The sequence below is a fragment of the Mobula hypostoma genome, chromosome 18 (genome assembly GCF_963921235.1).
Source record: "Mobula hypostoma chromosome 18, sMobHyp1.1, whole genome shotgun sequence".
NCBI classification, from domain to species: domain Eukaryota; kingdom Metazoa; phylum Chordata; class Chondrichthyes; order Myliobatiformes; family Myliobatidae; genus Mobula; species Mobula hypostoma.
This window is the reverse complement of record NC_086114.1, coordinates 51,703,953-51,848,131: the sequence shown is the minus strand read 5'-3', so window position 1 is coordinate 51,848,131 and position 144,179 is coordinate 51,703,953. Positions and strand designations below refer to the sequence as shown.

Genomic DNA, 144,179 nt, shown 5'->3' with positions numbered 1-144,179 from the left:
CTCGGTTTTTTTTGCACTACCTTACTTCCCATTTTTCTATTTTCTATTTATGATTTATAATTTAAATTTTTAATATTTACTAATTTTAACTATTTTTAATATCTTTAATATTTAATATTTGTAATCCAGGGAGTGTGAAGCGCAGAATCAAATATCACTGTGATGATTGTACGTTCTAGTACCAACTGTTTGGCGACAATGAAGTATAAAGTATAAAGTTTTACTGATAGAGGTCTGTCGTTTAGGAAGTCAGGTATCCAGTTACAAAAGGTGGTGTTGAATCCCAGTCCTAGAAGGTTTCAAATGAATTTGCTTGGAATTGTAACATTGAAAGCAGTGCAGCAGTCAATAAACATTGGTGTCTTTACTGCCCAGATGCTGCAAGGGTGAGTGAACGGACAGGGAGACAGTGTCTGCCATAGGCCTTTGTCAGTGGTGTACCAATTGGGTCGAGTTTGGCTGAGAGGCTGGAGTTAATGTGTACCACGACATCCTCATCCCTCTACTCTACTCCCAATGTATTTCATGATAGTGGATGCCAGAACCCCCAGGAGGGCAGTCACTGAGACACATTACAAAGTGGTTCTGACTTCTTAGGTACTGGAATAATACTGGCCTTCTTAAAGCAGCTGGGAAGCAGGGAGAGGTTAAAACTTATCTTCAAAGCCCCTGCCTGCTGATCTGCACAGGTCTAAGGACACAGCCAAAGACACTTTCTGGGCCAGGTACTTTCCACTGGTTCATTCTCTGGAAGACTGACTGAGCATTCAGGTGCGCTGGAGACAGTCGAGATGGGTAGTGATACTCCAGTCCTCTTCGCTTCAAAATGTGCAAAGAATGCATGTACATATTGGGAGGGGATTCACTGTTAACAGTGATGCTGCCTGACTTCGCCTCGTAGTCCATGATACTGCGTAAGCCCTGCCACAAACGATGGCTCGGCTGGTTTGAAATACAAGTTTGAACTGGTATTGTCCTTACACTGGGCATCTCTGAAAGCTTTACCAAGGTCATACCTCAATTTCTTGCAAAGGTTAGGGTCACCTGATTTGAACGTTGCAATCCTAGATTTCATTGTGGAGTGGATGTCCCAGTTCCTGCTTTGGCAATACCTAGATTGTCCTCTCTGGTACACGGAGCTCAACACCCTTGCTGATGAAGCCTGTGATGGTACTGACATACTCATCCAGGCTAGCTGCTGTGGCTTTGAAAATGGACCAGTCTACCAACTAAAGCATACACGTAGAAGCTCAACTATTTCCTCAAACTAGCACTGTACAATTCTCCGCACAGAATCCTCCTGCTTTAGCTTCTGTTTGTATGTAGGGAGAAGGAGCATAGCTTGATGGCTGGACTTACTATATGGGTGGGGGCTGACTCAGTAGGTATCTTTGCTAGATGTGCAATAATGGAGGAGGAGTTTGGTTCCCTGGTAGGACAGGAGACATGCTGGTAGTACTTTAGTAACAGGCTCCTGACGATGGCCTGGTTTAAATCACTAGCAATGATGGAGAAGGTGCCACTAACTTAAAAAATAAAGAGATTATGCAGATTCAATTCAATTGAAGTTTAATTGTCATTCAACCATGCATGAATACCCATGAACACAGACAGCGTTACTCTGGAGCCAAGATGCAAAACAGAACACCAACAGTCACACACAGCACAAAGTGCATATACAATGTACAAGATAACAGCCTCATATCAGATATCAGTAAAATACAGCCGTGCAAAAAAAATGTATATAGTCCAGACACTAGGTCAATGAATACCGCAGAAATCTGCAGTCAACCACAATACAGCTTGTCTTCTGCCAGGTGAACACTGGGGGACAGCGCTGATTCCAGCCTGGATGCTGTGCCACACTGCCCCGGTGCCTCTCTCCCGGCGGCCGTAAACAGGCGATAGTGCGGCTTGAGGCCTGCTCCTCGCTCCCACCGAGGCCATGTAGCTGCCCGAACATCCGCCGATAAATCAGTGGATCTGACCTGCGGCGTTCCGCAGGAACAATGTCCAAAAGGGGCTTGCGATCCCCCTATCCACCCCCCCCCAAAAAAAATCCTGTTCTTCCTTGTGATGCTGGAAATCCATAGTAACACACACAAAATGCTGCAGGAACTCAGCAGATCAGGCAGCGTCTATAGAGAGGAATAAAGAGTTGATGTTTCAGGCCAAGACCTTTCAGGCTGAGTCTTTACTCCTCTGCATAAATGCTGCCTCCATAGAGGTACAGTCCTATTGTCCTATGTTCAATATTCTAATACTTGCATCAATCTGATGCAGTTTCGGCGCTTTCTCCTTAGTCAGTAAAGTAAATTCCTCCCATTCTCCATTGTTTGCTTTTCCTTCATGGTTAGGCACATTTAGTTGACATCCCATCTGCACTTTCAATGCATTGTGTTTACAATACATTATCCCCAGTGGTGGGGACAGGTTGTTTCTGGTCAACAACTGGACTGTTTTTCTCGAATTTCTGGGTCCTTTGTGAGAATTCAGCAAAACATCCTCTCAGGAAGTTTGTTTTTTTGTGATTATATGACTGCAATCATTATCAGTTAGGATATCCTCATCCTTAGAAACAAAGGCTCAATAAAATCCACTTAGAAAATTGGGTTTCTGTAATGGGTATATTGAGTTTCCTTAAAAAGATACCACTCTTAAATGGATCTTATTGATTGATTCCATTTGGCGACTGCATTGTGCAATGTATGTTTTTCCAGGAATAAACTACACATTAAGTTACAGGTTAATCACTGAAACCTGAGTGCACATCAGGACTGTTGCTGATGCATTTGGTGATGGAGTTAATGATGGGGCCAGGACAGGGGCCGCACAAGGAAGAAACATGACTGTCTACCTCTGCTGCCCATGGGGGAAAGGACACCAACGGGACATTGGAGCACAGATTCACTGTCCTTCTACCTTGACAGATGCTGCCTGACCCTGCTGAGGTATTAGTGTAATGGAGTGCCAGGAGACTGCAGATACCAGAATCTGGGTTACCCCAGATGCTCCACTATCCCCTCCAGTGCAATTCCATCATTTTCAGCCCTCCGTCATTTCTACCTATCATCTCCCAGCTTCCATCACTGTTCCCACTCCCACCCCCACCCATCTGCTCATCATCCATGTGAATCCAGCTGTCACTTCACAACTTTCTCCTCATGTTTTTTTTGGTCCAAGTGAGCCAAAACATCAACTGCCCATTTCTCTCCCCAGATGCTCCTTGACGTACTGAGTTCATTCAGCATTTTGTGTGTTGCTGGAGCAATTACAGCTGTTTACTTATTTTTAACTCCTGTCCTGGTATTTTTCCTGTTAAGAATGTTGAAAGGCCTGAACAGATTAGATATGGCAAAGTTATTTCCCACGGTAGGGGATTCTAGGACAAGAGGGCACGACTTCAGGATTGAAGGATGTCCTTTTAGAACTGAGATGCGGAGAAATTACTTTAGTCAAAGGGCGATAAATCTGTGGAATTTGTTGCCACAAGCGGCTGTGGAGGCCAAGTCATTGGGTGTATTTAAGGCAGAGATAGATAGGTTCTTGATTAGCCAGGGCATCAAAGGAGTGGGGATGACTGGAAGAATTGGATCAGCCCATGATTGAATGGTGGAGCAGACACGATGGGCTGAATGGCCTACTTCTGCTCCTATATCTTATGGTCTTGTGGTCTAAGAACTTGCTGCAGGATTTCTACTCTATTAATTAGCGTCTTCACTGCCTGAGTGCAGAGTGAAGTCTTCACCAAGGCCGATTCAAGCAGTCTAAATTGGGTTGGTTCCAAGATGAACAGGACCAAGACCATGTCTGCACACTTTGTGATTATTCACAGACCATAATTAGCAGGATATTCCTGGAACACTCTGATCACCTCCCCAGAAAGACAGAAGCTCAGTGCTTTTAAGTATCAAAGGCAGGCTTTTCTTTTCTGGGGGTTGTGTGAGCATTGACTGGAGAACTGAAGGAGGCACCTTTCAAACATACACTATGCCATGGACCCTTATCATTAACTGCGAGGTCCTAGGCCCCAGGATGGGAACCCCTACACTGGGTTCTGTGGTTCAATTGCTCAGTGGCTGCCCTGTCAATATTGCCACTGAGAAGTTCCTGTACAGGTTTGGATCAGAATCACCCAGCTCCACCAAGGAATGCGGGTAACACCCACATACGGGATGTCAACAGGCCCTTTAATCACGGTCGACTAAGATGCCTTCAATTGTCGCCCTTCCCTGATTGTGCGCAGAGATGAATATCAAACATAGAACAGACCAACACAGAAATGTGCTCTCTGGCTTATGATGTTGAGCCGAACTAACTAAACCAGTCATCAAATGGCTAACTAAACTAATCCCTTCTGTCTACACAATGTGCATGACCTTCCATTCCCTACGCACTCATGTGCCTGTCAAAGAGCTCTTCAACACCTCTGTCATATTTGCCTCTCCAACCAACCCAGGCAGTGCATTCCAGGCACCCACCAATCTCTGTGTAAGAATTATGCCCCACACCTCTCTTTTGAACTTACCCTTCTCACCATAATGTCTTCTGGTATTAGACATCTCCGTCCTGGGAAAATGACTTACATAATTTTACAAACCTCTATCAGATCTCCCCTCACCCTCTCCTACTCGAGAGGAAACAACCCAATTGCGTCCAACATCTCCTCCTAACACATATCCTCTCATCCAGGCAGCATCTTCATGTTTCCTTCCAAAGTCTCCATGCCAGGGGCGGCCAGAACAATGCCCTGCTGTGGCCTGAACCACTCCAGTTCTTCTGGGGATGGTGGGAGGAGGTAGCAGGACTTACACGCCAGAACGAACGAATGTGCGAGCAGAAGCAACCGCTAGGCCCTCAAGCGAGTGTCACCATTCGTCATGGTGACAGCTGATCTGATCTGGTCTTATCTTGTCTTCGTCCTGACCCTTAACCCTTTGACATTTCAAATATTTATCTACCTCCCGTATCCTCGGGGAGCAGACAGTTCAGGATTCACCACCCTCCAAGCAGAAAACTTTCTTCACACTTTGAGCAGCCCCTTATTTTGAAACTACGTCCGCTTGTTCATGACTCTCCCACCAATGAGAACTTCTTAACGTCGACCCTGCACAAGATCAGAAAATGCTGCAGAAACTCATAAGCTCAGCCAGCTCCATCATGGTCAGAAGCCTCCCCACCAAGGAGGTATGCAGCATCCATCATGAAGGACTCTCACCACTGTACCCCCTTTCTCATAACTCCATCGGGGAGGAGGTACAGGAGCCTGAAGACCCACACTTAACATTTCAGAAACAGCTTCTTCCTCTCTGCCCTCAGATTTCTGAATGGTTCACAAACAGTCCCACTGCTTTTCTCTCTTCTTGCGCAATTTATTTATTGATTATACACTCAGTGGCCATTTTATTGCACAACTTCTGTAACTAGTAACGTGTCCACTGAGTGTAAGTTTGTGATCTTCTGCAGTAGCCCATCCACTTCACGGTTCGACATGTTCTGGCTATTTGAGTTACTGTCACCTTTCTGTCAGCTTGAAGCAGTCTGGCCATTGTCCTCTGACCTCTCTAACAAGGTATATTTGCCCACAAGACTGCTGCTCATTGGATGTTCTTGTTTGTTTGCTGCACCATTCTCTGTAGAGAATCCTAGGGAGTGTTTTGTGTAAAAATCCCAGAAGATCAGCAGTTTCTGACGTGGTTCCGTCACATTTCTTAACCACTCTGATGTTTGGTCTGATCAACAACCTCTTGACCATTTCTGCGTACTTTTATGCATTGAGTGGCTGCCACGTGATTGGCTGATTAGATGTTTGCGTTAACGAGCAGGTGTACAGGTGTACCTAATAAAGTAGCGTGTAGATTTCTTGTTATAACTTACAGTACTTTTTTAATGTCTTGCACTGTACTGATGCTGCAAATCAGCAAATTTTACAAGATACGACAGTGATTCCGATTCTAATTGGAGGGGCTAATTGGCCACTTCACTTCCTAGAGCATTTGGTTCATATAGGCCACAGAGCTGATAGATACATGACACCATCATTCTAAAACCAATCTACCACCCCTATCTAAACATCTCCCATCTTGCAAGTAGAGCAGTCTTGCACACAACATTAACCATTTATTCCCCTCTGCGGATGCTGCCTGACCTGCTGAGTTCCTCCAGCATTGTGAGTGTGTTTCAAATACTCAATTAGGCTTTCTTCTGGAATCATCAGCAACCAACACGGGACATCCTTGAGACCACACAGGAGAAAGGAGATCGTGCATCCTGTCTGCTGGTCCCCAAGCAGATTGTCAGTCATTTGGCAGAACTCCCAAACAAGCACCAGGTCAAAGTCAAAGTCAAACTGCCAAGTGCACAAGTACATGTACTCGAATGCGTAGGAATTCAAAAAGTTGGACTCAGTCCAGTACATCATGGACCATTGCTCCACCACTAGTAGTATCCACATGAGGTTTAAACTGAAGAAGACAATATCAAAGATCCCCACCAGTGGCCAGGAGGTACAGAAGCCTGAAGCCCGACACCACCAGGTTCAGGAACAGCTCCTCCCCTTCAGCCATTTGGTTTCTGAACCAAGTGGCACAACTCTAATCACTAATCCCTACAGCCCTGATCTCTACGTTATTATAGCAACACTGACCACATCGCATGACAATGGACTTTGTTTTTGTTTGTTCTAATTCAGAGTCACTTTATTGTCAGTATGTGAAACAAAGCAGAATTGATTGGTATGATTTGGTGCGATGAAACACAACAGCATCAGAAACACATAAATTATTCAAGAAAGAATAAATTGTACTTTCTGTCGATCAGCTGGTGCCTGTCTTCACTGAGATATTTAATGCCTCCATCCAATTAGGCAGGGTTCTGGACTGCTTTAAAGTTGCTATAAATATTCCAGTTCCCAAGAAAGGGAAGATCACAGGACTTACTAATTATAGGCCAGCGGCTTTGATTTGAGTAGTTATGAAAACCTTTGAACGTCTGATTTTTTTATCTGATTACTTTAAGTCCATTACTGATCCTCTTCCTGACCCGCTACTGCTTGCTTATAGAGAAAACAATGTCTCTATTCTGTTGTCCGTTATGGTATTGTCTTGTGTTTTATGCTTAGCACCAAATCATACCAATCAATTCTGCTTTGTTTCACATACTGACAATAAAGTGACTCTGAATTAGAACAAACAAAAACAAAGTCCATTGTCATGCGATGTGGTCAGTGTTGCTATAATAACGTAGAGATCAGGGCTGTAGGGATTAGTGATTAGAGTTGTGCCACTTGGTTCAGAAACCAAATGGCTGAAGGGGAGGAGCTGTTCCTGAACCTGGTGGTGTCGGGCTTCAGGCTTCTGTACCTCCTGGCCACTGGTGGGGATCTTTGATATTGTCTTCTTCAGTTTAAACCTCATGTGGATACTACTAGTGGTGGAGCAATGGCCCATGATGTACTGGACTGAGTCCAACTTTTTGAATTCCTACGCATTCGAGTTGCCATACCAGGCTATGATGCAACCAGTCAGGATATTTTCAACTGCACATTGCTTGGCTGCTGAGGAGAAGGACCTTTCCCATCAGATCCTCTGAGCACAGAGTCCCTCTCCTTTGTATCCTGCCCTTGAGGTGGCTGTGGTGCAGATGAGACAGTTGTCCACCTTCTTGTCGACTCAGTACCTGAAAGGAAAATTGATCTCGCACTAATACTAGATGAGGAAGGTTTTGGTGCAAACTTTATGAATGATCTTCAAGGAGTGGAATAAAGTTATGATGGTGCCATAGAGAGACTCCTCTGTTTGCATCTTCGGAAACAGCTCTATTTCTATCTTTGATATCTCTTTTATCCCTTTTCAGGGTTTTGTGAAGACCGTGACCTGGAGTTACACTCTGACTTCGGTTCTTTGCGGGAATGGGACCTGCCCTCACGGCCTCACGAGCGGACACTTTTTGATATCCCAAGGACCCGGCCTGGAAGACTAGCGTGCCTTCAGGGTGCCAGATTTTTGTGGCTCTGGAGACATGAAGATTCAAGGTCGGTGCTGCTGACTGAGGCGTTGCAGGAGAACACAGAACTTTGGGAGCAGTGGGCTAGCTGCCGACTGTGTGTCCAGAGACGTGAAAATCTCCGGGGCCGATTCTCTGGGCGCAGAGCTCGGAAAAAGTGACGCAACAGACTTTTAACATCATAAACCAGCAGGTTGTTTATTATGTCTCTCCTCTCACTGTGAAACAGAGACATCTCTTTTTCCCCTTATTAGGGAGAGAGAGAACCTGTGGTACATCGAATACCGGGTGAACGAGTAGTCCTCGGGGTACTGCAAGTCTGTGTCTTTATTGGTGCTTTGCTGCACGCTTGAGTGCTCGGTGGAGGGTGCTGATGCTTTTCTGCTGGTGGGGGGGTGGGGAGGGGTTGTCGTTGCCTTGCTGCTGCTTGATTGTGGGGGGGGGAGAGCTGGGGGGGGGCGTTGGAGTCTAATGTTTTAACTGCAGGCCAAAACATTTGGTATACTTAAGGTGGAGGTTGATGGGCATCAAAGGTTAGGGAGAAAAGGCAGGAGAATGGGGCTGACAGGGAAAATAAACCACATGAAGGAATGGCAGATCAGACTCAACGGGCCAATTGGCTTAATCCTGCTCGGAGGTCTTACGTTCTAACAGATGCTGCTTGACCCACTGCCAATGGCAGACGCAATCTCAATGACTCTCCACATGGCTTTAGACCACCTGGGCAACACAAACACCGATGTCAGGATGCTGTTCATCGACTATGGCTCAGCATTTAATACCATCATTCCCACAATCCTGATTGAGAAGTTGCAGAACCTGGGACTCTGTACCTCCCTCTGCAATTGGATCTTCGACTTCCTAACTGGAAGACCACAATCTGTGCAGATTGGTGATAACATATCCTCCTCACTGACAATCAACACTGGCGCACCTCAGGGGTGTGTGCTTAGCCCTCTGCTCTACTCTCTATATACACATGACTGTGTGGCTAGGCACAGCTCAAATACCATCTATAAATATGCTGACAATAAAACCATTGTTGGTAAGTCTCAGATGGTGTCGAGAGGGTGTACAGGAGTGAGATATGCCAACTAGTGGAGTGGTGCTGCAGCAACAACCTGGCACTCGACATCAGTAAGACGAAAGAGCTGATTGTGGACTTCAGGAAGGGTAAGATGAAGGAACACATACCAATCCTCATAGAGGGATCAGAAGTGGAGAGAGTGAGCAGTTTCAATTTCCTGGGTGTCAAGATCTCTGAGGACCTAACCTGGTCCCAACATATCGATGTAGTTATAAAGAAAGCAAGACAGCGGCTATACTCTATTAGGAGTTTGAAGAGGTTTGGCATGTCAACAAATACACTCAAAAACTTCTATAGTTGTACCGTAGAGAGCATTCTGACAGGCTGCATCACTGTCTGGTATGGAGGGACTACTGCACAGGTCTGAAAGAAGCTGTAGGAAGTTGTAAATCTACTCAGCTCCATCTTGGGTACTAGCCTACAAAGTACCCAGGACATCTTCAGGGAGCAGTGTTTCATAAAGGCAGTGACCATTATTAAGGACCTCCAGCATAAAGGGCATATCATTTTCTCACTGCCACCATCAGGGAGGAGGTACAGAAGCCTGAAGGCACACACTCAGCGATTCAGGAACAGCTTCTTCCCCTCTGCCATCCAATTCCTAAATGGACATTGAATCTTCGGACACTACCCCTCCTTTTTTTATTAAATATACAGTATTTGTGTTTTTGCACTTTAAAAAAAAATCTATTCAATATACATATACTGTAACTGATTTACTTGTTTATTTATTATTAATATTTTTATTTTATCTATTTTTTCTCTTTCTGCTAGATTATGTATTGCATTGAACTGCTGCTGCTAAGTTAACAAATTTCACGTCACACGCTGGTGATAATAAACCTGATTTTGAAGTTCCTACAGCAGATTGTTCGCTGTTCCAGATTCCAGCACCCGTCATCTCTTGTGTCCCCAGAACATATACCAGCTTTATGAAACTTGAAATGGCCAAGGAAATCTTTTATGGCTGTGCCAATATGACATAAAGGTGGCAAGCAGCTGCCTTGAATCATTGTAATCCCTCTGATGAAAGTCTCTCAGGGCCCCGTGGGAGAGGAAACTCCAGGATTTAGGCCCAGCTACGATGGAACCTGCTTCCTTTTGACCAATTATTTCCAGGCTAGGAGGGCTTGCAACTTGTAACCTGGGGCTCCTGTGCACCTGCTGCCCTTGAGGTTGAGAACCAAAGTCTTGAGAAGACAGCGTCAGTGAACGACTGCTGTGCATTGTGTAGGTAGCAGAGCGTCATAGATAGGGTGAATGTGCACAGTACTTTTTCCCTCACAGGTGAGAAACCAAGAACCGGTGCACACAAGTTTAAGGTGAGAGGGGAAACATTTAACAGGAAGTTGAGGTGTAACTTTCTGTTTAACACAAAGAGTGGCCAGTATATGGAATGAGTTGTCAGAGGATGTGGCTGAGGCAGATATAGTAAACGCAGTTAAAAGACATTTAGACAGAGACATGAATGGAACAGAATAGATTAGAACTTTATTGTCATTGGTCAAGACAATGAGTTTGCGGTTCTACTCCAGTCCGTGCAAAACCAATATTTACAATGCACATGATATGGTTTAATTTTTTTTTAAAAATCCTATATTTATGATCAACAGGTGACTTTGATGGCGTCTCACACTCAAAGGTCATTAACAAGCCGGGGCGTAGAATTATTCAGCTGCACAACAGCCTTTGGGAAGACCCTGTTTTTCAGTCAAACCGTCTTGGCTAAGATGTTTCTGTATCTCCTACCAGTTGGCAGGAGATTGAACACCCAGTGTTCAGGATGGGATGGGTCTTCAATGATGTTACAAGCATTGAGAGTTGTAGATTGTCTCTGGTCCGGTAGTTGGGTCCTATTGTTGTGCTGAGCCATCCTAATCTCCCGTTGGAGTGCTTTGTGATCTCTCTCGCTGTGACGAGAGTACCACACTGTCATTCTGTATATCGGTATGCTCTCTATCACACATCGGTAAAAGTTGGCCAGCAATTCCTGAGGCAGATTAACTCTCCTTAAGCACTTCAGGTAGTAAAGTCGCTGCTGTGCCTTCCCTACTATCAAAATTGTGTTGACGGACCAAGAGAACTCCTCTTGGTCCGTCAAGTGGATAGGAACTGTTGAGAAGTTTACGGAGTGAAACTTAGGCAAACGGGCCTTGCTAGGATGGGCATGGACTAGACGAGCCGTGGAGCCAGTCTCTGTGCTGTATGACCCTACGTGAACGGGCTTGCATCGGTTACAACTAGTGCGACTCCGAGGAGTCAAGTACGAAGCACTTCTACTCTCTCAGCTCAAGACTCTGTGGACCTGCCACTGGGCTGAGAGGTTACTCTGTCAGAGCCACCAAGACCACCACTGGTGGTTGTAGGTAGCCACCTGAGGCCTCCCACTGGTCAGGCGCGTGAGTCTGAGATGGAGAACACTAGCCTTTCAATGACAGAAAATTCTATTAGTCTACCATGTATACTGGTCCTAATACTTGATCGGTTCATCTGTTGCCCCCTTATCCTGATCTCATCAGTCTATCTTGGTTTGGAGTTTCAAATGTCCCTGAAGGACCAGCATACAAGTGGCAGTTGGTGACCGTTAGGTTGGTGACCAAAACTGTTCACAGTACTCTAAATTATGTCTCATCAATGTCTTATACTTCAACATAACATCCCAGCTCCCATACTCAATACTTTGATTTATGAAGGCCAATGTACCAGCAGCTCTGCTTATGACCCTGTCTACCTCTGATGTTACTTTCAAGCAATTATGGATCTGTTTTCCCAGATGCCTCTGTCTTACCATACTCAGTGCCCCACCATTCACCGAGTAAGTCCTACGCTGGCCCGTTCTCTGAAAGTGCACCATTTTACACTTGCATTAAATTCCATCTGCCATTTTTCAGCCCAGTTTTCCAGCTGGTCCAGATCTCACTGCAAATTTTGATAGTCTTCCTCACTGTCCACTATCCCCCCAATCTTGAAGTGAGTGATACACAAATTTGCTGACACAATTTACCACATTATCATCCAGATTGTTGATATAGACGACAAACAGCAATGGACTCAGCACCGATCCCCCCAGCACATCACTAGTCACAGGTCTCCAGTCAGACACGGGAAGTTGCTCAGCAAAAGGCATGAAGGGCCACATTGAATGGGAACATCGCCATCTACAGGTTCCCCACTGAACTGCGCACCACCCTATCCGGAAATAAATCACTAGTTCTTCTCCAGCACTGGGTCCAAATTCTGAAACTTCTTCACCAGCATCTTCACCAGAAAGGAGCAGAAGTCCAAGCTCATCAGCTCCTTCTCCGTAGCATCATGGATGAGTAAGAAATGCTGGCGTGGCTGAATGCACAAAGGACAAATGATGTTAGAGTGAAGCAGCTGAGGCGATGACTGCTCCCTTCCTTGTCCACCCAGCCCTTGTTTTGTCCCCATCTCATTCCAAGCCTTCGACTGAATCATTGGAAATAGGATGGGAAGAGTCCTGCAATTCATGTAGTCCTGCTAACCCTCCCAGACCAACACATCTGGCCACAAATGAGCTCACTCTCAGCATGACTACATCTGCAATCCACCCACTTTGGAGAGAGCTCAGATCCCATGGGCAATCTGCCTGTAAAATCCTGGGATTGAGCAGGATTAAGTGTGGGGTTAGACCAAGAATATCTCACTGTCTGGAGAACATCCTGTGCAATTGAACTTAATCGTGAATCATGGTTTCAAATGAAAATATCAATTATTCCTTTCTTCCCACAGATGCTGCTCAACCTACTGAGTTCCTCCAGCAGATGCTGTCGGTCCAGACTCCAGCATCCTATTTCATGTTAACTTTATCCCTACTCACTTTTAAAATCAGCTGAAAAATGTCACTATCAGAGTGGTGATTTCTCCTTGGTACAGGGAGTCCGTTGTAAATTTGAGAACTGCTTCACTGAACACCTCCCTCCATCTGCCAAAAGCTGATCTTCCCAGTGGTCAAACATTTAAATTCCCATTCACATTCCCATTCCGACATGTCGGTCCATGGCCTCCTCTTGTGCCATGATGAGGTCACTCTGAGGGTGGAGGAGTAGCACCTTATATTCCGTCTGGGCAACCTCCAACCTGACGGCGTGAATATCGATTTCTCCTTCCGGTAAAAAAAAATTCCACCCCTCCCCTTTTCTTCTATTCCCTCTCCGACCTTTTGCCTCTTCTCACCTGCCTATAACTTCCCCCGGGTCGCCTCCTCCTTCCCTTTTTCCGATGGCCCACTCTCTTCTCCTATCAGCGTCTTTCCTCGCCAGTCCTTGACTTTCCCCACCCACCTGACCTCACTTATCACCTTCCAGCTAGTCCTCCTTCCCCTCTCTCCAGCTTTATATTCTGGCATCTTCCCCCTTAATTTTCAGTCCTGAAGGGTCTCAACCTGAAACATCGACTGGTTATTCATTTCCATAGATGCTGCCTGACCTGCCGAGTTCCTCCAGCATTTTGTGCGGTGCTTTGGATTTCCAGCAGCGGTAGTTTCTCATGTTTATAGTCAGCTTACTCTGTTCTCCTTATGATCTTAATAGACTATCAAAATTGACATTGAAATATCATATTAAAATTACTATTGGTCAACACACAAACTGACTTACCCCCCCAGCAACTTGGGGCAGGCCTATTGGTGATTCTTGAAACAGCCATTTCCCTGATTCCCACACATGGGGATCAGAAATGGTCAGCATAGATCCAGACAAATCTTTTCCTGCACTGACAGCATGTGGGAATTATAACAGCCAGTGTTTATTGATCGTTCATCACTAACCTCCCTGAAGAGGGTGCCAAAGCTGTATCTTCTCCAAAGTCAACACCCTTGCCGAGCGGTTCCTGTGCATCATATGCTGTCCCCACAGACTCCAGCCACAGCAGAGAGAAAGGTGCCAATAAGACTTCACTCCATTAATAATGAGAGCCAGGTGGAGTCATGCTGACACCTTGTGGTAAAGAAAAGAACTGCAGCTGCTGAATGAAACTGCAGCAAATCCATTTGTTAGTCCTGACGAAGGGTCTCGGCCCAAAACGTCGACTGTACCTCTTCCTAGAGATGCTGCCTGGCCTGCTGCGTTCACCAGCAACTTTGATATGTGTTGCTTGAATTTCCAGCATCCAGCATCGTGTCTGAGCAAATCTATTTAATAGCTCCCGCCTCCTACTCTCCTTTCCCACTCACCTGGGTTCTGGTTCCTGGTTCCTGCACTCTCTTTCAAGTTATTTGATTCACTGGAAAATGTTTTATATTGTAGTTCTACGTAACATCTAAAAAGAGTGTCAATCAAGTATAACGAAAGTAACATACCCGGAAAGTGAAATACTGTAAAGAGTAAACGAAATCAATACGAAAGACCAAAAAAAAACATTAAATAGCCCGGAAAATGTAAATGCACGAATTATTAAATGTTTACTGCATTTGTCAACCTCTCTATAAAACTTTCCACGTAAAACTGAATTGGAGGGAATCAGAAATACTAGTTCGGCCACTCATATAAAACATGTTTCACTTTAACTGGACATGGATACAGTACCGGTAATAAGTGGCTGAAACTTTGTATGTGATACCACTTGACATTAAAGTCACTCTTCTCCTGCCTGGACTCATCAGCACACACAATATTCTGCAGCGCTTGCCTCACCAGAAATAAACATAGAGCATGCTATTAGTGGCCAGGAAACAGCCGTGATTTGCATTTCACTGGGTTCAGTACTGGCAAAGCAGTGCGGTCTCATTTAGCAGTGGAACGGATATTTCTGCCAGACACTGCCACTGTCCGCTGGAGGAAATCAGGGGAGTTGAGCAGCACCTTCTGAGTTCCTGCAGTGTTTTATTTGAACACAGACCGTAGAACGGTACTGCACAGTACAGGCCACTTGGCCCACGATGTTTAGAAACATAGAAACATAGAAAATAGGTGCAGGAGTAGGCCATTCGGCCCTTCGAGCCTGCACCGCCATTTATTATGATCATGGCTGATCATCCAACTCAGAACCCTGCACCAGCCTTGCCTCCATACCCCCTGATCCCCGTAGCGAAAAGGGCCATATCTAACTCCCTCTTAAATATAGCCAATGAACTGGCCTCAACTGTTTCCTGTGGCAGAGAATTCCACAGATTCACCACTCTCTGTGTGAAGAAGTTTTTCCTAATCTCGGTCCTAAAAGGCTTCACCTTTATCCTCAAACTGTGACCCCTTGTTCTAGACTTCCCCAACATCGGGAACAATCTTCCTGCATCTAGCCTGTCCAATCCCTTTAGGATTTTATACGTTTCAATCAGATCCCCCCTCAATCTTCTAAATTCCAACGAGTACAAGCCCAGTTCATCCAGTCTTTCTTCATATGAAAGTCCTGCCATCCCAGGAATCAATCTGGTGAACCTTCTTTGTACTCCCTCTATGGCAAGGATGTCTTTCCTCAGATTAGGGGACCAAAACTGCACACAATACTCCAGGTGTGGTCTCACCAAGGCCTTGTGCAACTGCAGTAGTACCTCCCTGCTCCTGTACTCGAATCCTCTTGCTATAAATGCCAGCATACCATTCGCCTTTTTCACCGCCTGCTGTACCTGCATGCCCACTTTCAACGACTGGTGTATAATGACACCCAGGTCTCGTTGCACCTCCCCTTTTCCTAATCGGCCACCATTCAGATAATAATCTGTTTTCCTATTTTTGCCACCAAAGTGGATAACTTCACATTTGTCCACCTTAAATCGCATCTGCCATGAATTTGCCCACTCACCCAACCTATCCAAGTCTCTCTGCATCCTCTTAGCATCCTCCTCACAGCTAACACTGCCACCCAGCTTCGTGTCATCAGCAAACTTGGAGATGCTGCATTTAATTCCCTCATCCAAGTCATTAATATATATTGTAAACAACTGGGGTCCCAGCACTGAGCCTTGCGGTACCCCACTAGTCACCGCTTGCCATTCTGAAAAAGTCCCGTTTATTCCCACTCTTTGCTTCCTGTCTGCTAACCAATTCTCCATCTACATCAATACCTTACCCCCAATACCGTGTGCTTTAAGTTTGCACACTAATCTCCTGTGTGGGACCTTGTCAAAAGCCTTTTGAAAATCCAAATATACCACATCCACTGGTTCTCCCCTATCCACTCTACTAGTTACATCCTCAAAAAATTCTATGAGATTCGTCAGACATGATTTTCCTTTCACAAATCCATGCTGACTTTGTCTGATGATTTCACCGCTTTCCAAATGTGCTGTTATCACATCTTTGATAACTGACTCCAGCAGTTTCCCCACCACCGACATTAGGCTAACCGGTCTATAATTCCCCGGTTTCTCTCTCCCTCCTTTTTTAAAAAGTGGGGTTACATTAGCCATTCTCCAATCCTCAGGAACTAGTCCAGAATCTAACGAGTTTTGAAAAATTATCACTAATGCATCCACTATTTCTTGGGCTACTTCCTTAAGCACTCTAGGATGCAGACCATCTGGCCCTGGGGATTTATCTGCCTTTAATCCCTTCAATTTACCTAACACCACTTCCCTACTAACATGTATTTCCCTCAGTTCCTCCATCTCACTGGACCCCCTTCCCTCCTACGCAGCCCATATCCTGTTGTCCTCACTTAGCACGCCAAGACCCGGCACATCATATTCTGCATCTTCCGCCGTCTTCAACGGGGCCCATCATCTAACACATCCTTACCTCCTCCGGCCTGACTCTTCGCTTTCCACAGGGATTGCTCCTTTCGTGATTCCTTGTCCATTCGTTCCCCCACCCCCACCCCCTCCGCCACTAATCTTCCTCCAGGCACTTATGCCTGCAAGTGGAAAAAGTGCCGCACCTACCCAGTTCACTCCTCCCTTGCCTCTATTCAGGGCCTCAAGCACTCCTTCCGAATGAGGCAACACTTCGCCTACGGATCTGTTGGGGTATTCGATTGTATCCGGTGCGACCTCCTCCATGTCGGAATCAGAATCAGGTTTAATATCACCAGCGTGTGTCGCGAGATTTGTCACATTAGCGAAGCAGTGAAATGCAATGCATGATAAAAAAAAGATAAACAAATCAACTACAGTAAGTATGTACATGTATATTAAATAATTAAATTTAAAATAGTACAAAAAGAGAAATAATATTTAAAAACCGAGGTCGTGTTAATTGGTTCTATATCGGAGAGATCCAACATTGATTGGGGGACCGCTTGGCCGAGCACATTCACTCCAGCTGCAAAAGGCAGGATTTCCAGGTGCTAACAATGTCAATTCCAATTCCCCATTCCCAATCCATCATGTTGGTTCATGGTTTCCTCTTTGGCCATGATGAGGTCTCTCTCAGATTGGAGGAGAAACACCTTATATTCTATCTAAGTGGCCTCCAACCTGTAATTTTATCCCCCTCCACCATCCCTCTTCTTCAATTCTCCACTCTTGCTCTTACTTCCTCTCCTCACTGCCTATCATCTCCCCCGGTGACCATCCACCATCCCTTTTCCCCAGAGTCCACTCTCCTCTCCTATCAGATTCCTTCCTCTCCAGCTCTTTGCCTTTTCCACCCACCTGGCCTCACCTGTCTCCTTCCACCTTGAGCCCCTTCCTCTTCCCCCACTTTCTTGTGTCTTCACCCTTCCTTTCCTGTCCTGATGAAGGGTCTCGGCCAAAAACATCAACTGCTTATTCATTTTCCTAGATGCTGACTGACACGTTGAGCTCCCAAAGCATTTTTATTTATTGAGATATAGCAAGGAACAGGTCCTTCGGCCCTTCAAGCCATGCTGCCCAGCAATCACGTGATTTCATCTGAGCCGAATCTCAGGACAATGACCAATTAACCGACCAATCGGTACATCTGTGGGGTGTTGCTCTGGATTTCCAGCATCTGTGATGTGCAGTGTATATCCCTCAAGATCGGAGCCCATGGTATTACAGGAAAGGTACAGCATGGATAGAAGGTTGGCTGACTGTCAGGAGGCAAAGAGTGGGAATAAAGATGCCTTTTCTAGTTGGCTGCTGGTGACTAGTGGAGTTCGCAGGGGTCAGTATTGGGACCCCTTCTTTTCACATTATATGTCAACAATTTGGATGACAGAATTGATGGTGGTGTGGCCAAATTTGCAGATGATACAAAGGTAGGTGGAAGGAGAGCCACAGAGTAAAGCGTACCTATTTAGAACAGAGATGAGGAGGAATTTCTTTAGCTAGAGGGTGGTGACTCTGTAGAACTCATTGCCATGGTGAATCTGTGGAGGCCTAGTCATTCAGTACACTTAAAGCTCCGGTTGATAGGTTCTTGATTTGTTAGGGCATCAAAGGTTACGGTGAGAAAGCAGGCGAATCTAGAACCCCATGCAAGTGGTCGCTAAAGAACTTCCACCTTTCTGTTGTGCATTCCCCAGAATACCCAATTTATACTCCCAAATTCTTGAATTGAATTGAATTGAGTTCACTTTATTTCTTACATCCTTCACAAACGTGAAGAGTAAAAATCTTTATGTTGCATCTGTCTGAATGTGCAATGTGCAAATTATCGTAATTTGTCATAAATAGTATATACAGTAAGATATACAACAGAACCGTCATTACGGCTTAGAAATACAATTGTGTCAGCGTGAATTAATCAGTCTGATGGCCTGGTGGAAGAAGCTGTCCCGGAGCCTGTTGGTCCTGGCTTTTATGCTGCGGTACCGTTTCCCAGATGGTAACAACTGGAACAGTTTGTGCTTGGGGTGACTCGGGTCCCAATGACTCTTTGGGCCCTTTTTACACACCTATCACTGTAAATGTCCTGTATAGTGGGAAGTTCACATCTACAGATGCGCTGGGCTGTCCGCACCACTCTCTGCAGAGTCCTGCAATTGAGGGAAGTACAATTCTCATACCAGGTAGTGATGCAGCCAGCCCCTGTAGAAAGCCCTTAGGATTTGGAGACTCATGTTTTCTTGCCTAATACTGTGATAATCAGCCCTCCTCCATTTGAACACTTTCCATACTGTGCTATATTTATGGTACTGGGAAGCCGGGTAGCCGTGAATAGCACACACGAGGGACAGAGAGGTGAGGAACAAACATACAGCTGTTTAGTTTACTTATAAGTCATCGACCCAGAACGCTCTCTCACATTATGCTCAGTACGTAACACACACACACTAGCTCGAGAGCAACCCGGAAGGGTCAAAATACGCATGAATACTTAACATATCCCTCTCCCCTTATTTTGAAGGTTTCTCCCCCTTCCCACACACAGACCAGCTGCTGAACTATTAACATTCAATGGAATAATCATCAGATTCAAACAAAAACAAAAAAAAACATTTTTTTAACTAAACTTGGGAAAGAGAGTAGACTGCCTCTATTCCCAGACATAACCGTGGGGATTATTCTTTCCCATGTGCTGAGAGTTAGTCACTAAAAATTCAGTCTGTCCAGGGGCTGCCTCTTCTTGTGAGGGTACCAATGACCTGGGGATAATATCAAAGCCATTCTATCTCATAGTGGGGTGTGTGTGTGTGTGTGTGTGTGTGCGCGCGCGCGCGCGCGTTTTAGCCTGGGTACTGCATTGTCAGTAGGGGGCACCTCAGAAAGCACAAGGGAGGGGGAGTCTAAGCAAGTCAAACCGGGTGTGAGGCTATTTTTCCATCAGTGCAGTGGCTGGAGCCATTTTGGTGGTGGTGTGAGGTGTTTTGCGGTATGTCACCAAGAAGGCGCTAACACACTGGTTGAGGGATGCCTTTCTCGCTAAAGTCTTGAGGGCTTGTTTCATTGTTTGTACAAATTGTTCAGCAAGGCCTTTAATGGCTGGATGATATGATGCTCACTTGATGTGCTGAATACTGTTTACTTCCATAAATATTTTTTATTTCAAAATATACTTTATTCAAAAATAAAATTATGTACAATAAACCATTCAATAACTTTCCATCCTTTACATACGTTACTATTATAGTCAGTACATATCCATACTTATGGCCACCCACGTGGCACTCCACATGTTCACCTTACCACATCATTGTTGAGGGGTATACTCCCCGCCACCCGACCCCTCCCACTCCCACGGGTGGAGAAACCTATACCGTGGTCCTTCCCCACCGGGCCCTTGCGGTGGCTGCACCGAGTTTCAGTGCGTCCCTCAGCACGTACTCCTGCAGCCGAGAATGTGCCAGTCGGCAGCATTCTTCCACGGACATCTCCATGTGCTGGTAGATCATCAAGTTTCGGGCCGACCAAAGAGCGTCTTTCACCGAGTTGATCATCTGCCAGCAGCACCGGATGTTGGTCTCCGTGTGTGTCCCCGGGAACAGCCCGTAGATCAGAGAGTCCTCTGTTACGCAGCTGCTGGGGATGAAATGTGACACTAGCCCGTCCATCCTCCTCCACACCCTCTCTGCGAACTGACAGTGTGCAAAGAGGTGGGTCACAGACTCCTCCTCACTGCAGTCCTACTTCCATAAATGCCTTCAGACAGGAGATGTAGGCTATTGCCACTGCTGAGGAAGCCCAAAATGGCTGAAGATGGAACATAGCTCCTCAGTGCATTTTTCAGCTGCCGTGTTCTTTATGATGGCAACCTCTGCTCACTTGCTGTGTGTGTCCACTATGACCAAGACCATGTAACCTTCTACAGATCCTGCATCATCTACAGTATATGAATCCTCTGCCATAGTGATTCATTCCCATGGATGCAAAGGAGCTCGTGAGCAATATTTCTCACTGGCTGACAATGTGGGCATGGGCATGCTTTAATTGTTAAATCCCGTCCTGGCCATCAGGACGTTCATGCCCGTTACACCCAAGCGTAGTGTGCATGGAAGCACTCGCTTTCTAAATGGTGGAGGAATGAAAACGCGGTAGCCCCGTAGAAACATCCTGATTGCACTGTGAGCTCCTCCCATCGAGCCTGGTAAGTTCTATGGTTGGCTTTCCTTCCTATTCATGAGTTACCACGTCCACCACTTTAGATAGAACAGGGTCAATATGTGCGCTTTCCTATTTGCTTTGGAGCTATAACAGCTAAAGGAAGTCTGGATAGTCCACCAGCATTTGAAAGGAGCTCAGACCTCCGGTATTTTATGTCATACTGATCTGCCATTCCAAGGAAACTGCAAACCTCTGATATACTTGTAGGGTTTTCCATGTTCCAGACTCCTGCCAGTTTGTCTGAATCTGGTTACACTCTCTCTGAAAACATTTGGTGGCCTAAGAACTTCACTTACAACTTTCCAAATTTGCATTTCTTTTTGTTTAGGGAGATTCCAGCCTGTTTCAGTTTCTCCAAGGCAGCTTCCACTCTTTTGTCATGTTCCTCGCTTGAGTCTCCGAAGGTGGGTATATTGTCCATGTGGCAGACTACTCCTTCCAGTCGCTCCAAGGTTTGGTTCATCCTCATCTGAAAGAGTTCAGGGGCTGATGAGTTGCCAAAAGGGAGTCTCTTGAAGGCGTGGTGTCCATATGGTGTGATAAAGGTTGTGAGCTTCTGTGACTCTGGAGCTAAACAGATCAGCCAGAAGCCTGAACTTGTCATAGGGACGTGGCTGGGAACGGACCCAAGTGCAAGACACAGACACTGAAGTACTAGGGACAGGACTAGGATACAGGGTAAGGGCTAGGACATGGACACGAAAACCAGGAACCCAGAACAGGACTGGACAAGAGAGCTAGGAGCCCGGGCTTGGACTTCGAGCCAGAGACTGGACAAGGACCCAGAACCTGGGTCTTTCCTCTGGCTCGAACCCCAGAACTAGGCAAGGGTGTGACTTGGCTGGGAGGCAGGACGAGGCTGGAGGCCAGAGACTTGAGGCGAGGCTTGGCTAGAGACTTGAGGCTTGGGGTCTTGAAGCTCCTCCTGGGCAGGGCACGATACTCCTGGGCAGCGCGCGGATCACCTCCCGGAGGCAAGGGACAGGAAGGGACAGAACCAACTGCAGAGTAACGGCAAGATGGCCTGACTTGCCTGGCGGAGGCAAGGGACAGGAAGGGAGCTAGGTACAGAGTAGCTCCAAGACAAGACTTCAGGCAAGATGAGGCGAGAGTTACCAGCAAGACAAGGCAAGGCTTCAGGCAATGCAAGTCGAGACAAGAACTTCAGGCGAGGCGAGAGTTACTGCCAAGACAAGGCAAGGCTTCAGGCAATGCAAGGCGAGACAAGAACTTCAGACGAGGCGAGAGTTACCGGTAAGATAAGGCAAGGCTTCAGGAGAGGAAACAGAAGGCAGGGGAAGGGATACAAGGAGTAAGGACAAGAACAATCCAGCACCCGCGCCCTGGTCTCTGAAGGTATTTATGAAGCCAGCCCCAACAAGCATCAGCTGCCTCAATTAGTGCTCAACAGGAACAGAAACAGGGTAGACAGGAAAATCTGGAGCAAGGGTCGATGGACCGGACTGTGAACTGGAATGTGGACTTCACGGACCAGACCATAACAGAATTTGCATCTAGTCTGGAGAATAACTTTGCTCCACTCAGCATATCCAATGTGAGCTCAACAGAGGGCAGAATAAACTTCTCCCGCCTCACAGCATTATTCAGTTTTGTTAGATCAACACAGATCCTCAGTGTGCCCTCTGGCTTGGGAACAGGAACAATGCCCACACACCAGTCAGTAGACCCATTCACTCTAGTTATGATGTCAAGCGCCTCCATTCTCTGAAGTTCAGCTTTGACTTTGTTGTGCAATGGGACTGGTATATGCCTCACTGTGGTCAGACAGAATAGGGTGTCACTCCTGGCCTCAGATGGATAGGGTACTCTTCCTTCCGTGTCCCCAGGCCTGTGAACAACTCCGGGTACTTCTGCTGCCACTGAACATTGTTTTGCAAATCCAACTTTGCAATGAGATTCATCTTTTCAATAACATGTCTCCCCAGTAGTGGTGAAAAGAAATTCTGAACAACATTGACATCCTCTTTTAATTGTATCTCATTTTTACAGGTGGAAGTAGTAAACATCCCAGTCACACTGAGCTTATGTTTCCTGGGCCCAGGAGCACTTTCTTGGTTCGGTTTAGCATTATGCCAGCTTTCTTGGCCAGTTTTGTGAACAGACATTCGGGGACGTCTGCCCCAGTGTCCTTTTGAACATCACTGCCTCATTTTGCAATTAAACCATCATACACCAGCCTCACCTATTTGAATCTAGAGCCCCAAGAAAAGCTCTCTCTTCACCTGAATCATGGTGTTCTTTGATCTCCCGAAGAACTGTTTTTGGGTGTTTTTATAATGGCCAGCTCTATTGCATTGGTGACATTTCCCTTCGTTTGCTGGACAGAGCTCTTTGATGGGAATGGAGACTTGCCGCATCTCCTGCAGTTGGACATTTTACCTGTTCTTTGTTTCACTTGTCTGTTTTGTTTGAGCTAAGCTCTACTGTCACCTCTGTCTGCAGTCTTTCTGACTGCACCTTGTTTGTACCCTTCCTTTTGTACAGCTTCTAGCTTTCCCTCAGCATCGTTTTCATGCCTGCGTTCTGCCTGTTACTGGTAAACATTCTCACTCTGCCTGACCATAGTAATAGCTTTCTGTGAGATTTGTCTGCAGCTGAAGTCTCTCTGACAATTTGGTGTCAAGTAGCCTAACAACAATCCTGTCTCCAATGAGCTCATCTCTCAGATTTCCATATGCTCAGTTGTCAGACAGGGCATACGATGTTGTGATGACGTCATTTATATTTTCATCTGTCTCCTGTTTTCTGGAGTTGATCTTCGCCCTCTTATATATCACACTTCAGCTTGCTGTGAGATATTCTTTGAATTTGTCCTGCATTGTTTTGTACTCCTTTTTCTGAGCATCTGTCAGTCTCAATCCACCCGATGATGTCATCTGCTTTATCACCCATGCAGTATATCAGTGTGCTTACTTGATGCTCTTCTGAAGCCTTGCAATCAAGTCTTTCACCTGAGGATGAACTAAATTTTGGTGCCACTGCAAGGAGTAGTCTGCCACATGGACAATATACTCATCTTCGGAGACTCAAGCGAGGAACATGACAAAAGAGTGGAAGCTGCCTTGGAGAAACTGAAACAGGCTGGAATCTCCCTAAACAAAAAGAAATGCGAATTTGGAAAATTGGAACTGAAGTTCTTAGGCCACCAAATATCCTCAGAGAGAGTGTAACCAAACTGACGGGAGTTTAGAACATGCAAAACCCTATAAATATATCAGAGATCTGCAGTTCCCTTGGAATGGTAAACACTAGGAAAGTTCATTCCAGATTTGGCAGAGAAAGCAAAGCCATTCCGAAACCTCCTCTCTCAAAGAAATGTTTGGACCTGGGACGCATCACAGGAAAAATCATTCTTACCTCTTAAAGCAGAGCTTATCTCTCTGTGTTCTTTGATCTGATAAATTGCACAAAAATGAGGTTAAGCGCTTCTGTCCGACTGAATTCTCAGACTTCCCACAGCAAATTGCAGGCACAGACATTTCTGAGCTGAAAAAAGAGAGAAACACCTTCTCACTGTGGGTTACCACTCACAGAATGGTAATAAGCTGTCCAAGCTGTCCTCGACATCCTCAGCAGCAGTCATTTAGCACCTGAAAGCTGTATTCACTCACCATGGAATACCAGAGATACTTCGCAGACAACGGTCCACAATTCAGCCGCTCAGAATTCATAGCCTTTGCTAAGGGCTATGAGTTCAAACACCAGACAGGCAGTCCACGGTACCCACAGGCAAATGGTGTAGTGGGAACCGTTACGAGTCTCCTACTGAAGGAAATAGACCCCAACAAAGCACTGCTAGCTTATCACTCGACCCCTCTTGTGAATGGTTACAGTCCATCAGAGCTGTAATCACTGAGAACAAGGAACTTTGATAAGTTACTGAATGAGATTGACTTTGGTTAAAAGTTGTGACTTTGGAGGATTGTCATGAAAGGAGTTAAGCTGTATAGATATATAATTTTTGAATTTAAATTTGAATTTTTAGATATACTGACAAACTGAAACTGAAGTTAACCATAATACTTAAAAATAGGAATTCAATAAGTTTTCTAACTAACTAGGGATAAAACAAAAAAAGGAAAGGTTAGTCTGGAAAACTTTAGGGAGAAATCTTGTTTTTTTACAACATATTCATTGACTTGTCAGAATAAAATCAGGTCTTTGAGGTGTAATGTAGTTAAACCATTTTTCCGAGTGTGAATAAAATTGTTCCAACTTACGATTAACAGATGCTGTTAACTTCTCCATTTTGTAAATGTCTATTGTAATTTCCATCCATACAATTAAAGTTGGGTTCTCCTGTGATAACCATTTCCTGGTAAGGGTCTTTTTACAAGCCACCAGCAGTATATTCATTAAATATTTATCTCTTTTCAACCATTCTTGAGGTATGTACCCAAAATATATGGTCTTACTCTCTAACGGTATTTCACATTTAAAGATGCCTTGTAGGGCATTATGTATCCCACTCCAATAGCCTTTGATAACGAGGCATTCCCAGAAAACATGATAATGGTTTGCATTTTCATTTCCACAATTTCTCCAGCAAACAGGGAGGTTACTATCATAACGGGATTTCTGAGAGGGTGTAATAAAATATCTTATCAAGTCTTTCCCCTGAACTCCCTCCAGTTCTGTGAACTGGTACACTTCCATTGATACCTCCATATTATTGTCCAGTCTTCCTCAGATATTATTATCCCTCTTTCCTTCTCCCATTTTGTTTTAATGCATGAAGTCGAATGCGTTTTAAGATATGACAAACCCTTATACACACTTGAAATGATTCTACTACCATTGACTGAATTATTGCTTTTCTAAATAGCTCTATTAGACATGTACTTGCCTTGGTTACATTTTTAACTGTCCAATTAACATACTGTCGCATCTGTAAATACCGGTAAAAGTCTTGTTTTTCTAGAAGTGTTTCTCTTTGAGTATTTCAAAACTGAACAGTTTTCCTTCTTTCATTATATTGCAAATAGCTGTTATTCCTTAAATCTCACATCCAGTTTAATTGGCGTAAAATCTGAGTCACATGCACACCATTTAAGAATTGCAATGTCTCTCTCTAGTTTATATCCTTTTATAATAGTTTTCCATAGTATTTATGTAAGTTTGTAGGTTGTTATCAGCCAAAATTGCCTGTATGGGGATGGAAAGTATCCTCTCCTTAATGTTTTTCCATTGAGCGACACATGATGGGTTGCACCAGCATATCACAGCTCTCAACTGTGCTGCAAAATAATAATCTCTAAGAGAAGGTAGGCCCCATCCCCCTTTTTCCTTGGCTAATTGCAAAGTTTTGAGATGAACTCTAGGCCTTTTACCTTGCCATATATATCTTGATAGCATCTCGTTCTATTCATTGAATTGATTTTGGTTCATCTCTATTGGTAGGGTCTGAAAGAGATATAGTAGTCTGGGCAGTATATCCATTTTAATAAATTCAATCCTTGAACTGAGACCAAGAAAGGGAATTAGGTTCCATCTTGTTATATCTTCCTTAATTTTTTTTATATATAGGTTGATAATTGCATTCTGATAATTTTGCCAAATCTTTTGGCATAATGATGCCCAAATATTTGACAGACTCTGTTTGCCATGCCCAAGGATATCTACTTTCAATTTCTCTTGGTGGGCTATAGTTCTATGAAAGTAGTTGGGTTTTATCTATGTTGATCTTGTATCCTGATAATTGGCCATATTGTTCAAAGGATTGCATCGATTTTTGTAAAGAGTATTTTGGTTGCCCTAGATAGATCAAAATGTCATCTGCGTAACAGGCCAGTTTATGCTCTGTCCCCTTAATAGTAATTCCCCTGATATCTTCATTTTGTCTGATGTATTGAGCTAGTGGTTCCAGATATAATACGAAGAGTAGCGGTGACGAAACAGTCTACTCTGCTGAAGATGTACCTTACAAGATCACAACTCTTCAATTCAGTCAGACTCCTCTGATACTAACCAGCAAGAAGCAGCTCTAGCTGCTATGCTGAGTAACATCATCCCTGTAAAACAAGCTAATGGAGTTGCAGTGAAGCCACCCCTCTCTCCCAGTGATCCAAACCCTCCGGGTTTTCAAAGAGCCATAGTAGAACACATTGTGCGTAGCAATGACTTGATGGTTCATGACAATCCTCCAGTAAAGCTCTGAACTTTTATGAGACTTGGCGTGCAAGTGTTGAACTGTTCTTGCAAGACCCAAGTGTGACTGATCTTCATAGAACACAGAAAATATGTGCAAGTATTCTTCCATCAGCTTCTGACATATCAAGTCAATCATCCCTGAAGGTTCACCCACTATTTACGTACAGCTCCTGGATTCAGCTTTTGCCACCATGGAAGATGGTGATGAATTATTCGCCAAATTCATGAACACAGTACGGACCACTGGTGAAAAGCCATGTGCCTACCTACAGCGGCTACAGGTAGCGTTGACACTGACTGTAAAGCGAGGTGGAGTTGCTGAAACTGAGGCTAACAAGCATCTCTTAAAGCAGTTTTGTAGGGGATGTTGGGACCACTCCCCAATGTTACAGCTGCAACTGGAACAGAAAAAAACAAAACCCGCCATTATTTACAGAGCCATTGACATTTCTACACTCCAAGGAAAACAAGCTTGCTTCCAGAACTGCACGCATGAGACAGCATTTAGTCACAGTCAAACAACGTGCTGCTATACAGGCTCAGACCACAGGCGCCTGTAAAGAAAATTCTGAGGCACAGCTAATTTCAATCAGCTACTCAAATGACTAAACAAAGTCAACTAGCTACTCTACAAACTATGAAACAGCGAAGGGAAAAGTGAGGTCGAAGACAGCAGGTGATACGCTACCAAAAGAAAAGGCTGACATAAAAAATACACAAGAATCCACAACCACAAATAGCCAAATGTAAAACCAAAACCTTGCAACTGTTTTAAATGCGGTGAAGTTGGGCACATAGCCAACTCTGTAGGAAGAGGTACAGTTGACGTTTCAGGCCGGGACCCTTCGTCAAGACTAACTGAAGGAAGAGCTAGTAAGAGATTTGAAAGTGGGAGGGGGAGGGGGAGATCCAAAATGATAGGAGAAGACAGGAGGGGGAGGGATAGAGCCAAGAGCTGGACAGGTGATAGGCAAAAGGGATATGAGAGGATCATGGGACAGGACGCCCAGGGAGAAGGAAAAGGGGGAGGGGGTTAAACCCAGAGGATGGGCAAGGGGTATAGTCAGAGGGACAGAGGGAGAAAAAGGAGAGAGAAAGAATGTGTGTATATAAATAAATAACAGATTGGGTACGAGGGGGAGGTGGGGAACTAGCGGAAGTTAGAGAAGTCAATGTTCATGCAATCAGGTTGGAGGCTACCCAGACGGAATATAAGGTGACTTAGACTGCTGTCTGAAAACCCCTTTTGCCTATCACCTGTCCAGCTCTCGGCTCCATCCCTCCCCCTCCTGTCTTCTCCTATCATTTTGGATCTCCCCCTCCCCGTCCCTCTTTCAAATCTCTTACTAGTTCTTCTTTCAGTTAGTCCTGACAAAGGGTCTCGGCCCGAAACGTCGACTGTACCTCTTCCTGGAGATGCTGCGTTCACCAGCAACTTTGATGTGTGTTGCTTGAATTTCCAGCATCTGCAGAATTCCTCTATTCACTGTACCCTACCTGATGAAAGAAGTCTGATAATTTTGTCAATCCCAAATTTGACAAGAAAAAGAGACGTGATGAATAACAATTTGCACGGAGAAGAGCCTGAACTCAAATCTTCTAGACACAGAGAAAAACCTAGAGCTCTAACATATTGTGAGCTAAGAAACCCTTTAGTAACAATACTTCAGTCCCTTTTCCAGGCTCTAATTTCAGCCATTGTAGAGTCTCTTCCAGATTTCACATATGTTGAACACCCCCAAACCCATTACAGTGCAACCTGTAGCCGTATGCAAAGGGACGTTTAAATTCAAAGCAGGGAGGTGTAACCCAGGTTAAGTAAACCCAAAGATGTAACATTAGAAAGCTCCACCTGTGGAAGGATTAAAACAAGGTTTGCCAATTTTTTTAAAAAAATGGACTTGGGGGAAATAAAAGCTATGTGAGAACGAGGCGTCGCTGATCCAATGCGGGAAAGTGAGAAAAATTTTCAATAAATAAATAAATAAATAAATAAATAAATAAATAAATAAATAAATAAATAAATAAATAAATAAATAAATAAGGGATGGGGTGCGAAGGGGAGGTGGGGCATTAACGGAAGTTAGATACTATTTTTTTTCTTTCTCCCTCTTTTCTCTCTTTTTTCTCCCTCTGTCCCTCTCACTATAATTCCTTGCCCATCCTCTGGGATATCCCCCACCTTTCTTTCTCCCTAGGCCTCCCGTCCCATGATCCTCCTCTCCCTTCTCCAGCTCTGTATCCCTTTTGCCAATCAACTCCCCAGCTCTTGGCTCCATCCCTCGCCCTCCTGTCTTCTCCTATCATTTCGGATCTCCCCATCTCCCTCCCACTTTCAAATCTCTTACTATCTCTTCTTTCAGTTAGTCCTGACGAAGGGTCTCGGCCCAAAAGGTCGACTGTACCTCTTCCCATAGATGCTGCCTGGCCTGCTGCGTTCACCAGCATTTTTTGTGTGTGTTGCTTGAATTTCCAGCATCTGCAGATTTCCTCGTGTTTGTGTGCCTGAAACATTAACTCTGTTTCTATCCCACAGATGCTGCATGACCTGCTGAGTGTTTCTTGCATTTTCTGTTCTGCAGTTTTTTTTATGCAGAATGAAATTATTAAAGAAGAATGAAACAAGATGCAATTAAGTAGCCTCAAATTCCACTTGACACCTTGCATGAACATTGTTTAATATTAATAGAAAATTTTTGGATCAAAACTTAATTAATCAGCTGCAGAACTAAAAATACTTGAATTTTCATCAAAAACATCCTTTGAATCCATATGCTCAGTTGGGCTCTACAGGATACAGAAGGTTAATACATTTCTGTTAGTACAACAGTAGTAGCAGCCTTTGGTATATTTGTGGCCTTGAACCCATTTCCAAACAAAATGGGTGTCAAACATGACATGAGAGTGGGGATCTGATTTACGAGCTGACACCGACAGTGTATCACAGCAGCCAGAACCCATGGAGTTTGTGACTTGCCAGGAGTCTGACCTATGTGCAGGGAGACTAGAAGTGAGGTGAAAATGTTGCATCTTTTTAAAATTAGCATATTGATTACAAAAACAAGAAAACAATTTTGGAAAAACTAGTGGATCAGGCAGCACCTGTGGAGGCAAGTCGACTTTTCAGGTCGAGACCATGCATCAGCCTCAGGACTTGCCCCAACACATCGATTCCATCCTGGCACCTCCACGGATGCTTCCTGACCCACTGAGTTTTTCCAGCATTTTGCCTTTTGTTGTAGATTCCAACATCTGTGGTTTCTTTTGCGTCTTCAAAGTTTTAGTTCTCCTGGTAAAGCAGTAAATGTTTTAAAGCAATGTGATGTTGCTACGACATGGACCTTGAATCTCCAGGAATTAAAAGAACATGGCAAAAATGTAATTCAATGTAATTATGTTTTTAAATGTCTTACAAGAGGACCACTGTTGCTTCAGTCACAAGACACATTGCATTCCCTTCAACAGTATGGATCTGTTCACTGATGTTCCCTTCTAGTTGTGTGAGCACTGAGTCACATTGCTGAACACCATTGAGTACAAACCATCCTGGGTAACAAACAGGTTCTGTCTTACAGACATCTGTAAATTGACCTTGCCCATAGATTGGAGCATGCACAAAAACAATCACTTGATATGGTAACTGTACTTCCACAGTGTTGTAATAGAAGCATCGAGAGTGATAAGAAAAAAAACAGTTCTTAAATGTCTAGAGAGAGAGAGGAAACTAGTTCTGCTGCTTCACACCACAGTGGAATGCAATCATAACATGGGCACTTGGCCCTGTGTAGTAGGTGTCTACAAGTTGGGGGCTTACAGATGTTACGTACCCCGTAACTGGGTTGCCAAACCAGCAGAAATGGATCACTCAGTTGGAGTCTGGAGTACTAGAACTAAGAAAGTTTTATTACAGAAACAAGCAACACAGTAATCGAAAGGATAATAAATGCAACAATTCAACAATGATAACCACACATGTGCACAGAATTAAGATAACAGCATCAATCAAGCTCTATCGTTGTCTAGGGGTAAATGACCAATTTCAAAATGACTCAAAGTTCAGTTCGCAGTAATCGTTGCCATGGCGATGGACAAGGTGGGGGAAGAGAGACAGAGAGAACAACTCATCATTCAGCACAGCTTCACTCACAGACCAGCGAGATTGCTCACGAGCAACTTTTGGGCGGGTCCTTGGTGATGTCACCTGAGGTCACCGACTGTGACCCCTCCTCCAGATGCGGTCGATCCTCTGCAGTGAACCCGGCACCCAGGCAAGAGCGGACACACACCGGGTTCCCGCTGATCGTACCTTTCCACCCTGTGCGTTGTCCGGTACTTCTCACCACTTGTGAGAGGCGCACCGCTTCCAGGGTCTCGTTACCTCGGGTGGCGTGTGTGTCTGTCTTAGCGAACCTGTCCCTTTTTATCCCCCTGCTGGGGTATCGCCTGTCCGTCACTTCAAACAGTTCAGGGTTCAAAGAGGGGAGCCGCTCCAGACAGCTCTCTCTCCCCCATTCCTTCATTACACATCTCCAGACGCTGCTCCATTGTTCCTTATCTCTCCTTCCCCTGAGGGCAGGTGGCAGACCAACTGCTGATGCCACTGATGCTAGCCCAGGCCAGCAAACATCTTAATTTTATGTGTATTCTCGTAACACAGACCACCAGGATCATCAGCCAGAACTCCAGTTCCATTCTCAGAACCATTTCATGTTGAAGGACCCTCATCAACAAAGTCTCCAGAACTCATGCAGTTAGGGAGAACTCTCTTAAACCTGCATGCCCCCCCCCCACGAGCGTCACTATTGATGGAGAAATAACTTGTAAGATTACTATGTAACTGCTGATCACCAACCCATCAAACACCCATGGCACCAGCAAGTAGAGATGATAAGCCTTCCACCTGGTAAGCTCCAACGGCAACTCGTTCCAGCACCATAGCCTGACTTCGCTCTCTCTGTTCTCCTCCAGAATCCAATGGCTTTATGCACACAGGAATCTCTGGTATATTCTGGCACAGCAGGCAACTTTCTAGACTAGACATTGTGTGCAGCTTGTACTTCCTACCGAGCCTATCTCTCATCCCTTCTACATCATGGCCATTGATGGACGTTCCTTAAGATCTGGGATGGTCCAAGCATGCACATGGCTTGTGCACATGAGTGTTGGAGAGCACCATGAGTCCATCCAATTCCTCTTGATTGACTCACCCAACACTCCTCTCACCTTGGGTTATCCCTGGCTCTTCACTCACTACCCTCAGTTTACCTGCTCATCTGATTCTCTGCTCAGTTGGGACCCACCTGCTTGCAGCCTCAGTTGACCTCACCCCATAAGTTCATGGAGATGGTGGAAGCTCGCGACCTTACCAAAATCCCATATGTGTATCACAACTCAGCCGTAGTTTTCAGTAAAAGGGAGACCAGCACCCTGCTCCCTCACAGACCACACGACTGTGTGATTGACCTCCTCCCAGGCACCACACTCTTCAGAGATCATCAGTTCTCCCTCTCCCCTCCTGAGACCCAAGCCATAAATGACTACATCACTGAAATGCTACAGCACAGCTTAACTTGACCATCCCAGTCCCAAGCTGGAGCAGGACTCGTCTTTTTCACGGAATAAGATGGGGTTTTCATCCCTGCATCAACTAACATGAACTCAACAATATAATCATTAAGAACCGCTACGCTCTCCCCTTGATGGATAGTAAATTCAAAACACTCCTAGGTGCCCAGATCTTCACCAAACTGTATCTACAGAGCGCGCACAATCTGAACCGCAGCAGCCAGAAGGATGAGTGAAAGAAGGTGTTCAAAACATCCACTGACAACTGCAAATACCTAGTGATGCCTTCTGGACTTTCCAGCAGTCCAGCCATTTTCCAAGCCTTCATCAACAAGATCCTCTGATATATCCTTCACAGGTAAGAGTTCATCTACATCAGAGATATCATCATCCTCTCCAAGGACGCCCAAGTTTACGTCTGTCATGTCCATTCAGTCCTACACCATTGCCTCATACACCAAGTTAGGAAAATGTCAGTTCCACACCTCAGTCTTTTCCGTCCTGGGTTACGTCCTTTTACCACAAGGCACAACCATGGACTCAAAGAAGGTGTGTATTATCACTGAGAGGCCCCTGCTCCACTCCCTAAAACAGCCACAGTGCTTTGGGATTCTCCAACTTCAACCATGAATTCATCAGAAACTATAGTCAAATTGCTGCTCCTCTCATCAAGTCACTCACCTCACTAGATAACTTACTCTGCTACCACAGACTACGTTTTCGAGGAGCTCAATAGATGCTTCACCATTGCTCCCATTCACCTCCACCCGACCCCCTCCGAACCCTTTGTGATAGAAATGAACATGGGCACCAGGGTCATCTCTCCCAGCAAGAACGAGATAGGAAGACACTTCTGTAACATCTTGTCACACAAGTTCAACTCTGCACAGCGCTGTAATGGAGTAGGAGACAGGAAGATGCTTGCCATTAAATGGGCTTTGGAAGAATGGAGAAATGGGCTGATTGGAAACGCTGAGCCTTTTCTGATCAGGACTGACCACCAGCACCTCATATCCATTCAATAGACCCACCAACTCAACCCACATCAGCCTTGCTGGACTCCCTTCTACAAGCAATTCAACTGCACCATTTCTTACAGAGCCAGCTCCAAGAACACTAAGTTGGATATCCAGTTTGATCCAGCTGAAACAGAGATCAACCCTCAGCCTATCATTCCATCCTCCCAGATATCACCGCAATCATCTTGGACTTTGAGAACCAGAGTTGCTGTCTGCCCTCAATGTGTCCAGTCCAGTTCCTCTAACCAGCAGCACTCTGGGCTTCTGTTGCCCCTGCCGGTCCCCCAATGCCCTTGGTCCCACATTGCCATGGAATTCATCATGGCTATTTTCCACCTTCTGATAGGACCATGGTGATCATGACATTGGTAGACTGGTTCTCCAATGTGGCCCTTTTTATTGCTTTCCTCGAACTTCCAGCAGCCACTGAGAAGGTGGACCAGGTTCTCCAACATGTAGTTCCCTCCATGGCTTCATCCCGGACATTACGTCAGAGCAGGGCCCAGAATTTATCTTCTGCTTCTGTCACACCTCAGTAAGTTTGTCCTCTGGTCATCATCTGCAGACCAATGGACAATCAAAAAGAACCAATCAGCAATTTCTGTAATGCTTCATTGCCTCCATCGCTTCCATAGGGAAGAAGTATCTGTACTGGGCTGATCTATCCCATAATCTACACAAATCCTCTGCCACAGGTATGTCACTCTTTGAAGTGTTTCATGGCTACCAAACCCTGATGTTCCCTCCAGAGGAGCAAATGGTGGAAGTCCCATCTGCCATGGCCCTAGTTTGCTGCTGCTGAAATGCTTGGAAGAGGGAATGGAGGGCTATTCTAGCTGCCAACTGCACCGCTAACCTCTGTTGGCATCCAGCTAGACCACACTAGCCTGGAGACTGTGTCTGGCTGTCCATTCGAGATCTGCCCCTGCACACCAGCTCCCACAAGCTGTCGCCCCCGTTCCTTGTTTCCTTCAAGATTACCCATTGTATCAATACAGTTACTTACTGTCTCTAGTTGCCACCAGTCCCTCAGGATCACACCTACCTTCCATGTGTCCTGCTTCCAGACCACTGTCCATGGACCTCTCTACCCACCTGAGCCTACATCTCCGGAATGTAGGATGGTGCAAGGTGCTTCAGTGTACATGGTTGACTGGTTGATGGATTCACGTTGTTGTGGTCAGGGTGTGCAGTACCTGGTCAAATTGGAAGGGTATGGCCCGAAGGAGAGATTATGAATGCTGTCCAGTTACATCTCGGATCTTTCACTCATTGGGGAGTTCCACTGGATCCACCCCGGATTATCCTGGGCCATCTGAGGCCAGCCATGGTGGGTCCTGTCAGGCTTGCACATGCAGGCTCCTGCCAGTCTCCGCCCAGCTAACACGAGTTACCTGCCACTCATTTCCAACTCATGACCTGCAGCCTATTTAAACCCAGCTCTCATCCACAAGCCTTGTTCACCCATTCAAACCAGCCAGCCTCAGCCACTTGCTCTTAACCCTTTAATCCAACTCCAAAACAAGAAAACTGATTAAAAGAAAGACATGGAGCTAGGAAATAACGTGCACGTTCTTTTGTGCTTTAAGCAAGGCGTGCACGTATGACATGGCAGCGTAATGACGTATGCCTTTTACGTACATATAACCTACAATGCATGACATAAACAACAAAAAATGAATAATCAAACAACATATTTACAAAATGCATACACAGTGGGGGATTTCTTACTCTTGTGGGATAATGTCTTTCCTGACAAGAGGGGTCACTCTGCCTGGCAGGTGAGATTTGTGGCAGTAAAACAATCTCAGGTTCTGGGGGCTTCCTCTGTGCTGGTTCTACCAGTTGACTGCAGGAAGTGGCTCTGACAGCTCTGGACACCTTTCTTCTCCTTTCTCCAAGATGCTCCACCAGCATTTCCATGATTAGTTGTCCTCTTGAATTCAATCTTGTAATGGTGTTCTCCAAGTAATAAAGTCCACCTCTACAATTGTGATGCTGCTGTTAGTGGAACACCCTTCTTTGGATTGAAAATGGCCACTGATGGTTGATGATCAGTAATGAGGGTACAGTAAACCCTCTCCCATACAAGTACTGGTTAAAACTTAACACCCTAAACCAAACTCATGGCATCTCTGTCAATGTGTCCATAATATTTCCCTGCAGTGGTAAGAGAACATGATGCAAAGGCTATGGGGCATTCATTTTCATCACTCATAACATGTGACAAGACTGCACCCATACCATAGGCAAGGTATAACAGGCAAGCTTCACTGGGCTATGTGGACCATTACATATGAGCACAATGCCTAATATCACCACTTCCTTTACCTTTTTGAAAACCACCTCACACTGCTTTCTCCATTGCTATTTCTTCACTGCTCTATGATGAGTTCAAGGGGTGGATCACAGTAGCCAAGTTCGGCAGGAACCTGTTATGTTAATTGACAAATCCTAAGGGCTGCAACTGTGACATGTATTTGGGCCTTGAGGCATCCTCTGCTGCTTGAATTTTCTCAGTACGTTGTGTAACCCTTGTGAGTTGATGGAGTGACCACAGTAAGTGATGATTAGTTGTTGTTCAGTCATTGAAGCTGACTCTTCGTGACCTTGTAGACTCCTGCACACCAAACCTTCTTGTTGGAAACTGCCTCTCTAAGATCTCCAAGGTCATATGCATTGTCTGAATAATACTATCTACCATCGTAGACTCCGACATCCTCTCCTTCTTTTACCTAACGTGAGTCTTCTCCAAGGAATCCTGTCTGAATTGATGGTGACCACAGATCCTGATAGACCTATTCTTCTTGGTTGTTGCCCATTGGCTTCACTGAACCTTGGAAAGAACTCCTTCAGCCTCCATGAGATTTAGCTCTCCAGCTACTTTATCATGGATGGTAAAAGGAACCAAATGGCTTTGTAAAACTTGGGTATGGCATTTTCATTTAACACTATTTTACTCTTGATATATTTAGGATTTCCAGTGCTATCCATGAACACTGGTATGGCATCATCCAGGATCTTTCTTCTTTCACTTCCAGTTGACTCTGTTGCAGGAGATGTGGCATGCAAATAGTGGGTGAATCTCCAATCAAGTTATAGTTGTCTCAGCCAATCATGACCCCACAATGCTGGCCCTCCTGTTTTTACCATATACAAGCCCTATGTGACTTGCTGGTTGTTGTATCTCACTGTCATATGTGACGCTAAACTAAGTTATCAGACGATTGATGCTAATGAGAGAGATAAGGGAGACAATGGAGAAACGTTCAAAATGTTAATGAGAGAGGAGAGAGAGAGTAACGGAAAAAAGACACAATTCAGAATATTGACAGACCGGTTGCTTTGAACCTGAACTGTTTGAAGTTTGATGGATAGGCGATACCCCAGCAGGGGAATAAAAAGAACAGGTTCGCTAAGGCACGGGACACACCACGAGGTCACGAGATAATGAGACCCTGGAAGAGCGGTGTGCCCCCACAAGTTGGTGAGAGTTTGGAGGTCCGGTTCGCGGAACCGACCATAGACTCACAGGGTGTAAAGGTACGATCAGTGGGAAACTGGTGTGTGTGTCCGCCCTTGCCTGGGTGCCGGGTTCACCGCGGAAGAACGGTCGTATCCGGAACAGAGGGGCCACAGTCAGTGATCACAGCGGGATAGAAGACATAAAAGGGTCCACCTGAAAACCAACTGCGAAGACATCAAAGGTCTGCCTGAATCAAACTGCAATCCCACCCCCCTCTCTCTCTCTCCAATGGCACAACAGCGATTACTGTGAACAGTACTAAGCTGAACTGAACTCTGAGTCACTTAAGACTGATCATTTTACCCCTAGACTGCGATAGAGCTTGGTTTGATTCCTATTACCCTAGTTCTGTGTAAATGTGTGTATTATCACTGCTAACCTGTTGCATTTATATCCTTACGATTAGAGTACTGTGTTACCTATTTCTATAATAAAACTTTATTAGCTCCTAGTAATCCAGACTCCAACTAGTGGTCTATTTCTGTTGGTTTGGTAACCCAGTTACGGGGTACGTAACACATAAAAGTCATTCCCACAGGAGTTATCTTTTCTCCAGTACAAATCCTTAGTTGGATACTTACAGGCTTCAGTTTAGTATCTTTGAAATGCATTCAAATTCATTTTGTGTCATGCCTGAAACAGCTGAGCCAGTGTCCAATTCTATATTATTTCATTTGCTGTTCACTTCTGGTGTAAGATATTTTTCCTGTCTCCTGTTAGTTTTCATAATGTAAATCTCAAGGCTACTCAGTCCTGTGTCACTCTCATCATTATCAAATCTTTCATTAACAGCATGCAGAAACTTTTTGAAACTGCAACTTGACTTTTTACCTTTTTCTCTTCCCTGTGCAGTCCATTTATTTTTGTCTGCCCAACATGCTCTTTGTGCGTGTCCTACATTGTTGCATTTTCTGCAAGCTCTGCCTTTAAACCTGCCTTAGTCTGTTGTATGTGAACCCCTGGCACAACGGTAACACAATTCGTTCAGCCAGACCAGTTTTTGTTTATACAATGCAATTTTGTTCATGCTTACAATTTTTTGTCATGCTTACTTTCTTTACTGACTGCAACTTAGTTACGTTTCTGACAGCTGTTTCCATTGATACATTTAAAGAGCAGTTGGAATAGCTGTAAGTTGTGCTTCAGTTAGGAGCCATTTTTGAACGCTTTCTTGTGATATTCCACAAACTAAATGATCTCTCAGTGCATCGTAAAGTCTATTACACAACTGACAATGCTCAGACAACTTCTCCAATTCAGTCATATGTGCTGAAATGGACTCCCGTCCCTTTGATTCTGCTTATGAAACCTAAAGCGTTCTGCAATCAACAATGGTTTCTGTTCTAAATGGTTGTGCATTTCTTTCACAGCATCAGCAAAGCTTGATTCGCTCGGCTTGGATGGAGCATGATCCAAACTGTATGCTTTTCTACCCAATGCACTCAGCAAAACTAACACTTGTTTCTCATCGGCTATTCCATTTACTTTAAAATACTGCTCAATTTGTTCAGTAAATGTATTCCAGTCATGACTTGTGTAAAGTGTGTCTATCTTTCTGATGTAGCCAGCTATTTCTGCATTTATGATTATCATGACCTGGGACTCACAGCTTATGTATCCATGAATTTAGTCAGTTTTCTGCCTCTTTTTAAACTCGACCTCTCTGCCTCCCTGCAAAGAAGCATGTGCTGTGCTGCTTTTTTTTAAATACTCAAACATCTCACAGTGCTTCTTTTTAAAAATGTGAACATCTCGCTGCGCTTCAACAGGTAGGTAATCACCTTAGTTTCATTTAAAAAATATCTCATCACCATTGTTATGTCTTGTAACTCCAAAACATTAAAAAAAACTAATTAAAAGAAAAACACGGAGCCAGGAGATAACTCATATACGTTTGTTTTTACTTTAAGCAAAGTGTGCACGTAGACATGCTGGCATAATGACATGTGCCATTTACATACTTTTCTATACAACTCACAGTGCATTATGTAAACAACAAAGAATGCTCAATCAAACAATATATTTACAATGTTACGCAGATATTGCCTATGAAGTTCATCTTTTCTAAACAAAATTCAAGTGCAAACTGTTGATATACAACATCAATGGTTGCGGTTCTTGGTGTTCCTTTGGGAACAATAGCATTTTGTGTGTTTCTCAGGATTAATACAACTACAATTAGGTGAAGCACCACTGAACTAGTTGCGACATCAACTCGCTCAGCCGGCACTTGTGATGAGCTCTTGCTTCCTGAAGCATCTTATGGAGCTCTGATCATCTGGACATCAGCTCAGAAACAATAAGAAACAGGAAGCTACAAGAACATCCCCACCATTGTTGGTTGAGTTCAGTATCTGACAAAATAAACATTTGCAAACCATGTTCAGCCAGAAATGATGAATAGTTGAAAAATTTTGCATCCGGTTGAGATCCTCGTTGGCAAGTCTCCAGCCAATTCCCTTCATTCCATGTGAGGTCATAACCCAGAGTACAGGACTGGGTGGTTATGATCTCACAAAGGCTGTGGGGTTAGATAAATCTGTGACTCTGGTGCTAAAGAACTGTGCTGGTGAACTTGGTTGATCTCTGTCTAAACGGTTCTGGCATTGACCCAACAAATTGGAAAGTTGACCAGGCATATCCTATTCACTGAAACAGTATGAAGCCAATCCAACAAATTACCGACCATTCAGATTACACTCAGTCATCAGCCATGATGAAAGCTGTCAATGGTGTCTCTGAGTGTCACTAATCTACTCAACTGATTTCCAGTCAGGACCCAGGACCATCCAACTCTAGATATCACAATGTTGATCTAAATATGGAACCAAGAACCAAATTTCAGTGGTGAGATGAGTCACTGCAATGGATATTATTTTAAACTTTGACCAATTGTGGCATTAATGGACCCTGCTAAAACTGAAGTTAGTGAGAATAGAAGTGAAAATATTGCAATCAGACAAGAGTGAAAGTAACATTCAGAATGATAGGTCTCACTATTTGACTGACACCCATGCTGGTGATCACGGGAAGCTGTGACTTCTGCAAGGTACCCATTGTGTCTGAAGTGTAAACAGCTGAAGCTTATTTCACAGTGGGAACAAATTGACTTTATTGGATAACTTTGCAACGTGCAAATAACATGCATCCCTTACAATTCAGATGAATCCGTGTTGTACATAGGCTTTTTTGAGTTAAAATAAAGCTATTGCCAGCTGTTGGTCAGGACACAACATCCCCAATCACAGTAAGACCACTGTAGACTTCATAGATTAGGCTTCACCCCCACACAGTCTGGACAGCAGGGGTTAGAATACACCCATGGGTGAAATTCTCTCAACAATACAACACGTCTTCACCCCAACCGCACAAGATCTTGCCTGGCTTCCAAGTTACTATAGCAGGGTCATAGTAAACAAGAGGTGTGTTGCTATCTCCTGTTTCAGGCTTTTCATTGTTGCAAGCCAAGCTTCTCCTATCAGCTCCCACAAACATCTACTGAACAACACAGTAATGCAGCCCTGGGCAAGTAGAACAGACCTCAGTTCAGAGAGCAGGGAGTACAACACAAAGATGAAAACACGAAAATCACAAATTTTCATATCAGTAGTGACAATTAGAAAAAAATTTTATCCTGGAAAAAACTTAACAATTACAATTTCTAATAAAGTGCAGTAAATACACAGTCCCTGAGTTATAAAACTGCACTAGAAATACAAATATCCAGAATGTACTGAGTCTTCATTTTTGTTTAATATTCCTGTGAAGCAGGTATATAAACAGCACAGATCTGACCGGGGCTCACTGCACACTGTAACTGAAACGAAAGGCATGAGCTGTTGCTGCCTTGACAGACAATGCACTTAGGACATGCACCAGAGCCTTCCACAACAGTGCACCACTGATAAAATACCAAGTGGTGACTGCTGCCTGATGGCATTTCTTAAACTGACAAGTTATTGGTGTGAAACATTAACTCTGGTTGTCTGTCCATAGGTGCTGCGTGGCCTGCATTTTGATCACTCTTTAGTTGGTGTTTCGGTGATTAGGGATTTAGAGGACGAACTCTTGATTCTCATGATAATAAAGTGTTGTGCTATTCTGCAACCTTTCCAGTCTCCCACATTAAAACCAAGCTTCTTGGAATTAGATAAAGGACACCCAAACAAGCTGAACATTAAAAACCTAGATGTTTGGGTGTTGGCAGGCCGATTGAACCTGGAGTCTTAAGGGGGAAGGAAGGAAATTGTTGACCCATCAGTTTGTTGTCAGGAAATTTCATGAAGGAAAATTGTTCTTTATTGTCAGGCTGCGTGGAAATGGGCCTTTTGCCCTGACTTGTCCATGCCAACCAAAGTGCCCTCCTTAACCACTCCTGATTGTGTGCACTTGGCCCAAACCCCTCTGAAATTTTTCTCCCCATGTACCTGTTCAAATGTCTTTTAAACATTGCAAAATGATTTCCCAGTACATTTTTGCCAGGGGAAATATAGGCTAATGCGAGGGGAAACACAACTCAAAAACATTGCCAGATGACTACAATTGACATAGAATACAATGCAGCACTGGACAGATATATTGAAGAGTCACCAGTGTTCTTAACCATGAAAGCAGCATGACGATGTTTCACTCCTCTTTCATTTGAAATACATTTGTAAGAGCCAACGTCACTCTTAGAAAGTTCACTTATGGACAGCAGACAATTATCGTCATTTGAAGAACAGGGTAGCTCCTTGGAGCTATCTTTGAAACTCCAGAAGTAATGAGCATGATAGGAATGCTTCGGGCAGGACAGGTACACAGGAACACATTCCTTAAGGGGAAAAGTGAGCACCAGCCAGCCAGAGTGAGTTGCTTGCCTTAAGGAGCATGAAGATTCAGCTAGGAGGAGGAAAACAGCAGTCATTACTTTGCTGGATTGTTACAGCTCCCTTTAGCTCGCTTTGCTGCTAGACTTTCTAAGGTCTTACATCTTTCAAGGTTCAATTGCTTTTAACAATTATTTTAGTTCAGGCACCTGACCTCTGGGGTTTCTAAATCTTGTCAGCACAGAAGGCCATTTGGCCAATTCAATCCATGCAAACTCTTTGCAAAAATTATTCCTACCCTCCTGTGTTCTCCTCAAAGCTGTGCCTCTACTGTGACCACAGTGATCTTTGCCCAAGTTGCTGTCTCACAGGAGACCTACTGTTGTTCCTGTTTTGCATGGACTAAACAGAAAGAGGAAGAGAGTCATCATTTCCTAACTCAAAAAAATCAGAAAGCCAAGGGAGCTTGAGAAGAGATTTGCCTACATGCACTTTGTTTAGAAATGGTCCAGACCACGTTGTCCCAGTGGCCACAAACGGGCCTTATAAGAAACATTCCCTGAAGTGAGAACTGAACCTGTGACCAGACGTATGAAACAGTGCAACTTTGGGTTTTTGTCAAAGCAATATTACCTTCAGTTGGAGGACAGCTGTCACCTCTTTTGAGATCTTGAAGGGTATTCCTGCAAAAGGAAATGGAAAATAGACATCAGCATCTGGTTATGGTTTATTATTGTCAAATGTCCCGAGATACAGTGAAAAGCTTTGTTTCTGATGCCATCCATACAGATAACTTTTGAACATAAGTATATTGAGGGAATTTGAAAGGAAAAAACAATTACAGAATGCAAAATATAGTATTACAATTGCAGAGAAAGTAGTGCAGGTGGACAACTAAAGTGCAAGGGACATGTTGAAATAGAATACGAAACCTAGAGTTCATATTTATCATATGAGTGTGGATGCATTTGTTTTCAAGCTTTTGTATCTTGTGCCAGATGGGAGAGGAGAGAAGAGACGATGACTGGGGTTTGATTGGTCCTTGGTTATATTGGCTGTGTTCCTGAGCCAGCACAATACAGTCACAGGAGAGGAGATTAGTTTTCCTAATAGACAGGGCCATGTTCAAAACTGTCTGCAATCTCTTGCAGTCTTGGACAGAGCAATTGCTGCACCAAGCTGTGACGTCTCTGGATAGGATGCATTCAAATGTGCATCTGTACAAGTTGGTCAGTCAATGGGACCATGATGAAGTAGAGGCATTGGTGAGCTTTCTTCACCATAGTGTCTATGTGGCTGGACCAAGTGTTGAAAGTGGTGAAGTTATCACTGACCAGTGAGTGCTGGCAAAATAACACTTTCACCTTCTTAGACACCTCCCTTTCACAATTTCATTACTTGGTCAGCAGTACTGGACATAAATAATTGTTTGCTTTAGTTCATGCTCACCAGACCCTCTTTAGTGAACCAACTTGGCACAGGCTCTTGCCCCTCCATAACTCTGCAATGTTCTCAAGCCCTACAACCCTTCAAGGTCCCTGGCCACTCCATTTCCATGTTCTCGTGCCCCCCACATTTTCTCAGATTTGCCACGGGCTGCTATAACTTCAGCCGCATAATTTCCACCCTTCTGCAGATGGATGTCAAATACTGTGACACATCTTGTTTGGTTACATTGGAAGTGCTAATTTAACGCAATTTGTTCAAATGGTTCAATATAATATCAGAAAATTTATAGAGCATACAACCTGAAATTCTTACTCTTTGCAGAGACATCCACAAAACAAATCCAGAAGAATGAATGCTGGTAATAGCAGAACCCCAAAGTCCCCTCTCATGCAGAAGCACGAGGCCCCACCACCACCATGCATGGAATAGCAAAAGCCCTCAAAAGAGACCGATCTAGTCCATAACCTAGCACTTCAGTATCTCAGAAAAGACAGAGCCAGAGACGTCTTGCAACAACAAGTGTGAGACCAGTAGCTCACTGTTCCAATGCTACAATCTTCTGTGTTGCTTCTGCAAGCTCCCCGACTCAGGCACTGACAGGCTCACAAGAGACGGAGAACTGTAAGTGGAAACGGATTGGTCAATACTTTAATTTCCATTGGATGTGGGTTACTGCACTGATAATGGGAGCTGAATTGGACATTGGGCTCTGAGCTGATGGTAGACATTGATGAGGGTATTGTGAGCTGTACTAATAATGGAGCAATCATAATTAATAGATAAATGTCTCCACGCAAATGAAGAATGTATTGCACATCTAATCCATGGCTGCTTCTGCACATACACACACAAATTAATTACTTACAATCAAACTCAAGTACTTAATAACTAGCATGTTATGTAATATATAATATATATAACTATTTTTTAAATAATTCACTACAGTTTATATGTAAAAGTACGTGTTTAGCACCGAACATCACACCACCTGGTTAAAAGTGCATGATTCAATTAAAGACATAATGATGACCAGCCTCTTTCTTGCAATTAGTCTTGTATTGGAGTTACAAAACAGAAGAGGCAACAAGGTATTTTTAAAACAAACCCAAGAAGACTGCCTACCTGTTGAAGCAGAGTGAGATGTTAGAGTTAAAGCAAAACAGTACAGCATGCAACTCTTTGGAAGGGAGAAAGATAACATGGTCAAGTTTAAAGAAAACAGAAAACGGACAAATTCTTGGGTTCATAAACAGTGAGTATCGGAGATTAATCACAAATGGAAAAAAGGAGCGGAAATGGCTCGTTACATTGGAATGACTTGGGCAGAATTTTGAAACAAATGAAACGGCCAATGAGAAGTGAGTAGAGCTTCGAAGTTTGACCGCTCCAAGCACATCAGCCAAAACCAGTTTTGCTGATATTGTAAAAGTAACGCAGGAACACTGAGAACTGAAATCATTGTTGATTGCACAATGAATTAAGTTGCATAAGCGGAATGAAAAGGAAGGGGAGTCCATTTCAGAGTACATGTCTGAATTGAAGAGATTGCCTGAGCATTTAGTTCAGTGACAGGCTTAATGATGCACAGAGAGATTATTTAGTTTGTGTAATTTTAACAAGAAAGCATACAAGAACACTCCGAGATGAAGCACAGCTTACATTCAAAAGACCATTTAAAATAGCTGTATCAATGGAAAAACCAGGCAGATGCAATTGAGTTAAAGTCAGGAATGAAAGTGCACGTGAACAAAATTGTAGCATCTAGACAGAAACTTGCCTGGCTTAACAAATTGTATTACCATTGCAGCAGGGGCTCACATACACCAGACTTTGGCAGGTTTGAAGGCAAAACTTGCAGAAAATGCATCAAAGTAGGACACACACAAAGACTTTGGACAGACAAAATTAAATGGACTGCACAGGGAATGGAAAAAAATGATCAATTTTCAGTTTCAAAAAGAGCACTAATCTGCAAGCTGTTGATGAAAAATCTGATAATGATGAAAGTGATACAGGACTAAGTAGCTATGAGATTTACAATGTGAAAACAAGAGACATGCAAAATGGCTTATAGCAAATTAACTAAAATATATTTGGACACGGGCTTGGTTGTTTCAGTCATTCCATGAAATGGGTTTGAACGGCATTTCAAAAATACTGAACTGAAGCTTGCAGATATCCAACTAAGAAATGTATTGGAGAAAAGATAACTCTTGTGAGAATGACATTTGTAACAGTGAAATACAACAACCAACAAGCCAGATTGGGCTTGTTTGTGGTAAAAAAAAATCTACAATTTGCATGTCACATCCCCTGAATAAAGTCAACTGCAAGCGAATTAAGATAGATACTGGATGATGCCACAGCAGTGTTCAAGGATGGCACTGGAAAACTCAAACATATTAAGTGTAAAATAAGGTAAGTAAAGGCATCCGTTAGTCTTGCGAGACCATGGATCTGCGCCTGGAAAGTCTTCACTCTCCAGGGCGCAGGTCTGGGCAAGGTTGTATGAAAAACCAGCAGTTGCCCATGCTGCAAGTCTCCCCTCTCCATAACACCAATGTTGTCCAAGGAAAGGGCATTAGGGCCCATACAGCTTGGTACCAGTGTCGTCGCAGAGCAATGTGTGATTAAGTGCCTTGCTCAAGGACACAACACGTTGCCTTGGCTGGGGCTCGAACTCACAACCTTCAGGTTGCTAGTCCAATGCCTTAATCACTTGGCCACGTGCCCACATTTTACACATGCCCAGTGTAAAATAGTGTTAATGAAAATGCCACACCAAAGTTTTACAAAGCCTGTGTGGTTCCTTATACCATCTACGATAAAGCAGCCATGAGCTAGATTGCATGGAGACTAAAATAATTCTTTCCAAGTTTGAGTAGAGCCCATGGGCAATGCCGATGATCCCAGTAGCCAAGAAGAATGGGTCTGTCAGGATCCGTGATGATTTTAAGGTCACCATCAACCCAGTACTAAAAGTAGATCAATACCATCTGCCCAGGATAGAGGATATCTTTGCAAACCTTTCTGGAGGAAAATACTTCAGCAAAACGAACTTAGTTGAGGCTTTCCTGCTGATGGCGTTGAAAGAAGAGTCTAAAGTATTTCTCACCATAAATGCTCACAAAGGGCTTTATCTCCACAATAGGCGTATACTTGGAGTAGCATTTACACCTGCACTCTGACAGAAAGCTATGGACCAGGTGCTGCAAGGCTGCCCAGGCAGTCAGTGTTACCTGGATGACATCGTTACTGATAAGGATGACAAGGAACATCTCCAAAATCTCAAGACAGTGTTAAAAAGATTAGAAGATTATGAGCTCAGAGCAGCACACAACAAGCATGAATTCTTTCAATCAAGCATCACTTGCTGTGGTCACACTATCTACATACAATGATTACCCAAGTGCAGAGAGAAAATTCAAGCATCGGCGGATGTCCCAAGGTCAAAGGACATGTCACCCCTTGAACTCATTACTGCAGATCAGGAAGAAATGGTAATGGTCAAAGCAGTGTGAGGTGGCTTTCCGAAAAGTAAAGGACATTGTGATGGCAGACGCTGTGATCTACATCATCCAGTGAAGCTTGCCTGTGACGCCTTGCCTTATAGTATAGGTGCGGCCATGTCACATTATGAGTGATGGAAGTGAATACTTTTGCACCAGTTCTTTTACCACTGCAGTGTAAAATAAGCACAGATTGGCAGACAGGCCTCAAGCCTGGTTTGGGGTGTAAGACGTTTCAACCAGTCCCTGTATGGGAGAAAGCTTACCCTTATTACTGAGCATCAACCACTAGTGTCCATTTTCAATCCACAGAAGGGTGTTCCACTAACAAATGCAGAGATTAGATTAGATTACGAGGACACCCAGTCCTCGTTTATTGTCATTTAGAAATGCATGCATTAAAAAATGATACAACATTCCTCCAGAATGATATCACAAGAAAAACACAGGACAAATCAAAACTAAAACTGACAAAACCACATAATTATAACATATAGTTACAACAGTGCTAAGCAATACCATAATTTGATAAAGAGCAGACCATGGTTACGGTAAAAAAAAAAGTCTCCAAGTCCCAATAGACACATCATCTCATGCAGGCGGCAGAAGGGAGAAACTCTCCCCGCTATGAACCTCCAAGCGCTGCCAACTTGCCGATGCAGCACCATTGGAAGCACCCGACCTCGGTGGACTCTAAGTCCGTCCGAAAACTTTGAGTCTCCAACACAGCCTCTCCGAGCACCATCCTCTGCCGAGCGCTTTGACCCCACCCCGGCCACTGAGCAACAAGCAAAGCCGAGGACTCGGGGCCTTCTCCTCCGGAGATTCTGGACCACACAGTTATAGCAGCAGCGAAGCAGGCATTTCAGAAGTTTCACCAGATGTTCCTCCGTGCTCTCACGTCCGTCTCCATCAAATCAGGATAGTGCACGGCACCCTAATTGACAAATAACAGACATCACCACCAGAGTGGCCGCTGCGAGCTGCATCACACCGCCATCTTCTCCTCCCGCTACAGATGGGCTCTGTTCTTGGAGAACAGGATTACAAGATTGAATTCAAGAGGACAACTAATCATTTCAGGAGGAAGTGCTGATTGAGCATCTTGAAGAAAGGTGTCCAGAGCTGTCAGAACCACTTCCTGCAGTCCCAGAGTCAATTCCTACAACCAGAACAGAGGTGGCCCCAGAACCTGAGATTGTTACACAGCTGCAAGTCTCACCTACCAAGCACAGTGACCTCCCATGTCAAGAAAGAATAAGAAATCCTCCACAGTAATTAAATCTTTAGGTCTGAATGGGACAATTTAAAAGTTACTATGCTGTGGATGACTGTATAAATAGTTGTATTATCTCATATACTGTACACATATACAAGTTGAGATGCATTCTATATTGAGTTAGTGTTTACAGCCAAGTAGGGAGGAGTGTTGAATTTTTAATATTCAGTAATATTGTAAATATATTGTTCAATTAAGCATTCTAGCTTGAATAATTCATTACAGGTTATATGTAAAAGTTTGTGATGGACATACATCATTGTGCCTCCGCATCATAAGTGCATGCCTTATATAAAGTAAAAACGAAATGAAGACTTGTTTTCCTGAGCTCCCATACGTGCCCCTTTACTCCCCATGAACTACTGTGCAAGGCCAGAAAATATTGAGGCTAGAGAACTCTACGGAACTCAGGAATCCAGTAATTTTCCTCCCACAAATATGGCTTAACCAGAATTCCTCTAGCAGACTGTTGCTTTAGATTACAGGTTCTGCAATCTCTTGCATCTCCAATTCTAAAAATAATTTATACACAACAATTCCGGCTGTGTGATTACTAGCTAATGTATTTTATTGTCAATGGATGAGGGACAGTGACTGGATAACCTGGGGGATTCTCTTGTTACATGGACATGCTTAGTGAGATGGTTCCTGTCCAATTGACAGAAGAGGTGGTGCCCTGGTTTAATGGGTCACTGGAGAGTTGATTCCTTTGACAGTGTTGCTCTCTCTCAGTACTGCATAGACCTTCAGTCTGGATTTCATACAAAAGAAAAAATAAAAGACTAACTCAGAATTGTGTGTGACTTGAACACATTCCTTTTTCTGGTTACTCCACCCACAGTAAGGATCCCTGGCCTGAACACATCCTCCACACGATCTACAGTATTCCTCACACTGCACCAGTGGGAGTCGAAGCAGCTCTTTGGCAGATGTGACGTACAGGAATTTCTACAAAGAAAAGTACATATTCAATGTCTATTTTAAAAATTATTTACAATGCTTGTGTATGAATATTAAGTACTGGAAAATACATTCTGGTCAGTTCTACCAGGGGTGATCATTGACACACTTTTTTTAAAATTCCTTTTTCAGAGGAGGTTTATTCAGTAATTACAGAGCCACACGTTACAATACTACAGTATCCCACAACTTAGACTATTTCAGTTAATAAAGTCATCTCTATCCAGAATGTACAATGGTGCCCACCAGTCCCATTGGACCTGTAGATACGCATACTCCTCCAGGGATACTTACCCTCACGGAGTCAAGGGACATTGATAGGATTAACGCAGGTTCCTTTAAAAGGGTTAGTTCTGCTATGATGAAGGCTGAGTGACCAGTCTCAAGAACCTTCTGGACTTTACCATCTCCTGTATAAACAAAAATCATTCCCAAATTTCAGAATGTGGAGAACATTAGGAATTCATGATGCGCATATTATATAGCGAGAGATACAATATAGAAACAGGCCACTAAATCACCAGAAGTTCCAACCACACCCATTTGCTGATGAGGCATATTGTCACTTGCCCACAGGGTCACTCAAGGACCCAAAGCACTAACCAACTCTCCCACATCACCACTGAAAGGCAGCTGGAAGCACGTTCAATTGTAACAATGACATTTAGGGGGCAAGTCTGGGTCTTGGGCAAGGTTTAATCGACGTGGTTTATGGATTTCCCTCTGTAGTTCATGCTGTGTGTTTCTGTCAATTTTTTTATTGCTATTTTGTGTGATTTTGAATTGGGGCAGCCTGCAGATAACAAACACTGAGCTGAACTAAGTATGCCTGAACTCTTTCATTTTTGTGGTTTATATTCTGTGTTCTTTGTTTGTTTATTTTTTTTGTTGCCGTTTGCATGATTTTTTTGTGTGTGTGGGGTTGGTCTGATGTTTTTCTTTGAATGGGTTCCATTGTTTTCTTTGTTTCACGGCTATGAGGAAGACAAATCTCAGGGTTGTATACTGCACACATACCGTAAATTCCAGTGTATAAGCCGACCCCCATTTTCAAGGTTAAGAAAGTGACTTTTTCATGTTACCTTTGTATAAGCTGACCCCTTTTGTAGAGGTTTTTGATTTAACCAGAAAAGACCACAAGATCTCACATGCTGGTACTCAGCTTTGCCGGATCTGGAACCTGGAAACTTTGTAAACCAGTACCTGCTAAGAAAATAGGCCTACACATTATAGAGCGTTATAAGCAAAGTCTTAATAAATAAATCAGGCAGGGAAGCTTTGGATTAGGTTCCCAATGGTAAAGAATCCTCGGGAATGTAACCCCCATGAAACCATTTAGTGCCCATTGTAATCTCGTTAAAACATAACGCGGGGTGGTGGGATTAGTACGTGTACTCAGTATTGAGTTTGCGACCACCAAGTACAGAAGATTAAAACAAATCCGATATGATGCTGGCTTCAAGCTGAAGGTGGTTGATTTTGCTGAAGGAACGAATAATTCTGCAGCTGCTAAGAAGTTTAGTGTAAACCAGAAACAAGTGAGAGAGTGGAGAAAGGCAGAGGACATGCTAAGGGAAATGCCAAAGAGGAAATGTGCAAACCGCGGGAAAACATGCCAGTGGCCAGAACTGGAAGAAAAAGTTTTAGTGGGTGAATCACCAGCGATCATCTGGATACATTGTTACCAGAGAAATGATTCGAGTTCAAGTGTTGAAATGGGATGAAAAACACCGTGAGGTCAGCGAAAATTTCAAAGCTACGCGAAATTGGTGCACTCGATTTACGAATAGACGTGATCTTGTGTTGAGACAAAAGACAAAGATTGCTCAGAAGTTGCTGAGCGACCTTGAGAATAAGATTACAGCCTTCCAATCGTTCGTAATCAAGCATCGAAAGGCACATTCTTACCCGCTCTCACTGATTGGTAACATGGATGAGACACCAATGTTCTCTGATTTTGCTGGCAACCGCACTGTCAGTCAGAAGGGGGAGAAAACAGTCCTTGTCAAAACAGCTGGACACCAGAAGCAACATTTACTGTCGTGTTAATGTGTATTTCTGATGGGACCAAACTACCACCGATGGTGATTTTTAAGAGGAAAACATTCCCAAAGAAAGAATAATTCCCACGGGGTGTTGTTATTTACGTTCAAGAACGCGGCTGGATGGACGAAGTGGGCTGCTTGAAGTGGGTTAAAGAGGTGTGGTGTCGACGTCCCAAAGGTTTCAGGAAGGAAAAGTCGGGGGGGGCGTCACATGATGACATGGGATTGAGACGTGTAAATCCAGCTCTCCCGTAAAAAATCAGCAAAGTACCGTTTAAACAAAACAAAGTTAATAAATACTTTCTGAAAACTATTTATAAACTTTGCAAGATTACTTTATGATATGCCTCCTAAACCGCAACAAAAGAAGTCTGCTGTTGCGAAGCAGCCGCGAGAGGGGAAGAAAAAATGGCCTACTGCAACGATGGAGCCTCGGACTCAGGTTGGATCTCCTTCGGTAGAACAGGGAGCAATGGCGGCGGTAGCGGTTTCTCCGAAGAAGATGCCGGAAATGCGCATGCGCAAATCGACACAACTCAAATTACAAGAACCGACAGCCACTGCAATTGAAAATGACTCAGAGTCAGAATTGGATTCTGCAGAGAATATAGATGAAGAAGAGGAGGAAGAATTGGAAGCGATTGGAAGTAAAGGAGATGATAGAAACATAAGAGAGGCTATATTGCAATTAACGGCTGAACTAAGAAAAGTAAGAGAAGAGCTTAGAGATACGAAGATGTGCTATAATAAAGCTGTGGAAATACAGGACAAAATGGATAAGAAGCTTCAGAAGATGGAAAGAGCAATGGGGCATATGAATGATAGAGTGGAAAAAACAGAAAATGATCTGCTTGTCTGGAATTCGGAAAGAAGTCGACTCTTGGAGAAAGTGGACATGTTGGAAAATTTCAGTAGACGTAATAATATTAAAATTGTTGGTCTTAAAGAAGGTACGGAGGGAGAAAAACCAATAGAATTTTTTCAAAGATGGATCCCGGAAGTTTTGCAAATGGAAGAGGAGGTTCGACCAATTGAAATTGAGCGGGCACATAGAGCTCTAAGACCAAAACTAAAAGATGACCAATATCCACGATTGATTTTAATAAAATTCTTAAGGTTTCAAGACAAGGAAAGGATTCTACAGGCAGCTGCTTGAGCTGCCAAGGATAGAAAAGGGCCTTTGATGATTCAAGTTTTTTTCTACCCTGATATAAGTTATGAACTTTTGAAGAGAAGGAAGAAATTTAATCCAGTGAAAAAAACCCTATGGGATCATGGTTATCAATTTATATTGCGTTATCCTGCAACCTTGAAGATTTTTTTGCCTGGTGGAGAAAAAAGATTTTTTGATGACTACCAGAAAGCGGAGCAGTTTGTGCAAGATTCTCTGAGTATTCACCAGATACAAGAACAAATCCAGGGGAGCGAGATAGATTGAAGATGAAGATTGGGTCAAAGAATGGACTTGCTGGATTTTTGAAGGTGGATGAATGTATAAATATATTATTAATTATACGAGGGGGGTAAGAAAGGTTAAAATTGGAGGAATATTAGTTGGGAATAGTAACATTAATTTTGTCTATATATATAATTTTTTTTGTTGCGGGGGAACTGGAAGAAGCACTGACCAATTGCTACGCTAATCATGTGTGCAAGCGTGGCTTTAGCCACGACCCGTAAAATGGAGGGGGGTAGTGTTGTGTATCTTTTCATTCACAACATTAGTGGGGGGGTATTTTGTTTTTTCTTTTTTTGTATCCTATCTTTTTTTTTCTTTTTGCCTGGAAGGTTGGGAGGGAAACACATAGCAACATGGTGAAGTTTAAAGAGATTCCCCAAGGAACTATGAGAGTTGAGAAGATAAGTAATGTTTTAGATTGGAGTAACTTTGTTAAGAATAATGACTAATTTATTGAATTTTTTGAGTTTTAATGTTAACGGGCTTAATGGACCAGTGAAAAGAAAAAGAATCTTAACACACATTAAAAAAATGAAGATAGATTTAGCTTTTTTACAGGAAACGCACCTAACAGAAACAGAACATCAGAAACTAAAGAGAGATTGGGTGGGTAATGTTGTTGCGGCTTCATTTAATTCAAAAGCGAGGAGAGTAGCAATTTTGATCAATAAAACGTTACCAATTAGAATACAAAATGTAATAACTGGTTCTGCGGGGAGATATGTGATTATACATTGTCAACTTTTTTTCTGAACTATGGGCTTTTATGAATATTTATGCACCAAACGAAGATGATGCAAAATTCATACAAGAAGCTTTTCTGAATTTGGCGGATGCACACGAAAAAAATATTAATTGGAGGAGACTTTAATTTTTGCTTAGACCCAGTCTTAGATAGATCAACCAAGGTTGTTATAAAATTGAAGGTAGTAAATTTAACTTTATCATTGATGAAAGATTTAAATTTAATTGATATATGGAGAAGAATCAATCCTAAAGAAAGAGACTATTCGTTCTATTCTCATAGACATAAAACTTATACAAGGATAGATTTTTTTCTATTATCAATGCATATTCAACACAGAGTGAAAAATATGGAATATAAAGCAAGAATATTATCAGATCATTCTCCTTTATTAATGACAATAATAATGGCTGATAAGGAAGAAGTGGCTTATAGATGGAGATTTAATTCAACATTATTAAAGCGTCAAGATTTTTGTGATTTTATGAAAAAGCAGATTCAATTTTTTTTGGATACAAATTTTCATTCAGTGGATGATAAATTTATATTATGGGATGCGATGAAAGCATATCTTAGGGGACAGATAATAAGTTATACATCTAAAATTAAGAAAGAATATATGGCAGAACTAGATCAATTGGAAAAAGAGATTACAAAATTAGAAAAAGAATCTCAAAGATATATGTCAGAAGAAAAACGAAGGCAACTTGTCAATAAGAAGTTACAATATAATACGCTTCAGACATATAGAATGGAAAAAGCAATTATAAGAACTAAACAAAGGTATTAGGAGTTAAGTGAGAGAGCACATAAAATTCTTGCCTGGCAGTTGAAAACAGAACAAGCTTCCAAAACAATAAATGCAATTAGAACAAGGGCAAATAAAATATCTTATAAACCTCTTGAAATAAATGAAACCTTTAAAAATTTCTATTCTGAATTATATCAATCAGAATCTCAAAATGATGTTAATGAGATAGAAAGGTTTTTATCACAAATATCTCTTCGAAAATTGAATTTGGAAGAACAGAAGGGATTAGATATGCCTTTTACATTAAAAGAAGTTGAAGAAGCTTTAGGATCACTCCAAAGTAATAAATCTCCAGGAGAAGATGGTTTTCCACCTGAATTTTATAAAATTTAAAGATTTATTATTTCCTCTCTTTATGGAACTAATACGTCAAGCAGAAAAAATACATAAACTCCCAGAATCTTTTTCAACAGCGATTGTAATAGTATTGCCAAAAAAAGACAGAGATCCTATGAAACCAACATCATACAGGCCTATTTCTTTATTGAATACGGATTATAAAATAATAGCAAAAATTTTATCGAATAGATTATCTAAATATTTACCAAAATTAATACATATGGATCAAACAGGATTTATTAAAAATAGACAATTGGCAGATAATGTAACCCGGCTACTCAGTATAATTCATTTGGCACAAAAAAGGGACGAGAAGAGTATAGTAGTAGCCTTGGATGCAGAAAAAGCATTTGATAGATTAGAATGGGATTTTTTATTTAAAGTATTAGAAAAATATGGGTTAGGAACATCTTTTATAAATTGGATTAAAACTTTAAATTCTAACCCTAAGGCTAAAGTAGTGACAAACTCTCAAATTTCAACACCATTCCAGTTAAAAAGGTCAACTAGACAAGGTTATCCATTATCACCTGCTTTATCTGTACTGGCGATAGAGCCATTAGCAGAACTAATCAGAATTGATCCAGATATTATGGGATTTAGAGTTAATCAGGAGGAATATAAAATTAATCTTTTTGCCAATGATGTTTTGATCTACTTAACAAACCCACAACATTCGTTACATAAATTATCTTCTAGATTGGATGAATATGGGAAGGTATCAGGTTACAAAATAAATTGGGATAAAAGTGAAATTTTACCTCTTACTAAAGGAGACTATAGTCAATGTCGATTAGTAACCCAATTTAGATGGCCGGTAAATGGAATAAAGTATTTAGATATAAGACTTGATAATGATGTAAAGAATTTATATAAATTTAATTATTTACCACTATTGAAAAAAATTCAAGAAGATTTTGACAAACGGATGATACTACCAATAACATTAGTAGGTAGAGTCAATGTTGTAAAAATGAATATATTTCCTAGATTACAGTATTTGTTTCAAACATTACCAATGCAATTGCCACAGAAGTTTTTTCAAGAGTTAAATAAATGTGTGAGAAAATTTCTTTGGAAAGGTAAAATGTCAAGAATATCATTGGAAAAATTGACATGTAAATTTGGGTTAGGAGGGTTACAACTTCCAAACTTTAAAAACTATTATAAAGCAAATCAATTTAGATTTATTGCATCTTTCTTCGATGATCGAAAACCAGCATGGATTAAAATAGAATTAGACAAGATAGGAGAAAATAGACCTGAAGATTTTATATATAAATGGGAATCTACATGGATACAGGAAAAGAAAGAATCTCCTATATTAACACATTTGATTGATCTATGGAATAAGATAAATGTTGATAATGAAACACAGAAATCTCTATTAGCAAGGAGACCTTTGTTCCAAAACAGACTTATTCCTTTTACAATGGACAATCAACTTTTATATAATTGGTACCAAAAAGGGATTAAATTTATAGGAGATTGTTATGAACGAGGTATATTGATGTCATTTGAACAATTAAAGGGTAAATATAAAATATCAAATAATACTTTCTTTTGTTACCTTCAATTAAGGGCTTACTTAAAAGGTAAGCTGGGTCAAACAATGTTTTTGCCAAAACCTAATGAAATTGAAATTTTAATTCAAAAAGGGAAAATTAAAAAATTTATTTCTTGTATGTATAATTTGATTCAAGAACAGACAATTAAACAAGGAACCCATAAGTCAAAGCAAAAATGGGAAACAGATCTGAATATTAATATTGATGAAACAAATTGGTCAAGACTCTGTCTTGACAGTATGACAAATACAATAAATGTTCGACTTAGATTAGTACAATATAATTTTTTACACCAATTATATATTACACCACAAAAAATAAATAGATTAAATTCAAATCTATCCGATAAATGCTTTTGGTGTAATCAAGAAATTGGTACTTTATTACATTCTACTTGGTCTTGTTTTAAAATTCAACTCTTTTGGATAAATTTAAGAGTCTTATTGGAACAAATTACTGGAATTCAACTTCCACATAACCCTGTATTATTTCTACTAGGTGATATTGAAGGGATAAAGCCGAAACAAATTGAATAAATATCAGAAAGAAGTTATAAAAATTGCATTGGCAGTAGCTAAGGAGATTATAGCAGTTACTTGGAAATCTGATTCGTATTTAAGTATGGATCGTTGGAATAATGAAATGGCTAGTTCTATTCCACTCGAAAAAATTACTTATAATTTAAGAGATAAATATGTAACATTTTTGAATATTTGGCGCCCTTATTTACAAAAGATAGGATGGCATATTTAAGTGCTCCGATAAAGATCTTGGTCCCTTGGGGAAAGTAACGAATAATTATACCAAATTTATTTTGAATCCCATGGAGCATGTGGAAACCTTCCAATACCCAGGCGGCTCTTTTTTTTTTCTCTTCTTTCTTTTTAGGTAGGACTATATATGGGGGGGGGAGGGTTAAGGGGAGGGGGGAGGGTAGATTTTATCTTTTCATGTATTCTTTTTGAAAACTCAATAAAAATTATATTACAAAAAAAAAGGAAGGAAAAGTTGCTACTTGTCTGGGACATGTTCAAAGCGCACTTGTCAGGTGAGACAAAAGCAGCATTGAAAGCTGAAAGTATGGACATTGTAGTCATCCCCGCTGGTTTGACGTCCGAGCTCCAGCCACTAGATGCGAGTTTAAAGTGACAACAACAGTGTGTACAAGTAAATTGAGAAACAGAATGTGTTTTGTTGACCTTTTCTTTTGTGTAGATTTCATAAGTGTTTGTATTTTCTTTTATATCTGACTCAAAAACAGCCAATAAATACAACTTGTCTTCCATGTATTCATTTTTCCGAAGTTGGTAACCTCTGTATAAGCCGACCCCCTAATTTTAGGACCAAGATTTAGGACCAAATTCTCAGCTTATACACTGGAATTTACGGCACTTTAATAAATGTACTTTGAATCTTTGAATCCAGCAAGGTGTTTACCCACTTCATGGATCCAGTAAGCAGATATTGGGAGGGCTGGTGTGGAGAGATGGGTAGTACCAGGACAGGGGCACCAGAGTTTCAACCACACCCATTTGCTGATCAGGCATATTGTCACTTGCCCACAGGGTCACTCAAAGACCCGACACACTAACCAGCTTTCTCACACTACCACTGAAAAGCAGCAGAAAGCAGGTTCAGTTGTAACAAAGAGATTTAGATAAGAAACGAGGCCAGGAAGCTGGAGTGTAGCTTAAGTGCTGGCATGGACAGGTTGGACCAAGTGGCCTGTTTCTATATTGTATATCTCATGCAAGTAGGATCTCATGCAAGTCACCTCAAGTGGGAGCCATTAACCCTTACGTACCTTTCACTTATTGTAATCATACCGTAAATTGCCATATGAATATTTACAATAGTAACACTCTATGGAAACATGTTGCTCTGTAACAAAACCCACCTACGGGTGGAACTGTATCCCTACTGTTGGAGAAAAATAATGCCAATTCAATATGGAAAAAAAAGCTTCAAATAATTAATTTGACTGCTCCAAAGAGCCAGGATTAGAATTATGAACAAAATGAATTACATTATACAGTTTCACTGTACCTTTGACAGTCAACACATTGGACTACAACAGTCAGCAACAGCAAAATTGGGCACCTTCCAAACTATTGCTGGTTATCAGCCCTTACCCATCGCCACATACAGGATACGGGACACATCTCCATTGGGGGCAAGAACAGAATCCACAACTATTTTCTTGAAGCGATTCTGATGATTGATAATGAGGGGTCTTTTTCCAATAGGATATATCCAAGACTCCATCTCTGGATTGTTCTCCACAACAGTGAGTACTTGATCTGGTAGTTCTTTTGTGTTATTGACACACTGAAAGAATGAGCAAACAATAATAGAAATCATGTTATTTACCAATTCAATGTGCATCAATGTAAAAGGTGAATATCAAAAGAGTCCTTCACCAATCTAAGATATTAAGTGAAGAGGTAGTGAGAGAAAAAAAATTTGAGACTGAGTCAAAAGGTTTTAGTTGGAATGTGTTTGTTTTTTAAATGCATGATAAGTTACCAATCAATAAATGCAATAGGAAGAGAAGTGACCATGAAGAAGTTGACAGATGAGCACCTGGTAAAGTTGAGAGAAACAAACATTAGGAAGCTTGTTCTTTGGTCAGTTTGATTGCGTGGAGACTGGCTGACATTGTGATGATAAACACTTTTACTTTTGGAATTTGGGATTTGCCAGTATGAATGAATTGAACATTTTGCCTGTAATATTTGAATATTTATCATAGATATCTTTACAGATTGGTCTTGATATCTACCTACATATTTGAATATTTAAGAGAGACCAGTCAGGCTTAAAATTTGAAATTTGCAGATGTAGAAAATATTATGCTTCATTGCCTTAACCTGTGAATCAGCTAATTTAGTTTGAGCTGCAAGTTTAATCAGACACTGATATTCTGTGAAATGGACGAGTCTGGTGTGTGAGAAGGAAGTGTGGAAGTCGTGAATAGTGCTTGATTTTAGATTAAAATAGATCTAAAATGAACAAAGTAGTTTTTTCCTCCAGGAAATGAAAGCTATGGGGAGTGGGAGAGAAGATCTGGTTTGAAGTCCTTTAATTGATTGCAGATTTCGACAGAATGAACAGAAAAAGCAGAGCCCATTTGTGGAGACGAATGTGACCATGACCAGAGGCCACCAATACAAGAGAAACACCAGGAAACTTGAGGAGAATGCAGAAGAATCTTCTTTACCCAAAGGGCAGTAAGAAACTGGAACTCACCCCCAGAGAGGGACTGAGCTGACGCTGTCGATGCATTAGGTTCATAGTCATACATCATGGAAACAGGCTCTTTGGCCCAACTCATTCATGCTGACCAAGATGCCAATCTAAGCTAGTCCCATTCGGCTGCATTTGACCTGCATCTCTCTACTTCTTTCCTACTCATGTACCTAGCCAGATGTTTTCTTTAAATGTTTGAACTGGACCCACCCCCAGCAATTCCTTTGGCAGAACATTCCATATATCCACCACTCTGTGTGGAAAAACCTGACCCTCAGGTTTGCTTTAGAACTTTCACTTTTCATCTTAAGCTTATGCCTTCTAGTTTCACCCTTCCCTATCTGGGGAAAAAATACGGATCATCTACCCTACAATGCCTGTTGTAATTTTATTAATCTCTAAATGGCCATCCTCAGCCTCCTTTACTTCAGAGAAAAAGTCCTGGCAAATTCAATCCCACCTCATAACTCAATGTATAGGGGAGAAAGGAATACGGAGTACCACTGGTAGATTTGCATGGGAAACGAGGTGAGAAACTTGAATGGAGCTTAAATGCCGGGATGGACTGGTTGTGCCAAATGATCTGTTTCTGTACTGTACAGCCACGTAATCCTGTGCAAGGAGGGATCCAGTCATCACAAGGTGAAACCGTTAAACCTTCTGTATCCTTCACTTACTTTATAAATTGTCATCTAAACATACTTAATGATGATTCTATGTAAACATGCTGCTCTGTCATTTCTCCCACCTACCATGAATAGAACTGTGTCCCTGGTGTTGCACCTACCAGCTCCTCCCATTGTACTGCAGCCTTTCCCAGACACCACCCACCTCTAAATCCCTACTGCTCAAACTTCTGCCAGTTTTTATCCTGAATCACAAATGCTGACATTAAAGCAGTGGCTCGGACAGGGATTTAATACAGTTACTAATTGACATCCACATGCACTGGTCCAATTTTCCCCTCACTATACTCCTCACGTGCTACACCATGAGAATGTGATTACTCTAATAAAGCTAATTTAAGCCCAGCTTTCATGGGATAAATACTCTGCATTCACAAAAGTCAAATATCCAATTGGCAGTCTCTCACCTGGCCAGGTCTGGGATTGGAGGGAATAATGCCCCCGTAACCCTTAAAGGCAGATTGTCCAAACACGTCACTGATCTCCTTCATGGAATACACACACACGGCTGTTCCGTTCCTGAAAAAGGTACAAGCTCAGATAGGCGTCCAGTGAGGGAGAGAAACAGAACAAACTGAGTCATTTTTCACGCACAGCAATGAAATCCAAAAGCACCTCTCCTAATGGCCTTGGGTAAGCTGTCTTCTGCCCTAAATGAACAACTTAAGAGTACCTTAACTCATCTTTTACCTTTATCTCTTGAATGTAGATCACAATTGGATTAATTTTACAGCACAAGCTTCAATATTACAGTGTTGGATCTGGATCAGATTCAAACGTTGAGTTCTGATGAATGTTACACTACAGGATATTGATCTTACTGATATTATAGTATTACTGTATACAAACAATCAGATTGATAATAGTAACTCAAAGAGATCCGTACATATTGTGACCCTTTCTAGCCCTTTGTTCAGGCTTTTCTCAGTGTAAGGATGCCTCTGCACACCCTGTCCTGTTCTCTTTCCATGTCCCACAGAACACATTAGTACAAAGGTACTTAATGACAAGGTACTGAGCAGTACCCTCCCATCCTGGGACAGCTTGTTCCTTTGTTTCCAGGGATGAAGTGCCCCATGATCCGTGCACAGCTTCAAAGTGCAGTCTCTGCAGAGTGAACTTCAGGTCAGGGATGTTAACATCAGCTGGCTTACCTTTCACAAATGCCTTCTGCTCAAGGGGTTCTGAAGACAATTGGCCAAAGAAGGGCTTCTTGTCACACGAAAGTTCTTCCTAACCCTCAATGTTGAGAAAAGTGAAGCAATTCCAAGTTTGTTTAGAAAAAAAAATTGACTGGTTGGAAGAAAGTGGGGATGGTGGTGCCTCTTATCACTTAAACTGTATCAGGGTAGCTCAGGCTCACATGGAACAGCATTACATTTCATAGGTTTGATTTGTTCCACTATTCTTATAAACTCACCAATTGCTGCTAAAGACTCCATACACTCTCTCTTCACTATCATTGGGTGTTTTGTAAATAAATGCATCTTCAATCCTGTTGTAAAGGACACTGTCAGCAGGATTGCTGCAGATCAGACGGGCTTTGAGAAAGGTTGCCCACTTACTCAGCAGTCGTTGTCTGGATCCACCTTGGTCATTCTGTGAACAAAACAGATCCGAACCTGTGATAAACATCACATCGGCAGCTGACCCAAGAAAGGTGGAGTGGATGGTTACCTACCGTCAGGTGACCAGAACATGTGGTCACAATGACTGCACGCTTTGAACCACCTTAAATTCTGGTGTCATCTCACTGAGGAGCACAAGGTATTAATTGAAGCTGTGGGCAAGTTTTATGATGAGGCCAAGTGTCCAGAGTAACGTGTGAAGAGAAAGTTACAGCAGAAATGACCACTTCACAGCAGATAGTGAAAGGGCTCAAAATTTCCAACCAACTTCAAGTAACCTGTCTGTACTTTCTCCATCGATGCTGCCTGACATGCTGAGGATTTCTAGCATTTTCTGTATTTACTCTACACTTCCAGCATGTGCAGTATTTTTGATGATCAGCAACAATGATTTAGTTCGAACTATACCTTTTAATGGCACAAAGTTTCATAACAAAATCATCAAGGTTCTCATTGAGGACAAAGAGGTTTGAGGAATATGTTTCCAGGTTTAGGGCCTAGACTTATGAAGATGTTAACAGAGTTTGCTATTTTAGTTACTTACTAGATTAGCAAGTTTAGGCAATAAATATTCTGGACTGCATGTTCTTACTGGCTTGGTTGAGGAAAGTAGTTCAACAAGTGGCTGTGATTCAAATAGGTTCGAATTGGTCAGGGTTTATACGCCTAATCACTGGCTGACTCAGATCGAGTTAGACTTACAAAAGACAGATGCTGGAAGAGCAGAGCCGATCAAACAACATTTGTGGAGGCAGAAGGTCCAAGTCAAATGTTTTGGTTAAAACCCTGCATCACGTCAGACAGCTGTGAACAGCAGGAAGACTGGAATAGGTTTGGCGGCAGCGACAGATTTAAATACATTCAACCTTTATATAAATTGTCTGCGCGGGCCGTCAGTGATTTCAGCAGTGTCCCGAGGCAGGGCTAGACCCTTCCAACATTGGGCTTGGAGCTGGAGCTCGCACTAATGCGAGGGATAGAACTCTGGTTACCAACCACACTGTCCGGTTTCCTTGCAGGGAAATAAGGTGAGGGACCGGAGGGAAGCTTCTCAGTGATGGAGTAACAATCCAACTCAAGGTGACAGCAAATCCAGTCACAGTCCATGAGGCACACCCACCTTACACACTTGGCCAATCCGTGAAATCCATGGGTCAACATCCGGGTTTACCTGCGCAATCCTTTCTCTGAAGAACACATAAACCAAGTCGCCCAGCGGTGACATTCCCACAAATTTGGGATCTGAAGGGAAGGAAGCGTGATTACAGATAATTGATGAAGTGAAGGCTGTGGAAGGATCAGAGAGCTCACAATGACCAGGAAATTGAAGGGTCGGGAAATGGAGAATCTCAAACCTAACTGGGTGTCTTTGCTGTGGTAACATAGGAAACATGACAACCAATTTGAACACAACAAGCTCCCACAAAGAGTATCTTGGTTAATAAGTGGATGACCCATTTTGGAGACCTCAAAGAAATCTTACCTCATTCAAAATGGCAAATTGGACTTTGTCTGTACTCAAGGTATCAGACTGAAGATGGGACCCCACACACTACAGCTCCACAAGTTTCCCACTGACATCCCATGATAGAGGGCTGAAGACATCCCACACATTATAAATGTTTGAAGCTCTAGATGTTCTGATGTTCTGTTGTCACACATCCCATTTAAACCCAGGAAAATCTTCACCCTTCTCCCAAGTGAGTTGGCATTCTTTCCGGTGGTGGAAGTCTCCAGTGACCTTTTATCAAAGCACAAAAGAAGAAGGGAGCAGTGCAGGCTTAGTCCATCACCATCTCCTTTGTCTTACTGAAGTTGAGCTGCAGATGATCAGCTTACACTATTTGACAAAGTCCTCCACCAGGGCCCTGTATTCATCCTCCTGTCCTCCCTTTATACACCCAACTATTGCTGAATCATTAGAGTATTTCTGCAAGCGTTTCAGACCCATTCACTGAACCAAAACTGGTGACACTTGTGGCAAAGGTCATGGTCCCTTCTGACAGAAGGGGTCATGGAAGAATGACAGAGACAGAAAAATAAATACTTGAGGGATTTGTAGGAAAGAAATCTATGCAGGAGAAGCCAGAGAATGGAATGTCACACTTACCTTTCATCCATTCGTCATGAGACTTTAATCGTGAGAGTTTATCACCTTTCTTGTAACCAGTAAGGACCTCTTTGTCTCCATTAGATGCTGAAGAATAGATTCTTTCCTCTGTAAAAGTAGACACACACACACACACACACACACACTCTGAGTGAACTGGTTCTGGATCTCCAAATTAATGTGAATTGAAACTGCAAGAAGGCCTACCAACAACCAGTGAAGCAAAACCTCGTTGTGGAGTTTCAGGACAGATACCTTGTCCCACAGTTATGTTCCTTTCATTGAGAAATTCCTTTAATTCATTTTTAAACTGTAAAAAAAGAAAAAAGTTGGTAAGAGATACACCTTTTAAAATTAATGTTTTTATCTCTAATAGTGGAGGTAAGGAGGAAAAGATTATTCCTGACATGCAGAGGGAAGCATTACACTCATAAGCCTAATGGCTTCTTTCCATGCTGCAACCTCGAGTAAGAAGTTACGCTGATAAGATTAGAGAACGGCCACATAATCCTAACAGGTGTAGGAATTTCTTCTTGCAGACGGTGGTAAATCTCTGAAATTATTGACTCCAGAGGATTTGTCACTAGGCAGGTTCATTCTGGCTCCAGGAGACTGTGCACAATGAACTATATTTGGGTAGCGGCCAAGGAGATGCAGACAGCAGGCAGGAGGTCCAGCCACTTCACACCATCATATAAGATTAAAATTGCTCCAAATTTGTTTTTCCAAACCTTTAAGGTGAAAGGCACAACTCAAATGAATATGTTAAAGTATTAATCGCCAGTTACTTACAAGTAGCCAACACTTTGGTCTCATCCAATTGGTTCCACACAGAAAGAAGTTAGCTTTATTGAATTTGTGCAAGATCATGATATAATTCCCACAGGTACCCTGTAAAATAAAGGGGTTCAATATTTAAACAGCCAATCAGTCAAAGAAACCAGGTTCCGGATACCCAGTGGAAGAGACATTGTTCACAATGTATTCTGATACATGAAAAGGCTAAATATCACTAACTCCAAGAAGTGCAACGCCTGGAATGGACTGAGGCTCGAGGAGAGTTTGTTTGATTTGGAGACAACATCCCTGTTAAATGCTGACATTGTTTCCGTAGCCATCACATCTCAGAGGCCATCAGGCTGAGAGGAAAGAGTTGGAGGACCACCCACTATAGGGTTTGAGAGGGTTGATGGAGATGATGTCGGGAATTTCAGAGGGACTTGGGTGGGAACAGATGTGACATCCTTTACAAACCAATGTTGGAGAGTCCCCGGGCAATCAGAAAGCTCTACAGACACATATGGCCATCAGTCCGACACAAAGGAAGAGTCTTCAACCAAGATCAGAGTCTACAGAGGAAGTCTTGCCCTCAGCACTCAGATTGCAGCTCACATAACTCAATGCACATAGATCTCTGGATTAGAGATATAATTAAAACAGACTATCAGTAACTGACTTGCAACATGATATCACTGGAAGAGGAGATTCCAGGAGCCACATCACAGTTCAACAACATTTAAAAACCACTGACTCTTTTTGGAAGCTGGTTCAGTGCTAAAAAGACGATTTAATAACAAATAAACACTCAAAACAGTTCTACCAGAGCTGTGTAAACATATCAGGATATTGCATTCCTGAAGAACTTAAGATAAGCGAATAGACTGAAAAGAATTCTGAAGCAGAACTCACCGATTTGTCCCCCGGGCATTCTTTAGGATCACCAGGCACTTTGATCTATAAGGTGAAGAGACAGGATCCATGACCAGTGACGGACAATTCTCATCAAATAACTGATTTCCATCATTGAGAAATATTCTGTACCGTACAGGTCTATTACTGAGACAGAGAACTATCCTGCACTTGTTAGTACAGCAGTCAGAATTTGAAACACATTAAAGCATCTTGCAAAAAAAAACAAATTGTCGCAGCGCCTCACTCTGCTGAACCTCACTGGTAATTGTTTTACATTGTCACATGTACCAAGATAGTGAAAAAAAAGTTTTGCAAATTATCCATAGTGATCATTTCAAAACATAAGTACTTTGAGAAAAACAGGAAAAGCAGTAACAGAATGCAAAATATAGTGTTAGAGTTACAGTACCTGCCTCAACCACTTCCTCTGGCAGCTCATTCCATTTAAGAACTAGCTGCAGTTGAAAATGTTTCCCTCATGTTCTTATTAAATCTCTCTTCCAACCTTAATCCTATGCCCCCTAGTTCTTGATTCCACAGCCCTGGAAAAAAGACTATTTACTCTAGCTATGTTTTTGATCTTTTGTACCTCTATAAGATTACTACTCATTCTCCTACACTCCAAAGAAAAATGTCAGAACTTGCTGAACCTCTCCATAACTCAGTCCCTCAAGTGCTGACAGCATTGCCTGTGCTCTTTCAAGCTTATTGACATCTTTCTTATAGCAGGGTAAACACAATATTCCAAATGCAGCCTTGCCAACATCTTGTACAACTGCAACATACAAGCGATACTATCTGTAGGAGCCATGCATTGGTTTTCTATCTACATTTCTACATTGTATTCTATATTACACATTTATTAGGGTAGCTAGTCACATAGTGTAGGGGGTGGTAAAAGTGAAGGGAATAGTTATGTATTTGTGCTTTGTTCTGGGCAGCATGGAGCTGGGACCAATGGATGTTATACAGTATCTTTTGTTGACTGCTTAGTTACGCTTAACTTTGAAACTGCTTAACCCCGATTAAGTCTGCTTAAGTACGTTTAATTACACTAGTCTTAATTTCATCACTTCAATACTCCATGTTTTGCTAGATGCTAATAAAGGATTACTTTTGGAACATTATTATTGGATTGATTGGAGGGCATGTCATACAAGGAGAACAATCTGTGGGGAATTGCCAGTAGTGGCATTAGTTTGTTAGAATTGGCCAGTACATTGTCAGGAAAAATTTTTGACAGTTATACCAAACGAATGTCAACACTTGGATGTGACTGTGAAATCAGAAACACCGTAGCCTGTGTGCTTGGGTGTTAAACAGCTTGGAATGGTCAGCACTCACTGTAAGCTCCATAGGACGGTGTTTGGCGAGGAGTTCAGCACTTGGTTCTATTGAAACACTAAAATATTTTGATTGTTATTGTTTTGTCCAGTTTGCACACTTAGAAAACACCATGAGTCAAGCTAGACACAGTAACCTTGAAGTCAGGGCTAAAAGCAAAATTAAACTTAGTGGGAAAGCTTTGGAGACTAGAATTGACAATGTTCAGGACTACAATAAAATTGTTAAGAAGACTGATGGTTTAATACCATTAATTAGAAGTGTTCTGGTATCAGAAGGGCAACAAGATGTTTCAAGAGTGCATTCTCATTTGGGTGAAGATGTTGCTTAGCAGCATAACTTGCTGCTGTCTTTAATGCCCATTTCAGACAAGACAAACTGAAAGCTATTAAGTATTGATATGCTTATTAATACAGTCACAATGGAGGCTGAACAATGGTTGGAACAAACATGCAAAGTTGAAGGTCAAATTGCTGGAGGAAATGAAAATTTATAAAGCCACAGAGCATACTGCGACTACATATGAAATTGATGATTTTCAGGATAACATACTACCCTGAAGACTGTGTCTAACATGCAAGCTGCAGGCTCTATTGCCAGCAGAGTATCCCATGTGTCTGATACCTCTGCTAAAATGGTGGCTAGTTTAGCTTCATTATTCACATGGCAATAATTACCGAAAGACAAACATGCATTGGAAGAGCAAGAGCAGCGGCTTCGGAGAAGAAGGAGCAGTTCAAGTTGCAGGAGGAAATTGCAGTGCAGATGGTCAAAGTTAAGTGGTAAGAGATTCAAGTGCTGTGCGTGCTAAACGTGCTCCAGCAGGACAGTTCTATGGTGCGAGGTCCTATGCTGACATAGCACTGAGAAAATCCAACTTGCTCGATGTCAATGTGGATACATTTGTTCCTCAAATGTCTATGAGCTACAAGTTCGGACCCCAAGGGGTAGTTCAGGATGTTTACTCTCAGCCTGCACCAAGGAGGCACTCTGAATCTGTGCCATAGCCAATAGCACAAGGTGCTTCTGAGGAGATTAATTTGCAGTATGGTGACACTTGTGTTTCAGTGCACTGGAGGCCATAAGGATGAGAAAAGGAAATAGCAAGCTTAGTGATGCAACAACTTCGCAGAGTATTTCTGCCTTAAAAGAGAGATTCAATTCATCAGTGGTGATCCATTGCAGTACCATTCATGAGGGCTTTCAAGAATAGCACAAGACAGATGATTATGGCGATCGTCTCTATTTTCTTGAACAGTTCACTGGAGGTTATCCTAGAGAGCTGGTCAAAAGTTGCCAGCAAGCCAAGCCAACCCAGAGTAAGAATATCTCAAGGACAAAGCTTTATTACATGAACATTTTGTTAATGAGTGGAAAATTGCTACAGCCTACATGAAAAAGGCTCTTTCTTAGCTGCATATCAAAACAGAAGATGTGAAAGCTCTTCAAGACTTTAGTCTTTCCTTAGAGGCTGCTGTAATGCAATGGGCAATGCTTGGTACATGTGAGAGCTGAACATGCCTATTAATAGCAACACTCAAAATACAGGAGGAACTCAGCAGGTCAGGTTGCATCTATGGAAAAGAGTGAACAGTCAACATTTCAGGCTGAGACCCTTCATCAGGACTGGGAAAAAAAGATGAGGTCAGTAAGAAGGTGGAGGAGGAAGAAGTACAAGCTTTTAGGTGGTAGGTGATAGGTGAAACCGGGAGGGGTGAAGTATAGAGCTGGGAAGTCAACTGGTTGAAGTGAGAAAGGGCAAGGGAAGGAGAATCTGATACGAGAGGTTAGAAGACCATGGAAGAAAGGGAAGGGGGAGGAGCACCAGAGGGAGGTGATGGGCAGGAAAGGAGATAAGGTGAGAGAGGGAAAACAAGAATGGGGAATGGTGAAGGCAGGGGGTGCGATTACCAGAAGATCGAGAAATTGATATCCCATGCCATCAGGTTGAGGCTACCTGGACGGAATACAAGGTGATGCTCCTCTAACCAGTGTGGCTTCATCGCGGCAGAAGAGGAGATCACAGACCAACATGTCAGAAGGGGAATGGGAAATAGAATTGAAATAGGTGGTCACCGGGATAACCTGTGTTTTTGTGTCAGACAGAGCATAGGTACACAGCAAAGTGGCGTCCCAATCAACATTGGGTCACACGGATATAGAGGAGGCCACACTGGGAGCAACAGATACAGTAGATGACCCCAACAGAACAAGGTGAGGCGAAATATCACCCGTGGAAGGATAGTTTAGGGCCCTGAACGGTCATGAGGGAGCAGGCGTGGCACTTGTTCTGTTTGCAAGGACAAGTACCGGAAGGGAGATCAGTGGGAAGGGATAAATGGACAAGGGAATCATGTAAGGAGCAATCCCTGTGGGAAGTGGGGGGGGGAGAAGAGAAAGGGAAAGATGTGCTTGGTGGTGGGATCCCATTTTAGATAGCAGAGGTTACAGAGAACTATGTCCTGAAAGGGGAGGCTAGCAGGGTGGTAGGTGAGGACAAGAGAAACCCTATCCCTGGTGGGGTGGAGGGAGGATCAGGTGATGACAGACGTGTGTAAAATGGAAGATGTGCTGGTGAGGACAGCATTGATGATGGAGTTCCTCCCGCAGCTTGAGGATGTTATTTGTTTTTCCAACATCTGTTGAGTTTCTCACATTTGTGACGCCTATTAATATATAGATTGTTGTAAAGAAGTTGTCTTACATGCTTAGGGATGGGTTTTATGTGCTTGGAGATGTTTTGCCTGTGAGCTACTACATAATCACAACTGTGAAACTACTTTCACCAATCTTGTTGAGTTTACTGAAAAACAAGTGATGAGTTATTGATTTATTTATTTGACATACACCCAATGTATGGATATATGTGGGATACTACAGCACCTGCAGTAAGCAAAAGTGTGAAGAAAACTAAGTCACAAATTCATTGTAAAGCTTAAGGAAGCAGCTTTACCACTACTGTGGCTACTGCGAAAGGCGAAACTAAAACGGAGCCTAGAACTGATGAAAAGGGTGCGGATTTAGAACAAGCTATGAAAAAAAAAGCAGCGAGTAACACTCTGCTATCTATTAGGTTATGGGGGCTAGTGATAATGATTATAAACTTCCTGCAATTCCAGTTCAGGTGAAGTCTAAGAAGGGTAAGAATTCAGTGGTTATTTATGCTTTCAAGTAAAGTTCCTGGGTGTCAAGATGCTTGAGGATCTACCCTGGTCCCAAAATATCGATGTAGCTATAAAGTAGTCAAGACAGCAGCTCTATTTCATTAGAAATTTGAAGAGATTTGGTTTGTCTACTAAGACACTTGAAAATTTCTATAGATGTAGTGTGGATAGCATTCTGAAAGGCTGCATCACTGTCTGGTACGGGGGGTGGAGGGCTACTGCACAGGACCAAAAGAAGCTACAGAAAATCATAAAATTACTCAGCTCCATCTTGAGTACTCGCCTCCATAGTACTTAAGACATCTTTAAGAAGTGGTACCTCAGAAAGATGACGTCCATTATTAAGGGACCACGGCACCTTTCAGAATGCTATCCACACTACATCTATAGAAATTTTCAAGTGTCTTAGTAGACAAACCAAATCTCTTCAAATTTCTAATGAAATAGAGCTGCTGTCTTGACTACTTTATAGCTACATCGATATTTTGGGACCAGGGTAGATCCTCAAGCATCTTGACACCCAGGAACTTTACTTGAAAGCATAAATAACCACTGAATTCTTACCCTTCTTAGACTTCACCTGAACTGGAATTGCAGAAAGTTTATAATCATTATCACTAGCCCCCATAACCTAATAGATAGCAGAGTGTTACTCGCTGCTTTTTTTTTTCATAGCTTGTTCTAAATCCGCACCCTTTTCATCAGTTCTAGGCTCCGTTTTAGCTTCGCCTTTCGCAATGCCCTCTTCTCACTGTTACCGCCAGAGAGGAGATACAGAAGCCTGAAGGCACACACTCAGTGATCCAGGAACAGCTGCTTCCCCTCTGCATCCGATTCCTAAATGGACATTGAATCCATGAACACTACCTCACTTTTTAAAGAATAAATATTATTTCTGTTTCTGCACCAGTTTTAATCTATTATATATAATTACTGTAATTGATATATTTACTTATTCTTTCTATATTATCATGCATCACATTGACCTGCATGTAAGTTAACAAATTTCATGACACTGATAATAAATAATATCTGCCATTGATAAAAAACCTGATTCTGAAATACAGCAATGTTCTGCATAATGAGCCTCATGAACAAACTCATCTTGATGAGAAAAATAACTCATTTTCTTGCCCCATGGTGTACAAGAGAAGGTTGATTAGCTACATCATTTCAGGATTGGTAGTGGCTGGCTTAGTTTAAACTACTGTGAACTACCCAACATCTATACGCAGGAAAGTACATCTGCCCATGAAAGGAACATCTTTGATGGAAGATCTTCAGAAATGGTCTCACCTGAAGCATATTCGTTTGCTGGAAATTGATTCAGAAATTGAGCTGTTGATAGATCAAATGTGCCAAAGGCATTGAACTGTTGCAAGTGATTTGCAGTGTTAATGATGGACACTATGCAACCAGAACAATGCCGGTTGGACTGTTAACGAACCATTGAAAGGAGACCCTGGTGGTGGAAGAAACTATGCTCGGCCAAAGCTACCAGTTAAAAGGATTTCAGTTTTACACTTAGATGAGCTTTAGCAGCAGCAATTCAAGACAGATTTCCCTGAAACAGTCAAGAGGAACAACGTAGTTTGTCAAGAGAAGATCACGATCCAGGGTAGACCGCTTACCAGAAAAAGGACATTTGTATAAATATTACCATTTCATGTCTCGTGATTTGGTAATATGTAGTTGGAATTATTATAGTATAATAATTAAGGGCTGGAATGTAGGAGCCATGCATCTGCTATCTGTCGTATTGTATTCTGGGATGTGTGCTTATTATGGTAACAAGTCACGTAGTTGGAGGTGTGGTAAAGGTGAAGGGACTAAGTTACTATTTGTGCTTTGTTCTGGGCAGTTTGGAGTCAGGGACCGACAGATGTCACGTTGACCACTTAGTTATGCTTAATTTTGTTTAATTACATTTGAAATAGTTTAACCCTACTTAACTTTGATCAGTACTTTTAACAGTGCTAGTTTTAGTTTCATCGCTTCAAGATTGTTTTGCTAGTTGCTAATAAAGGATTGAATTTGACTTTTTTTTTGACTTTGTCATACAATAACAATCTGTGAGGGTCACCAGCAGCAGTACTAGTTTGTTAGAATTGGCAGCTAAACTACTTATCACATTATCTATCTTTTTAACCCTTAAAAATAAACCTAGCAGACAGGTAAACACTTGAAATAGCTTTATCATTCAAACTGGTACTTCAGTCACATGAATCCTGCTGTGATCTATTCATCAGCCTTAAACAGTTTACAGCAGAGGAATTAGATAAATGTTCAATACATGACAGAACTGCCTGGACTGAATACAGAGTTCAACAGTGTAGCACTAGGCCAGGTGACCTTACTGTTGACCTCCAGCATGTTCTAAACCTCTGCGGAGTGTAGATGTGTACAGAATACACCGCAGAATGATCAGCCCAATTAAATCTACTCCATCAGAAGTGGAGAGAGTGAGCAATTTCAAGTCCCTGGGTGTCAATATCTCTGAGGACCTAACCTCGACACAACATCTTGATGCAGTTATAAAGGTGGTGGGACAGCAGCTATATTTCATTAGAAGTTTAGGGAGATTTGGTTTGAAGGAGACTAGTGTTGAAATTGCAGGGGCCCTGGCAGAAATATTTAAAATGTCGCTGTCTACAGGTGAGGTGCCGGAGGATTGGAGAGTGGCTCATGTTGTTCCGTTGTTTAAAAAAGGATCGAAAAGTAATCTGGGAAATTATAGGCCGGTAAGTTTAACGTCCGTAGTAGGTAAGTTATTGGAGGGAGTACTAAGAGACAGAATCTACAAGCATTTGGATAGACAGGGACTTATTAGGGAGAGTCAACATGGCTTTGTGCTTGGTAGGTAATGTTTGACCAATCTATTGGGGTTTTTCGAGGAGGTTACCAGGAAAGTGGATGAAGGGAAAGCAGTGGATATTGTCTACATGGACTTCAGTAAGGCCTTTGACAAGGTCCCGCATGGGAGGTTAGTTAGGAAAATTCAGTCGCTAGGTATACATGGAGAGGTGGTAAATTGGATTAGACATTGGCTCAATGGAAGAAGTCAAAGAGTGGTAGTAGAGAATTGCTTCTCCGAGTGGAGGCCTGTGACTAGTGGTGTGCCACAGGGATCAGTGCTGGGTCCATTGTTATTTGTCATCTATATCAATGATCTGGATGATAATGTGGTAAATTGGATCAGCAAATTTGCTGATGATACAAAGATTGGAGGTGTAGTAGACAGTGAGGAAGGTTCTCAGAGCCTGCAGAGGGACTTGGACCAGCTGGGAAAATGGGCTGAAAAATGGCAGATGCAGTTTAATACAGACAAGTGTGAGGTATTTCACGTTGGAAAAACAAACCAAGGTAGAACATACAGGGATAACAGTAAGGCACTGAGGAGTGCAGTAGAACAGAGGGACCTGGGAATACAGATACAAAATTCCGTAAAAGTGGCGTCACAAGTAGACAGGGTCGTAAAGAGAGCTTTTGGTACATTGGCCTTCATTAAACAAAGTATTGAGTATAAGAGCTGGATGGTTATGATGAGATTGTGTAAGGCATTGGTGAAGCCGAATCTGGAGTATTGTGTTCAGTTTTGGTCACCAAATTACAGAAAGGATACACATAAGGTTGAAAGAGTGCAGAGAAGGTTTACAAGGATGTTGCCGGGACTTGAGAAACTCAGTTACAGAGAAAGGTTAGGACTTCATTCCCTGGAGCGTAGAAGAATGAGGGGAGATTTGATAGAGGTATATAAAATTATGATGGGTATAGATAGAGTAAATGCAAGCAGGCTTTTTCCACTGAGGCAAGGGGAGAAAAAAACCAGAGGACATGGGTTAAGGGTGATGGGGGAAAAGTTTAAAGGGAACATTAGAGGGGGCTTCTTCACACAGAGAGTGGTGGGAGTATGGAATGAGCTGCCAGGCGAGGTGGTAAATGCGGGTTCTTTTTTAACATTTAAGAATAACTTGGACGGATACGTGGATGGGAGTTGTATGGAGGGATATGGTCCGTGTGCAGGTCAGTGGGACTAGGCAGAAAATGGTTCGGCACAGCGAAGAAGGGTCAAAAGGCCTGTTTCTGTGCTGTAGTTTTTCTATGGTTTCTATGGTTTTAACCAAAACGCTCAAACTTCTGCAAATACACTGTGGAGAGTGTTCTGACTGGCTGCATCACTGTCTGGTTTGGGGAGACTACTGCACAAGATCGAAGTACAGCAAGTTGCAGAAACTTGTAAGATTAGTCAGCTCCACCACGGGTACCAGACTCTGCACTATCCAAGATATCTTCAAGGAGCGGTGCCTTAGGGAGGTAGTACCCATCATTAAGGACCCCTACCACCCAGGACATGCCCTTTTCACACTTATACCATCGGGAAGGAAGTACAGAAGCATGAAGGCACACACTCAGCGATTCAGGAACAGCTTCTTCCCCTCTGCAATCCGATTTCTAAAAAGATAATGAACACTACCTCACTACTTTTTTTACTTCTGTTTTGCTTCCACTTACTTTAACTACATAATAGACATATTATATAGAAATAAAACTCTTGACTTTTCTTACTGTAGCCTTATGAAAAAGTGAGGTGAAGCTAGTAGTGGAGATATTGCAAGGATATTTTCATTACTGCAGACACTGGTCACTTACAAAGCAACCATAGAAGGTGTAACACTTGCTTTTGCACCTCTTTCCCCGGCACAACCCAGGGATCTAAACAGCCCTTCCAGGTAGGGCAAAGTTTCATGTACAGCTTTCCTAGCTGCACAAGTGGCATTTGGTACTCCCCATGTGGCCTCTTCCACCTTGGCAAGCTGAAGCTCAGATTAAGTGACTAATCTGCAGAGCACTTGTGCTCTGTCTATAATGGCCACACCAAGCTCCCATATATGTCATATCAATTTCCCTGTCCAACCTCAGCCTTCTCCTCTGCCAGCATGAGGCCAAACAGAAACTTGAATTGAATTGGTTTTATTACTTACATCCTTCAAATACATGAGTAAAAATCTTTTACGTTACTTCTCCATTCAAATGTGCAATTTCTAATAAATATTATGTACAACAGGGTAGTCAGTATAACATAGAAATACAGCTGTGTCAGCATGAGTTAAGCAGTCTGATGGCCTGGTGGAAGAAGCTGTCCTGGAGCCTGTTGGTCCTGGCTTTTATGCTGCTGTACCATTTCCCAGATGGTAGCAGCTGGAACAGTTTGTGGTTGGGGTGACTCGGGTCTCCAATGATCCTTCAGGCCCTTTTTACACACCTGTCTTTGTAAATGTCCTGAATAGAGGGAAGTTCACATCTATAGATGTGCTGGGCTGTCCGCACCACTCTCTGCAGAGTCCTGAGATTGAGGGTAGTACAGTTCCCATACCAGGCGGTGATGCAGCCAGTCAGGATGCTCTCAATTGTGCCCCTATAGAAAGTTCTTAGAATTTGGGGGGCCATACCAAACTTCTTCAACCATCTGAGGTGAAAGAGGCGCTGTTGTGCCCAATTCATCACCCAGCCGGTATGTACAGACCACATGAGATCCTCGGTGATGTTTATGCTGAGAAACTTAAAGCTGTTCACCCTCTCAAACTCAGATCCACTGATGTCTATAGGAGTTAGACAGTCTCCATTCCTCCTGTAGTCCACAACCAGCTCCTTTGCTTTTACCACATTGAGGGAGAGGTTGTTTTCTTGACACCACTGTGTCAGGGTGATGACTTCCTCTCTTTAGGCTGCCTCAATATTATTTGAGATTAGGCCAATCAGTGTAGTGTTGTCAGCAAATTTAACTAGTAGATTGGAGTCGTGGGTGGCAACACAGTCATGGGTATACAGAGAGTAAAAGAGGGGGCTTAGTACACAGCCCTGAGGAGCACCTGTGTTGAGGGTCAGAGGGTTGGAGGTGAGGGAGCCCACTCTTACCACTTGCCGGCAATCTGACAGCAAGCCCAGGATCCAGCTGCACAAGGCAGGGTGAAGGCCGAGGTCTCTGAGCTCCTTGTCGAGCCTGGATGGAATTATGGTGTTGAATGCTGAACTGTAGTCCAATAGCAGCGTTCTCACATAAGCATCCCTCTTCTCCAGATGTGTAAGGATGGTCTGCAGAGCCGTGACTATTGCGTTGTCCGTGGCAGATGTAGGCCTTGACCAGCCTCACAAAGCATTTAGGAACTTGAAGAACAGCACCTCAAATTCCACGTGGGTAGTCTACAACCGAATGGCATGAACACTGAGTTTTCCAATTTTAGATGAATCTCCCCTCGAGTGGATTTTCTCCCTACCCCGCCCCCTAATTTTCCTCTAGTCCTCTCATCTTTTTCTTCCCTTGCCTCACCTCTGCCACTGATTCTCCTCAACCAACCCCCCCCCCCCACCCAGCTCCACATCACGCATCTTCAACCTTTCCTCTCCTGGGTCCATCTACCCACTTACATACAGAATTCACTCACAGGTTACCCCTCCCCACATGCCCCAACACCTCTTGTTCTGGTTCCAAACGCCATTCACCTCTCCTCATCCCCCTCCAGTTGTCTCCTCTCCCTCCACCTGCCTCTCACTTTCTTCTTTCTCTGTCTATTACCCACTTGCCAGTACATCCCACCTACCCCACCACCCTTCTTTTCCTGACACATGTCTGTCACCCTTCACGTCTCTCCAGTCCACCAATCACATCAGGGTCCTGTATTATTACTTCTCTCTTACTTATGCCAGAGATTGCCTCTCCTCTCCACTCAGTCCTTTGGCCCCTTCAGATACCAATCAACCCACTAACTTCCTTTAGCAGATTATTTGTTGTGCAAGATCGCAGCATCTGTTGTCACTTGTGTCTCATTATCTTCCATGCCCTTCTCCACTATAAATACAGACAAGATGTATTCATTAAGACTTCACCCATCTCCTGTGGTTGCACACATAGCTTACCACAGGTCTTTCCAAGAACCTACCCTCTGCCTAGTCACCCTTTTGCTCATAATATATCTGAAGAAAATCTAGGATTCTCATTTACCTTATCTGCCATGGACAACTTGTGTTCCTTTTTGTACTCCTGTTTAACTTCCTCCCTTCACAAGATGCTAAGGAGAGTGCTAGTCACAGCCAGTTCAATCATCGGCACAGTTCTCCCCACTACTGAGGTGACATTCACCATCAGGGACCCCCACTAACCGGTGCACACCCTCTTCTCGATGCTGCCACAGGAGCATAATGACCCACATCTCAACAACAGCTTCCTCACTATCAGGTTCTGAGCTGACATGAAAACTACTGGGCTTGACTTCAGCCCAATGAGACATCAATGAGCTCCACTTCAGCACTCCATTCTCCTCTTCAAATGTTACCCCTCTGACACTTCACACACTACCCTTCACACTCTCCACCAATCCCAACCTCACCATCAAATCTGCAGACACAGTGGAGAACTGACCTCTACCTTGCTGAAGCCAGGCGGTAGCTCTCAGTTGCCTCCACATACCTACCTCTTGAAGAGAACTCCACTCCACACCATTAGAAAACTGTCTCTTGACTTCAACTCTGGAGAACTCCCATCCACTGCTAAACTTGGTTCCCTTAGCCTGCACGGCTCACTTTTACCTGCTACCAAGATCGACAAACCTAACTGTCAGGTTGGCCCATTGTCTCTGCCTGCTCCTGCCCCACTGAACTCATGTCCTCATACCTAAACTCCATTATATCCTCCTTGGTAACACTTATGCTCTCGATCTCCTCTCTAACTTTCAATTCCCTGGCCCTGACCACCTCATTTTTACCATGGACGTCCAGTAAACCCCATGAAGAAGGCCTTAAAACTCCCAAAGTCTCAATAAATAACCAACAGTTCCCCTCCACCATCACCCTCCTCTGCCTGGACCTCACCCCCAACAATTTTTCCTTCAGCTCCTTCCACTTTCTCCAGACTCAAGGGGTAGCCTTGGGCACCCACATGGGCCCCAGCTATGCCTGCCTTTTTGTTGGCTATGTAGAACAGTCCATAGTTGATGCTGTCCTTGTTAGTACTCAGCTCTTCCTCCACTACATTGACAATTGCATTGGTGCTGCTTCATGCACCCTTCCTAAGCTCGTCAATTTCATTGACTTTGCCTCCATCTTCCACCCTGCTTTTAAATTCACTTGGTCCATTTCTGACACCTCCCTCCGCTTTCTCACTCTCTGGAGACAAATTGTCAACTGATATCTTATATAAAGCTAGTGATTCCCATGGTTATCTTGGAATATATCTCTTCCCACCGTCTCCTGTAAAAATGCTATTCCCACCGTCTCCTGTAAAAATGCTATTCCCACTTCTCAGTTCCTTCATCTCTGCCGGATCTGTCCTGATCGAAAAACTACAGAATCTAGGCCTCTGTACCTCCCTCTGCAACTAGATCCTCGAATTCCTAACCAGAAGACCACAACCTGTGCAGATTGGAAATAACATCTACACCTCACTGGCAATTAACACTGGCACTACGTAGCAGTGTATGCTTAGCCCACTGCTCTACTCTCTCTACACCTGTGATTGTGTAGCTAGGTATAGACTCAACATATCAATGCAGCTATAAAGACAAGACAGCAGATACAGTATATTTTGTTAGGAGTTTGAGGAGATTTGGTTTATCATTTAAAACACTCGAAAACTTCTACAAATGAACCTTGGAGAGCATTCTGACTCGCTGCATCATCCGGTATGGGGGGGTGGGGGGGGGGGAATGCTACTGCACAAGATTGAAATAAGTTGCAGAAACTTGTAAAATTATTCAGCTCCATTATGGGTACTAGCCTCTCTAGTATCTAAGTCATCTTCAAAGAACGGTGTCTTAGAAAGGCAGTGTCCATCATTAAGGATCCCCACCACTCAGGACGTGCTCTCTTCACACTGTTACCATTGGGAAGGAGGTACAGAAGCCCAAAAGCACACACTCAGCGATTCAGGAACAGCTTGCTCCCCTCTGTCATTTGATTGAACCCTACCTCACTACTTTTTTTTTTAAATTGCTATTTTTGCACTAATTATTTTAACTTAACTATTTAATATATATTTAATATAACGCAGCTTTTTTTCTATACATTTATCATGTATGCCATTGTACTGTTGCCGCAAAGTTATCAAATTTCACAACTTACGCCGATGATATTAAATCAGATTCTGATGTGTTCCCAGGATGCGGTTTTCCTTTCCAGGACTTCACAGGTGTCTTCCATTTCAAAGAATGGGGTTTCTCTACCTCCACCACTGATGCTGCCCTCACACGCATCTCCTCCATTTCCCAAATAACTGCACTCAGCCCATCTTCCCACCACCTTTACAGTGATAGAGTTCCTCTTGTCCTTACCTACCACCCCATGAGCCTCCGCATCCAACACATCATTCTTCAAACATACTCTCTGCCACTTCCTCCTGCATCTTCAAAGGAGACCCACGACCAAACATTATCTTTACTTCCCCCATCCCTCCCTTAGGTATCACTCCTTTGTGATTCCCTTGTCCATATATTCCAGAAACAAGTTGATTCTACTGTACCATTACAGGTGTGGGTGATTTATCAAAGTTTATTTGATAAAGTACTCCATTTCCACCAACGTAAACAGTGCTTCCGACACGAAGAGTGGTGGCAAATTCTTCAGCTCGCTCAAACACAGTCCGATTTCCAGTTTCATCTGTCAGGAATCAGGGAATAATTTTTATGACTAACTAACATGGAAGAAGTCTGCCCTAACATAGAAGAGTACAACACAGGAATGGGACATTCAGTAAATGCCGGCTCTCAGCACAATTCCAATCTACCTAATCCAATCTGTATCTCTTTATTCCCTGCCTGCTTATGTACCTGATGAGATACTCCTTACGTGCTGCCATCGTATCTGCATCCATCCCCTTTCCTGGCAGTATATTTCAAGTACCTACCACTTTCCATGCCTCGCACATCTCCTTTAAAGTTTATCTCTCTCAGCTTAATTGTACGCCTGTAGTATTTGCCATTTCCACACTGGAAAAAAAAGGATCATTCACTCCATCTATGCCTTTCACAATTTTATATACCATCAGATCAACTCTCAGTCTCCAATGCCTCAGAGTAAACAATTCAAATTTGACTAACAGCTCCTTATAGCTGATATTGTACTCTTAATTTCAAGCAACACTCTGGTGATTCTTTTCTGCACCTTCCCCAAAACCTCCTCATCCTTCCTGTAATGTGGCGTACAAAACCATATACAATTCTTCAGATACAACCTAACTGAAGTTTATACAATTGCAACATGATTTCACCACCTTTTATCCTCAATACCCTGATCAACTAAGGCCAACATGCTGTATGTCTGGTTTTGCACCCTATCCATCTCGGTCAGTGATCAATAAACTTGTACCCAAGATCCCTCCATACAAAAGTGCTCCATTCACTCTATAATTTCTCTTTGTATGAGACCTCCTAAAATAAAACACCTCACATTTTGCTCAGATTAAATTCCATCTGCCATTTCCCCACCCAAATTTCCAACTGATGAATGATCCATGGTACCTTTCACAACCTGTCTCAATATCCGCAATTCCAGCATTTGAACAGACATTGAACCCATGAACACTACACTCCTTTCTTTTATTCCTCTCCTTTCCCCACTTATTAAACTTTTAAAAATATATACTTTATATAATTTACAGGTTTTATGTATTGCAATGTACTGCTACTGTACATGACATACGACTGTGCTATTAAACCCGATTCATATTTTCAAGCCACCTGCAAACCAGACCGCCTACATTTTCATCCAAATCATTTATAATTTTACATATTACAACAGAGACTACAGCACTAATCCAGATGAAACATTACTAGCCGCAGACCACCAGTCAGAGAAGAAACCCACACTGATCAAGCCAATGGATCACATGGGCATTAATCTCCTGGTTCAGCCTAACATGAAAGCCCTTACCAAAGTCCACACAGACAACATCCACTATCCTACCTTTGTCACTCGAGACCCCGCTCCCACTCAAGGCCCCTTCACTCACCGCTGAAGTCCAGTTTGAGTCGGGGAGAATTAACCGCCACAAGGCTAGGCAACAGGAGAATAGACAGCAGAATAACCATATTTACAGCAGTAACACCACCGGCCGGGGACTAGGGGTGTGGTACCCGTGGCCGTCTGGTGACTGCTGATAAAGGGCAGGACCTGAGTCTGACACTAACAGTGATAACATGACATGCTAAGACCGGGGCCTTTAATTGGGTGCAGGCTAGGGCGACGCCTAGTGTCCCGGTGGAGTATGTGACGGTGGTGGGGGGGCGCAGGACCTGGCGTCAGGGTGGAGCATGTGACAGGGGCGTGTTGCTAAGGGCGGGGCCAAGCGTGCGTTGGACAGTGAGGAGGGGCGTGGCTGGTGCCCTGGAGCTGGAGCCAGGTCGGTCACCCCAATTGGTCAGTAGCCGTAGGGGCGTGGCCCCATGTCCGTCCCGTCCCGCCCACTCCCCCATTCCTTGTGGCCACCACTTGTTCTTCCGGGCCACCTGCTCTCACGGGTCTTGGGATCAGACACCCATGAGGGGCGGGATGGCAGGCTCTGGGACGGAGGTGTCAAGTTTTGATTCTAACTACCCGCTGCTATCGTTGTAGCGTTACTGAACTGTAATTTTTTTGGGATCACTGAAGTATCTCTAGGTATATAAATGTATGAAGGAAGACAGAGCGTGCTGACAGTTATAACTCCAGGTGAAATACTTCAAATTACTTCTTTTTAATCTGCATTCCCGTGATCTGAGCATCGCCGGTAAGATCAGCCTTTTTTATCCGGCTCCAGTTAGACCCATTTGAAATTGCGTTCTCGACATTTCAGACCTTCCTAGGATTACAGACATGCACCAAATATCCAGCGTCTTTCGAGGCATCCCTAGACTTACGCCCAATGTCTTGTGTCGGGAATATTCATACCCTGAACCTCTCTCTGCGACATCGACTCATTCAACCTCAAAGTTATCCGCAGTTCCACTTTACTTTTTTGCTGTATTCGGTGTTGCGTTCGGGGACTTTTATCTTCCCTGTAAGATTGAACTCTTGCATTCCCACATCTCCTGGGATCTTCCTTCCGTTTCTTTCCTCAGCCCACGTCTCCCATTCCAGTCCCAACCCACTGTGTTTTACCACCCCTTTTGATCTTCCGCTCTCTGATCCTCAACAGTCAGTCCTCTGTTTCAACTCCTACATCCTGATTTGATGAATACTGAGCTTCACCCCAAACCCTGAAGTACTGTATTTGCTGCGAAAGTGGTATTGTGGTGTGAGACACGCAGAAGTCTACAATTTCATTACTTCTGCTGTCAGCAACTTCTTTCCGTCACTTTCACGTGGTCAGACTCTGGCTTTTTCCGTTTTTTTATTATTTATCTGTCTCAATCTCAGGAGATAAGCTGGCTGAAACGACGTAAGACAAGTTGATTGACGCCTCATAAAGCTCTGTCGGGTCTCCAGACAGCCTCCGGAGCAGCAGCGAAAACCGGGTTTATCCAACCTGTCCTTACAGAAAGTGCCCTCTATAATCCAGGCAAATCTTGGTAAACAACACACATCAAAGTTGCTGGAACGCAGCAGGCCAGGCAGCATCTCTAGGAAGAGGTACAGTCGACGTTTCGGGCCGAGACCCTTCGTCAGGACCTTTCATCGACGCCTCGACTCGAATACAGTTTATTCCCTTCCAGAGATACTGCCTGACTTGAGCTCCCACAGCATTTGGTCAAGATTTCCAGCATCTGTAAAATCTCGTGTCGTTTCCCCGGCGATGTTCTCCGGCCATTGAACGGCAATCCCCGTCGTGCGCATGCACTCTGCGGCCAGCCGTCGTGCGCATGCGCTCTGCGGCCAGCCGCACTCCATCCACACCTAGTGCGCGGCTTGGCTAAAGCCAGGCGGAGGACTTCCCAGGTTCCCGTCGGATCTTCGCAAGTCTCCTGGAGGCCCCAGCGAACCCACTGGATCAATCAGTAACCCAACAGCCCCATGGAAACCCCACAGATCGACGCACAGTGATCATTTAGATGCCATGGCCACTTCTCCCCAAATCCATCAGAAACTCTGTGGATCCCGTTAGAAACCCCATAGGCCCAATGGATCCCTGCAGATCGTCGTGGGATCCCTATGGAAACCCCCTGTACCCCCATAGAACCACTATAAACGCCATAGATATGACGAGAAGCCAAGAGAAATTAAAAGAAACCCTTTGACTCCTGTAGATCCTAGAGCACCATAAGATCCCATAAAAAACCAGTAGGTTATCCATTGTAGGGAGAGAGAGAATTTGTGGTATGTCAAATTACTGGGTGAACAAGTAGTCTTTGGGGTACTGCAAGTTGGAGTCTACATGCTTGAGTGCTCAGTCAAGGGTGCTGGTGCTTTTTTTGCTGGAAGGGGTGGGGGGGGTCATTGCTTCTGCTTCTGCATGGGGGGAGCTGGTGGGGCTTTAGGGTTCTAACGTTTAACTATCATTCATTCTTTGGGGCACTCCTCTGTTTTGTTGATGTTTGCCAAGAAATAGAATTTCAGGACGTATATAGTATACATTTCTCTGACATTAAATTTACCTATTGAAACCTATTGATCATACAGATAATAAATAGAAACCCTTTAAATCCTATAGAACCACCAGGAGCCCTTCAAAATAATGACCCCTTAGAAAACCTGATAGGTCCTCATAGGTTATGAGGACTGCATAGAAACCTTTAGGTTTACTTGGAAAGCTAAAGAACCCTTCTAGATATATTGGAAACTATAGACCCCATAGAATATCTATAGACCATATAGGTTCAGTGGCTGTCCATATGGAATGATCCTTTCATCTGTGGGTGGGGATAGAGAATCTAGAGCCCTATTGAGATATTTTCAGCTCACACAGTGGGAATGTACTCATAAATTCCGCAATTTTTTCTGAATTTAAGTTGCTATTTTTTCCAAGTTCCCAACAATTAATTAGTTTTGTGTTGAATTATTAGTCATAGGTAATTACTTTTAGTGTTCATTCCTGCAGTAATGCAGGTGCGTATATTAGTGTGACAGAAAAGGAGGGGTGCAAGGGGTTCCGGAGATCAAGAGGAGTTTGTGAGAGTTGCAGAGACTGGGAGGAGATGTAGAGCACAGAGGGAAGGATGTAGGAACCACAGACAGTTACAAAGGAAGGGAGAACTGTGGGGCCCAGACGCTGGAGTGGAATTACAGATGGGGAGGGTGTAAGGCCAGGGGAGGTAACGGAGATGGGCAGACTTGTAGGGGCCGGAGGAGGTAACAACAGTGAGGAGGAGGACTGGTTATTAGGACCGGTCTTGACGAAGGGTCTCGGCCTGAAAGGTTGACTGTGCACTGTTTTCCATAGATGGTGCCTGGCCTGCTGAGTTCCTCCAGCATTTTGTGTGCATTGCTTCCCAGCATCCGCAGATTTTCTCTTGTTTGGTGATTAGGGTTGGGGGGTGGTCACAGAGATAGGGAGAGGAGTGTGAGTTTCCTGACATTAAATCTGGTTTCTGGTCTGGATTCCAGTCTGTGAGAGGGGGGAATGGGTAGCATTCCGAGTAAGAGGGTCCGTACCTCAGGGAGGAGGGGCCGATACCCACATGTGACCTCAGGCGAGGAACCAGAAGAGGGACCGTTAGAAGTTGGAGGTGAGTGGAACATGAACAACCTTTCCCAGCTATTTCCTTCAAACGTCTCCATATGTGCACTGAGACTAACTTCCTCTCTTGAAACTTGTCCGCTTCTGTCTCACCATGCCCCCTGACCCCTGACATCTCACCCTGACCCCCCCTCCCCACTTCCCCAGGTGTCTCCAACGTGCTGCTACGCCTGACAGACGCCGAGCTCTGCCGGGTCACAACCTTCTACCAGAGTCGCCTGGAGGAGGTCATGACCTCCAGCACGCAGGACCTCATCACTACCCTCTCCGAAGCCCCCGCCTTCAAGGAGGAGCTGAAGGTCAGAGGCCTGAGGCCTTGGGACGAGGTCAGGAATGAAGGTGGTTCGTGAGGTTGTGGGCTGAGGACTTGCTGGGTCAGGGAAGTGGGGTGTTCTAAGGCTGTCTTAGACAGGAGTTAGTATTAGCAGGCAAGGGGCAGGCTGAGAGAGAGGAGGTGGAGGCCATGAGTCATGGTTAAAGATAAAGAGTCTGGGTCATGAGTTCAAGACTGGCTCAAAGCAGGTTCGTTAACCCTCTGACCTGACCAACCTTCCTTCCCTCCCCCCCCCCCCGCCAACCTTGAACCAGATTGTGAAGAAGCGGCTGCTGATCGGCCAGAAGAGGGTTCGGCTGGATGGGCTGCTGAAGGTAGCAATGGAGGCGGGTGGGAGCAATGTGAGGGAGCTGTGGAAGGCCCTGGGACAGGTCTCTGTCCGAAACCCGGCCCTACAGGACATCCTGCAGGAGGTGCAAGCGAGAGGTAAGGAAGCCCCTCTTTCATGCCCTCTTCTACCCCCCACCCCCACCATTCTGTCTTTCTGTCCCAGTTCCCTCCCCCTCTCCCCACCATCCATCCCCTCACACACTCCTGCTTTCCTTCCTTTTCCTGGGTTGGGTGTGGGTCAGTGGCAGATAGGTGGGAGGGGCTGGGATCCTTAATAGTGATTCTCATTGCTCTGCTCTCCCCCCTTCGCAGGTCCTGGCCTCCTGTTTTACATCACCTGGAACTCACTGAGTGAGAAACTCCCGAACTACATGGAAGGTCAGTCCTCCCCCCCCCCACCCCCCCCGACCTCCTCCCCTCCCTCTCCCTCTATTCCCCTCTCTCCACTTCCCTCTCAATCTCACATCTTCCCTACTTGCCGTCTCTCAACCTCCCCCCACCGATCTTCTCTCTCCCATCTGCTCCCATTCCCATCCCCATCACCCTAACCTTTTCCACTCCTACTTGCCCATCCCCACCACCTCTTCTAACCCTTCTCTCCCCCCCCACTCTGCCTCTCTTCCATTGTCTCTAACCTTTCTCTCCCCAATCCTCTCCTCCCTCGCCCCCTCTGTCCCCCTACCACTACCCCACTGGGTAAATCCTCTATCCCCTGCCACTTCCCCCATTGATTCAAACCTCTCTCCATCACCATCTATTGCCTCTAATCCTCTTTCCCCCTCCCACCCGCTCTCTGATTCTCTCTCTCCCAATCCCTGCCTGCGCTATCTCTCTGCCCCGACTCCAGTCCCACACAACCCCATTCACACCCACTTTTTTTTTTAACCCTTTCTCTCTCTCTCTCCCCCTGCAGTGATCCAGCAAGCTAGCCTCCGCCACCGCAGGGATGTCCTGCACCAGCTCGAGCTGCTCTGGGCTGCTGGGTCTCATGACCCATGGCCCAGCCCACGCCCTGAGGACTACCCTGACTTACTGGCCATCTCCCAGCCCACCGAGCCCAGCTTCAGCCCCGGGATGGGGGAGGGATCTGAGAATGTAAGAGTGCGCCCCCTTGACCCCCGTCTCCACCTCTTCCCCCCATTCTCCAGCCCTGGGAGCCCTGGGTGTCTGACTCTGCTGACTGGAACTCCAGGGATCGGCAAGACTGCCTGCCTGCGGAACCTGGTGTCCGAGTGGGCCTCCAGTCCCTCTGTCTACCCCGAACTCCACTTCATCTTCTACATTGAGTTCCTAGCACCCGGCCCAGAGCTCAGCCTGACGGCGATGGTGCTAAAACTCTACCCTGGCCTCGCACCCCTGCTCACCACCCTCTACTCCTGCCCCCAGGCTCTGGCCTTTGTCTTTGATGGTCTAGAGAGACTGGATGCCTCCCCACTTCCCCCCGAGAGGCCTGAGGCCGTGCCTGAGGTCACGCCTGAACATAGCATGCCTGCCTGGCAAATCCTCTTCTGGTTAGCCCACGGACACCTGCTGCCTGGCTGCCAGGTGCTCCTGTCTGCCCGGCCCCACACCGCTGAGCCCTTCCTCCTGCTCCGGCCTCGGCTGTGGGCTGAGGTGCGGGGCCTGCGCCCCGAGGCCTGGCAAGCTCACCTATTGCGCTCCTTCTCGCAAGAACCCGAGGCCGGGCAGCGGCTCCTAGCTCGCTTATTAGTCAGCCCGCTATTGAAGAGTCTTTGCTCCAACCCAGCCTACTATTGGCTGGCTTCCCACTGCCTGGCTCCCAGAGCCAATGGGCAGGGCAAGGAGGAGGAGTGTGAGGAAATGCCGGCCACCACCACCGAGCTCTTGGCTTGTTACCTGCGCTGGGCTCTGAGCCAGGAGGGCCGTCCGCTTCTGCCGGCCCAGGGCCTAAGGAGCCTCCTCTGCCGCATTAGTGTTGTGGCCTTGCGTTGTCTGGCCGATGGCGGACGGCCCTTCCAGCCAGCTGAGTGGGCCCTGCAACCTGCTGAGCTACCACCAGGCCTAGCCCATCCCGCTGCCACCAGCAATGGCGCCTACTCCTTCCGCCAGCCCCCTGTGGCCGAATTCCTGGCAGCCCTGGCTCAGTTCCTGGGCCCCCACTCTTGGGAGGCACAGAGGGAGACCCGGGAGGCCACAGTCAGGGACGGGCGGTATGCGGGCTTCCTGTATTACACTGCTGGTCTGAGCCGCAAGGCGGCCACCCAGCTCCTTTTGCCCCTGCTGGGGCCCCTGTCCCGTCGCTCAGTTCACGGTGCTCTGCGATGGCTGGATAGACTGAGCCAGGACGGGGCAGGCTGGGTTACAGAAGGTGGCCAACGTGGTCTGCTGGAGCTCGCCCGCTGTCTCCACGAGGCCCGCCGTCGGCGGCTGGCCCTACGGGCTGTGACTGGCTTGTCTGGCAAAAGGCTGGAGCGGTCGGGGGAACTGCCAAAGGCCAGGATGGACGCCCAGGACTGTGCTGCCCTTGCCTATCTCAAGGGCCTGTCTGGGAGCACTGACGTCTATGACTTCAGTGGCTGCTGGCTCGGTGCCGTGGGGCTCCACATGCTGATGCCAACCCTACTCCACTGCAAGAAGCTCGGGTAAGGCTCCTGACCTCCTACTTCTCGATCTTCTCCACTCTTGGGTCTTCCTTCAACCCTACTCCGGTCTCTTCCCCCCTCCCACTGTCTTTTCACATCCCTCTTGATCTTGTCCCCACCCCAACCCTACCCCAATCTCCTCAAATCCCTCCGTCTTTTCCAACACCTACCCCCGTCTTTTTCCAACGCCCTCCGTCTTTTTCCAACGCCCATCTTTTCCAACACCTACCCCCGTCTTTTTCCAACGCCCCTGTCTTTTCCAACACCTACCCCGTCTTTTTCCAATGCCCCCGTCTTTTCCAACAATCCCGTCTTTCCTAACACGCCCCCGTCTTTTCCCAATGCCCTCTGTTTTTTCCAACACCCCCGATCTTTTCCAAAACCCATCATCCCCCGTCTTTTCCAACACTCCCCGCCTTTTCCAACACTCCCCGCCTTTTCCAACAACCCCTATCTTTTCTTTTTTTTTTGTAACTTACTTTTTGTTGAAGTTCACCATCAAACAAACATTTCCATAAGATGTATTTCAGATATTGTACATATATATCATACAATCATATTTGTCACAAAGCTTCACATAATATTTATCTGAGGTATACACTTACAGAAAAGAGAGAAAAGAAAGAACAATCGAAAGAAGAAAACTATGTACAGAGTAGGGAAAAATCTTGTTTTTTACAACATATTTATTGACTTGTCAGAATAAAATCAGGTCTTTGAGGTGTTATGTAGTTAAACCATTTTTCCAAGTATGAATAAAATTGTTCCAACTTACGATTAACAGATGCTGTTAACTTCTCCATTTTGTAAATGTCCATTGTAATTTCCATCCATACATTTAAAGTTGGGTTCTCCTGTGATAACCATTTCCTGGTAAGGGTCTTTTTACAAGCCACCAGCAGTATATTCATTAAATATTTATCTCTTTTCAACCATTCTTGAGGTATATACCCAAAATATATGGTCCTACTTTCTAACTGTATTTCACATTTAAAGATGTCTTTTAGGGCATTGTGTATCCCACTCCAATAGTCTTTAATAACGGGGCATTCCCAGAAAATATGATAATGGTTTGCATTTTGATTTCCACAATTTCTCCAGCAAACAGGGGGGTTACTATCATAATGGGATTTCTGAGAGGGTGTAATAAAATATCTTATCAAGTTTTTCCATCCAAACTCCCTCCATTTCTGTGAACTGGTACACTTCCATTGATACCTCCATATTATTGTCCAGTCTTCCTCAGATATTATTATCCCTCCTTCCTTCTCCCATTTTGTTTTAATGTATGAAGTCGAATGTGTTTTAAGATTTGACAAACCCTTATACACGATTGAAATGATTCTATTACCGTTATCAGAATTATATGCTTTTCTAAATAACTCTATCAGACATGTACTTGCCTTGGTTACATTTTTAACCGTCCTATTAACATACTGTTGTATCTGTAAATACTGGTAAAAGTCTTGTTTTTCTAAAAGAGTTTTTCTTTGAGCATTTCAAAACTGAACGGTGTTCTTTCTTTCATTATATTGCAAATAGCTGTTATTCCTTTAGCTGTCCAGTCGTTAAATCTAGCATCCAGTTTATTTGGTGTAAAATCTGAGTCATATGCACATCATTTAAGAATTTCAATGTCTCTCTCTAGTTTATATTCTTTTATAATAGTTTTTCCATATTTTAAGAGCCCATTTAACCCATGAGTTATCAGTAGTATTTATGTAACTTTGTAGGTTGTTATCAGCCAAAATTGCCTGTATGGGGATGGAAAGTATCCTCTCCTCAATGTTTTTCCATTGAGCGTCATATGATGGGTTGCACCAGCATATCACAGCTCTCAACTGTGCTGCAAAAATTCAGACAAGACGAGTGGAGGTGGTGTCTGCCTACTGATCAACACTGCGTGGTGCTCGGACACAGTGGCACTGACAAGCTCCTGCAGCCCGGACCTGGAACACCTGTCGGTGAAGTGTCGTCCCTACTATCTGCCATGGGAATTCACCTCGGTCATACTGACAGCGGTCTACATTCCCCCCCAGGCGGACATGTAGTGTGCTCTGAACATACTGTATGCCAACATCAGTGAACTTGAGACCAGGTATCTGGAGGCTTTGCTCATTGCAGCCAGGGACTTTAACCAGGCCAACCTCAGAAAGGTCCTGCCAAAGTTATACCAACATGTCTCCTGCCCCACTAGAGGCCCGAATGTACTTGACCACTGCCGCACAGCAGTCAAGGATGCCTACCGTTCCATCCCACGACCTCACTTCGGAAAATTGGACCATCAGGCCATACTCCTCCTCCCGGCTTACAAACAGAAACTGAAGCAGGAGGTCACGGTGTCAAAAGTAGTGTCGCATTGGATGGAGGAAACGGATGAGGTCCTCCGTAACTGCTTTGAATCGGTGGACTGGTTGGTATTCAAGGACTCGGCAGCTAACTTCGATGAGTATGCCTCAGCTGTCACGGACTTTATCTGGAAATGCACAGAGTACTGTGTGTCTCGCAAGATGATCCGGGTATTCCCTAACCGGAAACCTTGGATGAATTATGATTTCAAGTCCCTTTTGAAGGCTAGAGCTGCGGCTTTTAGGTCCAGGGATACCAGTCGCTACACAGAATCCAGGCGTGAATTCCGGAAAGCCATTAAGGGCGCCAAGAGGCAATATCGAGCCAAGTTGGAAGCCCAGGCTAACCAGAGGGATGCCGATAGACTATGGGAGGGTCTAAATGAAATCACTGGGCGCAAAGAAAAGGCTGGGAATATCAATAACTGTGGCGCTTCTCTTCCTGACGAACTTAACGTATTCTACGCAAGATTCAAACAGAAGAAGAGTGTTCCGCTCTCTCCGGATAAACCGGACCTGGTGGCATCCAGATTCATCGTCACCGAGGAGGACGTTAGAAGGGCCGTCCTGAAGATAAATCCAAGGAAGGCAATGGGCCCAGATGGCATCCCAGGACGGGTTCTCAGGGCCTGTGCAAGTGAGCTAGCTGGAGTGTTTGCTGACATCTTCAACTGCTCCTTGCTTCAGTCTAAGGCTACGTCCAGACTATGCCGGATAATTTTGAAAACAAAGCTTTTTCTCTTCATTTTGACCCTTTGTCCACACTGAAACGGCGTTTTCATCCCCTGAAAAAGGAGATTTTCAAAAACACTCTCCAGAGTGTGTAAATTTGAAAACGATTGTTTCGCGTTGTAGTGTGGACAGGGTAAACGGAGTGATTTAAAAACATTGTCATGACAACACCACAACAACAATGCTTTTTCTGCTTCTGCTTGGTACTGCACGAGCACTGCCGGACAGCTGTTAGAACGCGCAGTCGGTGTGAATGGCGTGAGAGTTAAATCATAAAGTGAGCTTTTTTAACTAGATCCCCTAAATTGATTTGATTGAGTCTATCTTTAAAAATATTAATGTCAGAAATACTGTGTGGGTCTGGCGGCAGAAGATTCCACTCACTTGTTGATCTTGGGTAGAGGACGGCTTTGTGCATGTATTGTTTACTTTATTGCCTACGTTAATAGCTTGTTTGGAGTCGAACATCTCCCTCCACGTTCTCCACTGCTTTGCTGACTTTGTAGTCGTTTGTAACTCGCAGAAACAGCTCGACTTCATCGTCTGTCCAAACAAAGAAGTCCGGTCTGCTTTTTCCAGCGGAGGTATTCTTTATATTCCTCGAAGACATTTTTGAAAACTTTCTTTTGCTGTTGTTGTAGGTACACTAGTTTTTGACCAATGGAAATAGAACAACGCCGCCGCAGAAACGTAAATATTATACTGTTTCTTCTTCGTTTGTTTTCTGTAGATGAGTCTGCACATGCCCAGTAGGAGGAGATTCGCCCGAATATCCATTCTCGTGTGGACAGAGATATTTTGAAAAACGTCTAGTGTGAACGCCTATCATTTTTACTCGAAACCGGCGTTTTCAAAATTATCCGGTCTAGTGTGGACGTAGCCTAAGATCCCCTCATGTTTTAAGAAGGCAACGATAATCCCAGTGCCGAAGAAGAGCAAGGCAGCATGCCTGAATGACTAGCGACCTGTGGCTCTGACATCAATTGCTATGAAGTGCTTCGAGCAATTGGTTATGGCACACATCAACCACAGCCTACCGGTCAACCTCAACACTTTGCAATTCGCCTACCTGAGCAACAGGTCAACGGCAGATGCCATCTCTCTGGTCCTACGTTCCTCCTTAGAACACCTGAAGAACGACACATACGCAAGGCTCCTTTTCATTGACGACAGATCTGCCTTTAATACCATCATTCCAAATAAATTGATTCCTAAGCTCCGAAACCTGGGCCTTAGCACTCAGATCTGCAGCTGGATCTTCCAACTTCTTCACAGACAGGACCCAGGCTGTAAAAATAGGGGACAAGCTCTCCTCTACAATCACTCTGAGTACCGGTGCCCCACAAGGCTGTGTACTCAGCCCCCTGCTGTACTCACTGTACACCCATGATTGTGTAGCCAAGTTTCTATCGAACTCAATATATAAGTTTGCTGATGACGCCACAATTGTAGGCCGTATCTCAGGTAATAATGAGTTTGAGTACAGAGAGGAAATTAAGAACCTGGTGGCATGGTGCGAAGACAATAACCTATCCCTCAAGGTCAGCAAGACGAAGGAATTTGTTGTTGACTTCACAAGGAGTAGCGGACCGCACGACCCAATTTACATCGGTGGTGCGCAAATGGAACAGGTCAAAAGCTTTAAGTTTCTCGGGGTCAATATCACAAATGACCTGACTTGGTCCAACCAAGCAGAGGCCACTGCCAAGAAGGCCCACCAGTGCCTTTACTTCCTGAGAAAGCTAAAGAAATTTGGCCTGTCCCCTAAAACCCTCACTAATTTTTATAGATGCACCATAGAAAGCATTCTTCTAGGGTGCATCACAACCTGGTATGGAAGTTGTCCTGTCCAAGACTGAAAGAAGCTGTGGAAGATCGTGAACACAGCGCAGCACATCACACAAACCAATCTTCCGTCCTTGGACTCACTTTACACTGCATGTTGTCGGGGCAGTGCTGCCAGGATAATCAAGGACACAACCCACTCAGCCAACACACTTTTCATCCCTCTTCCCTCCGGGAGAAGGCTCAGGAGCCAGGTTTGGGAACAGCTTCTTTCCAACTGTGATAAGACTGCTGAACGGATCCTGACCCGGATCTGGGCCATACCCTCCAAATATCCGGACCTGCCTCAGTTTTTTTGCACTACCTTACTTTCCCTTTTCTATTTTCTATTTATGATTTATAATTTAAATTTTTAATATTTACTGTCGATTTGTACTCCAGGAAACGCAAAGCGTAGAATCAAATATCACTGTGATGATTGTATGTTCTAGTATCAATTGTTTGGCGACAGTAAAGTATAAAGTAAATAATAATCTCTAAGAGAAGATAGGCCCCATTCCCCCTTTTCCTTGGCTAATTGCAAAGTTTTGAGAGCAACCCTAGGCCTTTTACCTTGCCATATACAGGTGTCCCCCGCTTTTCGAACGTTCGCTTTATGAAACCTCACTGTTACGAAAGACCTACATTAGTACCCTGTTTTCGATTTCAGAAGGTGTTTTCACTGTTACAAAGAAAGGCAGCACGCGATAAAAGGCAGCGCGCGCCCCGAGCAGCCGCTCTCCCCTGGATTCGGAACTGCATTCTCACCGGCATTGCTTTAACACATGCCTGTGAGCAGCCGTTTGCAAGATGAGTTCTAGGGTGTCGGAAAAGCCTAAAAGAGCTCGTAAGGGTGTTACACTTAAGGCTGATTTATACTTCTGCGTCAACGCGTCGCCGCAAACCCTACACAAAGCCAACGCCGAACCCTACGCTAGAGCCTGTGTTGCTGCGACGCGCACCTCTCCCAAAATGTAACCGCATGTCGTGGCAACACAGACCCAACAACTGTGATTGGTCCGCTTGGTAGCATCGCATTTCATCCTATGCTACAATAGCTTCCCATTGGGCGACTAAAGGGCAGGGAAGGAACTCTGGCTGCAATGCTTTCCATAAAGCTTTACAGACCTCCGAAATTATGGAGGACACATTTCGCATGAAAAAAGATGCTCGTGTCTTGTTATAACCTGGGCTACCATGACCATGAAGCCTTGCGCGGGTAGGTGAGTGCACATGCGTGACGTGCGCGAATTGCCGAGCACTGCAGACACACCAACGCAAAAGTATAAAAGCTCACAACGTGCGCAGGCTATTTGCGTAGGTTACAGCGTCCAGTTAATGCAGAAGTATAAATCAGCCTTCAGCGTAAAACTAGACATAATTAAGCGTTTCGATCATGGTGAACGAAGTAAGGACAAAGTGAATTTGGCTTGTGGAAGCTGATGAAGATGATGTTGAAGAGGTGTTGGCATCCCATGACCAAGAACTGATAGATGAAGAGCTGATGCAATTGGAAGAGGAAAGGATAACAATCGAAACTGAATGCAGTAGCGAACTGAACGTGAAGCAACTGCGTGAGATTTTCACTGCAATGGTAAAGTACGACTTTAATTTTGAAAGGGTACGTAGGTTTAGGGGATATTTGCAAGATGGTTTGAGTCCTTACAAAGAACTGTATGATAGAAAAATGCGCGAGGCTCAGCAGTCAAGCAAGCCTTCCACATCAGCCACAGCAGACGACGAACCTCGATCTTCAACATCGAGGCAGGCAGTCATAGGAGAAGATGAGCTGCCTGCTCTAATGGAAACAGACGACGATAAGATGACACCCTAGTGTCCCACCACCCCAACTCCCAGGCCGCGGACAGATACCGATTCGCAGAGAATGCAACGGTAGCCGGGAGGCACACAGCACATCTTTAAGAAAAAAGCCGAAATAAACATGCTAATTAATTAGGTGCCGCCCGACACGTAATTGTCGGCCCAGGTCAGAGACAACGCAATCGGAAATCGGCACTGATCTGGGCCGACAATTACGTGCCGAGCGGCACCTAATTAATTAGCATGTTTATTTTGGGCTTTTTTCTTAAAGATGTGCTGTGTGCCTCCCGGCTACCGCTGCACCCCTGCATGTTTTGCGGTTCGGAATCAGGTGGGGGCCACTACACCACCCCAGCCTGCAATGACTCAGTCTAACACACCATCATCAGTGTGCTCTGCGCTTTCCCAATTCCGGTAAGTGATACTACACTGTACATACATTATTTCTACTCTATATAGACTGTGTATTTTTACGTGTTATTTGGTATGATTTGGCAGCTTCATAGCTTAGAGGTTACTGGAGAGCGCTTGCGCCGTGTTTTTGCTGACAGCGCTTGCGTGAGATTTTCTGGCGACGCGTTCACTATGGAGAACAGTACAGTAATGATTGTGGAAAAGTATTTCTACTTTACATATGCTGTGTATTTATCATATCATTCCTGCTTTTACTATATGTTACTGTTATTTTAGGTTTTATGTGTTATTTGGCATGATTTGGTATGTTATTTTTGGGTCTGCGAACGCTCACAAAATTTTCTCATATAAATAAATGGTAATTGCTTCTTCGCTTTACGACATTTTGGCTTACGAACCGTTTCATAGGAACGCTCTACCTTCGGATGGCAGGGGAATCCTGTATATCTTGATAGCATCTTGTTCCATTCATTGAATTGATTTTTGGTTAATCTCTATTGGTAGGGTCTGAAAGGGATATAGTAGTCTGGGCAGCATATTCATTTTAATAGATTCAATCCTTGAACTGAGACAAGAAAAGGAATTAGGTTCCATCTTGTTATATCTTCCCTAATTTTTTTATATATAGGCTGATAATTGCATTCTGATAATTTTGCCAGATCTTTTGGCATAATGATGCCCAAATATTTGACAGACTCAAATTTGCCATGCCCAAGGATATCTACTTTCAATTTCTCTTGGTGGGCTATAGTTATATGAAAGTAGTTGGGTTTTATCTATGTTGATCTGGTATCTTGATGATTGGCCATATTGTTCAAAGGATTGCATCAATTTAGGTAAAGAGTATGTTGGTTGCCCTAGATAGATCAGAATGTCATCCGCTTCACAGGCCAATTTATGCTCTGTCCCTTTAGTAGTAATTCCCCTGATATCTTCATTTTGTCTGATGTGTTGAGCTGATGGTTCCAGATATAATGTGAAGTGTAGCGGTGACCATGCACAACCATCTCATGCCCCTTTCTAGGGTAAAACTATTAGATAAATATCCATTGATTTTAATCCCAGCAGTAGGTTTGTCATATAGTGCCTGTATAGTTTTACTAATTGTGTCATGTAGACCAAATCTATGTAAAACTCTGTAAAGAAAATTCCAAATAACCAAATCAAATGCCTTTTAAGCATCCATGCTTATCACTATTGCTTCAATTTCATTTTTTAATATGATCCATAATGTGAAGTGTCCTTCATATACTGTCTTGTGTTTGGCGTTGTGGTATAAAACCTGTCTGATCATTATGTATCAGTGTGGGTAGAAATTCTTCGAAGTGTTTGGCCATGATGGAGGTAAATATTCTATAATCCATATTAAGAACAGATATTGATCGTGCCCATGTTCCTTTATTTACTGTGCCCATGGTTTACTCTTCATCTAATTACGGTATTGCTTTGCACTGCTGTAACTATATGTTATAATTATGTGGTTCTGTCAGTGTTAGTCTTTGGTTTGTCCTGTTTTCTGTGATATCACTCCGGAGGAACATTGTATCATTTCTTAATGCATGTATGCATTTCTAAATGACAATAAAAGAGGACTGAGTGTTCTCATAATCTAAAATGACCCACATTCCATTTTATCCTTGCCTTCTTTCGGTGTAGCTGAGATTATCGGCTCCTTCCAGCTGGGTGGCATTTGTGCCTTTCTTAGAGCCCAGTTCAGTGTGGGGAGTAAAACAGGAATTAACTCACTTCTAAATTCTTTATACCATTCTGCCGTATATCCATTTGATCCTGGTGACTTGCTTAATTTAAGCGTACTAATTGCAGTTTTTAGTTCAGCTTCAGTTATGTCAGCAGTCATCGTTCTATTTTGTTCTTTGCTTAAAGTGGGTAAGTCTAAAGCAGCGGTCCCCAACCACCGGGCCGCGGACCGGTACCAGGCTGCAGAGCATGCGCTACCGGGCCGCGAGGAAACGATATGATTTGGCGATAGGAGTCATCTGCACCTTTGCTCATTCCCTGTCACGCACTGCTGAGCTTGAACGCACGCAAGCTCATTACCCGCGCGTCATCCATGTCAGCGCGGGAAGGAGATCAGCTCCTCGAGCTTGCAAATGACGGCGGGCTGAAAAGTATGTTTGACATAACATCTCTGCCGGCATTCTGGATCAAAGTCAAGGCTAAATATCCTGAGATAGCCACAAAAGCACTGGAAACATTGCTTCCATTTCCAACATATCTCTGCAATGAATGCAATGAAAATTATAAATTGCGGAATAGACTGGACATAAGGAACCCCCTTCGAGTATCGCTGTCTCCCATTACCCCTCGATGGCACTGTCTTGTTGCAGGAAAACAAGCCCAGGGCTCCCACTGATTCAGCAATATTGGTGTGTTGCAATAATTTTATATGTTCATACGGGGAAAATATGTGCTGTGTGTTTAATATCCAAACGTTACTTAAAATGTTATGATGATAATGACTTATATAACCATATAACAATTACAGCACGGAAACAGGCCATCTCGGCCCTTCTAGTCCGTGCCGAACTCTTACTCTCACCTAGTCCCACTGACCTGCACTCAGCCCATAACCCTCCATTCCTTTCCGGTCCATATACCTATCCAATGTTTCTTTAAATGATAATATCGAACCAGCCTCTACCACTTCTACTGGAAGTTCGTTCAACACTTACTTCAAGCTCCCCTGATAATTGACTTATCACTATATTCATGCGAGGGAAATATGCGCGGTGTGTTTAATATTAAATTCGTTAGATAAACCCTTTTAGAAATGAAATTGACTGTATTAGCCACTAATCGCCGACATTCCGGTTGTGATTAACACCACCCCCACCGAACAGAATGGACAAAACCGATTTGCAGAGAAAAAAAATCGGCAGGTACACGCATGTGCATATCACGCATGCGCACTGGTGCCTGCGGAACGCTTCATGGTAATTGTAGTCTTTCTCTGGGTAAACGCAAAGTATTTGATTGCTACTCCTACCACCTGCCCCCGCCCCCAGGTCGGCCGGTCTGCAAGGATATTGTCAATATTAAACCGGTCAGCAGTGCAAAAAAGGTTGGGGACCCCTGGTCTAAAGAATTCAGGAAGGTGTCAATTTGGGTTACCCTTCCCCCTGGAACTTTGGCACGTAGAGTTTTGTAAAACATTTCAAAAGCTTCTTGAATTTCATTTAGCTTATTTTTTTATCACTTTTGTTCTTGGATCCCTAATTCTATGAATTGTATTTCTGTTATTTTTTTTTCCAGTTTCCACACCAGTATTTTCATCGATTTAGATCCACTTTCATAGTGTCTGTTTCAGAAACAGTGAATTTTTAAAAATTTCTTGTGTAGCCAAACTATTAATTTCATTCCTAATTTTTTAAATTTCCTCTAGTGTATCCTGTGCCAAACTCAATGTGTTTTTTTTCCTAGTTCCTTCAGCCTATTTTGTAATTCCTCTAATGTTTTATTCCTTATTTTTTTCTTATATGAAGATATCTCTATAATTTTCCCTCTTAAGACAGCCTTCAGAGTATCCCATAGAATGGGAGGTGAAACCTCTCCATTATCATTGAATTCTAAGTAAAGACCAATTTCTTTTTTAATTTGTTCCTTAAAATAAGGATCATTGAGTAGACTTGAATTTAGTTTTCAAATAGTATTCTTTGGTTGTAGGTCTAAATCAACAGATAAATATATAGGTGCATGGTCACTTACATCTATTGTCTCAATTCCACAGGTGATTATTTTGTCTCTATCTTTTCCAAATGTTATGAAATAGTCTATTCTTGTATATACGGAATGGGGGGGGGGGTGCAGAATAGTGTAATCCCTTCTGTCGGGGAAAAGGTCCCTCCATATATCAATTAGAACAACATCCTCAAAAAGATTATTTTGTCTCTATCTTTTCCAAATGTTATGAAATAGTCTATTCTTGTATATACGGAATGGGGGGGGGTGCAGAAAAGTGTAATCCCTTCTGTCGGGGAAAAGGTCCCTCCATATATCAATTAGAACAACATCCTCAAAAAGAGCGTTAACTTTCTTACATAAGGACTTTGTTTCATAAGATTTTCTATTGGAAGAGTCTGACTTTGGTTGTAATTGTAAATTTAAGTCTCCCCCACATATCAAGAGACCTTCTGTTTCTGTTACCATAATATTAGTAATTTTCTGGAAGAAACTAATATCACTTCCTGGGGGTGCGTATATATTCAATAAAGTAACTGGATTTCAGTCTATATTCCCCCTTACCAGAATATATCTGCCCTCCTTATCTCTTATTTTGAATACTTTTTCAAAATTTAGTTTGCTTGAGATGAGAATATGTCCTGGTTTATATGAGGAGAAAAACGAATTAGTGAAGCCTATCCTCTTTAATTTTCCATGCTCATTATCACAAGTGAGTTTCCTGTAAATATACTACATGGGCTTGGTCTTTTTTCATTTTTGATAGAATTTGACTGTGTTTGATTGGATTTAACAGGCTATTGACATTAAAAGGAATGAATTTTACTTTGTCCTTAGCCATGTGTATTTATCTGTTAGTGTATCATTGAAATTTGCAGAATATAACTTAATCGATCTACTCCCTGAACAAATAAGAACCAAGAAACACAAATAATTTTTAAAAAAGGTAACAAAGGTGTAATTCGAAGGCAGGGGTCTCTAGATGACCCTGGGTTGAGCTGGAGGAAACGTCTAGCCGTGGGGGATAGCTCCTCCTACCTGTGAGTTGAGGGCCCCCGCTGCAGTACCCATAAAAGTAAGTTAAAAAATCTATGTCCATTATACCGAAATGATTTCCCTGTGTATTCCTCCCATGTATATACTCTCATTTAGGTGGGGGAAAAAGAGTGAATGAATGAATTTTTAAAAATTGTGTAATATAAAATCCACATTATAATACGTATTTCTCGAGATAGGTATATCACCGTCTATTTTTGCTTCCGTTTAGTTTATCAGCACTTTTAAAGTTAGCCAAACCTTATGGCTCTTCTGGAGGAGGTGAGGGCTGTCTTCGGAGAACTCACAGTCTCTTCCTAATATCCTTCTGTCGTCCTCCTCCCGTCCCCTGCTTTCTCATTTCTCTTACTATTTCCCAAGCAGATGGGGATAACTGCTCAGCCAGGCTTCCCCTCGGTCTGACCACGCTAATGGACAGCCCTCTTCTTCATGTCTGTAGTCGCCTCTTCCACCGTCTGATATAGCTGTATCCCTTCTTGGTAAAATACCCTCAGTTTAGCAGGGTACGGGGTTTGGAAATTAATCTTTTCTTGCCTTAATATTCGTTCCGCTTTGGAATATTCCTTCCGTTTCTGTAGGACCGCCGGGGGGTAATCTTGATCGAAGTATATTAACTTCCCGTTCCAAAACACCCTCTTCTTATCCCAGGCCCTTTGTAGAATCTCCGGCTTGCTCTTGAATCGAAGGAATCTAAGTACTATTGAGCGCGGCTTACCTTCTCTGTCTCCGGGAGGCCTCGGGACGAGTGCACGATACGCCCTCTCAGTTTCAATCTCCATAGTCGGGGGAATCTCCAGCGCTTCCCACAGCAGCTTGTCTACAAACTTCATCATCAACACCCTCTCCACTCCTTCGGGAACATTATAAATCCTGATAATTTTCCGTTGCGATCTTCCCTCCTGGTCAAGCAATTTACTTTCCTGTTGATACAATATTTTTATCGTCTTACTTAGTATCTGTTCCACGTTTTGCACGCGATCTTCCACCTTCTCAATTCGTGTCTCTGCCATCGCGATTTTCTAATTGACGTTGGCGAGCTCTGACTTTATATCATTTAGTTGCTGTTTTATATCTTTTCCAGAATCTTTATCCTATCAGTCCCTTCGCCTGAACGAGACCCAGTGTTAGCTTCGCCGCCACGCACACGTGTGGAAGAGCCGCGCGTTGTACCTCTCTCTTCCATAGGCTCCGCAGTAGTGCTTTCTTTTATCTCCATTCTTGCCTCGCTTATCAATTCAGATATTTTTCGAAAGATCTTATATTTGATGGATTAACAGGGTAAAATATGCGTTTTTCCAGAGGAGCTATTGATTCGTCGGAACTAACCCCTGTCTTTTCTGACCCCCCCCCGTCTTTTCCAACAATCCTGTCTTTTCCAACACCCTCTGTCTTTTCTAACAACCACCCCTTTTCCCATGCCCCCGTGTCTTTTCTAAATCCCCCCATCTTTTCTCACACTCCCCATCTTCCCTAAACCTCCCTCATCTTCTCTTCCTCCATCTTCTCTTCCCCATCTTCTGGTTTTACCCTGACGTCTCTTTAATCTGTTTTCTCTTCGCCACATCTCCGCAGCTACCGTCTCCTCTCATTCCCCTGACTCTATCTCCTTCCCCCTGACCATCTATCCCTTATCCCTCCCACATCTTTACCCCACTCTCTCCTTCCCATCCCCCCATGCCAAACCCTTCTCCCCATGCCCCACCCCTCACCACCTGCCCCACCATCCTTGCTCCTCCCCACCCTATCCTCCTCTCTCAGTGTCACCCGACTGGGGGCATCAAATTGTCTGTTTTTGTCTCCCCAGCCTCACCTGCAACAACCTGGGTGATGAGGGAATGAGAATCCTCGCCATTCTCCTTCGTGACCCCGAGTGTCAAATCACCCATTTAGAGTGAGTTTTGCTCTGACCCTCAACCCATCTCTTGGGAGTCATGGAGAGATGGAGGAATGTGGACATCGGGGGGGTTCGAGCAAGGGGGTGAGAGGGATGATGGAATGAGGGGAAGAGGAGGATGTAGGGGGAGAGTGGGGAGAGATGATGGGATGGAAGATGGAGGAAAGATAGGGGAGGGAGAGGTGTGTCGGGATGGGAAGGAGAGGTGCAGAGGGGTTGTGGAAGAGGGTAGGGGGGAGAGCTAGAGAGGGAGTTAGAGGAGAGGGTTACATGGGGATCCGGAGTGGGAAAACTGGAGAGGGAGCATGGAGGAGTGAAATCTGGAGACATAAAAGGAGGATTAGATCATGAGAACACTCAGTCCTCGTTTATTGTCATTAAGAAATGCATGCATTCATTAGGAAATGACACAATGTTCCTCCAGAGTGATATCACAAAAAAAAGGACAAACCAAAGACCAACACTGACAAGACCAAATAATTATAACATATAGTTACAGCAGTGCAAAGCAATACCATAATTTTATAAAGAACAGACCATGGGAACGGTTAAAAAAAAGTCTCAAAGTTCCGATCGACTCCCGATAGTCCCCGATAGCAGGCGGCACAAGGGAGAAACTCTCTCTGCTATAAACCGCCAGGCACTGACAACTGTCGATGCATTGGAAGCACCTGATCCTAGCCGACTCTGAGTCCGTCCGAAAACTTCGAGCCTCCGACCTGAGGGACAGAGCTCGGGATGGCGGAGTAGGGTTGGGGGAGAGAGCTCTCAAGGGCGTTGGAGTAGAGTGGGGGAGAGAGCTGGGGAGGGCGTTGTAGACTGGGGGAGAGAGCTGGGGAGGGTGTTGTAGGGTGGAAGAGAGAGCTGGGGAGGGTGTCGTAGAGTAGGGGAGAGAGCTGGGAAGTGTGTTGTAGGGTGGGGCAGAGAGCTGGGGAGGGTGTTGTAAGGTGGGGGAGAGAGTTGGGGAGGGTGTTGTAGGGTGGGGGAGAGAGCTGGGGAGGGTGTTGTAGAGTGGGGGAGAGAGCTGGGGAGGGTGTTGTAGAGTGGGGAGAGATCTGGGGAGGGTGTTGTAGAGTGGGGGAGAGATCTGGGGAGGGTGTTGGAGTAGAGTGGGGGAGAGATCTGGGGAGGGTCGTGGAGTAGAGTGGGGGAGAGATCTGGGGAGGGTGTTGGGGTAGAGTGGGGGAGAGCTGGGGAGGGTGGTGTAGGGCGGGGGAGAGAGCGGGGAAGGTGTTGGGGTTGAGTGGGAGAGAGCTGGGGAGGGTGTTGTAGGCTGGGGGAGAGCTGGGGAGGGTGTTGTAGAGGGGGGGGAGAGCTGGGAAGGGTGTTGAAGAGTGGGGGAGAGCTGGGGAGGGTGTAGGAGTAGAGTGGGGGAGAGCTGGGGAGGGTGTTGGAGTAGAGTGGGAGAGAGAGCTGGGGAGGGTGTTGTAGAGTGGAGGAGAGAGCTGAGGAGGGTGTTGTAGAGTGGGGGAGAGAGCTGGGGAGGGTGTTGTAGAGTGGGGGAGAGAGATGGGGAGGGTGTTATAGGGTGGAGGAGAGAGCTGGGGAGGGTGTTGTGGAGTGCGGGAGAGAGCTGGGGAGGGTGTTGGAGTAGAGTGGGAGAGAGAGCTGGGGAGGCTGTTGTAGAGTGGGGGAGAGAGCTGGGGAGGGTGTTGTAGGGTGAGGGATAGATCTGGTAAGGGTGTTGGGTTAGAGTGGGGGAGAGAGTTGGGGAAGGTGTTCTGGTAGGGTGGGGGAGAGAGTTGGGGACCGTGTTGTGGAGTGGGGGGGGAGAGCTGGGGAGGGTGTTGTAGGGTGGGGGGAGAGAGCTGGGGAGGGTGTTGTAGGGTGAGGGATAGATCTGGTTTGAGGGATAGATCTGGTAAGGGTGTTGGGTTAGAGTCGGGGAGAGAGTTGGGGAAGGTGTTCTGGTAGGGTGGGCCAGAGAGCTGGGGTGGGTGTTGTAGGGTGGGTGAGAGATCTGGGGAGGGTATTGGAGTAGAGTGGGGGAGAGAACTGGGGAGGGTGTTGTAGGATTGGGTAGAGAGCTGGGGAGGGTGTTATAGGGTGGGGGAGAGAGCTGGGGAGGGTGTTGCAGAGTACTGGAGAGAGCTGGGGAGGGTGTTGGGGTAGGGTGGGCCAGAGAGCTGGGGAGGGTGTTGTAGGGTGGGGGAGAGATCTGGGGAGGTTGTTGGAGTAGAGTGGGGCAGAGAATTGGGGAGGGTGTTGTATGGTGGGGGAGAAAGCTGGGGAGGGTGTTGGAGTAGAATGGGGGAGAGAGCTGGTGAGGGTATTGTAGAGTGGGGGAGAGATCTGGCGAGGGTGTTGGAGTAGAGTGGGGGAGAGATCTGGGGAGGTTGTTGGGGTAGAGTGGCGGAGAGATCTGGGGAGGTTGTTGGGGTAGAGTGGGGGAGAGATCTGGGGAGGGTGTTGGAGTAGAGTGGGGGAGAGAGCTGGGGATGGTGTTGTAGGGTGGGGGAGAGAGCTGGGGAGGGTGTTGTAGAGTTGGGGAGAGAGCTGGGGAGGGTGTTGTAGGGTGGAGGAGAGAGTTGGCGAGGGTGTTGGGGTAGAGGGGGAAGAGATCTGGGGAGGGTGTTGTAGGGTGGGGGGAGATAGTTGGAGAGGATGTTGTACGGTGGGGGAGAGAGCTAGGGAGGGTGTTGTAGGGTGGGGGAGTGAGCTGGGGAGCGTGTTGTAGAGTTGGGGAGAGAGCTGGGGAGGGTGTTGTAGGGTGGAGGAGAGAGTTGGCTAGGGTGTTGGGGTAGAGTGGGGGAGAGAGCTGGGGAGGGTGTTGTTGGGTTGGGGGAGATAGTTGGAGAGGATGTTGTACGGTGGGGTAGAGAGCTAGGGAGGGTGTTGTAGAGTGGGGGAGAGAGCTGGGGAGGGTGTTGTAGAGTTGGGGAGAGAGCTGGCGAGGGTGTTGTAGGGTGGGGGAGAGCTGGGGAGGGTGTTGGAGTAGAGTTGGGGAGAGATCTGGGGAGTATGTTGGAGTAGAGTGGCGGAGAGAGCTGGCGAGGGTGTTGTAGGGTGGGGGAGAGAGCTGGGGAGGGTGTTGGAGTAGAGTTGGGGAGAGATCTGGGGAGGATGTTGGAGTAGAGTGGCGGAGAGAGCTGGGGAGGGTGTTGTAGGGTGGGGGAGAGAGCTGGGGAAGGTGTTGTAGGGTGGGGGGCGAGAGTTGGGGAGGGTGGTGTGGGGTGTGGGAGAGAGCTGGGGAGGGTGTTGTAGAGTGGGGAAGATCTGGGGAGGGTGTTGTAGAGTGGAGGAGAGAGCTGGCGAGGGTGTTGTAGGGTGGGGGAGAGAGTTGGGTAGGGTGTTGTATGTGTCGGGGAGAGATCTGGGGAGAGTGTTGGGGTAGAGTGGGGGAGAGATCTGGGGAGGGTGTTGGAGTAGGGTGGGGGAGAGATCTGGGGTGGGTGTTGGAGTAGAGTTGGGGAGAGATCTGGGGAGGGTTTTGGGGTAGAGTAGGGGAGAGATCTGGGGAGGGTGTTGTAGGGTGGGAGGAGAGAGTTCGGGACCGTGTTGTGGAGTGGGGGGGAGAGCTGGGGAGGGTGTTGTAGGGTGGGGGAGAGATCTGGGGAGGGTGTTGGGGTAGAGTGGGAGAGAGAGCTGGTGAGGGTGTTGTAGAGTGCGGGAGAGAGCCGGGGAGGGTGTTGCAGAGTGCGGGAGAGAGCTGGGGAGGGTGTTGTAGGGTGAGGGATAGATCTGGTAAGGGTGTTGGGTTAGAGTGGGGGAGAGAGTTGGGGAAGGTGTTGTGGTAGGGTGGGGGAGAGAGCTGGGGAGGGTGTTGTAGGGTGGGTGAGAGATCTGGGGAGGGTGTTGGAGTAGAGTGGGGAAGAGAACTGGGGAGGGTGTTGTAGCATGGGAGAGAGAGCTGGGGAGGGTGTTGTAGGGTGGGGGAGAGAGCTGGGGAGGATGTTGCAGAGTAGGGGAGAGAGCTGGGGAGGGTGTTGGGGTAGGGTGGGCCAGAGAGCTGGGGAGGGTGTTGTAGGGTGGGGGAGAGATCTGGGGAGGGTGTTGCAGAGTTGGGGAGAGAGCTGCGGAGGGTGTTGGGGTAGGGTGGGGGAGAGAGCTGGGGAGGGTGTTGTAGGGTGGGGGAGAGATCTGGGGAGCGTGTTGGAGTAGAGTTGGGGAGAGAGCTGGGGAGGGTGTTGGGGTAGAGTCGGGGAGAGAGCTGGGGAGGGTGTTGTAGGGTAGGGGAGAGAGCTGGGGAGTGTGTTGGGGTAGAGTGGGGGAGAGAGCCGGGGAGGGTGTTGTAGGGTGGGGGAGAGAGCTGAGGAGGGTGTTGTAGAGTGGGGGAGAGAGCTGGGGAGGGTGTTGTAGGGTGGGGAAGAGAGCTGGGGAGGGTGTTGGGGTAGAGTGGGAGAGAGAGCTGGTGAGTGTGTTGTAGGGTGGGGGAGAGAGCTGGGGAGGGTGTTGTAGGGTGGGGAAGAGAGCTGGGGAGGGTGTTGTAGGGTGGGGGAGAGAGCTGGGGAGGGTGTTGCAGATGGGGAGAGAAAGCTGGTGGAGGGTGTTGGAGTAGAATGGGGAAGGCTTTAGAGCTCAATGGGGGTGGGATAGCTAGGAAGGGTATTGCAGGGGTTGTGAGCTCAGGAGAGAGATGGGGAGGGTGTGGGGGAGTGTCTGGGAGAGGTGGAGAGTGAATGCTAGGGGGTAGTGGGAGAGAGGGGACTGGTAGTGATGTGAAGATCTAGGGAGGGAGAGTGGGGGAGAGGGTAGGGTGAGTATTGGTTGGGAGGAGTGATGGGATGGGGTTTGAGTAAGGGATAGAGTTTATAGTCGAGATGGGGAGAAGTGAGGGATGGGTGGGAAGGTAGGTGAAAGGGGAGGGAGGGAAATGAGGCTCCCTCAGGCAGCATCTATGAGGAGGATAAATAGTTGATGTTTCGGGCTGAGTCACTTTATCAGTACCAGTGAGTAACTCTCTCCTCTCATTTCTCAACTCCCCCCCCCCCCCCCGTGTATCCGTGTCTCTCACCTCCTTTCTCCCTTGCTCCCTCTCCCTCCCCCCTTTCTTTCTTCTGTCACCACCCGCTACAGTCTGACCCAGAATGAACTCACCCCATCCTGTGTCCCAGACCTGGCATCAGGAATCTTTTCCCTCCGAGGACTCAGCCTCAGTGAAAACTACTTGGGTGATGATGCTGTCCAAGAGCTCTGTGAGGCCCTCTCTGGTCCTTCATGTCGTTTGGAGGTGTTACAGTGAGTACAGAACCTTCCAGAAGGGTTGAGAGGCCTCGTTTTAGCCCCTGCCATTAACCTGTCAACAGTTATAAAGTCCCACTGCGCAGAAACATGCCTGCTGACCTGCCTTCAATTTGCTTTTGCCCATATCCCACTAAACCTTAACCATGGGTAGCACAGCGATTAGCATAACTCTTGACATCACTATTGACGGGGGTTCAATTCCTGCCACTGCCTGTAAGTAGTTAGTACGTTCTTCCCGTGACCGTGTAGATCTCCTCCAGGTGCTTTGTTTTCCACCCACATGCCAAAGACATGGGTTAGGATTGTTAAATTGTGGGCATGCTATGTTGCTGACAGAAGCAGAGTGACAGTTGTGGGCTGACCCCAACACATGCTCGGATGTAAGTGATGTATATCACTGTATATTTTGATGTGCATGTGGCAAATAAGGTTAATCTTAGGCTTTAAAATCTCTCCTATTTATGACCTGTCCTTTTAAATATTATTAATGTGCCTACTGTATCAGAATCAGGTTTAATACCTCTGATATATATCATGAAATTTGTTGTTTTATGGCAGCAGTGCATTGCAATACATAACAATAAAAAAATCGTAAAAACTATAGGTTACAATAAACAATACATATAAGAAGTTAAATTACCATGTAATGGAAAAAAGAGCAAAAATAGTGAGTTTATGGATTCATTGTCCATTTAGAAATCTGATGGCGGAGGGAAAGAACATGCTCCTGAAATATTAACTGTGTGTCTTTAGATTCCTGTACCTCTTCCTTGATGGTAACAATGAGAAGGGGGCCTGTCTTGGGTAGATGGAGGTCCTTAATGATGGATGCTGCCTTTCTGAGGCATCACCTTTTCAGGGTGACCTCGGTGTTGGGGTAGTGCTGGCTGAGTTTACAACTTTCTGCAGCTTTTGCCGATCCTATGCATTGTCCCCTCCGTACCAGATGGTGTTGCAATCGGTACAGTGCTCTCCACAGTACACCTGTAGAAATTTGTGAGAGTGAGAGTACCTATATATATAACAAAGGTTCCAGCACTGATTCTTGGTCACAAACCCCCAGCCAAAGAAACGCCTTCCACCCCTCTGTTTTACCTTCTATGGGCAAACCAGTTCCAAATCCAAACTTGCAATTCACACTGGATCCCATGCACCTTTATGTTCTGAATCAACCTACCATGAGGGATCTTATTAAATGTCTTACTAAAAGTCTGTGTAGATAACGTTCACTGCCTTACCTTCATCAAGCACCTTTGTCGCCTCAAAAATCTCAAACAAGTTTGTAAAGCATGACCTGTCCTGCATACTGCCATGCTGACTGTCCGAAACAGGCCATGCCTTTCCAAATGCACATTAATTTTATCTCTCAGTATTCTCTCCAGTAACTTCCTCACCATAGATGTGAAGCTCACTGGCCTATAATTACCTGGATTATTCCTTTCTCCCATCTTGAACAAAAGCACAACATTACTCTCCAGTCTTCCATGACCTTGCCTGTTGCTAGCAAGGACACAAAGATCTTTGTCAAATGGCCCAGCATTTTCCTCACTTGCTTCTTTCATATGCAATCGGGCCCTGGGGATTTATCCACCTTAATACTTCTCAGAAACCCAGCAGCACAACCTACTTAATCTTAAAATGCCGCAGCAAATTAGCACGTACCATCATGTTTTTTTCATCCTTCAAATTCTTCTTGGTAAATACTGGCACAAGGTTCTCATTTAGTACTTCAGCCAATATCCCTGACTGCAAGCACAAATTTCCTCCTTTGTCCTTGAATAGACCTACTGTCTCCTCAGTTATCTTTTTTTCTGAAAAAAATACTACTTGTTACACCACTGGCATTTAGGGCAGCAGCGAAAGTCCTGTCTCTGGTGGTGTTCAGGGCTTCCTTCAATGTGTCAATAGCTTACTCTCAGTTTTCACAACTCTCAGTCATGCAAGCCCTGGGTGGAGACTCAGGAATACCATCATACTCAGATGTAGAAGGATTCTTCACTGCTGTTTCTTTAATAATTTTGTTTGCCCAATCAGGGTTGTAAGTCCTGAGCTGAACCCCCAGTGTGGAGGACCGATGAACCACTCTTAGTCTGACCTCTACCCTTTGACCTGTTTGGCATGGGTGACCCTTACCAAGAACCAAAGCATAAAGCCCTGGCTCCAGCCAGCATAGCTCTCTGAGTCATTGAGGCACACAAGCCTCCAAACCATGACAAAGTTGTTTCTCTTCAGATCGTATAAATTTTTTGCCTTTTTTTCTTAATAAAAGAATAAAATGCCTTGGGATTCTTCTTAATCTACTTGCCAAGGACATGTCATGGCTCCCTTTAACCTTCCTATTGTTTGGTTGAGTACCACTAGCAAACTTCCTGGTGATGATGTTAGTTCCCCTCCAGTTCAGATGAAAAGCATGGTGTTTGTACAGATACCAACTCTCCTTGAGGGGAGCCCAAGAATCAATAAATCTGAAGCCCTCTCTTTTGCACTAGCTCCTTAAACACATATTGAATTTCACCATGTATCTATTTCTCACCTCACCAGTATGTGGTGTGAGTTATAATCTTGAGATTACAACCCTGGAAACTCTGTTTTTTTAAAATTTTCTACTTAACTCCCTAAAATCACTTTACAGAACCTCACCCCTGCTCCAGCCAATGCCATTAGTACCACGTTGAACCACGACATCTGGTTGCTCACCCTCTCCTCCGAGACTGCCCTTTATGAGACGTGCGTGACCCTGGCACCAGGGAATGATAGGCATATTGAAGCAGACGCAGGTCACCTTTGAGGCAGGTGCTGATTTGCAACATAACAAACCTCTTGAAAGCCCTGCAGTATAAGAGATGGGACCCTATAAAGCACAGAAAAGAGAGATTGAAGATTCCGTAAGTACTCCAGCCATTTGGTCTGCCCAGACCCTTAGCACTTGGCCAGGTATACTGTGTGGACCAGGGACTTTCTGTGGGTTCACCCTCTTCAAGGGTATGAGTGTCACAGACTGAGATTACAGGGTCATTTGGAGATGTTGGGGCGCGCGTGGGTGTGACATTGTTCTCCCTCTCAAAATTAACTAACACTAAACTGAAAAACTCGACGCTCGATGAGTGATTATTGTTGCAGCACCACTCAGCCAGGCATCCTTGCTCACTCCAGTACTCTGCATCATCCCCACCCATGTTTTGTCCTACAACAAGTGGTGTGGTCCCCGTATTGTGTACCCTCTCTCCCACAGGTTGACGAGGAACAGGCTGACCAGCGCCATTGTCCCCGTCCTCTGTAAACTACTGAGTGTTTGCGACCGACTCCACTGGCTCAGCCTGGATGAGAACAGTGTGGGGGACGAGGGGGTGAAGGATCTTTCTGCCAGTCTCAGCACATCAAGACTCCGTATGCTAGGGTGAGAGAAACTCTTGCTTTTTCTTTCTTTTTTTCTCTCTCTCATTCACCCACTTCTCTCTTTATCCTCCCTTCCCACCCCCTCTTTCCTACCCTCTTTCTTCCCCTTCATCCCTTCCCAACACCTCTCTCCCACTCCACAAGCCCTTTCCACCCTACAAACCCTCTCCCCAACACCCCCACCCCCAGCATGCACTGACACATCGCCTCTCTCTCCTAGACTCTCCTCCAATGGACTCACAGATGCCTCTGTCCCAGAACTGGTCAACGCACTTGGGGTCCAAAGGTCCATCCGCCACCTGAAGCTGTCAAACAACTTGATCACCGACACCTCCCTGCCCCACATCTCCAATCTTGTCAAAACCTGCCATCGGCTGCAGAAACTTCGGTGAGTTTCCGTCTCCCACTATTCCCAATCCTCACCGCCTTCTCTCCTCACTATTCCTCTCCTACACCGCTCCCTCCCACCTCCCAGCACCCCTCTCCCCTACCACTCCCTCCTCACTGCCACTCTCCCACACGGCTTCCTCCTCACTGCCAGTCTCCCACACTCCTCTACCCGCACCACCCCTCTCCCACACGGCTTCCTCCTCACCACGCCTCTCCCCTACCACTCCCTCCTCACTGCCCCTCTTCCACGTGGCTCCCTCTTCACCACCTCTCTCCCCCTACCACTCCCTCCTCACTGCCACTCTCCCACACCCCTCCACCCTCATCACCCCTCTCCCACATGGCTCCCTCCTCACCACTCCTTCCACACCCCTCTCTCACACTGCTCCCTCCCACCACCCCTCTGCTTCACCCTTCCCTCCTCACCACTCCTCCCATACCACTCCCTACACACTGTCCCCTCCTGCATTACTTCCACTTGCCACCCCTCACTCCTTACCGTCCCTCGTCCTGCTCCTCCCGTGTTGTTTCCTCCTTGTCACCCCTTGAACATTGAATTTAAAACATAGTGTATGGGATCATGCTCTTTGTCCCACCCTCACAGGTAGACAAGGTGGTGAAAAAGGCTGTTAGCACACTGACCTTCATCAGTCAGGGCTTTAAGTACCGGAGTAATGACATTATGTTGCATTTGTATGTCACTGGTGAGGCCACACCTGGAGTACTGTGTACAGCTTTGGTCACCCTGTTTTGGGAACGATGTGGTGAGAAAGGAAAGCTTTAAAAGGAACCTAGGTTTTCACCAAGAGGATGGAACGAGCTTTCAGAGGAAGTGGTTGAGGCAGGTACAGTAATATCTTTAAAGAAACACTTAGAGGGTCTGAGAAAAATGCAGGAGATCGGGACTAGCTGGGTGGGCACCATGGTCAACATGTACTCATTGGGCAGATGGGACTGTATCTGTGCTGTATTGCTCTATAACTCTCTGAGTCTGTTTGTAACATGATGCCAAACTAAATCACATCTGCTTGCAAGTGATCCATACCCCTCCGCTCTCTCCAGTTTCTGTGTCTAAGATCCTCTTAAACACCACTATTATATCTTCTTCCAACACCCCCCTCCTCCCTGCCAGCAGGGCATTCCAGGAATCCCGGCACCCGCCGCTCCCTGTGTGAAAGAAACTTGCCTTACACATCTCCCTTAAACCTCTGCCCTCTAGTACTTGGCTTTTCCACCCTGGGAAAAAGATTCTGACAGAATTCCATATTTACGAATCTCATCATTTCATAAACCTCCATTAGGTCTTCCCACAGCCTCTGACACTCTGGTGAAAACTAGGTGCACAGGTGCGTAGTTCCCTGAACGTGACATCACAGGTGGACGGTGGTGCAGAAGGTGTGTGGCATGCTGACCTTCATCAGAGTAGAGAACTTGAGATGTCACGTTGCAGTTGACAACACTTGGAGTATTGTGTTTACTTTTGGTTACCCCACTGTGGGAGAGAAACCATTAAGGTGGAAAGAGTGCAGAAGAGATTTATGAGGAACTTGCTGGGACTCAAGGAACTAAGTTCTGGAGATTGGTTGGGACTTTATCCCTTGAATGTACATTAACAACATCTAAAGGGTACTTGGACAGGTAATTTGACAAAAAGATTTAGAGGGATATGGGCCGAACCCGGTCAGGATGGACCAGTTGGGTTGAAGGCTCTCTTTCCATAGTGGATGACCCTGCCACTCTTAAATAATTTCACTACCGTTAGGAAATCCTGCTGAAGGAACTGAACTGGACTCTCTCCTCCCTCTGATCCTCACTGCACACAGGGTGATGAACAACCTCTTCACCGAGAACGGACTGCAGTTCCTGAGTTCCCTCACTCAAGACCAGAAGTTGCTGAATTTGGTCATCCACTGAGGAGTGAGGCTTCTCCTTGGGAACAAGACTGCAGCTCCATAACCCAACTCCACGAAGGTCACCTTTTCTAATAAATCATCCCCTTAGAGATTTATCTGTCGATTTATTTCAGTCCCATTCTGTGACCTACTCCAGCCCTCTGCCCCTCCCTTCCCTGTCTCCGTGAACCTTCCGGCCAAGTGCCCCTCCCTGTCTCTGTGAACCCCTCAGACTGCTCCTGTCTCCGTGAACCCCCCTGGCTGTGCCCCTCCCTGTCTCTGTGAACCCTTCAGACTGCCCCTGTCTCCATGAACCCCCCTGGCTGTGCCCCTCCCTGTCTCTGTGAACCCCTCAGACTGCCCCTGCCTCCGTGAACCCCCCCAGGTGTGCCCCTCCCTGTCTCTGTGAAACCCTCTGGCCAAGTACCCCTCCCTATCTCTGAACGCCTCAGACTGCCCCTGTCTCCGTGAACCCCCCCTGGCTATGCCCCTCCCTGTCTCTGTGAACCCCTCAGGCTGCCCCTGTCTCCGTGAACCCCCCTGGCTGTGCCCCTCCCTGTCTCTGTGAAACCCTCTGGCCAAGTGCCCCTCCCTGTCTCTGTGAACGCCTCAGACTGCCCCTGTCTCCGTGAACCCCCCCTGGCTATGCCCCTCCCTGTCTCTGTGAACCCCTCAGACTGCCCCTGTCTCCGTGAACCCCCCTGGCTGTGCCCCTCCCTGTCTCTGTGAAACCCTCTGGCCAAGTGCCCCTCCCTGTCTCTGTGAACGCCTCAGACTGCCCCTGTCTCCGTGAACCCCCCCTGGCTATGCCCCTCCCTGTCTCTGTGAACCCCTCAGACTGCCCCTGTCTCCGTGAACCCCCCTGGCTATGCCCCTCCCTGTCTCTGTGAACCCCTCAGACTGCCCCTGTCTCCGTGAACCCCCCCTGGCTATGCCCCTCCCTGTCTCTGTGAACCCCTCAGACTGCCCCTGTCTCCGTGAACCCCCCTGGCTATGCCCCTCCCTGTCTCTGTGAAACCCACTGGCCAAGTGCCCCTCCCTGTCTCTGTGAACCCCTCAGACTGCCCCACCCTGTCTCTGTAAACCTTCTGGCCAAGTGCCCCTCTCTGTCTCTGTGAACCCCTCCTACTGCCCCACCCTGTCTCCATGAACCCCTCTGACTGTGCCCCTCCCTTTCTCTGTGAACCCATCTGAAGGTGCACCCTTCCCTTTCTCTGTGAATCCCTCTGGACTCTACACCACTTCCTGTCTCTGTAACATTTTACACTCCCCCCTTCCCACCCTCACTCTGATTGGGAAAATTTTCTCCATCTTTTCAATGGAGATGGCAGGCAGGAGTGCGGACTGGTTGTGTCAAGCGTGTAGTTTTATTGCAGAATCTTAGTCTCTGCAGATACAGACAGGAGGAGGGGTGTGGGGCTGTGTCTAGGATATCCACTCTCACCCCACAGACTGATGCCTCTCACTAGCTGACCCTTTCTGCCTCAGTGTTACCCTCAGCTCATTGACTCTGTCTTCCAGCCCATTGACCAGTGACTTGCATTCCTTCTCAGCCTGCGCCTGGGCTCTCTACTCCACGCTCTCTACCTCTGCCTGGTCCCAAGGTATTGGCATGAGGAGGCAGTTGGAGCTGCATTGGGGTTGGCTAGAGAGCTGCTCCTCATGAGACAGACCTCTTCTGGCTGGGGAGATGGTCGCACCCTGGAGAGGGTTTGATTGGACCTGTTTGGTGGTGGGGGGAGAGGGAGTGAAAGGGAGAAAGGAAGAGAAAGAATTCCATATTCAATTCTGCCACTGTTTGGCCCACAGTGTCCATACTGCATATGAAAACAAATCTTCAAGCATGCATAGGCCATCTGATACATTGAGCCTGCTCTGCTATAACAGTGGTCCCCAACCACCGGGCCGCGGACCGGTACCGGGCCGTGAGGAAACGATACGAGTCAGCTGCACCTTTCCTCATTCCCTGTCACGCACTGTTGAACTTGAACATAGGGTTGCCAACTGTCCCATATTTGCCGGGACATCCTGTATGTTGGGCTAAATTGGTTTGTCCCGTATTTCCCCCGCTAAGGTAGAGCGTTCCTATGAAACCTTTCGTGCCAAAATGGCGTAAAGCAAAAAAGCAATTACCATTAATTTATATGGAAAAAATTTTTGAGCATTCCCAGACCCAAAAAAATAACCTACCAAATTATACCAAATAACACATAAAACCTAAAAGAACACTAACATATAGTAAAAGCAGGAATTATATTTTAAATGCACAGCCTATATAAAGTAGAAATAATGTATGTACCGTATAGTCGGGAAGATTAAGCCAAAGCGGATTTGTGGGGGGAAATTAATTGGCACGTATGTGCATGCACGCATCATGCATACGCACATAGGTGTCCGCGCAAGGCTTCATGGTCATGGTAGTCTTTCTGGGGTAAATATACGTATCCCAGGATTTGACTGCTACTTTCGTCCCTTATTTGGGAGTGAGAAAGTTGGCAACCCTAACTGTAAAAGACATGTTGAGGTGAGTTTAACCCTACTTGAACACCCCCCGGTCGGCCGGTCCGCAAGAATGTTGTCAATATTAAACTGGTCCGCGGTGCAAAAAAGGTTGGGGACCCCGGTGCTATACAATAAAATCAATGGTGATCATCTGAATTTGGGTTTCCTGTTCCAGCTTTCTTTTCCACATCCCTTATTCTCTCCAGCCCCAGGAATAACCCATGATCTTTTATGATCTGACCATAGTACCTGCCCATACTCGTCCACTTCCCAGTGCTCAAATACTGGGCCCGTAGCCTTCTGTGCCTTTGGTCACCTAACTTTCCTCCCACATTCCAAAGACTTGCGGGTTAGTAGGTTAATTGTCACATGGGTGTAGTTGGGTGTCGCGGGCTCATTGGGCTGGAAGGCTCTGTTACCATGCTGTCTCTCTAAGTAAATAAATGGTACTTTATTGTAGAAGTGGGTGTCTCCATCCTACCCCCAACAGCTCCCCAGACGGTAAATCCCATATTCCAGCCAGCCTTTGGATGAAACATTCTTCTGGAGTTCCTATCTATACCTCCTAGTCCTGAGCTGAACTTTTGCCCATTAGCAGACAATGCTGTTGAGAAAATGCTACCCCTTCTATATCCTCATGATTGTTGAATTCCTCTGTCAAAGTGTTCCTGCAGCCTCTGTATTCCTTGGGAAACAAATCCAACTTAACCACTTGGTGATATGGTTCCATTCCAGGCAATGGGACTTCAACCGGGTGTTCCTGTGTCCGCCCACATTCCAAAGATGTACAGGTTAGGATTAGTAAATTGTGGCGTGGAAAGTGTGGAGACACTCACAGGCTGCCCCCAACACATCCTCAGTGCAAACGACGTATTCCACTGTATGGTTTGATGTGCATGTGACAAATAAGCAAATCGTTAATCTGATCTGTTTACTTCCATCCCCCAGCTAATTAAAGCAAGTGTCCTGTGCACACTGTTACCACCTGGGTCACAGATGAAAGTCGTTAAAGTCACAACACAGAAATGGGTCTATCAGTGCACAGTCTGTGCTGACCAAGCACCCACTTATTTCCTTACCTCTGCCCTTAGCTCCCGGTGGAGCGTAGGCATTCGATGGCCTCCCATCTCTGTCCTCCTCTGAAGTCAATGGTGTGGTTGAAGTTCATCAACAAGTCTGCAATCCACTGTACAGGGGATTGGCCTGTACAGCTTCTCCAGAGCGCTGTTGGCCGGCCTTGCCCATTTCCACCTCTCACAACAGGGACATAGGGTTGGACTTTGGGAAGCCAAACACCCACTTACCCTCTATTTTGTTCTCCCCACATTCCTATCGTTCCCAGAGTCTACCTCTTACCTACACAGGAGGGGAGGTTGACATGCTAGCTCGCGGCATGGCGTGGGCGGAAATGAGCAGCCTGGGGAAAGGCAGTTGGTCACGAGGAGGAAATGTGGGAGAAATGCCACTCGAACACTGCCGGAGATCAGGATCACGAGCTGTGAGGCAGCCACCCTACCAGCTGTGCCACTACATCCTCCCTGTCGACAGTACTTCCTCAGACACTACCAATAAATTCTGCTCCTGTCTTTCAGGGTCTTATTATTAATGTGCCAAAATGCAACGCCTCATTCCTCAGGATTCAGATTCATTTATTCAGTTATCACAGGTGCTTCAAAAGAAACAGAGAAATGTGCTGCTTGCATTAACAACTAAGGATGTGCTGGGGCAGCTCGCCACACGTTCCAGCGCCAATATAGCACACCCACAATGCTCAGCAGAACAACACAAACAACAACAACAAACAAAACAACAGCAAAACAAGCCACTTCTCTTCCCCAGTTCCTCCACCCACTCAATTTTATTCATCCAAGGGATTTTCGGGAGTTCTTTCCCTGGGGAGTACCTTGCGCAGGACAGCTTACAGGAAATTCCTGGGCTCATCACCCACTGCATGGGATGAGGCTACACTACTGGCGGACGTATGTCCGTGCTTCCAGGGTAAACCCATCAATCCAGTACATCAGAACTATTTATTTATTGGCAAAATTTATCTCCCAATTATTGCCAAAGTGCTAGATTGGATTATAATCAGGACGTTGACCCCCAGAGGGGTGAGAGCTGCTGCTGGTTTAAAGGATGATGCGTGGGTCGGAGGGAGTGAAGAACTGGGCCATTACTGAATTAAGGTAACAACAGCGCCGCTGACAGCCCGGAGCCGTGCTCTGCCCTTTGTTACTGAATGCCTGGTGTTTCTGCCCCCTCTCCTGTGCAGTGACTGTCACTTGCCCCTGTTACGTGGAAAGAGGGTGTCACTGCTGTTGAGTGTCGGTCTGGGTGCCAGAAGCAGCGAGGAGCCTCGTCAGTGAATGTGTCACAGGCAGCGAGAACCACAGTAATAAGCAGAATGAATTCAATGGCTGTTACCTGCCGATCTGATAAAGACTCCCATGGCCTTTCAATAAGAGCCGCTTTTGCCATTTTTGTCCCTCCGCTGCTGGATAAATTACTGACCGATCAGTAATTCATTAATTACTTCATTTTCATTAATTCATTAATTACTTCATTTTCATAATTTCATTATAGTTTAAATAGTCAAATTTGTTACTGCAGTTTCAACCAACTTTTTTATCATTTTGAAATAAAACAGTGAGAGTATTGTACAGTTTTTGAGTTACACATAAATGAATAGTTACCTTAACTCCTGGCATTTGTACAGCTGGGGCCCAGCCATCAGAGTCCTTCACACTGAATGTGGCAGCAATCCAGTTCAAAGTGATTTATTGTATCATTGGCCCCAAGGACATGAGGCAGGGCCGTGCAGTCAATCGGGGTCAGTCCCAATCCGCTGAATGAAAGTATTTCCACAGGTCCCAGTGTGGCCTGAGCCAGTCACTATTCTGAGATTCACACAGGTAGTTCAGAAGTTTTCTTTTGGTCCTGTCTCTAATTTAACATCTAACTCCTCCTTCACCCAGTCACTTGCCAGGTTGTTTGATGAGGAAATGGACCCAGAAACTCCTCCAGGTGCAAAGCTAACCCTGGGGAGGACAGCTCAGCAACAAAATGGAAAATAATTTCTCAAATCACCCATGTGGACTTCAGTGAGGAATTTCAGGATATCCCTGGGATCTGGAGTCAGGAATTGCATGAGTGTGGCTATGAACTCTTGGGTGGTGAGGTGTGGGAATGCCTACACCTCGTTCTTGTGGAATCCCTTCCAAAAGCTCCATTAGGAACTGGAAAGGCTGTAGTAATTCAAAGTTTCAAAGTGCATTTATTATCAAAGAATGCATAAATTATACAACCTTGAGCTATGTTTGCTTACAGGCAGTCACAAAACAAGGAACCCAATTGAAAAAATAAGACCACCCTCTCCCCAGTGCCCACAGAGAAAGAGAAAAAAAATCATATAAACAATAGAAACCATCAACTTCAGCATTCCGAAACAAATTGAGTCCTGAGATCCAAATTCCCAGAGTAGGCCCAAAGCCTCGGTATTCAGTTCATCATATTAACAGGGCAAATCGCCGCAAAGTTCACAGACACGAAGCACAGCAGCCGGGGACAGTCTTACAACCTTAGCATTGTGGAAAGAGAAGCTTGCACACTATCTGGGCCAGCGTTTAAATTGTCTGAGCCTCACACTAGGACCCAGGCCCCGCCGCTGGCAAACCGCTCTAGGCCTCGAACATGTCACTCCATTGATTTGTTTCGGACCTGGATTTCACTACGGAAGAGCCCATTCTTGACCACTCCAATCCGGCCTGGCATTTAAGGCGATCTACCCTCATACCTGGGTTAGCTAGACGGGCATTAGAACTCCTCCAAACCTTCTCCCCTCTGAATCATTCACTCTAACCAACACGGCTCCAACTCCAAGTCCATTGCTTTTGCAGCACACCAGCAAGGCACATCTCGCAAATTTGCTTTCCCCTCACTCACTTTTTCATTGCTTGTGGTGATACTTTACCGCAATTTTCTTTGAAAAGTATTATTAATAATGTTTTTATTGAAATCGTTTGCTTTTGAAATACCGGTAAGTATGTCTTTGGCTGCATCATCTTAAACCGGATTTTTTTTTTCCACAGTCTGAGTACATTACATCACTTGCACCTAGGCCGGCATGCAGATGCAGAGAACAATTTGGATGACGTATGGTATATAGGAGGTTTACTTACAAAACCAATGCATTATTGGAATAAAAAAGTTTAATGCAACTGTACAGGGCCAAGATCAGTCTGCATTTGAGTATCATAGGGGGACTAGTTACCTGTAAGTCGAAAAATGCTTCTACCACGTCGATCATCAATTGGCCTGTTTGAAGAATGCAGCAGCTCTTTCCCTGTGGTTGCCTTGTGTGCCATGGCACTGGTGTCTGGTTTCAAGCACCTCTAGGGTATAAGAATAGCACATGCTGGAGGCTCGGCCTCTTTTCTTTCATCCCTGAGGCCTGCTGCACACTGAGATGGCACCCAGTGCTGAAGAACCATTGGGAAAGTATGCTGCAGATAGGAGGGCCCTCGCACACTCTTAGCAAAGTATCTGTTTGTTAAATGTTTAGTTTTGTAGTTTGTGTAATTTGGGGAGGGGGCTTTGATGTTTGGTAGACTGTTTTACTGTTTGTGAAAAAAATATTAATATACTTAGTCGTAATCAGTGCCTTCTGTCTCACTTACCAAACCCATGAACCAGCTTTCTCGCGACATTGAGTTACGGCTACCTTTCCATGAAAGAGATAGAGGAAGTACAGAGAATATGATGCCAGGCTGGCAGGTTTTATGTATGAGAGGCTGAGCAGACTGGGAGAGGATTCCTTACAGTTTAGAATGGGTGGCAATCACGTCATAACATAGAGTTCTGAAAGTGCTTGGTATGAGGGCACAGACCAGACTGGGACTCCAGTGGGTACCAGCACCCGGTGTTGCGTGGGTAGCAGGCTCCGGGCATGGGGAGCTACTAACCTCCTGTTGTGGCTTAACCGAAGGATTTAGATGAAGGAAGCTGTGAGCACAGGAGATAATCTGCTGAGAGTTGCAACCCTAGATGAAATATAACAAATTAATTCTTTTTAATCTTCACTCCCATGATCTGGGCATCACCTGTAAGACCAGCATTTATTGCCGGGTCCATTCTGTCTGTACTGCTCTCCTCGAGTGTGAAGTAGGAAGTATACCTTGACACGGGAGTCAGGATATAGTGATAATATACTGGTGCTTTATTGGGCAGCACTCACATGTATAATGGAATTGGAGTAAAACTGAGAGAGAACCAGAAAAAGTATCATAAGTACTTAATGCAGCAAAACTTACGATGATTAAGTGACACATTCATAAGAAGTTAGGCATACATGAAGCTTGACTTACATGTAAAATAACCAAAAATTATACACAACATGAGTAAACAAAGTTTTAATGTTTGTGAGAAGATTAATATGTAAGCATTCCTTAAATTACCAAGGCTAGTTAAACACTACATTGATAATCAGGAATAAACTTTTCCACAATATTAAGTAAAATATTGCTCAGATATTGTGCTTCTTTATGATGTAAAACAACACTTACAGATGATTTCGATTGAACAAATTAAAGAAAGGCCACAAAGAATCATGTATATGTGCTTCAGTCTGACGAAAATAAAACCAATACTAAAAACAAAATGGTTGTCCTGATGTGGTTCAATTGAACTTCAAAATTAAAGTCAGCATGGTTATATTTCAAAATAAAAGACTGAACACGCCACACTTGGCATCTATGAAAATGCCACAGATATTTAATGGAACAGGATACAAAGTTCATAGAAACATAGAAAACCTACAGCATAATACAGGCCCTTTGGCTCACAAAGCTGTGCCGAACATGTCCTTACCTTAGAAGTTACCTAGGGTTACCCATAGCCCTCAGTCCTGCTTTTTCAGAAAGAACAATCTCAGACACAGGCCTGAAAAATTTCTTGCTTGACCCTTGCTTTATCACTTTGAACTCTTACTTTGCAAACTCCACCATCTTCAGTTGAAAAAGTGTGTGTCATTAATGCCATAGACCAGTCATTTTGGGCTACTCTGCTGCCTTTCAGAAGCACGACATTACTGTCTTCACTCACAACACGCTGGAGGAACTCAGCAGGTTGGGCAGCATCCAAGGAAAAGATTGGTCGACGTTTCGGGCCGGAACCCTTTGTCAGGATTCCGACCCGAAACGTCAACCGATCTTTTCCATGGATGCTACCCGACCTGCTGAGTTCCTCCAGCGTGTTGTGAGTGTTGCTTTGACCCCAGCATCTGCAGATTATTTTGTGTTTACATTACTGTCTTCAGTGTTAGAGCATGACTTGCCACTTGTGACAAACTTGCAGTGTCTGCGGGTATTCTTGTTCCCATCACCTCCAGAATTGGTCAGCTAAATTCTGCGCTTGAAGCCATTGCTGTTTATAGAGGTCATTTTCTGCAAAGTTTCCAGTTGGGGCCGGAGCAATATGTTGTTGTGTGAGAAGTATCATAGAAGTAAGGATGTTAGGTGAGTCTGCGTCTGCAGAGACTGGAACCAATGGCCTCAAGTTGATAATTGCCATTTCTTCTGGCATGAGAGTGCATCAAACCTTTTGACTCAAACTGGAAGATCTTGTGCATGTAGGCCTAGAGTCCAAGATTCTCCTCGACAGTCCAGTCGTGCTCCCATGCGCTGCCTATGTGTGCGGTGTGTGGCGGATTAAACTCCTCAGTGCAGCCTTGGCTGGTGATGTACCTCTGCACCTTAGAGGCCTTTGATGCTTTCTGCAACTCACGGTCATGGCAAGCACCATCAAAAGTCATACCACAGTCAGAGTATTGTCCTTCAGAGGGATCACAGATGGCAAAGAACATCCCAGTCCATTAGTCCATATCCACGGACTCAATCATTTCTATGTGAGCACCTTGAGTACTCAGGTTGCTATGAGCAAAACCTCCTCGTGTACATCAACTAACCACAGTCCGAGGACCAAAGACATGCTGACCAGTGGATGTGAAGGGTGCAGAGGTGCTTAGTCACTCCTCTGGCAAGTCTGGCATCATTTGCCTTTCCACCTACCCCACAATTCACGACAAGTGGCACAGTCATGCAAAATGTTACTTGTGCAGCTCCTGCGCAACACATTCAAAATGCTGGAGGAACTCAGCTGGTCAGGCAGTATCTGTAGAAATGAATGAATGGTCAATGTCGCAAGCCAAGACTCTTCTTTGGGTTGGGAAATGAAGGGGGACAATGCCAGAATAAAAAGGTGGGGTGAGAGGTAGGAGGCTAGAAAGTAATAGGTGAAGTCAGGTTGGTGGGAAAGGTAAAGGGTTGGGCAGGAAGGAATCTGACAGGATGCTTGCCTCCAGTCATATACCAGCAGCTCTATTGTCTCTGTCTGTGAATGTGTATCCTTGATTCTCCAGTTGTTCATGATAATGTCATATGAATAACATGGAGGTGTGATGCTTGCAAAGCAAGATAATGGGGTTCTCTTCCGAGCTGCTCAAATCTACATATCTTAATCTTCCTGTAACTCTGAGCAGGCTGCTTTTGCCTAAGATTGGATTCAATTTAGTGAGTGGGTTGTTCTTGTTGAGGTTTCCTCCCTCAAAACGAATTTCTAATTCATCAGAGAAGGTGGTTGTATGCACAAATTGGATTATTATGTTCATTGCCTTGGAAAGTACTCCAGTGGTGTGGGGTCTCAAGCTAATCTCATGCCAACTTCTACACTTGATAGGAAGCTAAGTGGTAGGCTTTAAAGAGTAAACTATATGAACGAGAGTTGCAAGTACTCTTTGCAAGGAGTTCCAGAAAGAGAATTTTTCCAACCTCCCTGAGGTCAGCACCCTATCCGTTGTGCCAGTGGCCTAGCTTGTCACTTGTGGTTGAATGTCTCTATCAGCATCAGGATCAATTAGCTCATATAGATTTGGTTGTGTGCAGCAAGTAGACTGTGGTTTGTACAGGAACACCGGCCCTGTGAACCAGTTGATGTCACCGCGGTTCGGATATGGCCCAAGTGCAGAGTGAGAGACACTGCAGCGGGTCGATAGTTCACAGAATTTAATGCGAAAAGAGTTAAAGGGAAAAGAAAACACTAAGTGCTAGGCCAAACAGGGCCATTAAGTAAAACTCTCAAATGGAAAACGAAGCCAACACTGTGGCTGAAAGGAATAACTAAATATAAAACGAATACCGCCGGTCTTCAGAGTCAGTTGACTCGAGAGTCCAATTTCTCAGGCAAGGCCAAATGCAAACAGGAAGTGAAGCGTTGCTGTGCTGTGTTCAAGTTTCAGCAAACACTACAATGGAATGAATGGAGTTAAATACTATCACAATGAAATAATTAACTGACACGTGCTTATTCACGAGCGCAATTGCCATATCTACTGTGCTGCTGAATCCACGGTTGTGACAGTTGATTGGTGTTGGTGAACTATGAGGCTTGGACAGATCTGGAAGTGTGATCTGTGGGATTATGCTCTGTAGGTCCATACTCCACTGATCTGGCCGTGTGAACACTCAACTTCATTGGACCCTGTTATGGTTGATATTCAAGTCTGGTGCAATGAGCAGCATGTTATTCAGATTGATGCCACCGTGTTGTGCACCAGAGTTGAAAACCATCATGATCTGGTCTATCTTTTTGGAGTGGAAGACTCCAAAAGTGGGTAGATACCAGCTTTCTTTTCCCTTAGTCAGTGGAAGGGCTAGCACTGCAAGGTCATTGTCAAATATCTTCTTGGTGAAAGAAACAAACTACTCTTTTATCTTCAGCTTTTGATCAAACATGCTCCACAGAGAAGAGAGGTGAGTCAAGGCTTGTTCTCTATTGTTGGGCAGAAGTGGTTTGGGAAACTTAAAGCTGTTGGGCTCATCTTGGGAGACCTGTTGTTCTACAGTCCTAAGAACAAGTTCATCTTTGAAAGCGAGTGCAAGTTTATGATCTTCCTCTGTCCTTTTGAAGACTGTGAGCCCAAGGCAGCCTTCATCTGTTCTGCTGATACTGATGCTTTGCAAAAGACCATGTTGAGGCTGTGAACTTGAGTTTACCTTTTTTTTTAAGGTTAACATGGATGGTGCAAGAGCTGAACAGTGAACGTTGTTGCATTCATCACACCTTATTTGGTCTTGCATTTACGTGTGAAATGTGATGATGAAGAACAGCATTTGAAGCAAATCCCTTGCTCTTTCAGATAAGCTTTTCATTCCTCAATGGTTTTTAGCCTAAAGCCATGGCACTCCGCAATGGGTGAGGTTTATTATGCATGGGGCAATGTTTTGCTGGGTCATCTTGAAGTACAGTTTCATTCTGACCTGTAGGTTGGGAGACAGTGGTCTTGTGGACTGACACTACAGTCCTAATGTTTGTGTGCTTTAGAGGAGGTTTCTTGCTTCGAGTTGAGCTATGGTTGGGAAGAGCAAAGCTGGGTCATTTTTTCATTTTAGCTTGATGGCAGATGAAATAAATGAAAAACAAAAAGGAGGGAATATGTGACTCAATACTCCTCTTTATACTTTGAACCTTGACAAATCTATTTCTCTTGCAAAGAATGTGACAGCTTTTCAGCAATAGAACTAATGTTACAGCAATGTCTAAGTAAGCTAAGCCAGGCAGATAACCATCTTCCTTTGCTGCAAACAGCTCCATTAACAAATCCCCAAATTCTCTTATCTTATAGCTATCTTTATTTGCAATCTTTGGAAAGCTGCCCAGCTTCTTGAAAAGTGCACTTTCTATTACCTCTGGAGCACTGTAACATTCGACAAGCCAGTGCCAGATCGTTCTTAAAGCTGCAGCTGGGTTGATTATATGAACTGCTCTAAAGATCATGAGGCCATAAGGCACAGGAGCAGAATTGTACCACTCGACCCATCGAATCTGCTCTGCCATTCGATCATGGCTGATTTATTATCCCTCTCAACCCCATTTTTCTGCCTTCTTCACATAACCTTTGCCACCCTGACTAACCAGGAAATTGTCAACCTTTGCTTTAAATATAGTCAATAGTTTGGCTCCTACAGCCATCCAGAGCAATGAATTCCATGGAGTCACCACTCCCTGCCTAAAGAACTTCCTTCTCACTTCTGTTCTAAACAGATGTCCCTCTGTTCTGAGACTGTGTCCTCTGGTCTCAGACTCACCCACGATGGGAAGCATCTCTCCACATCCACTCTGTCTAAGCCTTTCAATATTCAATAGGTTTCAATGAGATCCCCCCTCTTACTTCTAAACTCCAGTGAGTGCAGGCCCAGAGTCATCAAACAGTCCTCATACAGTAATCTTTCATTCCTGGAGTAATTTGCGTGAAGTTCCTCTGGACTGTCTCCAATGTTAGCACATCTTTTCCCAGATAGTGGCCCAAAATTGCTCACAATACTCTGCTCGGTCTGAAAACTGTCCCGTAAAGCCTCAGCATCACATCCTTGCTCTTTACGAATTGACAATAAACTGGACTGGTCTAAGAACACTGAGGCTGTCTACAAGAAGGGTCAGAGCCGTCTCTATTTCCTGAGGAGACTGAGGTCCTTTAACATCTGCCGGACGATGCTGAGGATGTTCTACGAGTCTGTGGTGGCCAGTGCGATCATGTTTGCTGTTGTGTGCTGGGGCAGCAGGCTGAGGGTAGCAGACACCAACAGAATCAACAAACTCATTCATAAGGCCAGTGATGTTGTGGGGATGGAACTGGACTCTCTGACGGTGGTGTCTGAAAAGAAGATGCTGTCTAAGTTGCATGCCATCTTGGTCAATGTCTCCCATCCACTACATAATGTACTGGGTGGGCACAGGAGTACATTCAGCCAGAGACTTATTCCACCGAGATGCAACACAGAGCGTCATAGGAAGTCATTCCTGCCTGTGGCCATCAAACTTTACAACTCCTCCCTTGGAAGGTCAGACACCCTGAGCCGATAGGCTGGTCCTGGACTTATTTCCTGGCATAATTTACATATTACTATTTAACTATTTATGGTTCTATTACTATTTATTTTTTATGATGCAACTGTAACGAAAACCAATTTCCCCCGGGATCAATAAAGTATGACTATGACTATGACTATATTCTAGTTTGCTTGAAATAAATGCTAACATTGCATTTGCCTTCCTTACCACTGACTCAACCTGAAAGTTAACCTTTAGGGAAACCTGCATGAGGACTGACAAATCCCTTTGCACTTAAGATTTTTGAATTTTCTCCCTGTTTAGAAAATGGTCTATATCCTTATTCCTTCTACCAAAGTACATGCCCATACATTTCCCCACAATATATTCCATCTGCCGCTTCTTTGCCCATTCTTCCAATCTGTCGAAGTCCATCTGCAGATTCCTTACTTCCTCAGCACTACCTGGCCCTTCACCTGTCATTGTATCATCTACAAACTTCGCCAAAAAGCCATCAATTCTGTCATCCAAATCATTTATATATAATGTGAAAAGCAGCGGCTCCAATACCAATCCCTACAGAACACCATTTGTCACTGGGAGCCAACCAGAATAGGCATTTAATCTGACACTTTGCCTGCTGCCAGTCAGCCAAACTTCTAACCATGCTAGTATCTTTCCTGTAATACCATGGGCTCTTATCTTGTCAAGCAGCCTCATGTGTGGCACCTTGTCAAAAGCCTTCTGAAAATCCAAGTAAACAACATCCACCGACTCTCCTTTGCTTATCCTGCCTGTTATTTTCTTAAAGAATTACGACACATTTGTCAGGCAAGATTTACCCTTAAAGAAGCAATACCGACTTTGGCCTGATTTATAATATGCCGCCAAGTATGTCGGAACCTCATCTTTAATAATGAACTCCAACATCTTTCCGATCGCTGAAGTCAGGCTAACTGGGCTTTAATTTATTTTCTTCTGCTTCCCTCTCTTCTTAAAGTGGAGTGAAACTTGCAATTTTCCAGTCCTCCAGAACTATTCCAGAATCTAGTGTTTCTTGAAAGATCATTATTAATGCCTCCACAATCTCTCCAGCTACCTCATTCAGAACCCTGGGGTGGAGTCCATCTGGTCCAGGTGATTTATCTCCCTTCAGACCTCTCAGCTTCCCAAGCACCTTCTCCTTGGTAATACCATCCACACTCACTCCTGCCCCCGACACTCTTGAATTCCTGGGATTCTGCTAGTATCTTCCACAGTGAAGGCTGTCGCAAAATACGTATGAAGTTCTTCTGCCTTTTCTTTGTTCCCTATTACTACCTTTCCAGTGGTCCAATATCCACTCTCACCTCTTTTACTATTTATATACTGTATCTTAAAAATCTTTTGGGAACCTCTTTGTTGTTTTTGCCTAGCTTACCTTCATATTTCATTTTTACTCTCCTTGTAGTTTTTTTTTTGTTGCCTTCTGTTGGTTTTTAAAAGCTTCTCAATTCTCTAACTTTCCACTAATTTTTACTATATTATGTGATCTCATTTTTACTTTTATGCTGTCTTTGACTTCCCTTGTCACCCACAGTTGCCTCATCCTTCCTTTAAAATACATTTTCATCTTTGGGATGTATTTATCCTGCACCTTCCAAATTGCCTCCAGAACTCCAGCCATTGGTGTTTTGCCATCATCCCTGCTAGAGTACCCTTCCAATCACCTTTACCCGGCTCCTGTTGTGTGCCTCTGCAATTCCCTTCACTCCAATGTAATACCGATACATCTGACTTTATCCTCTCCCTTTCAAGCTGCAGGGTGAATTTTATCATATTATAATCACTGTCTCCTCTGGGTTCCCTTACCTTGAGCTCCCTAATCAAATCAGGTTCATTACACATCACCTAATCCAGAATTACCTTTCCCTTGTGGGCTCAACCACAAGCTGCTCTACAAAGCCATCTCGTAAGGATTCTACCAATTCCCTCTCTTGGGATCCCGCAGCAATCTGATTTTTCCAATCTACCTACATATTGAAATCCCCCTTGAATATCACAACATTGCCCTTTTTACATACCTTGTTTTATTTCCCGTTGAAATTTCTATCCCACATCCTGGCTACTGTTCGGGGCCTGTATATAACTCCCGTCAGGGTCTTTTTACCCTTGGAGTTCCTTAACTAACCACAAGAATTCAATGTCTTCCAATCCCATTTCATCTCTTTCTAATGATTTGATTTTATTTTGTACCAAGAGAGTCACCCACCCCCTCTGCCTACCTACCTGTCCTTATGCTCCAAGATGTTAAGCTCCTAACTACAATCTTCTTTCAGCCATGTAAAATGATGTCATAACTGCCAATCTCTAGTAACTGCACTACAAGCGCATCTTCCTCATACCATATACTCCGTGTATTCAAATATAACACCTTTAGTCCTATATTAATCACCCCTTTCAATTTTTCCCCCATGTTACACTTCAATTCATCCCACTGACTGCAATTTTGCCCTGTCACCTGCCTATCCATCCTCAAGTCTCACTACACACTGCTTCAACTTGTATCCCTACTGCCCCATCGCTCCAGTTCCCATCCTCCTCCCAACTTAGTTCAAACCCTCCTCAACAGCTCCAGCAAACCTGCCCACAATGATATTGGCCTCCTTTGGGTTCAGATGTAAGCTATCCTTTTTGCACAGGTCACAACTTCCCCAGAGATGATTCATAACTCTGAAACCCTGCCTCTGCACCACTTCTTCAGCCACTCATTCACCTGTCATCCTATTCCTGCCCTGACTAGCACAGCACTGGGAGTAATCCAGAGATGACTACCTTGGAGGTCCTGCTCCTCAGCCTCTTCCCTAACTCCGTAAACTCACTGCACAGGACCTCTTTTCCCCCTTTCTTCCTATGTCATTGGTGTAAATGGGCACCACAACCTCGGGCTGCTCACCTTCCCTCTTGAGAATCATCTGTAACCACTCTGAGACATCCTAGACTATAGCATCTGGGAGGTTACATACCATCTTAGCTTCTCTTTTGCCACCACAGAATCTTCTGTCTGTCCCCCTAATATCGAGTCTCCTATCGCAATCCCTCTGCCTGACTTTACCCTTCTCTGCTGAGCTCCAGAGCCTGCCACAGTGCCATTGGCCTGTCTGCATTAGATGGCTTTTCTCTTTCTTGTCAGATTCAAAGATGATAATTTTCAACTCTTGCTTTCCATATACCCCCCAGAAATTTCTCCCCTTCTTTCCTTAGACCACATCTCCTTCCCCAGTCTCACCAGCACTGTGTTTTCACCACCCCTCTAATCTTTTGCTCGTTGACCCTGAGTAATCAGATCTCAACAGAAGCCTCAGCTTAACCCCCTATGTCCCATCTAATGAATTCTGAGCTTGGCATGACACCCTGACCTCTTCTTCCTCTAGCTCTGTGTCCATTTCTTTGGCCAGGAGCCTTCACCCCAAACTCTGGAGCATTTGCTCCATCTTCAATATTCCTGATCCACTGCAAACACCCCTTTGGCCAATGGTCCTCTCTCTATCTATTCATTGCTAACGTGACATTGACCACTGTGGCTATTCCACTTCTCTGTTGCACTCTAACTCATCCCCTTCTGAGCTTGCAGTACTCCATTCACTCAGAACCAACCTCCACATTTTCTTCAGCAGGTCAGTGGTGCTGTGGACCTGAAACATACAATTTCATTACTTTTGCTGCTAATTTCCTCCCTGCGCCCTTCTGCGCCCCCCCCCCCCTTTCACATGGTCAATCTTTGCCTCTGGATCTCTCTGTCTCCATCTCAGGAGGTAGACTGGCTAAACAGACTTACAGCTATCTTGATTACACTTCCTGTAAGGAACAATGAACAGTACAGCACTGGGACAAGCACTTCAGTCCACAATGCCTATGCAGACCATAATACCAATTCAAACTAATATTCCCTTATGTACGCTCAGTACTTCTGTCTCTATCACCTCCATTCTGATGATGACAGTTTTCATACTGGTGCCTCTGATACGTCTTCCTGATCTGTGCTTCTCCTACTGTTGTTAACATTAACAGCCCTTGACCACATGTCACCAATTTCCTGTACACACCAGTTCTCACCTTCCACACTCCCAGTCTCTGTGTTCAACAGATCATTTTCTGTAGTTTCCATCACCTCACCTCCCTATTCAGTATTTTGCAGTGGCTATTCCCTTCTCACTTTCCAAGTGAATCTTCTATTCCCACAAGCCTTGTCCATTATGGCACTTTCCTTACAAAACTTCAGGTGATATAACACAAACAACAGGAATTCTGCAGATGCTGGAAATTCAAGCAACACACATCAAAGTTGCTGGTGGACGCAGCAGGCCAGGCAGCATCTGTAGGAAGAGGTGCAGTCAACGTTTCAGGCCGAGACCCTTTGTCAGGACTGGCCTGCTGTGTTCACCAGCAACTTTGAGGTGATATGACACTTGCGTTTTCACCTTTTCCCACCATCCTTCGTTAGGCCTGGCCTGCTGCGTTCACCAGCAACTTTGAGGTGATATAACATGTGTTTTCACCTCTTCCCACCATCCAAGCACCCAATCATCTTTCCAGGTGAAGCAGGGATTCATGGAACATAGATTGGTACAGCACAGTACAGGCTGTCTGACCCACGATGTTTTTCCAACCTCTTCAGCTACTCTAAGATTGATCTAACTCTTCCCTCCTACATAGGCCTCCACTTTTCTATCATCCATGTGCCTATCTCTTAAAGAGTCTCTCAAGTGACCCTAATGTATCTGCCTCTACCACCATCCCTGGCCGGGCATTCCACACACTTACCACTTTGTGTAAAAAAACTTACCTCTGTCATTCCCCCCCCAAACTTTCTTCCAATCATCTTAACGTTATGGCATCTGGTATTAGCCTTCCCACCCTGGAGAAAGGTCTTTAGCTATCCATTCAATCTATCTCTCTTATCATCTAATACACATCTATCAAATTACCTCTCATCCTCCTTCACTCCAAAGAGAAAAACCCTAGCTCACTCAACCTATCCTCATAAAACACGCTGTCTAATCCAGGCAGCATCCTGGTAAATCTCCTCTGCACCCTAAAGCTTTTACATTCTTCTTATAATCAGGTGATCAAAACCGAACAAAATATTCCAAGTACGGCCTAATCAGGGTTTTATAAAGCTGCAACATTACCTCGTCCCTCTTGAACTCAGTCCCCTGACTGGTAAAGGCTAACACTCCATATGCCTTTAACCACCCTACCAATTAGCGTGGCAACTTTGAGGGATCTGTGGACGTGGAGCCGCAACATCCTTCTGTTCCTTCACTCTGCTAAGAATCTTGCCGTTAATCCTCTATTCTGCCTTTGAATTTGACCTTCCAAAGTGAATCACTTCACACTTCACCAGGTTGAGCTCCATCTGCTACTCCTCAGCTCAGTTCTGCATCTGGTCAATGTCCTGTTGTAACCTGAGACAACCTTCCACACCGTCCACAACTCCACAAACCTTTGTGCCATCTGCAGACTTACTAACTCACTCTTCTACTTGCTCACCCAAATCACTAAAAAAATCACAAAGAGCAGGGGACCCAGAACAGATCCCTGCAGAACACCACTGGTCACCAACCTCCAGGCAGAACATGCTTCATCTAATACCACAACCTGCCCTCTATGGACAAGCCAATTCTTTTCTTTCTCAAACAATACCAAGAATTGATACAAAGCTATTGGGATTACGTTGTTAATAATTAGTATATATAGATAAAAACACAGTTAATTAACCTCCCAAAATCTTACAAAGTACAAATATAGAAAAAAAATATACAAAAATATCATGGAAAAAGAAAAAAGGAAAAAAATATTCCCCAATAGGAAAAAAAATACCCTAATCTAAATCAAACTAATCAACTAAACTAAAAAAAGAAAAAGAAATAGGCTATTACGTAACATCAGATAAAACCAATAGTGTCATTAACTCCGCTCCTCTCTCCATATATTTAAAAGTAGCAGAATAGAATTGGAGAGAGTCAAACTACAACATATGAAAATATTGAATAAATGGCCTCCAAGTCTCTTCAAATTTAATGGAAGGATCATAAATGACACTTCTAATTTTTTCTAAATTTAAACACGACATAGTTTGAGAGAACCATTGAAATGGTTCTTCATCTTCATCTCCACTCCCAATGTAAATAATGTAAACTAGAGGAATGACATCTTATGTTCTATCTGCAATGAAGAATGAGTTGTCCAACTTCAGCTAAATCACTTGGTCATTGTTTTTCATTGGAGACAGGCTAACCCCTATTGACATCAATGGATCTGGGGTTGAGAGGGTGAACAGCTTTAAGTTCCTCAGCATAAACATCACCAAGGATCTCACGTGGTCTGTGCATACCGGCTGTGTGGTGAAAAAGGCACAACAGTGCCTCTTTCACCTCAGACAGTTGAGGACATTTGGTATGAGCCCCCAAATCCTAAGAACTTTCTACAGGGGCACAATTGAGAGCATCCTGACTGGCTGCATCACTGCCTGGTATGGGAACTGTATTTCCCTTAATCGCAGGATTCTGCAGAGAGTGGTGCAGACAGCCCAGCACATCTGTAGATGTGAACTTCCCACTATTCAGGACATTTACAAAGACAGGTGCGTTAAGAGAGCCCAAAGGATCATTGGAGATCCGAGCCACCCAACCTCAAACTGTTCCAGCAGCTACCATCCGGGAAACAGTACTGCAGCATAAAAGCCAGGACCAACAGGCTTGGGGACAGCTTCTTCCACCAGGCCACCAGACTGCTTAATTCATGCTGATGCAACTGTATTTCTATGTTATACTGACTATCCTGTTGTATGTAATATTTATTATAAATTACTATAATTGCACATTTAGACAGAGACGTTAAGATTTTTACTCCTCATGTATATGAAGGATGTAAATAATAAAGTCAATTCACTTCAATTCACTCTGATGCCCTTTCTCGTCAGGTTCTTTAAAATTTTTCCCCACTTGTCAGCTCTTATGCTCCTTATAGATGAGCTGTCTTAACCAAACCCGATAAAGTGTCTTGCTTTACATCTCACTCCTCCCCACCAGCTCTGTTCTGAAAGCTAACATCCCTCTATTTCCCCCACCCCCAATTCTGAGGAAGGGGCTCTTACCAAAGGGTTCATCGGTTTCTCTTTCCATAGATGCTGCTTGACTGCCTGAGTTCTTCCAGCAATTTTGTTTTATTTCACATTCCTCCATCTGCAGTTTTATTTGCTAAAGAAAGTCGCAGTCGTACTGATGGTGAACACATCCATCTGTTATAGAAGCATAGAAAATAGGTGCAGGAGTAGGCCATTCAGCCCTTTGAGCCTGCACCGCCATTTATCATGATCATGGCTGATCATCCAACTCAAAATCAATATAAAATCCCATCTGGTTCACCAATGCCTCTATCAGGGGAGGAAGTTTCTAAGTGACTCCGTACTTTCCAATGTGCTGGCTCTTAACTTCCTCTCAGTTCCGGGGCAAATAAAGATAGGCAGTAAATGCTGGAATTGCCTGTGGCGTCTACCTTCTGTAAATGACTAAACAAAACTCACAGTAGAGACTGCCGACATATAACGTTAATGATTTGTGGTTCTGAGTGTTCACCCGGGAGTGATAGAACATAAGACTGGGGAGAATGGGGTGGAGAGGAATATTAAGTCAGCCATGATGGAGTAACTCCTCCACGCACAGACCCAAGCCCGGCTGCAAAAGGGGGAGGGTTGGGCATGGGCTAGCAACCCCATCCTGTAAAAACCCCGAGCTACAGAAACACCAACAGAAGCTCCAAAGAGCTCAATCCTGGGAGAGGAAGGAACTTCGCCTAGAAGACGTACGAAGTCATTTGGTGAAAGCTGCAGGTCTCTGGAAGCCACAGGGCTGATCATCCAGGACCACTGGAACATGGAATGTGAAGGACGTGTATGAAAGTGGAAAGACAGCGCATGTGGCGGCCAGAACGAAGGACAACAATCTGAGTTGCTTGGCATCAGCGGGACGAGATGGCCACAACTGTTTTATTCAGGGCATGAGGAAGATACAATTCCAACGTGAGGTCATTTCCCCTGTACAGGGCAGAGACTTGGAGGACAACAAAGACTATCATTAGGAAAGTGCAGATCTTTATTAATAGCCGTCCGAGAAAAATCTTCCGGATCTGCTGTCCGGAATTCATTGATGGAAGAGGCCACATCAGCTAGCAGTGGAAGAATTAAGAAAAAGATAACAGGGATGGAGAGGACATACAACAGAACTAACCCAACGTGTAAGCCAACTACCATTACCAAGCAAGCACTAACGTGGAATCCCCAGGGAAAGCTGAAGAGAGGCTGGCCGAAGAACACCTGGTGATACAACTTGAAGTTAACGCCAAGAAGATGGGCCACACCTGGGAACAACTTGAAAGACTGGCCCTGGGCAGGGGATGCTGGTGAGCCACTGTCAGTGGCCAACACCCCACTAGGTATTGATGGAATGGCAGAGCAGATTCGATGGGCTGAATGGCCTAATTCTGCTCCTATGTCTTATGGTTTTATAAAACATAGAACACAGAACAGTACAGCACAGGGACTGTGGTGTTCACTATTGAGGGATAGGTCAGAGCACACCAGGCTCCAGCATGCAGGATACTCAGCTGAAGTTTATTGATAACCCTGCTTGTGCAGTGTGTGAACTCCTCCCCTGTGGGGGTGGCTAACTGAGTGGCATAGGAACGACACTATTAACTACCACTACACCTCCCTTCCTTCGAGAAAAAAAAAGAAAAACTAGGTATGTACTTCTTGTCAATAGAATTGCACTGAAATTGAGTGATTCATTTCACTTTACCCATGGCAGATAACTTATACTCCTTACACAAACATAAAAAAAGAACTGACAATATTGTAACCATCTTTCTCTTTGTTTTTAACAATCTCTCTCTTTGTTTTCCTCCTTTTTTCACCAATTCCTTTTCTTAAAGAACTGTCTCACTTTGTGAAACATTCACAAAATTAGAATTTAAAAAAAACACTAAGTCTAACAGAGGTCAGGGTAGATGACTTGGACACTCTGGAAAAGTGAGAGGATTATTCTACCACCTTAGTTGCTTGCTATAAGCTATTAGGCTATGGAGTATATCTCTATGGTGGGACAGATAGACGACCCAATCTGGTACAGGTTCCCGGAAGTGTTTGAGCAGATGGAGATTCTTAGACCAGTGCATCCACCTCAGGTAAATGGTCCTCATCATGAAGATCAGGCCACTATTTTTTTTCTCTACTTTTTGTGGACTTGGAAGGTGCACGGGCACATGCCTGTTCCTCCTGATTTCACCTGGTGATGTTCTGATCACAAATGATTACGGTGCCTGCTGCCGGACTATTGTTCCTTTGGAGAATTAGTCTGAAACTCAAACAGCTTCACCATTCCTGAACGACAACAAAGATTTTGTGCTGTGTCTGAGATCATGCATGCTCTTTGTTTTCTCAACGCTGTGTTGCCTCAAAACTTCTCGCTTTGTCTAAGTCTGGTAAGTGAGGTTGGAGAAGGGAAAGAAAAGCAGGCAGGCTTGTTCTCAGTCTCCAGCCCACTGACAGCTCTGATGGACTGTAGCTATTCACAAGAGGTGTAGCGAGATAAGCTAGCAGTGTTTTGTAGGCGTCTTTTCCCTTCAATAGGAGACTCTGAACCCTTTGCACTGTTTTTTCCATTTCTCCATTTACCTGTGGGTACCATGGGCTGCTTGTCTGGTGTTTGAACTCATCATTCCTAGCAAAGGCTTTGAATTCTGAGCAGCTGAATTGTGGACTGTTGGCTGACAAGTATTTCTGGTATTCCATGGTGAGTGAATACAGCTTTCAGGTGCTGAATAACTGCTGCTGAGGATATGGGGGACAGCTTGGACACCTCACCATTCCGTGAGTAGTAATCCACAGTGAGAAGATATTTGTCTCTTTTCAGCTCAAAAATAACTGTACTTGCAATTTGCCATGGAAAGTCTGAGAATTCAGTGGGACAGAAGTGATTAACATGATTTTTGTGCCATTTGTCAGATCAAAGAACACAGAGAAATAAGCTCTGCTTTAAGGGATGAGAATGATTTCTCCTGTGATGCGTCCCAAGTCCAAACATTTCTTTGAGAGAGGAGGTTTCGGAATGGCTTTGCTTTCTCTGCCAAATCTGGAATGTACCTTCCCAGTGTTTACCATTCCAAGGAAACTGCAGATCTCTGATATATTTGTAGGGTTTTCCATGTTCCAAACTCCGATCAGTTTGTCTGAATCTGGTTACACTCCCCCTGAGGACAGTTGGTGGCCTAAGAACTTCACTTACAATTTTCCAAATTTGCGTTTCTTTTTGTTCAGGGTGATTCCAGCCTGTTTCAGTTTCTCCAAGGCAGCTTCTGCTCTTTTGCATTGAGTTGCTGTTGCTAAGTTAACAAATTTCACGTCACATGCTGGTGATAATAAACCTTATTCTGATTCTGATTTGTCATGTTCCTCACTTGAGTCTCCTTAGATGAGTATATCATCCATGTGGCAGACTACTCCTTGCAGTCCCACCAAAATTTTGTTCATCCTCATGTGAAAGACTTGAAAGACTGATCAGATGCCAAAAGGGAGTCTCTTGAAGGCACAGTGTCCATATGGCGTGATACAGGTTGTGAGCTTCTGTGACTCTGGAGCTAAGCAGATCAGTCAGAAGCCTGAGCTTGCATCTAGTTTGGTGAAGAACTTTACTCCACCCAGCATACCCAATGTGAGCTCAACAGAGGGCAGAATAAACCTCTCCCACCTCACTGCATTATTCAGTTTTGTTAGATCAACACAGATCCTCAATGTGCCCTCTGGCTTGGGAACAGGAACAATGCCCACACACCAGTCAGTAGACCCATTCACTCTAGTTATGATGTCAAGCACCTCCATTCTCTCAAGTTCAGCTTTGACTTTGTTCTGCAATGGGACTGGAAATGCCTCACTGTGGTCAGACAGAATGGCTTCACTCCTGTCCACGTTTGGATAGGGTGCTCTTTTTTCAGTATCTCCAGGCCTGTGGACAACTCTGGGTACTTCTCCTGCCACTGAACATTCTTTAGCAAATCCAACCTTGCATGAAGTTCATCTTCTCAATAACATGTCTTCCCAGTAGTGGTGAGAAGAGATTCTGAACAACATAGACAGCGTCTATTCACTGCTTCTCATTTTTACAGGTGGAAGGAGTAAACATTCACAACACACTGGAGGAATTCAGCAGGTCGGACAGCATCCGTGGAAACGATCAGTCAACGTTTCGGGCAGGAACCCTTTGTCAGGACTGAAGAGGGAGGGGGCAGAGGCCCTATAAAGAAGGTGGGAGGAGGGTGGGAAGGAGAAGGCTGGTAGGTTCCAGGTGAAAAACCAGTAAGGGGAAAGATAAAGGAGTGGGGGAGGGGAAGCAGGGTGGTGATAGGCAGGAAAGGTGAAGAAGGAATAGGGGAAAGCACAACGAGTAGTAGGAGGAGGCAGAACCATGAGGGAGGTGATAGGCAGCTGGGGGAGGGGGCAGAGTGAAATAGGGATAGGGGAAGGGAGGGGGAAGGAATTACCGGAAGTTGGAGAATTCTATGTTCATACCAAGGGGCTGGAGACTACCAGCTCCTTGGTAAACATTCCTTTCACACTGAGCTCATGTTTCCCTGGCTCCGTAAATACTTTCTTTGCTGGGTTTAGCATATTGCCTGTTTTCTTCACCAGTTTTGTGAACAGACATTCAGAGACGGCTGTGACATCTGTCCCAGTGTCCATTTTGAACATCAGTGCCTCACTTTGCAACTGAACCATATTACGCCAGCCTTGTCTATTTGAATTCAGAGCCCTAAGGCAAACTCTCTCTTCCTCTGAATCATGGTCTTCTTTGACCTCCTGAAGAACTGTTTTTGAGTGACACTGGCTTTTATAATGGGCAGCTCAATTTACATTGGTGACATTTCATTTCTTTTGCTGGACAGAACTCTGATGTGGAATGGAGACTTGCCGTGTATCCTGCAGCTGGACATTTTACCTGCTCTTTGTTTCACTTGTACATTTTGTTTGAGCTGAGCTCTCCTGTCTCCTCTTTTTGTAATCTTTCTGACTGCATCTTGTTTCCTCTCATGTATTATATTGAGCTTTCCTGTAAAAGTCTTTGAATTTGTCCTGCACTATTTTGTGCTCCTTTTCCAGGGTCCTAATTCCCCCAAAATGTCATCTGCTTTGTCCCCTATGCAGTATATCAGTGTGCTTACTTGATGCTCTTCTGAAGTCTGAGTGAGAATGCTTGCAAACCTAAATCTCTCAAAGTGTCTGAGCCATCTCTCAAAATCTCCTGGTTTAGAGAAATCAAATGTTTTGGAGGGCTTTATTAGGTAAGCTGATGTAGGTTCTGCAGGTATTTGCGCCAATCTCCTGTTTGTTTGTTTATTTATTTATTATTTGATTTATTTAAACTACTAAAGGGTTCTTTTCTCTCCTTGAGAGCTTGACTGACTTCTCTAACTTCTCTGCTGTGTCTGTGTCTCTGTGCACTTTTCCAGGCCAGTGGCCCATAGTTTATTACAATGTATCCACTTTTACATGCAACCTGAAGGTGTTGCTTAGCAACCCTGGCTCTGTCTCAGTTCATGCCTAATGGTGCATACAGTTAGCAAACTAACATGGGCAGTTTAGGTTGATGCCTCTGGATATTTTTCATAGATCTAGGTGACCAAGAACATTCTTACTGCAAACTCTTTCTTGTTGGGGATCTTATTTGGTCTGTAGCACCAATTCATTGATGACCAACGACTTCTGATACCATACTGTTGTGTTCATTATTAAGGGATAGAGCAGAGCACTCCAGGACGCCAGCGTGAAGGATACTCAATTGAACTTTATCGATCACTCTGCTTGTACAGTGTGTGAACTCCTCCCATGTGGGAGTGGCTAACTGAGTGACATAGGAACAACACTATTAACTGCCACTACAGGAACAGTCCCTTTAGCCCACAGAGTTGTGCCAAACTAATTAATCTGGTAATTAAAACCCTAACTAAATTAATCTGTTTGGCCTATACAATGTCCATATGCCTTCTGTCACAACCAGGGGTCATTTTTAAAAAGAGTTTTTTTTTATCAGTTCATATGCGGACTGTATTTTCCCTTTCTCTTTGTGTCATCTCGTGGGTCTGTGTTATCCTTGGGTTGTTTACTTTTTATGTCTAATTGTTTGTCTTTGCACCAGCTCTGGGTTTTCACTTTGTTTTGCAGGTGTCTCATTTGGGATCATGGAGATTGTCAAACCTTGGTCTTGTCACTTTTATTTAATTTGGGATAATTGAATTAGCATGGTAAGGTCAATGTCTGGAATTCCTACATGCTTTAGGGAGGCATGCCAAGACCTCTTTGTTGGGTCGCTGTGGTTCCTTGTTGGGTGAAACTCGACCGAGTATCTCTGCCTATCATGAGTAATTTCAGACTGTCAAGAATTTGTATTGTTTGCCTGAGCTCTTGTTCATTTATCCAGTTAATTTTTGTAATAAATCTTTGGTTTTGTTTGAATTGCTGAAGTCTCTACGACTCCTGCACTTGAGTTTGCTAGTGAACCTCAGACCTCCGTTCCCTATATGTTCATGTGCCACTCTAAGAGCTTCTAACTTCTCTATTATGTTTGCCTCCACCACCATGCCTGACAGCGTATTCCAAGCACCCACTGCTCCCTGTGAAAAAAGCTTGCCCCACACATCTCCTTTGAATTTGAGGTAATGTGCTTTAATGACTACCACCCAATTACGACCAATGATGAAGTAAGACTCATTATTTCTGGAGTCAATGTCTGGGGAAAGAAACCACAAGATCTCTATGGAGATGAATGTAACTGTGACAGTGTGCAGTCTGGTAGAACATTTGCGGTGGCACGTGACACGAGCCTCAGCTAGTCAGACCCTGCGTTACAGCTCCAGGGATCCTGATTCAGTCTTCTCTGCATGCTGTTTACATTTTCTCCATGTGACCAGGGGAGGTTTCCCTTCGATGCCCTGGTTTCCTCCCACATCCCTTATTAGTGTGGGTTGGTGGTCAATTAATCACTGTTAAATTGCTTTGTGTGTGGCTGTGGGTAGAATCTGGGGCAGTTGTTGAGAATGTGGGGAGGAAGAAAAATGGGAAGGTTCTTGGATCAAAATGTCGACTTTCCTTTCCATAGATGCAGCCTGACCTGCTGAGTTCCTCCAGCATTTTGTGTGTGTTAGTGCAAATGGGTTGTAATGACCGTACCACTTGGCGACAGCTGTGTAGGGACAGGATTCATATTCTGGAGATGGAAAGAACAACCAGAAGACAGCAGAAGAGAGCCAGGAGAAATGCAGCCATGGTTGCCACCACTACCACATATACATGTCCCACCTGCAATAGAGCGTGTGGGTCCAGGATAGGACTGTATAGTCAACAAAGATCTCACCGTTAAAGGAGTGGACATTGTCATTGGATTTCGATGGACAACCGAATAAGAAGAAGGGGTGTAATAACTATTGTAAACAATGCGGCTGCGTTGAACCAAGAGCCTGTTGTCATCTCTCAATGACTATTTCTGATGTCCTCTAGCCGGCACCATAATGGGCTCTTTACCCACAAATCAGCTCAATTCCAAAGACATCCTATTGAGCTTGGACCACCTGCATATCAGCTCAGCATGTTCAGTAATCAGACCGGAGTGATTAACTCACACCTTGCAGTGATTTGACAAACCCACATCACCTGCTGTATCGACGGGCACTTTGCCAGAGGCCTGTGTTCGTTCTCTCTCCCATCTTCCCACACAGCATCACAGGGGTATCTTCACCAGAACGACCTCTGCGGTTTAAGAGGTGCCTCATTCCCTTTCCATCCCAGGATAGTTGGGGTAGATGCCCGAGTCCTGACGAGAGATGTGGCGAGAGAAAGGCTCCACACTCCCACCCAGTGGTGGAAAGCAGAAGGTGCAGCAAGGAATCGCATTCAGGTTGATTATCACTGTCCCTTTTGCAGATATTTCAGACGCAGAGTGAAGAGGTTCATTTCTGCAGCTCTCACAGACGCACAGCTGGTCGCAAATCTCTCCCTCCTCCGACCTGCTTCACCCGTGACCAGCTGCTAAACTTTCTCTCACACACTGCGGAGGCAAACACGCTCTCAGATGAGAGGAATGAACACGTTTGATCATCTTGTTATTTCCCAGGTCGGAACAATCACTCTCGGCTGGGGAACCCAATTCGCCCCTGGGTGTGTAAGTCTGGTTCTACTGCAGACGCAGTCTCACATTGTGTCTCCTTCCACCGGAGTGAATTGCTCGCCTCAGGCTCTGCGTCTCCAACATAGCCCGCAGCCACATCGACCTCCTGCATCAGAGGCTGAGAGACTGGAAAATATATCGCCACGGTGTTTATCCAGAGCTCAGCGTCCTCAGGTTCACGTGTTCTGGAGTGAAGGTTTGGCTAAGCACACTGGGTCAGTAACACCCCACATTCACACGAGGGCTCCCTGATACCTCGTTGATGCTGTGTGGCGAGGCTTAACCACGATGATGGTAAGGGTCAGTATGCACAGGCACAGATCTCCCAGATGGACTGCTGACACTCTCCCAGCGAGCAGCACCTTCTCAATCTCCAGTTCCACACATGCTCTTTAACATGAGCTATTAGACTGATCGTTGCTTCCATCCTTTTCCGAGTGAGTGTCTGTGGTGCCGGAATCACGGGAACACAGGTCTGGCTGTGACCGCCTCCTTGATCCATCTCACCCCTTGTTCCTGCGCCCACCCCCCAACCGTCGGTGTACCTCGTTCGGGAATCTGAGCGCCTCTCACAGGGTGGACAGGACTTTGCTCAGCGAGCTGTCCGCCCTCAGATCGAGTTTCTCTACAACGTCTATTGGGTTCAGTACTTCCCTCCCTCTCCCACTGATTGGATATTGGCGGGCTAGGGTGTCGTGTGTTTTAAATACTGCCATAGCCACGTTATGAACTGACCAATATTGTCCATGCAGAGCAGGGGTTCCCAGCCTTTCTTATGCCATGGGACCCTACCACTAACCGAGGGGTCTATGGACCCCAGGCTGGAAAACCCTGATGTAGAGGGAGATCCGTGCTGCGACATCTGTAAAATGAGGGACATGTGGTAATAGAAGGGTTTGCACTGTAGGGGAATGCCTGGCCATAAAGACCCAAGTTAGACCCAAGTTCAGTACAGGCCTTCCAGATCACAATATCTGTGCTGTACACAATGCCAAATTAAACTAAATCTCTTGTCTCATTGTCTCCATGTTTCCATCTAACAGGTTCTTAGACAGCACTATCACATCTGCTTACTCCACTACACCAGAATCTGCTCCAGGCACCTACCACACTTTATAAAATAAAAACCTCTCCCTTATCCCCTCTCACCTTGAATGCATGTCCTCTGATATTTGACATTTCTACCTTGAGAAGTGGGTGGAGATACATCTCTACCAAAGGAGGTGTAATGAGCTCCTTCCTTCCACTAGCCTGCAGGTCACCCTTGGGTAAGGTGTGGTACCTGCTTAGTCCCCCTGATCAGGGTCACGTGAAGCCACGGAAACAGCTGATGGATGGTTGTATGAGCAGCTGGTGTCACAACCACGTATTCGGCAGCACAGTAGATACGGCAATGTGTTTGTGAATTTGCACGTGTCAGCTAATTATTATTTAATCGTGATAGTATTTAACTTCATACTTGTCATCGTAGTGCTTGTCGAGACTTGGACAGAGCATAGCAATGCTTCACCCTTGTTTTGCATTCGTCCTTCCCTGAAATATTGGACTTTCAAGTCAACTGAAAACTAGTGGTATTTGTTTAATGTTTAGATGTTCTTTTCAGCTGCAGTGTAAGCTTCGTTTTCCTTTTGAGAATTTTGGTTAACGGCCCTGTTTGGCCTAGCGTTTATTGTTTTATTTTCCCTTTAACACTGTTCGTATTGAAGTCTGTGAACTATCGACCTGCTTCAGTGTCTCTCACTCTGCACTTGGGCCATTTCTGAACCTGTTAACAGCTGGTGCATATCACAAATCCTGGTTATGTGACCAAGGCTGCCAGGAAAACAATGTTTGAAGTGTATTGATGATGGATGGGGTCACTTGGCTTGTAAAGAAACTCTCCAGAAGAAGGCAATGGCAAAGCATTTCTGTAGAAATAAAATTGTCAATCAAGATCATAAGACCATGATTGCCTGCATCATGCGACACAACACATGATGATCCTGGGAAATTGATTTTAATCCTCTACCCTATCCACGCCTCTCATGATTTTGTAAACTTCTATACGGTCTCCCCTCAGCCTCTTGTGCCTCTCAACACAAGTTTGTCCAGCCTCTTCTTCGAGCTTGCCCCTCCAGTCCAGGGAGCTTGCTGGTAAACCTCTTCCATACAGTTTCTAAAGCTTCCACTCCCTCCTGTAATGGGGTGCCCACTGCTGCCATTCTGAATGGAGCTCGAGGTGAGGACCAGTACTCTGGGAACTAACAGTCAGTAACTGGAAAGTCTGATGCCCAGTTCCTCCAAAGCAGCCATGGCTGTAAATCGTCAGTTTCATGGGGACTGAAGCCAAAGGTTATTTATCAAAACGGCACAAGGGCTTGGACTGTGGGGTTGTTTCTCCTGTGTCTCAATATTTTCAGTTTGTTGCTTCTAATTCAAAATTAGTTTCTTTGGGATATTTGGCATTCTCTCCCCCAGGACCAAACCCATTACACAATATACGCCCCACACCCTTCCTTTGGTTTTGAACATGCCTATTTCTCCCTTTCAGATTTCCCATGGATCTTACAAACATCTTATGGTGATTTTGATATACTTTACAAATGCCTTTTCACTCTCCCCACTTTTATAACCCACACTGTTCACTTTCTCCTGCTCTTTCTGACCCTCCTAGTCACTGCTTGATTTAACTTTCATGAACACAAGAGTTTTGGCAGATGCTGGAAATCAAGAGTAACACACTCAAAATGCTGGAGGAACTGAGCAGGTCAAGCAGCATCTGTGGAGAGGAATAAACAGTTGATGTTTCTGGCTGAGACCCTTCATCAGGACACTTCATTAGTCCTGATGAAGGATCTCAGCATGAAAGATGAGTTGGACTGCGCC

General features: G+C 44.6%; 2 protein-coding genes across 7 annotated transcripts; one reads left to right on the top strand and one right to left on the bottom strand.

The window, feature by feature from the left end:
* Positions 1-39,163: 39,163 nt before the first annotated feature.
* LOC134358532 (semaphorin-4D-like) lies at positions 39,164-81,323 on the bottom strand. Of its 3 annotated transcripts, none has more exons than XM_063070857.1 (14): positions 81,119-81,323; positions 79,631-79,767; positions 65,609-65,653; positions 64,712-64,810; positions 64,127-64,229; positions 63,920-64,027; positions 62,930-63,051; positions 61,602-61,780; positions 60,589-60,700; positions 58,379-58,574; positions 49,574-49,689; positions 49,107-49,267; positions 42,716-42,765; positions 39,164-42,155 (listed from the first exon to the last, which is right to left on the bottom strand). In XM_063070857.1, the coding sequence occupies exons 1-14, from the start codon at positions 81,195-81,197 to the stop codon at positions 41,791-41,793; spliced, it is 1,872 nt and encodes a 623-aa protein (XP_062926927.1). In that variant the 5' UTR covers positions 81,198-81,323; the 3' UTR covers positions 39,164-41,790. The 3 variants fall into 3 exon arrangements, with proteins under 3 accessions (XP_062926927.1, XP_062926928.1, XP_062926930.1); XM_063070858.1 differs by having other exon boundaries at positions 64,175-64,229; XM_063070860.1 differs by lacking the exon at positions 79,631-79,767 and having other exon boundaries at positions 81,119-81,218.
* Positions 81,324-81,605: 282 nt separating this feature from the next.
* Positions 81,606-120,812, top strand: LOC134358530 (NACHT, LRR and PYD domains-containing protein 12-like). Of its 4 annotated transcripts, none has more exons than XM_063070855.1 (10): positions 83,612-84,749; positions 84,938-85,059; positions 85,349-85,520; positions 85,737-85,802; positions 86,338-88,027; positions 101,726-101,812; positions 106,832-106,993; positions 110,232-110,396; positions 110,616-110,783; positions 119,268-120,812. In XM_063070855.1, exons 1-10 carry the CDS (start codon positions 84,644-84,646, stop codon positions 119,389-119,391), a joined length of 2,862 nt encoding a protein of 953 aa, XP_062926925.1. In that variant the 5' UTR covers positions 83,612-84,643; the 3' UTR covers positions 119,392-120,812. The 4 variants fall into 4 exon arrangements, with proteins under 4 accessions (XP_062926926.1, XP_062926925.1, XP_062926923.1 ...); XM_063070853.1 differs by having other exon boundaries at positions 84,908-85,059; XM_063070854.1 differs by lacking the exon at positions 119,268-120,812 and adding an exon at positions 112,609-112,972 and having other exon boundaries at positions 84,908-85,086.
* The last annotated feature ends 23,367 nt before the right edge of the window (positions 120,813-144,179 follow it).

Coding starts and splice junctions, on each gene's coding strand:
- LOC134358530 (XM_063070853.1), top strand. CDS start 84,644: ATGGGTAGCATTCCGAGTAAGAGGGTCCGTACCTCAGGGAGGAGGGGC. Junction 84,750..84,907: donor GGGACCGTTAGAAGTTGGAG/GTGAGTGGAACA, acceptor CCACTTCCCCAG/GTGTCTCCAACGTGCTGCTA. Junction 101,813..106,831: donor TGTCAAATCACCCATTTAGA/GTGAGTTTTGCT, acceptor CACCCGCTACAG/TCTGACCCAGAATGAACTCA.
- LOC134358532 (XM_063070857.1), bottom strand. CDS start 81,197: ATGGTTATTCTGCTGTCTATTCTCCTGTTGCCTAGCCTTGTGGCGGTT. Junction 42,766..49,106: donor CAAGTCACACACAATTCTGA/GTTAGTCTTTTA, acceptor TTCCTTTTGCAG/GAATACCCTTCAAGATCTCA. Junction 42,156..42,715: donor CAGCTGTCCTCCAACTGAAG/GTAATATTGCTT, acceptor TCCTCCTCCTAG/CTGAATCTTCATGCTCCTTA.